General features: G+C 34.3%; 1 protein-coding gene and 1 long non-coding RNA gene across 5 annotated transcripts; both read right to left on the bottom strand.

Moving 5' to 3' along the window:
- Positions 1-29429: 29429 nt before the first annotated feature.
- LOC149579655 (uncharacterized) lies at positions 29430-31339 on the bottom strand. Its single transcript, XR_016352615.1, has 2 exons — positions 29804-31339; positions 29430-29669 (listed from the first exon to the last, which is right to left on the bottom strand). It is a non-coding gene; the product is annotated as an uncharacterized LOC149579655 (long non-coding RNA).
- Positions 31340-32670: 1331 nt separating this feature from the next.
- Positions 32671-98524, bottom strand: LOC149579656 (Chaperone DnaJ-domain superfamily protein). 4 transcript variants are annotated; one of them, XM_089786424.1, is made up of 12 exons: positions 98324-98462; positions 97539-97652; positions 97010-97124; positions 95683-96853; positions 73181-73310; positions 72192-72679; positions 71940-72020; positions 71716-71814; positions 46900-47058; positions 46610-46696; positions 34453-34524; positions 33024-33500 (listed from the first exon to the last, which is right to left on the bottom strand). In XM_089786424.1, the coding sequence occupies exons 4-12, from the start codon at positions 96574-96576 to the stop codon at positions 33207-33209; spliced, it is 2304 nt and encodes a 767-aa protein (XP_089642550.1). In that variant the 5' UTR covers positions 96577-96853; positions 97010-97124; positions 97539-97652; positions 98324-98462; the 3' UTR covers positions 33024-33206. The 4 variants fall into 4 exon arrangements, with proteins under 4 accessions (XP_089642555.1, XP_089642550.1, XP_089642542.1 ...); XM_089786429.1 differs by lacking the exons at positions 97010-97124; positions 97539-97652 and having other exon boundaries at positions 32671-33120; positions 33211-33500; positions 98324-98524; XM_089786416.1 differs by lacking the exon at positions 97010-97124 and having other exon boundaries at positions 98324-98502.
- Positions 98525-131099: the final 32575 nt, after the last annotated feature.

Below are 131099 nucleotides of genomic sequence, written 5' to 3' on the forward strand. Positions count from 1 at the left end.
GGTATTAAATTTGATATGATTTCTTAAATTGTTTTCAAGAATTAAAAATTGAATATTATGTATGTGTGTATATGTGTTTGTCTTGTTCAAATTTTGGGCATGATAGCCACCATATACATATCCCCATATCTTTCCTAGACAACTTTATGAGCCTTCTTTATATAGATAACTCTCCATCGCCCAAGAAGGTTTTAGAAATTTTAATCTTAAATTTTGAGGCCAACCAAACATAATATTTTATTATTTAGATTTTGGTACACTAGAGTAGGCCCCAAAAAACTTCAGAACTCAAAATAAATTTTGAAGAAAATTCATTTTCATCCATTTCAAGTGGTGCAACTTCTGGAGATCATAACTCATTGTTAGTTGCTTTGATTGGCTATTATATTCCCATTCCAAAATGTCACAAATTTCTCTACAAAAAATGACTTTTGCATGCTCCACTCAATCAAGTTTGACCAATTTTTAGAGAAGCTACAAACTTAAAATTTGAGTTCAAAATTTTAATACCCAGTGCCAATACTGGAATTTTTTTATATCTTCCAAACTAAACTTAATCATGCAATGGTACTTTACTAGTAGATTGGTATATCCAAAATGAACCTGTAGGGAATAAATTAGAATGTTCTATGCTCAAACAATTAACTTACTAAAATAGTAAGCTTCCATAAATGGAAACTTTGTGATGAGATAGCCCTTATTTAAAAGACAACCCAAAAATGGTTTTGGGTAATGAAAAATTCCCCTACACCTAGGATGCTCCTACATCAAATGCCCAAGATAATTTGAGAAGTGATAGTGTCACATCTCAAGTACATAGAAAAAATTCAAGACAATTAACCTCCTCCCTTGTCAGCCATGATGAATCTTGAACAAGTTTTCCTTTCCATTTGACCCATATCCTTCATATGTCTTGTTTAGTGTGTTTATGCTAACACGGCTATCCAAAATGCCTTTAATCTCTTCTCTAACTAAAGTATTTGTTGAGATATTCAACTATGCTTGTGTGACCTCATCTTCAACACCTCATTCATGATACTTTGTCAAATCTGAAATGTTAAATACTAGTAGGCATATTATGCCTATGGTAAAATTAAATCTCATCCATTTGGTTTATCTCCAACTCAACACTGTAACAAGTTTTTCAAACTCTTATTCACTACTTTTGTTCATCGATCACTTATTGGATGATGTGTTGAGATAAACTTCAAATCTATCTTTAGCTTCTTCCATAATGTTCTCCAAAATTATCCAATATATTTTTGTCTCGATCTAAAACTATTCTCATGTAGTCTCATCACTTCTCTAAAAAATAACTCTACCACATGATCAACACCATTAGTCTACTTGCAAGGAATGACATGTGTCATCTTTGAAAACCTATCAACCATCACAAAAACTTGAATCATGCCCTCTCTTGGTCCTTCTAAAACCAAGAAAAAAATTCAAACTGATATCCTCCCATGACTTCTCTAGTACAAGTAATGGTTGATACAACCATGTATTTTTCTTGACTCATTGTACCATTAAGAATATTCTTCAACTCTGTATAAACTTCTTAACATCTTGTTGCATCTATGGATGATAATAATTCTCACTAACCAAAGTAATAGTTTTACCCCAACCAGAATGTATAGTCATCCCTCCATTATGCATCTCTTTGATGAGATTCTTCCTCATTAGACTCCTTGGAATGCACAATTGACTACCTCTGAATAACATGTCAATTTATATTATGTAGTCTAAGTGTCAAGTGTTCTATCTAGAGTAGCATGTTCTATATAAGCTTTCTAAGCTTTACAAAAGAAAGGATCATCTAGATACAAACTCATGAGTTCCTTGAATTAAAAAACTTCATTGTGCATCTTATCCTATTATCCTCATTGTGCAACCCTATCATCCTTCCCATTTTGTGTTTCAAAAAAAAAAAATGGAACTTTACAAAAAATAACCCATTTCAAATTCCTCTAATTCAACTTTCCTTGACTATTCAAAAATTGTAAAGCTTAATGATCAATGTATAAACACAATTATTTAGGTAAAAGGTAATGTCTCAATTTCTTTAATGCCTGAACTATAGCATAGAATTATTGATCATAAGAAAAGTATTCTCTTAGCAGCATTCAACTTCTCACTTAAATAATCAACGAATCTATCTTCTTGACTCAAAAAAACTCCATTGGCCTTACCACTAGCATCATAGTCTACTTGAAACACCTTTTTAAAATCTAGAAGAGCTAAAACAAGTTAATATGTAAATTTATATTTTAACAATGAAAAACTCTTGTATGCTCATGTAGGTAGTCCACTTGAACTATTTTCTATCCCCTCTCACTATTTCAATCAAGGGTCCACAAACACTACTAATTTTTTTGTAAAAGCTATCCAAATCATGAAAAAATATTACCTCACTAGCACTCCTTGGAGTAGGTCAATCAAGGATAGCCTTCACCTTCTCTACATCCATTTTGAGACCTTCTATTGAAACTAAAAATCTTACACTCACTCCTTTACAAAATTGTACTTCTTCATATTAATCAACAACTTTCCCTCCCTTAATCTCTCAAAGACCCTATGAATATGCATTATATTATCTTATAATGTAATACAAAAGATAAAAAATCATCCACGTAAATAATGAAAAACTTACCTAGAAACTCTTTACATACCTCATTCATGAGTTGCATGAATACACTTGGTGCATTGCTGACGCAATACAAGGAAAGAGAATCACCAATAGAGATGTCCAAGCCCCCAAAAAATAACCACACAATAGAAACACAACACAAGATAGAAGATTTGATACCAAAATAACTCTTTATTCATTGAATAACTGATTGCATGCAATCTATCGGGCTGTAAGGCCTTCCTGGTTACGGCCAAATACAAAGCAAGTAATAGTTCTACAAGACCCCTCAAGATCCAACCCAAACACTAGTTAGCCCAGATCAACACTATGGTAGAAACCTCCAAGATAGATCTAAACTTATGCTCAAAAGCCCACAAAGAAATCTCCTTGTTTCCCAGGCCTCAGCTAGAAGTTCTTCAAATTTCACTCCTCTACCACATCCTCTTCTCCAAGTTGGATGATTATCATTAAAGACTCCACAAGACCCCTTACTTATACTCAACTAAGCCACAAGTTGGCCTAGTATGTTAAAAATTAAATAAACCCTTACATTAAATGCACATTTAAGCCACAAGTCAGCTTACAACAAAAATTAAATACACCCAAATTAAGTGCCAACATCGCCTCACACTAGAAACCAAACACAAGCAACTCAGGAAAAATAGAATCCAAAACATAACCAAGCACTAGAAATCACTATTAAGTATCAGAAATCCACCAAACATAACTGATCCCCTTTATTGATAAAGCATCAATATGTGTCAAGTCCTCCATAAGAAATTGAGTCCCTTCACTAATCAAGTTACTCGGTCAACACTGTAACCAAGCACAACCAAGCCCTATAGTATGAACTGAGCTCCTAGTGTATATTGAGTACCTTCAATGACCAAGTACTACCATGACATGTCTAAATAATGCTACTCCAATTGAGCACCTCAATAACACTACACCTAGAAACTACTTAGTATTGATTGAGTGACACCTCTTCCTTTGATTGAGTCCTCAAACTCCAAGGTCAAAACACATCAACATGCAAGATTGCCAACAAGTTCAGGATGCTCTTGCATCAGACACCCCAAGATCAAAAAGATGGTCTCAATAGCTGGAAGAACATCTTTTGGGATTCAACACATAAATCCCAAACTAATTCTTCACATACATGTCCTCCAATTCTTCAACTTGCACACTCTTTCCTTTGTTTCACTTTTTCTTCTGCACATCCATCCTCGATGTACTACAGGTCTTCTTTTCATGTTAATCTCTAACCCTCTCAAAATCCTTTGGTTCTACTTAGCTACCAATACTCAAGTTCCTCCTACCAAGTTCTTCATTTTGCAAAGGAATCAAGGAATGCTTCCTGCCACCTTGCTCAAGAGTAATCACATTCTTGACACAATCATTCATAGCCCTCAAATCATACTACCAAGTTCTACCAAGAAATATGTGACAAATACTCATGTCCACAATATCACACAACACTTGATCCTTATGCTACCCAATCTAAAAATCAACAAGACATTTCTTCCTCACTTCTAAAGCATGTTCATTTTGTAATGAGCCAATCATTCAAGGATAAGGATGGTTCATTGTCCTTAAACCATGTTTCTGAACCATCTCCTTGGAAACAAGGTTTTCAGTACTACCACTATCAATAATCACATTGTAGACTTTACCACCAAAGTTACAATGAGTCCTCAACAAATTACTCCTCTAACAAGATTTTGGTGTCCTTTGACCAACCAATACTCACTAAGCTAGTAAGTTCTCTCCTTGCTTAAGTTTGTTGATAAGGTTTTCAATCTCATTCACAATAGTAGCTCTTTTTTCACCAACCTTAGGACATTCATAAGCTTTACGTCCTTCTTCATGACATCTGAAATAAGTACCCTTAAACTCACCTCTACCTATCCTTCTCTTTTGATCAACAAGTTTTGGTTCATCTTCTACACTCAGTTTAGCCTTTGTCAAGTATTAATGCTTCTTCTTCCCTTAGGAACTACCTTGATTCTTCCTCTTCACCTTTTCTTCATCTCCTAAAGCATACTAATAAGCATCCTCAATTGAAGAAATATTCAGCATACCAACCTCATCTTGAATATTAAATCTCAAACCATTAATATATCTAGCCACCTTCTTCTTAGACAGTTCTCTATGCACAGATCAAATAGTCAACTTGTAAAACTCCTCTATATAATCTTTCATATTTGTATCTTTCTGCTTCAGATTCTACAACTTGTTAAATAATTCAAGTTCATAATCAATAGGAATGAACTTAACCTTCAATTTAGTCACCATAAATCTCCATCTAGTGGTCTTCATTTCACCTTCTTCTTCTCTATCTCACTGTGATTCCTTCCACAAAAGTGTAGCATGTCCCTTCAGCTTAGTCTATGCTAACCTCACTTTGAGTGGATCTCCAATATCCTCTAATTCAGAGTAGTCTTCCAATTCACCAATCCAATCAATTAGGTCTTCAAGATTTGAAGTACTTAAGAAATTAGAAACCTCCATCTTATGCTTCATCTTTAACTAAGATCCAGGTCTAGCAAACTGGCCAACCCTATCTCCTGTAAGTCTCTCCACACAATTAGTTTTGTCCTCACCACTCAATCCAACAACCTCAAATTCTTCAAAAAATTCCTCATAACCATCTTTAGTACCTGCATGCTGAGGTAAACCACCTATAGCACATATGACTCAATGATTACATCACTCTTCATCAGCATCATCTCAGATCTAAATTCTTCTTTTATCTTCTTTGATATCCTCGCTACCACAACATCGTAGAATCTTCAATTTCCCTAGGTTCTAATTGTCTTAGAGGCATCTTCCAAGTTTTTCTCAAATCCTCCACAATAAATCAATCAAATCCAACCTTCAATTAGATAATCCTCACCCTAAGTCCTAGTACAAACTGCTTCAACATCGATGGTTTGTCCACACACTAAGAAAAACCTTTGTTCTGATACCATCTAACATGGTACCAAATAACCACATAGTGGAAACACAACACAAGATACAATATTTGATTCCAAAATAACTCTTTATTCATAAAATAACTAATTACATGCAATGTGTTGGACTGTAAAGCCTTCCTAGTTATAGCCAAATACAAAGCAAATAATAGTTCTGCAAGATCCCTCAAGATCCAACCCAAACACTAGCTAGTCCAGATGAACACTCTGGTAGAAACCTCCAAGGTAGATCTAAACTTGTGCTTGCAAGCCCACCAACTATGAGGCCTCGCCCTGACCCATCTTAGTATCGATGATACATTATTATTTTGATACTCATGACTCGATATGTCAAAACATTATTTGATGCACTGAACATTATTATGCTATTTATGATGTGTGATGCTTTACTTTCAGATATTTGATTTCGGCATTTAATGCTTTATGAACATGTATGATGATGAAGTGAATGAATGTAGAACTAGCACTTTGATTTTTCCAATTTTAATGAATAGAATGAGATAAACAATTGATTTGTAGAAAAATGGATGTTTTAATTTACATGAATTTCTTGATACGTATATATATATATATATATACATGTGTTTCTTGAACTACTGATGTGTGCAATGAGTGTGCAGGAAATTTACTCGAGAAATCCAATGGAAAGAAGGAACTGAACCCATTGTTAATTTGTGCTATCTTCGCATTGTCTTTCTTTGAAGGTTTTTATTTGGTCTTACTATTCTCCTAGATTTTGTTTGTTCCTATTAAGTCTTTAAGGCTTATAAACATTAAATTTAAGTACCCTAAGGGTAAGGGTATGGGTTGGGAGTACTTTCCACCCCCCTAGTCTCTTTGGTTGACTTTTAGGGTCACTCAAAAACCCTACTTTTGGTTGATTGTGAAAATTGATTGTCTCCTACTTGAGTTGGTGACTCAAAACTCCATCTTGAGGTTACTTGAAGGCAATTTGGAGTAGTTTTTGGGTTGTTACCCAATCTTTAGTTTTGGGAGAAAGTTTGAAGATTGAAGGAAGAAAAGGAAAAGCTCTTCTCAACTTACCATCCTGCCATAACTTTTTTTTGTGAAGGTAGGAGTTCTTCACTCTTTTGAATTGTTTATTCATGTTGTTCATGCTTGAATCATGCATAAGGCATGGTGTTGTTTTTGTATTGTTTGCATGTATGTTGAGGTTGTTTGGGAGGGATCTTGACTTGTTCTTGGATGTCATTCTTATGCGTTGCTTTGAAATTTTGAGGGGATTTTATGGGGATTGTTTTGGCATCACTCATCCTTGGATAGGGAAGAAGTGGCCATGTATGGGGGAAATTCCTTAGTTGGACCTCAATAGTGTAGAGTCTCCTCTCATGGTGAGAGGAGGGAAAGAGGGTAGGGTGTATGGGCCCCTACTTTTCATCCCATACCTTGTATGAAAAATTGAATTCTTGAAGAAGGGAAGGAATGAATACCCTTGTTATATTGGCCCCGAAAGGGTATCGTAGAAGAATGAAAGTTCTTGAATTTTAGCCCCAAAAAGGCTATGTTATGGTATGGTGATTGACATCTCCTATTGATAAAATCCACCTCCCCCCCTATTTTGGTTCAATGTTGAACCTATTGTGCAAAATCAAGTTGGGAATACATGCTTGAATTTTTTATCTTAGTATGTTGTTTTACCTCCATGTTGGCTCTTGTCTTTCCCATGGTTCCCTTGATGCATTGAAGACATTGGTAAAGATCTCTTGTGAAATCCCTAGAAGAGAATTCAATTGAATTGTAACATTATGTAACATTGTATTTTAAATTTTGATGTATTTGGCAAAGACATCGAGTTTTCTTACTGGTTCTTTCCTGATGGAGCCTTGAACCAAGTTGAATAATAAAGAAAGAAAAAGATTGTAAAAAATATATATATTTGTTGTGTTTTTCACATATATTTTGGGCATGACACCAACAAATCTCCTTGTTTCCCAAGCTTTAGCTACTAACTCTTCAAAGTTCATTCTTGTACCACATCCTCTTCTCCAAGTTGGATGATTACCACTAAAGACTCCACAAGTCCCCTTGCTTATACCCAACTAAACCACAAGTTGGCCTAGTATGTTACAAATTAAATAAACCCTTAAATTAAATGCATATTTAAGCCACAAGTCGAGTTACAACAAAAATTAAATACAAAAAAATTAAATGCCAAGGTTGGTTCACACTAGAAACCAAACATAGACAACTTGGGCAAAATAGAAGCCAAGACATAACCAAGCACTAGAAAATCATTTTCGGGTATCAGCAAATCAACCACACATAACCAAGCTCCTTTATTGACTAAGCATCAGTATGTGTTGAGTCCTCCATAAACAATGGATTCCCTTTATTGACTAAACTACATGGTCAATACTACAACCAAGCATAACTAAGCCTTGTAGTATGAACTGAGCTACCAGTGTATGTTGAGTATCGTCAATGACTGAGTACCACTAGGATATGTCTAAGTAATGCTACTCCAACCAAGCACCTCAGTTAACACTGCACCCAAAAATTACTCAATAATGACCGAGCCACACCTCTTCCTTCGACCAAGTTCTCAAAATCCAAGGTTAAAACACACCAACATGTAGGATTTCCAAAAAGTCAAGGATTCTCTTTCATCAATTGATTAGCCAAAATGGCATGATTAATGGCTCATAGAAGCCCTCCTTTGTTTTGAGATCTATCATTGTAAAATACATAGATTCACTCAAACAGTCCATAATATCATCCATCCTTGGCAAGGGAAATTTTTACTTGATTTTGATCTTCTTGATAGCTCAAGAATCCATGCACATCCTCTATTCTTCATTTTCCTTTGATATTATTACTACCGGTACAACACATGGACTTGGACTCTCTTGATTCAAACCCTTTTGCTAAAACTCTTTCACTTGTGTATTCAACTCTTTAGTTTCTCCTGGTTTCATTCTATGTGTTGCCTTATTCGGAAAAGTGGATCCTAGAATCAAGTCCATGTGGTGATTGATCTTTCTCATAGGTGGCAATCCATTAGGCACAATATGAAATATAATATCCTGAAACTCATCCAACAAATCCATAACTTTTGTAGGTACATCTTCTACTTCCTCTTTACCATCTTCCACAATTAAAGAAAAAGCATATATGTTCATGCCCCATACCTTCTAGGAACTTCCTTACATTAATGAAACATATTCTGGCATACTACATACTTTTTCTTTTGTTTCCTTCAATGAATTCATTTTATGTCACACTTCATCCTTTATCAAAGAATAGGTATTTGCATACCTATCATGTACTCTACAACAATCAATCTATTAGGGCCTCCCTTACAACAAATGACAAACATCTATATGCATAATATCACATAGTACCTCATCATGATAGTTCCCAATCTTGAAATTTACCAAACATTGTTCATTGATCAAAGGGTTAATATTCTTCTACAACGAAGCAATCTGGTAGGGATTTTGATGCTTCTTTCTTTCCAATTTTAACATAATAACAATTTTCTTGGAAACAAGATTATCTATGCTACCACTATTAAGAATGATATTTCATTTTTTACCATGACACTTACACCTTATATGGAACAAATTATTCATTTGTTAAAGCCCATTCTCATCACTCAACAAGGCTCTTATGGTAACCAGGACTTCTTGTATTTTAGCATCTCTAGAATGTGATGATTTTTCATCTTCATCTACATAAATGGCTTGTGCATTATCTTATTGCATTATATTAGTTCTCCCTTGATGTTGAGGACACTCATAAGCTTTATGACCTTCTCCACAATGAAAACATATCCTATGCAAACCTCCTCTTCCTAGTCCTTTCCCTCTTCCTCTTCCTCTCTAATCCTATTATTTTGATCACAAGAACAATTGAAATTATTTTCCCTATGATTTTCACTGATGCTTGCTTCATTGGATCTTCCACTGTGACTTCTTTGAACTTGCTTGCTTTGAAACTTCTTGTTCATCTTTTCTTCTACCCTTAAGGAAAATGGGTATGCCTCTTCAATACTAGTCATTCTAACCAAACCCAACTCCACTTAAATACTTGGCCTTAACCCATTAAGATGGCAAGCAAATTTTTCCTTTTTAGCTTCTACCTAGTGTATTTTGATGAGGACTCGATAGAACTCCTTTTGTATACTCCTAAATAGGCCTTGTTGCTTGCTTTAACCCTTTCATTTTCTCTAATCGATCAAACTCATAATCAATGAGAATGAATTATCTCTTTAATTTATCCACCATCTAATCCCATCTTGTTATTTTCATCTTTCATCTTGTATTTCTTTCTAGTTGGATATCTTGCCACCAAGTTTTTACATGATCTATCAATTTGGCATTCATAAATATGACCTTCTCAAGATTGTTGATATCTTCATACTCAAAATATTCTTAAAATCATTGATCCATTCAATCAATTCCTCAATGTTAAGATTCCCAAAAATGTGGTGACTTCAATCTTGGGTCTCTTTCCAATCTTGGAAATGGCCCTCAAATGTCTATCCTCCTCTGGATTTTCTTCTAGTGCTTCATGTTCTATATGCCCTTCTTCAAATTCATCTTCACTTTTGTCTCTTGCTAGAATATTCATTCCTCTATGCAACTCATCTTGTAGTACATGGCTCATCTTTTGAGGACTCTAAAACCCTCTTTTGTCACACTTTTGACTCTTCCACCATAGTTCCTTTGGAGAGGCATTTTTGGTGCTTGTTACTCAAACACACAACCAAACTCTTAGTGCAAATTGCCTCACATTTGATGATATATAGACACACTCAAGCACTTGTGAACTTCCATCATGATACCACTTCATGAAGGATACTCCCCTTGCTAACACAAACAAACAACATATTGAAGAAATAATAACAAATTGCTAGAACAAGAAGTTGGCTTCTTATTGTCTCCAATAGAAATGGAATCACAACATTCATAAATATGACATTCATAGCCATGTGTGCATTTTCCTTAACAATTTTTTGTAGGTTAGAGCCACCATATACATATCCCTAGATCTATCCTAGACAACCCTATAGGCCTTCTTTATATAGGTAACTTTCCATTGCCCAAGAATGTTCTAGAAATTTTAACCTAAATTTTGAGGTGACTAACCTTAAGACATTATTATTTATTGTTTATTACATTAAAACAAGCCCACAACAACTTTAGAACTCAAAATAAATTTTGAAGGAAGTTCATTTTTGTCCATTTCAAGTAGGTGCAACTTTCAAAGACCATAACTCATCGCTAATTGCTATGACTAGTTTTTACGAGCCTATTTTGGGAATATCACAAACTGGTCTACAATTCTTATCTTGTGTAACCTCCAGCCTTTAAAATTGAGTTCAAATTTTTTATACCCTACAACCGATATAATAAAAAATAAAAATCTTCCAAATTAGACTTGATCTTGCAATGTAAATTTATTGGCAGATTGATATATCCAAAGTGAACCTTTAGGAAATAAATTAGAACATGTTGAGCTCAAATGATGAACATATTAAACATAGTAAGCTTCCAAATGTAGAAATGTTTTACTAAGATAGCACTTATTGAAAAGATAAATGAGAAATAATTGTGGGTGCACCCAAGATGCTCCTACATCAAAATGGGTTTATTATATGTGGTGAACTCACAAGAGAGTTCATATCTAGATTTAGAAGTTCTCTCTTCGTATTTCCCAATCTAATTGTATTATTTTATTAAGATTGGATTTTGGTATTAAGTTATTGTACTGTTGATTAGTATAATACAATAAGAAAGCTACAAAAAAAATTATCGGTAATAACAATTCTACAGTTTACTATATGAGCATTTGGTGGACATATATTGGTTAATCCAAATTTTTATTGAATAAATATTTTTTGTTGCATTTTGAAGATTATTTTGGGAATTTTTGGGAAGAATATTGGGTAGGGGATATTACAGTCCAAAGCCTGTTAAAGTGCAAACAAGTTTGAACAAGGTACAAATTGTAAAAGTTCACCTTCTCACCTACTTATATCAAATAAGAGTTGGCAAATCATGTACCATTCTACCATTTTGGAGGAATCAATTTAGCAAATTTGGGGGGTTGTGTTCTAAATTTGAAGGTGAATTATGGAGTTGGCATTATTGTTCAATAGTGCCCACTAGGGTGAATTGAGACAGGCCTAGAGATCAAAATAATAAATTTTGTTGGAAATATGGCTTGAAGTTCAAAATTCATGTTTTAATATTGGTGAATTCATGGTTTCCATCAGTGGTTTCTTACATTTGTCCAAAAAATAGTGTGAAATTTTGATTAAGCAAAACTCAAACTGTGTATGAATTGGTAGCAAATAAATCCCATTAAATAAAATTTTTTTATCAAAAGGTCAAAAATAAACTGACCTTTGGAGATATATTGTATAAAAGTGAGGTGATTTGACAATTTCTCATAATGATTACATTCACTAATTTACTGATACGACTAACCCCGCAAATCGCCACTAAAGATTTTGTTTCCTAGCACTCATTTTAGTGTATCTCATTCTATTATGCATTATAATACTTTTCTATGCATTTAATTAATAACTAATTCAATAATATAGGTCCTCTTTTAATTAAAACCTCATTGCACTCCTATTTGGGCCCTAATTTAGGTGTGCTTTTACTTGTTGTATCTTGTCAGTTTATTATAAACCCTACCCCATTTAATAGTTCAAAACATATTTCCTACATGTAAACATCATATTTTTTATGGTAATACATTATAGGCATGTAAACTCTATAATATAACATACCTAAAAATTAGGCCCAATTTAGTCAAGTTTAATTCACCTGGGACAACATTGGCTCTCGCTTTTTCTCCAAATTTTACAATGATATTATGTCATTCTCGCCCTTTTCATAAACATGCCCAATGTGAAAATATGATAATCCTAAGTTGTCTTTTCATCAATTTAATGTTGAATCACATATATAAGCATGTGAACTTCCTCATTATTTATATCAAGCAATGATGAAAGACAAGCTCTACAAATTGAAGTTATCCTTATGAAGTGAAGGTCTTCATATTTAATAATAAATCATACAAAAAAAATTTAAGTTTATGTACTCTTCAAGAGATATTGGAAGACAAAAAGGAATCATTGATTGATGATTGATTTCTACCTCTCCCTAAGGATTAGGTGCTATTTCATATTACTCACATTTTTTAGCAAATAACCTTCATATTTGAGTTTTATCATTTCAAGTTATGTGATTTATGCATTATTGAGTTATTTTCAATCATATAATTTGATGCAGGAGCATCTTGCATCACAAAATAAAATGGAGCATAATTTAAATTTATATAAATAAATAAATAATTGTGGAGGAGTGAAAGTGACAAAAATTAGAGAAAAATAATAATAATAATGGAGAAAAAAGGCGAAAAGGCATTTCATTTATAGAGGTGGCATTTTCGAAGTTAGTGGAAAGTTCCTTATTTCATGTATTTAATGTTTGTTGTCATGCTGACTTGTGGCTTGAAGGTGTATTTAATGAGAGTGTTTATTTAATGTCTTTTATGCTAGGCCAACTTGTGGCTTGGTTTAGTATAAGTAGAGGACATTGTGGAGTCTAGAGTCATTATTCATTCAACATGGGATCCAGCTTGGAGAAGATGGAGTAGGTGAGAGATGCAAAGTTTGAGTAGAGCTAGTATATATGGCTTGGGAAACAAGGAGGTTTCTTGGTAGCTTTTGATCATAAGTTTTAGATTCTTCTTGCAATTTCTACCAAAGTGTGTATTTGGACTAGCTAGGAGATTAGATCTTGCGAGATCTTGCAAAATTACTACTGTAAATTGCTTTGTATTTGGTCGTAACTCAAAAGGCCTTATGGTCGGGCATGTTGGATGAAAATATTATGATTTTATTATGAGAATTGGCAATATTGTGGATCTGAATCTCTGTGTTATTGTTTTTTCTTCCATAGTGTGGTTATTTATTAGGGGCTAGGAAATCTCCTTTGGGGATTCCCCTACCTTGTACTACATTAGGTTGTATCATAGCAGAACTCGACCTTGTGGTGGATGGTTCCTTTTGGAGTCCTAGACATCTTTCTTGTGATTTGGAAAATCATGGTTTTGACTTACAATTGAAGAGGGCTCACAGATGGGTTGTGATATGAAGAGATGGTTGTGAAGATGGAAGGTTGACCTTGTTGATTAAAGATTTGATCTGGTTGGTGATTGTTAAGAGTTTAGATTTTTTGTTGAGGGTTTACAAAGATCTTGGAATATGCTTGTAATGTCCCTAATTAGGACATTAGGGTTTCTAACTTTACTGTGTATATATTTTCTCCTTTTTCTCCCAAATTGCAAATGATTCCTTTTTTTTTTCCTTTATATTTCTCCCTACTTATCATATATCATTCAATGTTAAAATTCTCTATGTATATATAGTTTTCAATTCTAGGAGTCACATCTTTTCATTTTTTATTATTATAACACTATAATACTATTATATTTATAATATAATTATAAAATATATTTTTTAATAGATATCAACTATATATTATTATATTATAATACTTTATTAATATAGTATTTCTATATTAAAACATATCTTAATCATCATAATATTATTATTTATTTATAATTATATCAGATTATCATTCATCCATTTCATACTTTCATATTGCTATTATAATGTGATATATATAATATGATATTATTATATGATTAAATAATATAATATTATCTATGAAATATTATTATTAATATTAATTTATATAATATTTATTTATTATTTAAATTATATGCCAAAACAGGGACATCATAGTCCCTCCCTCTAGAATTTGCTTGTCCTCAAGCAAAAGCATTCATACGTAAGCTCCTTCATAGGCACAAAACATATTTGCATACAAAAGCCTAAAAGATTTATGAGTTATACATCTTAATGAATAAAAACACAAAATAAACACATGAATGCATAAAAGCACGAAGCATATACGATGTAGACAAATGAAGACATGGAGTATTCATGATGCAAACAGATGAAGACACAAAGTATACACGATGCAGACAAATGAATACACAAAGCAAACATGATGTAGACATATAATACACAAAGAAAACACGATGCAAACAAATGAATACACAATGCAAACAAATGAATACGCAAAGCAAACACAATGCAGACACACAATACATACGTTATGCATTTCCTTGATTGTGAACCTGCAACCAAAAAATCATTAGTACACATTATATATAAATCAAACTCCTGACAAGGTGTTTATAGTCTCAATTTAGTGACTTTTCAATCAAAATAATAGTTCATTATAATATTAACTCATCAATTCCTGTGTACAGGAGGAGAAGCTATAATAGGGTGCCCTGTTACCCAATCATGGACCTCACTATTCTCCACATTATTGTTATATCTCTTCGACCATCATTTCCAAGATAGTGCCTTTGTATGATGTACCCTAGGGTATTTTCTCCATTGTAGGCCTTACCTAGTGCCCTTGGATGATGCAGCCCAATGCCCATCTACCCATAGGCCTTACCTAGTACCTTTGAGTGGTGTCACCCAAGCCATTCCACCGCAGGCTTTATCTTAACTTGCAAGATGTTGATCTTAAATAATTTAATTAGTTTTACTTAACAACATTCTTTGATCATTATCTATCAACTTAAAAATCAATTCCATTTCATTGTAACTATTTGATTAGAATCATTGATAGTAGGTATTAGAATATTCAATATTCATCACAATAACAAAATTTGTCAATCATAAGGACACTAACAATTATTTCATAATAAAATATATGAAGAAAATATATAACTTTCCTTATTACCTTTATGTGTTGAAGTGGTGATTTAGAAGTATGAAGTAATCTTCATATCCACTTAAGGTCTTCCTCTAGTTTAATCCTCAGAGATTCATGAGTCTTATTCTACCTATAGAATATCCTTCCTTCTATATTGGTGACCACTCAAAAAAAATTAGCAACTACTCAAAATTTTTGTTTCCTCTGAATCAACTCAACATTATTGAAACTCTAGAAAGATAATTGTATTTCTTTCATCCGATAAAAAAAACTTAGTACGAGGGGACGGCAAGGTATTCCTCACACAACCACTCATAAAGCCCTTAAATGAATTCCAAATTCAAATCTCCCTTAATGCTAAGATAGATAGATAGATTTTTAATGTGATGTGAAGAGACGTTGCAGTGCAAAACATAAACCTCTCTCAACATTCATGTGATGTGAAGAGATGTTGCAGCAGCAAATATTAATCTCTATCAATGTTCATGTAATGTGAAGAGACATTGCAGTGGGAAATATAAAGACAAACACAGAGCTTCATCTCATTTTTTTGCATAAACTTTCAAGTAAGTTCAATTTTAAAAAGGGTAAATCTCAAGAATGCTTCCTGTATTGATCATTATGAATACTTGTATTGATTTTTAATTCCATCGTTAAAAAATAAAGTTGATAGTTACAAATTTATGCTCTATTTTTTCAGTGTCCACAAATGAGATTCTTTATAAAAAGTCTTTCATGATTACTAATTTTGTCTATGAACATTGTGATAGATTCCATAGTGTCCCTTTCAACAATAAACCCTAATTTATGGCCTACCCATGTGTTAGCAAGAAAAACATAAGGACAACTATAGAGCTTTGCCCTTATTCCACATCATAATTTTTCAAGTATGCTTAATTGTGGAGACATTCTATTACATCTGATTCATTAAAGAGATGTGGCATCGCAAAATATAAAGACAATTACAGATGGCCCTCTATTTTACACCATAATTTTTTAGGAATGTAAAATTTACAACGGTTTATCTGAAGACTGCTCCATGTGACCATCATTTTGAATAGCTATATTGATTTGTAATTCCATCTTAAAATTGAACTTGATAGATACAATTTATGTTGAATTTTTCAATGCCCATGAATCGGTTCCAAATTGCTAGTGGTATCCTGATCATTATGGTAACTATTCATTCTATTAATCCAAATTCTAGCAATTATATGGATTGTCTTCAGGCTATTCTAAGCATCCCAAATAAGTAATCCTAATATCTTTATGTTTATCATTACCAAACAGGTTTTTCTCATTCATATACTGAGATTATGCTCTAATGAGTTTACCATCTGTAGGTTTGGACTATGTAATGTGTATATATATCTTTCATTGTTACTTTTTGGGGATGCTCATACAGTAACTACATCTAACAGCTATTCCACTTGTCTTGATTTAGTATTCAAATTATGATGTATGAGATGTCATTTTTAATTTAACTCTTGTCGTAAGGTCTTGTCTGTGATGATGATTTTTTTTTTTTTAATGTGTTGATATAATCTAATTACAATTCTTTGTGCACCCACCAATGAAGGTATCTATACTATTGCCACTGAATGAATATATTGGTGATTCCCCAATGCCATTATATGGATGTCTTGTTGACTGCCAAACCTTAGACTGCACAATGTTTTCTTGTCTACCTTTTCATTAGGTGTTCACCATAGAGTGGGTCCCAAAGTAACCATGCAATGGCATATGTTATTTTATCTAATGGACACTACAATTTGCAAGGATTTAATTCATAGGCAGTAATCACATGTATTTGTACATTCATCATTCAAGTCTTGATCGTCCAAAAATTATAATCTATGGAGTTATGATTCTTCATGTTTTGGTAATTTATTTCAATTTCTCCTAATCATGTGGCTAAGCTTTTGGTGGTACTTATTGTCACCTAAGTATGTCCCTTGAACCCTTGTTGATTTTCTATCAATTTTCCATCAATTCACTGATTTAGATGACCTTTCTATTATATTACTCTGCATTGTCTTTCTATTATTCTTCTTGTTTGAATGAGATAATATCATGTCTGTTTCAGCTTTGCTGAGTTATATATGTTATGTCTTTACCTTTTATTTTTATTAACTATTCATCGTCACTAATAGTTTAGTACAGGATGGCAGGATCATGCTCTGATACAACTTGTAATGTCCCCAATTAGGACATTAGGGTTTATAACCTTACTGTGTATATATTTTCTCCTATGTATATATCCCTCAATGTTAAAATTATCTATGTATATTCAGTTTTCAATTCTAGGAGTCACATCTTTTCATTTATTATTATTATAATATTATAATACTATTATATTTATAATATAATTATAACATATATTATTTTTAATAGATATCAACTATATATTATTATATTATAATACTTTATTAATATATTATTTCTATATTAAAATATATCTTAATCATCATAATATTATTATTTATTTATAATTATATCAGATTATCATTTCATTCATTTCAAACTTTCATATTGCTATTATAATGTGATATATATATATATGATATGATATTATTATATGACTATAATATAATATTAACTATGAAATATTATTATTATTATTATTACTTTATATATAATATTTATTTATTATTTAAATTATATGTCGAAATGGGGACATCACAATGCCTCTAAGAAGATTGAACCTTGGGATGATTGCAGATATTCATGATGTGGTGGAGACAAAGATTTCAGAGACATTAGCTAGGTTGGAAGCTAGTTTGACCAATCGAGTTAAGGAAGGGATAGTTGAATTTCACAAAGAATTATGGAGTTGGATTCTACTAATCCGGAAGTGAGTTGTCTGGTTGGTTAGAAGACTTAGTCAAGAGAGAAGAGGGCATGGAAAGGTTGAGGTAGAATTTTGTGTTGTTGAACAGTTTGTGGAGTCAGATACGAAACTTACAGAACAATTTCTAGTTATTGTTGAAGATCCAATGCAAAGTCCCAAGAACTTAAATATTGAACAATGTGCAACATATCATTCTTTCAACAAGGATGTCTTAAATAGAAATGACCTCCTAACTTCAAGTTAGATTTTAGACATGGGGGCACATCACAATTCTCCTTTCATTTCAGTAAATGATCTATAATTTCAGTTTTCTTGAGATAGTCAATATCATCTATTTATTCTTAGGTCTTAATTGCCTAGCATTTCAAATCACTTAAACAACACTCATAGAAACAAAAGAATAGATTCCCAAATAGTATGATATTGAATTGATTCTCTTGAGAAATAAGTCAATCATACCATTTATAGGTGAAAAGAAAATCCTTGGCTAGAAATATGTATGTATGTATTTGTGTACATACATATGTCCATACATATATACATATCCTTAAAAGACTCTCTCTCTCTCTCTCTCTCTCTCTCTCTCTCTCTCTCTCTCTCTCTCTCTCTCTCTCTCTCTCTCTCTCTCTACAACATTAGGGGTCAAGTTGCAACCACGGTATAATTTGTGTTGATTTTCATTTTTTTTTTTTAATTGTTCATGACATCATCGTAATACCAATGTTGTCATAATTGTGATGTCTCATGACTATAAAAAAAAGAAATGACATAAATCATTCCCCATTTGTTTTGATTGTGGAGAGTTGCATAGGAAAGAAGGTTGATATCTTCAAAAGAGGGTGGAGAGATGTGGACATTGTCATGCCCTTCGTTGTTGTGATCTCTACATTTCATTTTTGTTCTCTTGGTCTGTCATTTCGTCATTGTGACCTCTACAATTCATTGTTGTGCCCTTGCTCTATGATTTGGTTATCATGCCCTAATGATCTTTACATTTTTTTGACATGCCCTTGCTCTGTGATTTAGTTTTCATGCTCTTCTAATCTCTACATTTTGTTGTCATACCCTTGCTCTATGATTTCATTTTTGTGCCCTTGTTCTGCAATATTATTTCCATGTCGTGCCCTTGTGATCTTCATGCCCTTGCTTTGTGATTTCATTGTCATGCCTTAGCTCTACCATTTCCTTCAAAGGCTATGTAAATTTTCTTTTCTTTTCCTTCTAAACAGGTCTCTCTCTCTCTCTCTCTCTCTCTCTCTCTCTCTCTCTCTCTCTCTCTCTCTCTCTCTCTCTCTCTCTCTCTCTCTCTCTATCTCTATCTCTATCTATCTATCTATAGAGAGAGAAAGATCTTTTTTAAGGTTCTTATTACATCTTAGGACAACAACAAAAAGTGATCCAGTTGCATACATATTGTAGAATCCAAATAATAAAACAATAAAACTCACTCAACTCATGCTAAGTGACTTACCTCAAGATCCTCCACAAAAATAATGTAGACCAAGAAAAAAAGGGTAGAGTTCACAAGAAATTTTACAAAAACACGTCATAGCGAATATTTTTAGAAAGAAACTAGTCATAACCCAGTAAATTGGGTCTAGTTGTTGATTAGTTGGGTTGATTACAAATTCTTGTAGAATGTCATTAGATTAGGTACAATAAAATGAACAATCAGTTGTTCCCATCTAGTAGGATCAAATATAGTTTTCCATGGTATTTTTGCAAGCCACATTATAATATTGTATTTCTACAAGCCACATTTTGTATGAATATTACTCATAAAACCAATCAATTCCAAAAAAATTAGTCTCTTGAGGCCTCTTGCCCAATTGTTCATGTGCTTGTTTATGCTTCCATATTGTGCATATTCTTTGATCATTGTATTCTATGTAATTATCACTCCACTTTTTATCCATCTCATCGGATGACCTCTCTATTGACACATTGCAACAAATGATTCATGTTGGTGGCTCTATAAGATTTCTCCATTCCACATGAGCATGATGTCCTCTAGTTCCAACATGATGACTGCCAATGTTTGACTTTTGAATGAAAGTTTAGACAATCTTTTTAACAAATATCATAGTAGCATTCTATCAAACAGTTCACATGCCTTGTTTATACTGCCTGATTGATGAATTGTTACTAAGAAGTGTTGTCAGATAAGAAGCTTCACATTTATTTTTGTTCTTGAAATATCATTTTGTGGATCCTGGCTTCTTATCCAGTTTCTCCAGTCACCCTTGCATATGGATTATTTTGAAGCTGATTTATATTTTGTTAATGCTCAATATTTCATGGCTTGGCGCTAATTTAGGTTCGCCCAATTTCTTTCTACAATTTATTTTTTAATATACCATCTCAAAACATATGAATGGTAGAAAATGATTGGGAATGGGATTTTTTAATTTAAAATCCTTTCTACTTTTATTTTGCTAGAAGAATATCAATATTTTGTCTACAGCTTCTGTATACATTAAAAGGCAAATCAAAGAACAATTGCTAGTATAGTCATCATTATACTTCATAAAGTAAACTGCGATGTAAAACCCCTACATCTTATACTTCATTGTACTTCAACTTTTCTATGTATTTAGATCCACATTTATTTGGCTTAATTGTGATAATTTTAGTCTTTACATAGTTTTTCATCTTATGGATTGTTCATCAAATTATTTGCAGACATGGGTGCTACAAAACTAATCATGCAGCAACAGTCTACATGGAGTCGTTATGACAATAATGAAGGGTAAGGGTGATGTCATTTTTTTTGGGCACCTACTTCCCACATCACATCTTTGTGTTTTTCTATTTTTCTTCAGTAAATTTTCATTTTTGCTTCTCTGGCAACTATACCAATGTCATGATTGACATTTTTACAGAATACATCTATATAATTGACATGCCTCTTCAATGATTAGCTTAAAATCATTTTTTTCTCTTGCTTTCTTTTTTAGCCTTTGTTAGGTTTACAATTTCCAAATTCTGATTTTATTTATATTTATTTGAGTGCATGATATTTCTTCATTTCATTGGATCTTGACTATTGATTATTTTTAAAAATCATTTTTTTTAGATTCACTACTTGTAGATTAATAGTTCCTCGATGAACTATTTTTGATGACCAGAAAAAAAAATGGTACAAAGAATCCCTTGACCCAAGGTTCAAGTAGTCAAATCTATTCCCCACAATGTCTGATGTGTATCGCAATGCATCTCAATCTAGGGCCTACAAATAATTTAGGAAATAGAATTTTAAGATTTGTAAACCTGAAGATTATTTTCCAATTAGAAAAAATAATGTTTTCTATTAATAAAATAAAATATTAATAAACTATTTTTTTTAATGAAGAAATAAGCAAAAACAATAGAAAGAAATCGCAAATATACAAAGTTGCATTAAACTTTTCAGTGTAACAAAAATAATTTAGGATATAGAATTTTAATAAGGCAAAAATATATTACAAACACAAATTTATTTTTGAGATCCTTTATGTTTTTAGTACAAATAATCAGAGATTTTTTAATTTCTAAAATGTAAACTATATAATTGAATTTAAGTGATATAAATGCGTAGCAAAATTACAGTCTCGTAACATCAACAGAAAAGATGATTTACGATTAAAAAGAGGAGGGCTTTCACTAAGCTTTTTTAGTAAGATTAATTTTAGATTTAAAATTGTATTCAATCTTTTACTATAGATGCACTATTTGTGTACACTAATCTAAAGCGATGTTGGCTATTTTTTTTGTTTTTCTTTTGGTAGAACCATGTATTCAAGAAATTTGTTTTCTTTCTCTTTGACGAAGAAAATATTGTTTATCATTATAATGCACATAGTTTGATGAGCTCCCTGCTAAGTTATTGAAAAAGCTTTTAATTTATCACCAAGTAGAAGAACAACATTAGATAAATAATCTCCTTGATTTTGGATTGAATTAGAAATTTTTCTACACTTCACACTTTTCATTTTTGTGAAAGGTGAAGAACTAATCCTTCTGAATAAATGTCCCCACTAAAACACAATGTCAAATCACTTATATTCCTCAAAACTTCAAACTCGCAAAATAATAAGATTCAATTTCATTTGTGTATGATCGTTGAATAAGATGAACCATGCACATTACCCCTTACCATGTAGAAAATTCAAATCATTAAGAGGTACATGTTGTTGGTTGGGGCACCAAAATCAAGGTCAAACTGGTTTGAGATGGTTCGTCTTTGAATGCTCCCAGGAATTTGTAGAAATTATTATCACTACTAGAAGAATAACTTCAGTGAACAATTGAGTGTAAGGAGTTAAAGAAGGAAGTTTTGCTTCCCTGTAAATGCCATAATCACTAGGCTCCCATAATATCCTCAATGTTGTCTAGTTGTTATTTTTGCCATGTACTCTCTTTCTAAAGCCACTCCTTCTCCTTCGCTCTCGTGCCTTGAATTTTGATTATCAAATTTCTGAGTATCTACCTCTACCTTATCTAAAATCAACTTCACATTGTGTTGCAACTCTGGCATAGATGTTTGATCATCAATAGCTTTCATTTCAACATTCAAGTTTTCAAATTGGTCAACACCCTCACTTGCGGCCTCTCATGTCAAGAAATTTATGTACTATTTCAAAAACACTTTCTTGCTTCTAAGCTAACAATTCTTCAGGTCCATTTTCTTGTAAAACATTAATTTTGTTGAACAATTGTAAACTCTTAGAAAGTTCATTGTTGTTTTCATATATGTATGTATATATAATAATGAATAATAATAATTTTTTCATGTATGTCAAAATAATAACTAACATTACCATTGGATCATATAATAATGAAGTAATCAACCTAGTTAATTGGCAACTAGATCAATTTAATGGGTGTTTCCAATGTCATAGTACCTACCGCAACACTTTCTTGGATTCTATCTAGTGGCTCCCATAATATCCTTATCAAAATCAATTTCAGCATTCAAGTTTTTAATATTGGTCAACACCCTCACTTGTGGACCTCTCATGTCAAGCAATTTTTGTATTGTTTCAACAACATTTTCTTGTAAAACATTAATTTTGTTGAACAATTGTAAACTCTTAGAAAGTGCATTGTTGTTTTCATGTGTGTATGTATATATGTATTTATGTATATGTATGTATGTATATATGTATGTATGTATATGTATGTATGTATATATGTATGTATGTATGTATGTATGTATATGTATGTTTGTATGTATAGACATATATATGTATATGTATATGTATGTATGTCTATATGTATGTATGTATGTATGTATGTATGTATGTATGTATGTATGTACAAAGAGATCTTGTGGATTGTGGATTATGGATTATAAACAAAAAAAAGAAAAGAAAACATGACATTAATCATTCCCCATTTGTTTTGATTGATTGTGGAGAGCTACACGTGAAAGAGGGTAGAGAGCTTTGAATGAGGGTGGAGAGCTTTGAACGTTGGTGGAGATTAGTGGAGATCTAGGATTTTGTCGCCTTTCCCTTGTGATCTATGCATCTCATTGTCATGCTCTTGTGATCTTTGTATATGCATGCATGCATGTATGTATGTATGTATGTACATACATATATATACATGTGTATATGTATATATCTATATATGTGTATATGTATGTATGTATGTATGTATATAAACAGAGAGATTTTGATACAATAAAATAATAATAAAGCTCACTCAATAGGTAGCATGGCCACAATGCAATGGCAATGCTTGCTGGTAAGTAGATTCTTCTTTTTCTCTCTCATTTTTCATGTGTTTATTTCACTTAAACTGTTATTTCTTAGGGGGCATTTTGTAATATTGGATTCATTTTATGCAGGAAGCAATGAGGACATTCCTAGATGTACCCATGTAATGAATTGCTTTTGAGAAATGAAGATAGACTTCCCCTAAGAGTAGTAAGAGGCGATGAGGACATTCTAGGTACTTTAAAGGTAGAACTCATGACATTCCAGGTAACTTACCATGCTTATACATGTATGGATGTTCAAGTAATCAACCTTACATTTAATAAAAGAAATATGTGCTTTTAAACAAGCTTTTGTCACATTAATTATTGTCACAAGATTTTAAACATAACTATATAAGGAGTGAGTTAGGATGTATATAGGTTAACCTTACATTAACTGTAAACTACAACACAAAGGTTGCACCAAGGTATTATAGTATTGTAATTATAGAAAACCATTTGATTCTCTCAAGTGGGTGTATGATGGCGAAGAGCAGTATTAGGTGAGTAAAGCTCACTAGTGGTTATAGGAATATAGCTACATCAAAACAATTAGAAACCAGAACTACATATTCATTAGAGTGAGTAGTTCAAGGATCTTGATCCCATGGATACAGGTATGTAGGTAGTCTGGTAGGTAGAGTATGCCTCCAGTGTGTAGATGCCTTGGCAATAGTTAGGTAGCACTTAACTATTTTAAGACATTATATGTAACAAGTAACAAGTAGTTTGACATGAAACCATGACAAATTCACTATTTCCTTTTAGATACATTCTAATCCACCATGAAACAACAAGAAGTTAATTTTGAATAACTTAAGAAATAGTACCACCAAAAAATGAGTGGCCCATACACTTTTCAAACAAAATTTAACGTCACATGATTCATTTAAGGTAAAAATGAAGTTTCAAGTGAAGTACATTGTTGATATTAATCAAAGAAACTTTTAATTATTTTCAAAATGATGAGCCCAAAAATATTGTTTGGCCAATTTACAAATAGAAATCTATTTTGAAATATAGCAAAAAACAAATCTTGCAGGCTCATGAAAATATACCAAAATATTGTACAAAATAATATCTAAAGGAGCTTGCATGCTTGTGCAGACATTCTCAAGTATTATCTTTTATAATTGTTGAGTTAACAATCATATTTATTATTATCTTCCTTGTGCTTTTTACCTATCACCCTCAGCATCTCTACCCCAACTCTTCTTTCTCCCATTATCTCAACCCTTCTAGGCTCTGTATCATCTTGACTTTTTACAAAGGTATGATGCTTACCAGTTCTACCATTAGAAAACTATTTCCATACCTATGTTCTTGTATTTTCCCTCTGCATCATATATAATATCATTGTGTTCGGTGCCTCCATAAAACTCATTCTTCTGATCAAAACCTTTTGTAGACTTTCTATTATATTTCTCTTAATTCATTCTAGTATGTCCATAGTTTTTATTTTCATTAACGTGTTCATGATCATATCTTCTCCTTTTCTCCTTTTTTTTGGGCACCCTCCCAAATGGTTCATTATTTGAATCTCTTTTCTTAGGGACTTCAGTCACATATTTTATGCCATTGTCGTTGCTATTCATGGATCTAGTTGTTGATTAGTTGGGTTGATTAAAAATTCTTGTAGAACCGTCATCAGATTAGGTACGATAAAACAAACAATCAACTACTCCCAGCTAGTAGGATCAATCTAATAACTTTAAATTTTGCAATCGTAATAGAAAAAAAATATTGAATGTGTAACATTGGAGAGAGTGCATTTCTAACAAATCTATTTCTAAAATTTAACTTTGGTTATGAATATTACCACAAACCTGCAAATCTCTTACCCCTATAATTGATTTTCCTATTATTTTTATCTTTTGGAAGAGACCAGATGATTCTTTTGACTATCAAACAAGAATCATCTGGTCTCTCCCAAAAGATAAAAATAAAAGGAAAACCAGTTATACGGGTAAGAGCATTGTAGTCTCCTGATAATGTTCATAACCAAAGTTGAATTTGACAAATAAATTTGTTGGGAAAGCACTCTCTCCAATGTCACACATTCCATTTTTTTCTATTACATTGTCGTCACAATTTCAATAGCTAGTTGTTGGTTCCACATCATCGCTACCACAAATTTGTCTCTATTGCGATGAACAAGTTCAACGGCTAGTCATTGGACCCACAACATAGTTGTCACATAAACGCCGCACGTGTGACGGAGTCTTTATTGCGACAGAAGTGGCAAAAGTCTAACATTTGTCTAACGAGAGCCAATTCATGTATGTATCGCTTGTACGACAAGTGGTCGTCTCAATTGCGACATCTTGTTGTTGCAATTTGACCCCAAATGTAGTAGTGCTCTCTCTCTCTCTCTCTCTCTCTCTCTCTCTCTCTCTCTCTCTCTCTCTCTCTCTCTCTCTCTCGCTCCCTCTCCCTCCCACATACACATGTAGATATAGATATATACATGTATGCAATTGGATTTTACCTATAAATTTGATCAAGTGATCCTAGATAGTGAGGGAAGCATATCTAATATTGTACACCTCAGTACTTAAAATGTTGTATTAATGCCTTAATGTAAAAGATAAGAAGAGGACTAGAATGAATGTGGTAGGTTAGAAGAATTAAAAAATGTACACATGATGAAATAAATTTAATAAGAACCATAAAATACACTAATATATATATATATATATATTCTAGAACATGTTTATTATATATTATTCTTTCTATTTCTTTATATTGATTTTATAATTATATTCTCTTTTCTTGTCTAAATTTTCAAGATATATATATTCTAGAACATGTTTATTATATATTATTCTTTCTATATCTTTATATTGATTTTATAATTATATTCTCTTTTCTTGTCTAAATTCTCAAGTGTATATCATTTTATCTTCTTTGTGCCCCTCACCCAACGCCCCAATATTTTCTCTCTCTACTCGTTTTGTATAAGAAAAGAGCATCTCTTTGCATATTAGCTTTGAAAATGAAGCAATGCCCTCGTGTTGCATCAATTCTTCTCTATTGTATCTAGCTAACATTATCCCTCCTTTGAAATAATGCCTTGACTACGAGACATCTTGATTGTGCCTTGTTGAGTTTTGAAATGTTTATAGCGCAAAACCATTGAAGACTATAGTTCATAATTTGGAAAGATTTGCTTACAAATTCCTCAAAGCTAAGTGAATATGTTTTTCCACGAAATGATATTTTGTATTGCATTATGATATTATTTGCCTCTATTAACAAGATTGTTAGATGAGAAAGGCAAAGATTGACTACCTCCCTTTGTTGCTTTATTTGAGTTCTCAATTTTTTCCTAAAGTCTTAAACCCATCGATGCTAATTATGGAAGGTCTCAATGTAGGCTCTCTTGATCCCATCCTAATATTTTTCATTGTTGATTCTACATTTTCACAAATTGTCCTATATTTATTAGTTCCTGTCGGCAGGATACTATTGCTTTCATTCAATTCAATCTTTTAATTTAATTAACCAATCAACTAATAGAATTTAAAAGATTAAAAGAAATTTCAAATATTTATACCTTTTTCTAATTTTTCATTATTTTTTAAATCACATTTTTCATTCATTCTATTGGACCATACTATTTTTGGTAGGGAGAAAATTCAATTTTCTTCAACAAAAATACAAATATTTTCAAACTCTATCGTGCATTAATAAATGAATTAATTACAACTTTATCTTTTCCGCATTTGTGACAAGTTGATTAGATTTTCAAAAAAGTAAATTTTTTTTCTTCCACCTCACACCACTTTGGACAAAAATGAATGTCTAGTCAATACTAATTATCACAATTTATTTTTCTTACCAAGTTCTAATATAGAGTTAAATGTTTTATATTTCTTATTTTAAATATATTTATTAGTTTTACATTGATATTTATTTTTGCCAATATTGAAATGATATTTCTTTAAGTTTACACTATGTTTTACTAGCTACTATTTTACAATCTTGCTCTAATTTTTTTATACCATTTTACAAATTGTAAAACTAATACTACCCCTCAAACTTACTAGATGTTTTTCTAGTTTCAATTAGGTAATCAACAATTTATTTTATTTTTTTTAAATATTTCAACTTATAATTGAATTGGTAGAAATGAGTAGTTAATTCATCTAATATAATTTTTATTGTTATTTATATATTTCTTAAAATAATATAATTATTAATATTTTTAAACTTCCCTTCAACTCTCTGTATCATTCTACCTTTACTTGTGCTTATAATAACATATCATTCTCTTGTGTAGCTCTCTCTTTCTATCCTTCCTTTCTATCTATAAATCTCTATTTTCCTTCTTTTCTAATTATTGGTAGGAACTTTGACACATTGTGTCTCTTGTTTTTCATTGTTTTTGTCAAAGTTGTGTGAGAATTATTATGATGAGTTTTACTTGATTGTATAATTTGCATGTTTCTTAGTTGTCCCTACAACATTAGTGTAGCACACTTATTTTTTATTTCCTCACTTTGCTTGTTGACCACTTCCATTACTTCATTTCTTATTGCATCTTCTTGATTCTCCTATTTCTATACAATGTCTTCTAGATTATTATTTTTAAGCTATCCCAAAGTGGCTTAAATATTCCTAGTTAGTTATGAGAATGGTTTATTAATGTATTAAGTACCTATTCTACTTTTTAAATTATATCAACATTTTTTTAGTAATTGACTTATAATAAATTGTAATATATCCCCTAGTTAGAATATCCTAAAGGTGAAATTTGTGCTAAGTTTGTGATTGGAAGTTAAAGTTTAAAGGTGGGAATGGCTACAAAATCATGATAATATATTGTTTCTTATGTTAAAGTTTCATTGCCAATACAAATACACACGTCATCCTTTCAAACTAATTTATCTTAGACACCTAAGCAAGTGCCTCATAACTAAAAACCCACAAATTTATTATTGGTAGCTTATTATAATCCACATTTATATAACATTTTATTTTCCAAGATAAAAATTGAAGATGTGCTCTTCAATTATTCAATGACTACCACCTTAATTAGTATTTAGGGGGTTAAATGGAAGTGCTCGATGAGATGTATATCAAATTAGGTTTCCACTTTCTAAGCATTCAAATACAAGAGAAAGATGGGCTTCCAAAGACAACTCTAAATATAACCCAAGTTAGATTAGCATAACCCAAATAGATGAAGACATGTCAATTCTAAAACCAAATTGTATAAAGGAAGTATGCATGTAAGTCCTCTTTCATGCAATGTTAATTAACTTAAGTTGTACAATGTAAATGAGAATGAACCAATTGATTTAATGACAAGAGTAAAATAGATCTAGGAGCCAAATGTATGCAATCAACCCAATTAAATCTTGGAAATAGGTATATGCTAAAATATAAAATAAATGATTCACTTACCTTAAAAAATGCAAGAGAATGTGTCTTTTTGCTCTGAAAATTGCAGATCTAAAATTGTGACTGAATTTCTATTTGCAAATATGCAATCACGACATAAAACCCAGAAAACCCTATTTTTCTAAAATCTCTACAAACAAGTCAACTTGGTGGGAAAGTGTTTGGACACTTTACGAGAAGATCGACATGTTCTCGGGACACGTAGCAAAGACAACCCAACTTTTCTGGAAAAGTCTCCGCAAGTAATTATTGGATTTGTAATCACTATTCAAATATCCTAGTCCTGCACACAAGAAAAATTAGTTTTCTTTGTTGGGGAAGGGCTTGCCTTGGTCCAACCCTAGATTGAGAAATCAGCCTTTGAAATGAAATATAATGTAAAGCATGGAAGGAAGGAAGATAAATGTAAATATTTACCTTGCTTGATGAAACCCTTGTCAATAAGGATTTTGCAATTCTTGTATGTTATAGATGTTGAATTTGCAGTGAAGGATGTAGAAAATCTCCACAAATGCAATGGATCTACCAAAACCATATCATAGAACCACGGATGTAAATGTTCATTAATGAAGAATAAGATGAATACCACAATGTAGATCTCCACTGTTGATGGCCAACAAAGCACTAGATCATGAAGAGTAAATGCTTAAAAAACAATCATTGAATCTTGAATGCTTGATGGATACTTGAAATGTCTTAGGAAATTTGCTAGTTTGAGTGTCATCACATGTGTAATGAATGTCTTGTCAAGTGAAAATAAGGTGCATAGGTTTCCTTTTATACTAGTTTTTGGGTGCGAAAAAAAAAAAGCAAGTGGATGAGGTTGTCTTATTTTCGAATTAGAATATCTAAAACAAAGCTAGCCCCAGGACTTAAAATCGAAAGCAAGACAAATGTAAATATTTACTTTGCTTGATGAAACCCTTGTCAATAAGGATTCTACAATGCTTGCATATTATAGATGTTGAATTTGCTATGAAGGATGTAGGAAATCTCAACAAATACAATGGATCTACCAAAACCACATCATTGAACCATGGATGTAATCGTGCATTAATGAAGAAAAAGATGAATACCACAATGTAAATCTCCACTGTTGATAACCAACAAAGTGCTAGATCTTGAAGAGTAAATGCTTATAAAGGATCCTTGAATGCTTGATGGATACTTGAAATGTCTCAGAAAATTGTTGCGTATAAAGGTTGGTGTCTTTTTAGGAAGTGTTTTTAAAAAGTTACAATAAAAGCTTTTACTTTGTGTGGATTTTATAGATTTGTAAAGAATTGCAACTTTGGCTTCTACCTCTTTTTTAGATATTGATAAATCCAATGGCACCAACTATAAGATGAGGAAACTGAAGATGTAAGATTTCAATAAAAGAGATTCCAAAGAGCTCTTGATAAAGATAAGGCAAGAACACCATTGCATAAAGATATGAAAAATAATAGGTTATATTTATCAAACGAAAAATTTTACCAATAAATTGTATCTCAAAAATTAATTAATGTTAAATAAAAGATGATTCAGTTATTTAAATTCATTGGATATCCTTCAATACACTAGCTTTTGTGGATGTTAAATAACCAGACTAAAAAAATTAGCCAATGAATTGTGATTCAAAAAAATAAAAACAAATTAAATAAAAGATGATTCAGTTATAAGGTATTTAAATTCATTGGATATCCTTCAGTTGGATAGCTTTTGTGCATGTTAAGTTGGAAGAATAAGATATATACATCTTGTTACTTGAATTCTTTACCTGAATTTTGAATTCATTTATTTGATTCCATTAGAGATAGCAGCATAGAGATTAAGAGATTAAGACTGATAAGACTCATTTGTTGGTCTGATGAAGAAAAAATCCATGATAGATAGATAGATAAAATTTTAACGTCCACGAGGCCAAAAATAGCCTATGGGACAGCAAGACAACTCAAGCAGACTTAAGTAGCGCTGTTCGCCTCTTGTGTAGACTTGGATGTTAAGGGAAACCCCAAGTATAAAGGTTGGCCAAAAGAAGATGATAATTAAGATACAATCAAGTCAAAATAATAATCAAAAGCTCCAAGGAGTAAGCATTTGAAATTTGAGAAGACGGCATGCAAAAATATATATAAAATTTTAAAAAGAATCCTTTTTGAAGAGAAATTTACTTATGACTCTTGACTTTTTTCTTTTGTTTTCGCGATCACTAATACATTTTTGGATTCAACTATCACGGATGTTTAATTTGTGCTTTCTATGGAGATCAGTGCTTTTGAGAGGAGCAACGGATACAAAAGTGAACCATCATAAGCACTTTCATAGAGTGGTCATAATACGTTTGATAACAGTTTCTCCAAGAAAATCCTTTATCCTCCCATTCAACCGTATCACCACTGAAGAGCTAAAGCTGGAAAGAGAAATTTGTAAAATATTTAAACGAATTTTTATGATGATGACCAATCATTGCTCAATCATAAATTAACAGAAATCATTTTTCCAACGAAATACGTTCATAGGATGACGCAACTGACATTTCTTAAAAGATTTAGTTTCCATTGTAGATACAACTTTATATTACAGACCAGTTTTTGGTCACCGGCACACAACACGCTTTAGCATGAGACTCCCTTGTAAAAATAGTCTTGTTTTCTGTAGAGCATTCATACAAGACATTTTTCATCAATTAAATTATGCCGGTTTGTATTCTCACATAAGTGGAACTCTTAGGGATGTTTTTAATGTCATACACTCCTCTTCCCCAAATATGACAACAGGATAAAATCATCCAAAAATTATTTGAGTGCATTCAAATCACTCCATGTTGCGCAATGACAACTGTGTGTCATTCTTGTGTCTTAATCAAATAGTATCGTTATCAAAGCTGGTCGTGTACAACAAAAACACAATTAAGTGGCAAGATGCCTACCATCATGTAAACAGTATAAAAATGCTATAGTTCCATCTACATATTAGGATTTTAAAAACTTCTACCTACACCATTCTTTCAGTAAACATAAAGACCTTTGCCGCACGTGAAAAAATATAGGTCCACAATACTTTTTAAGGAATGATAGTTCCCTGACAAAAATGAAGTATTGAATCATGTGGACGGAAACAATAAAGGTCTCTTCAACAATCCAACACATGACCATGCTTGCAATGGCATGTGCAAGCTAAGCAACATCATAGCCGCTGCTGAAGGTATAAAACAAATTCACACGTCATGGTATGAATTTCCTCTATTGAACAAACACAATGAATGATAACAATACGTGTAGAACCATTTTAAAGCGAACAAGTTTGCATCCAAAGAGCTTGATGGCTATCTACATTACAGTTTCTTGTATAAACAAAACATATCTCCAGAGTGAAAAGACTGGTCTAAGAAAAACTATGCCTAGGTCATTAGATATGCCCTTTGTTAAATAGGCCCATGTGCATAAAAAGTAACTAATACATATAATGGAAATCAAATAAATTCCTTCAAACTATGACTTCAACTCAATGCAAAAACACTTGATTGATCAGCCCATGTAATTGTATAAGGAAATCATCTAGTGCATATATGACATGTATTCCAACCTCTTAGCCCAGGCATCATGGAAGATCCCATGATTGAACGATTGCAGCAACCTTCCTCCAAGCCATGCTCTTGAAAACAGAATAGCAAAGCTTTGCTTTTGCTTAATCCACATTCACTTTTATGTTACAACCTCTAATAATACTCCAGACACCATGTAGCCATTGATCTACAAGAATGGTCATACTTATTTACAGACTACATTTATCAATTAACTGACATGACTTGCATGGTTAAGAATTTTGTTGAGCATATTTACCATTGTTTCTTGCCCTTTCTTTTCTTCTTGTTATTTTTGGCATAATTCCCAGTTTTTGTGCTTGTATTTTCTGGCACTCCACTACCATTGTCAAACATCCCAGAGGCCACAGCATTTTGTAGCCACTCAAAAAACTCTTCTTCTGTCATATTTTCTTCTAGGTTTGTAGGTATTCCCGCACTGGTACCAGCCTTATAAGCTGAACCCCCTCCTCGGCCAGTATTTTTCCCAGAGATTGTAGTATTGACGTGAAAAGTGGGTTTATGTGTGTTTGGTGGGCACTTCATACCCTGTCACCAAAGTACCAACAAAATTCAATCTGGAATATACGAGGAGACAAAAGCAAATCATCATCTACATCTGTCTACGACCAAGAATTTTCAGCAACTTAAGTGACACTTTACAAATACATATTTCAGAAAAGGGATTCTTGTTCATATAACGATTATGCCACACAATCCTATTGTGATGCACTGATTCAAACAAATACTGCCAAAATTCCAGACAATGAAAAAGGACACAAGTGCTCAACCGACAATTGATAGTGATGATAGAACTATAAGACGTCAATGCTCTCTGACATTTGTTACTCAGTAATCTTTAATGTGCTTGAATTAGACAACAATTAAATAACATATCTGCAAAAGTCTAAACAAACTTCAGGCTAACCCAAAAATTATTATTAGTATAACAAATCATAGAGCACAAGCAAAGGATTAGTTTAGATGAACAATATCATAAAAATAATTCTTTTTGGATAAGAAACCAGACAAGTGCATCCAACACTAAACACTTAAAATCTTACATTTTACAGATAAGATAAGCATTGCAAAGTAGACAAGTAATTAAAATACAAATCAGGAGAGAGTCATGAAGATTTATAGTCCATCTGCATCATGCATTGAGAAAGGAACAAACATAAGCAATAAAATTAAGAAAGATATTTGGATTCCGCTGGACTGGCACTTAAATGAGTTGTTTGTGTTCCCAAATGATATTTGAAAGCAAATCATTACATCTCAGATCATTTGGACCACAATGCTAAATGGTAACTAGTTCGCAAAATTGCTCATAAGACATCATGGAATTTCTCAGAAAAACATCTCACTAACACAGTACAACTCAAGATCATCTTAAATCACATTAAATAGAGTTATGAGGAGGCCTCATTCTGCATAACATTGATATCATAAGACCATTTATCAAAATCATAAAAGCATTAATATCAAGAGAAAATATTACCTGACACACGAGCCACTCAGTTGCATCATATATTTTACCTTCTACACAGGCATATGCATGTGGTACATCCACCTGAAACATTTTTTTAAAAAACAACTGTTACTGCCTGTACTTGATAATTAAAAACATGCTATTTTATTAGTAATTCAGGTTTATATGAGAGATGCACAGTGATCCAAGAAATTAGACTTTATTTCTAGGTAATATCTTCAACAGTTTATTAAGACTGCAAAAACACAGCACACAGCCCAGACAGAACAAAGTCTTGTATCAATTAAGAGACGCAAGCAGGCCCAAGGCAAATATAACCAGGCAGCCTAAGCTGAGTCCAGATGAATATAAAGTGATCCACGTAGACAACGAAGGACAATCCAACTCCATAAAAATATGGATTACTCTATCTTTCAAAAATAATAACATGAAAGGCTACATTAAACCCCTCTACTTTTTAGCTATGTTCCAAGGTGTTTCAGGGAGGAGGACGGCAGGACAGTAGGGAACATATTTGTGAATCTGCAGTTTTCTGATAAATATGTTCAAAAAGGGTTTAGTTTTTATTTTAAAAGGGAGTCTTCCTTTAGCTAGCTGTATCACCTATGTTGGTTTCTTTGGTCAACATAATGTAGACTCAGATCAGCTCGCCACTGAACTTCAAAATTCGTTGCAGAAACCCTACATCTAAATTTCACTGCTATTCAAACATACTTAACTCTCCAAAAAGTTCAAAAATCTGTGCACTTCTCCCTCGCGACTCCATTTTTTGCAGCTCCTCCCTTCAGTCACTCGTGGAAAACTTAATTCAAATTAACATATGATTTTAAATTTTGTTTTTATCTTTTTTAAGTAAAATAGATTATCTTTATATTCAGCTTCGATTTGTCATTCTTTTTGGCTTAAGATTCAATATTAAAAATTATTATTTAAAGTATTTATAATATAGTTGTTATTTAATATATTATTATTTATATATCAATAGTATTTCAATTAAATTTTTACACATTAATATTACAATGTTTTAATTTCCTACAATTTCTTCAATTTTGTTATAATATTGTGTTAGATTTTTTCATTTACTACTTATATTTTAAAAAAATATGATTTCATATAAGTGAATTCAGTGCTTTTGGGTGGGCACTCACCACTTAGTGTATTTGTTAAGTGATGCTGGCATTGTGCCCACCAAGTTTAAAACCCCTACTGGGCCATTGTGATCACAAGTTTGCACCTGTGCTGATCCAATGTGCTAGCGAGTTTCAGTCTCAACCTTGTTAAATGAGGATGATGTTCACCATTAGTAAACTTAACAGTTCATAGCTCCAATGGGAATGCATGTTGTGCCAGAGTCACAGGTCCTGTTAAAAAGTTTGTCTAACATTAAAAAAAAGGTGAATTTTTTAATATTAATATTAACATTATTAGTACTATACTGGGATACCGATTCGTAACAGGAGAGCATGGAGGCTGCAGCAGAGGCGGATGGGCACGCAGAGGCGAGGCGATGCCCTGCGGATGCCATTTTGATGGCATCCAGACAGCATCCAGATGCCTCCGTAGATGTCAAAATAGAAAACAAAAAAAATGCCTTTTTGGATTTAGGCTTATAATATCATATTTGTTTTTGCCAAACCCTAAAACAGCCCCAATCGAGGCCTTTCAAACATTCAACCATCATTTTGTTTGCAGCTGGGTTCGCTCTTCTCATGTGGCTTCCATTTTGGCATTTTGAAGGCACCTTGATTAATATTCAAAGAGGAATGATCGTAGGGAGAGAGTTGGCTACCACAAGTTCATTAAAACACTAAGAGGTAAGCATTTTATCCCATTCTTGAGTGTTTCAATGAGTTTTTTAAATATTTTAATGAATTTTTTCAAGTTTGTGAAGAAATGTTTCAAGTTTTATTCAGTTTTTTTTTTTTAAGAAATTGAGAAACAAGTTTACATATCTATTTGAATGGGTTTTGTATCAATTTTTTTTAGTTGTATGCTTGATATTCATAATTTTTTTATTGATTTAAATTTATTTAACTTCTTATTATAGAAAGAAACTACATTGTATTGTGCAAGAATGGCTGCCACCGGTAGTCAAAGTTCAGTGGGAGGACAAGGTCAGATTTCAGTGGTAGGGCAAGGAGAGGATAATTTCAAAATAGATTAAGGGTCTCCTCTATGGAGACATACAACAAGAATAACAAAGGTTGCAAGTGGTGGCTCTTATATTTGAAGTTGTAATTATTGTCAAAGTAACAAAGGAAAGCCTTTCAATAGCTCTTATTCTTGGGTAAAACTTCATTTCATGGGCCCTACTGGTAAAGGTTTTGAAATGTGCAAAGGTGCAAATGGGAAGGGGTTGTCTGATGCACGGATAGCTTCATTTGTAAAAGAACACGAGGTTGTTGATCATTTGGTTAAGAGTTCAAAAAAGAGTTATTATCAACCTCCTCCCTGAAAAAAGAACAAAATGCAACCTCCCGCTGAAATGGAACCAATTGTATCTTCCAAACATCCATTCATGCAAGTATCTGTACCAGGAGAGGGGGATGAAGTAGAAAATTTTGCAGCAGCTCGAAACAGAGGCCCATTGCACTCTACATTTAAAATGGAGGCAAGAGACCATGCTAATGAAGTCATTACACGTTGCCCCTATGCTAATGGCCTTCCTTTCAACCTAGTAAGATCACCATATTGGAAGGAAATGGTAAGAGACTAAGTTGCCGATTTGGATTCAGGGTTCGGGCGAAAAAAAGAAATCCTCATTTGGGTTCGTGGGTGGGTTTGTGAGTATATATATATGTATGAAAAAAAAAGAGAAACATGCATACTTGTAAAACTAACTTACGAAGTCATTTCATAGTATGAGTATATCAATGTTACTTGATCATTGATCAATGCCAAATGTCAAAGATAAACATTAAATACTCGCTCATTAATCAAAATTAATATTGTAAAGAAAATCATACATTGAAAATATTAGAAAAATTATATTTTAATGTAATTTGAAAAACTTTTATGGCCCACAGTCCTAATTAGGGACCCGGATCCAAACCCAAGCACGAACCCAAACCTAGGCGAATCCGGATCCAAACCCAAGCTCCAAGGTCCGAACTCGATAACTAAGGTAAGATATATCAAAGAAGAACTAGATGATTACACAAGTCCTAGTTATGAAAAGGTGCGTACCACACTCTTGCAAAAAGAGAGAGATTCTATAGAGAAAGCACTTCAACCCATAAGAAATTCTTGGAAAACTTCAAGTGTGACAATTGTGTCTGATGGTTGGAAAGATACAAGAAACAGGCCATTAATTTATGTGATTGCAATTGATTGTCAAGGGGAGGTGAAGGATTCACAATTCATCTCTAATATTCTCATCGAGGCCATAGATATGGTGGGTAGTGAGGACGTGGTCCAAGTTGTTATAGACAATGCCAAAAAATTTAGGGGAGTTGGTGCTTTGGTTAAGGGTCGGTATGGCCATATTTTTTGGACACCATGCACTGTACACTCCCTCAACTTGATTATGAAACAAACTGGCACTCAAATAGATCGGGTGAAGCAAATATACGGAAAGGGAGAGGACATCCAAATGTTTGTGACTAACCACATGTCACAATCCATTTTTAGAACATACTCACAATTGGAGTTGCTGAAGGTAAATTAATTTTTTGAAGTTATTAAATTTCATGGATTTGTAATTTAGGTAATATTTATAATGTTATTGTCAACTAACATACTGTTAACTTGCTTGGGTTGTTGAGACTCGTTTTGCATCTCATACTATTGTTATGAGACGACTTCTCAAGGTGAAGGCTGCTTTGACCCAATTGGTCAATTGTACTCAATGGGGTGCATGGAAGGCTTCAAATACAAAAAGAGCCCTAAAGATTAGGGGTATGATCTTGGATGAACATTGATGAGTCGTGTGCAATATGTATTGGATTTCATCAAGCCCATCATAACTATGCTTCTCTTTGTCGATACAGATACAACTTGCTTGGGAGGTGTGTATGATGGCATGGACACCATGGTTGAGAAGGTAAAACATTCTATACAAGCATATGAGAGTGACCCTACAAAGTGTCCAGCCTTCTGCAATAAAGTGGAAGCAATAATTATTCGTTGTTGGGAGAAGATGACTACCCCATTGCACCTCCTTGCATATGCTTTATCTCTGAGGTATTATAGGGAGGCGATACTTTCTATGCTAGATAGAATTGCACCATATGCTGATGAAGAGGTTGCTAATAGGTGCTCCAGATCTTTTGCAAGAATCTTCCAAGATGATGAGATGCATGAAAAGGTGAGGCTAGAGTTTGGCTAATTTGCTTCCGGAGCAAACCTTACTCCATTTGCAATTAAGGGCCAAAATAAAATGGGAGCAATCACATGGTGGTACATGTATGATCAGCCATACAAGGATCTACAACCTCTCGCAATTAAAATCTTCTCACAAGTAAGTTTTGATTTTTGTTTTTAGATTATAACTTGTATTCTACAATGAAAAATCTAGTGTTCAACATCTGTCATGTCATTTACTTCTCATTTGTATGTTTAATTTTCAAAAATTAATTTTGTGAACACAATGCAGGTTACAAGTTCTTCTGTTGCTGAAAGGAATTGGAATACATACTTCTATATCCATTTAGTGAAGCACAAGCGGTTGGGGTCAAAGAAAGTTGAGGACTTGGTCTACATTCATACCAACTTGCGTCTTTTGTCACGTAAGGATGATGAATTCATGGATGGGGCAGCCAAACTTTGGGATGTACTCCCTAAGTGTGCTAACTTGGATGCAATACTTCATAATCTTACTACGATGATGGATGATGGTGATGAAAGGTCCATGACACGTGGTGCATCTAGCGCAAGTGGAACCATTCTTGGTTCAAATGATGTAGACCTTGCAGCAGTTGGAGATGAGGAGGATCCAAATTATTTTGAGAACCTTATGATTCTGATTAGTGAACACTGAATCATGAACTATGTTTTTGATTTTGTAGTTTGGACATCAAGTCTAGAACATGAATATTTGTGCCTATGAAGATTTAATTTGAAGCTTGAACTATTTAATTGACAAATGAAATATCTTGAATCTTGATCAATGGTGAAGTATCATATGATACTATCAAATGATGTATGTTTTTATATTTCTAACACTAAGCTCTTGTATTTATAAGTTTCTTAAATTCTTTGCATATATCTGTAAACGTTTCCAAACGCAACCATACCCCTCCCCCACAAAACAAAACAAAGAAATCCCGCATCTACTTCTACTTCTGCATCTAAATAGGTAACTTAGGTACTATATTATTTATTTTTATTTTTTTTTTAAATTTTATCAATAAACGGCAAAAGCCTTGTATTTATATTATTAATAATAAGGAATTACAGAGTTCTCTGTTAAAACGGGCACTAGTAGGAAAGAACGGAGTAAGAAAACCTCTAATCTAGCCCGGGACCTAAGTCCTATACAAAATACAGTTTTGAAAGGGGCATTCCCCAATTTTAAATTCAAAATATATATTTCAATTCGTGTGAAAATGCGTAAGCATTTATTAGAACATCCTGATTTGATATTATTAATAAGAGGATCAATGCCCATCACACATTAATCTCTGCTAATGAGCAATTTCTCTGCACACATACATTTCAAACTAGTATTTGGGTTAGTTAAAATTTCTGGTAGGAAATGAGAGAAACTAATCCGTATTACTATACAATTTTAATAACAAGTCGATAGTAATGTAAACCTAAGCCATCTCTAAGAGCACTATCTAGTTTTAGCTAGAGTCCTTGGACTAATAACATTTAAAAACATTATTACTATGTTATTTGAGATCAAGTTAATTTAATATCTGCTTTCCAGACTAATTTTTTAGTAATTTAAATGCTTCTATATTGATTACTTATTCCAAGGTCCATGTGAAACCAATGATTGAGAAATCTGCAATAACCTATGCTCTTACGTGTGATGAGGAAATCGTGCATGATCCCTAATCATATTCATGAATACTCATTTCCAAAATTAGATTACATTGAGGGAATCGTGAAAACATCATAATAACAGGGAATGCTTGCAAAACTAATACCAGTAAAAGGCTTACCAAGTTCTATCCTCTGCCATACTACTTATTAGAAAAGTGCAACAAATTAAATTTCATATTTAAACAACGCTGAATTTACCAGCTAATAAAGAGGTGTATGCTAGATACCAGAGTGATTGTGATAGTGAAACCATGATCTCCATGATTCAAACGCTAAACTTATCATATTATTAATATGTTTTCAAATTTACATTATAGGAACCATACAACATCCAGAAGCTACAGCCAAGTAAGGAACCAAAAGAAACACCAAAAGGGTCACTCCTAGAGCCAATGCTAATACTATGCAGCAATACAACCACCATGCATTATAAAAACTAAACCTATGCTTGGGAAGGACAAACAAATACAGAGCAAGCCAAAAAACCTAAACCACCAAAATACATGTTTAACGCCGAGCTTCCTCCTTCCAACAGACCATCACGATGTCTTTGGCTTTGTCCACATCATCGACTCTTGAGCCCGGTGGGAACACATACGTCGTGAGTTCTCTATTGGATTTAATGAAATTGGGCAATATGAAATCCAGCCTACCAAGATCCTCAAAATTGATGTCCGGCTCCACGTAGGCTTCAAATGCTTGTAGAAAATTAACTAGCCAATCCTTGTTGGGGTCTTCACGAACTCCTCTCCATCTCAGCAAGAAATTGATATAGGCCTTCATTTTTGGCCATGCATTGAAGAACTTTATATTGTCCCTAATATACATTAACAGTCTCCTAGCAACATTAACATGCTGGAGCTCCCCTGGTTCGTATGCCATATCGACCTCAGGGAGCGGGATGCACAACTTCTCATCCATGCTAAGAATTGTGTTTTCCAGACCTACTAGCCAGATAAGATCAAAGATGTTATAGCATAACCTAACTATTTCCTCTTTCTCAATATTAGCCCTAGCCAAGCAACCTATAAATGAGCCTATGACGGAGTTGTTTGTTCACCAGGTATAGTCATAATTAAGGTTTTCTCCCCAATAGCCTAGGCGATAGCAAACCTAGACACATCATCTACCAAATTTAGGATCCTACTCCACCTCTCCTATTTTACAGACCCTCTAAACGCCATTGTCCTCACTTCCAGAGTGTGAAAGAGGCAATTGAAGACTCCATACTAACAAAATGCCTACAAGGATTCCAGAGAAAGAAGAATTGTAAAAAGTTTTAGGGAGTCAAGCCTTAAATAATAGATGACAGTGCTCAGGGTAATAGAAGTGATAAATGTCAGACTCACATGCTTGAAGAAAATTATTAAGAGACACTATATGGACATGATTAAACCTAATATTTAATGATTGTTTTCCTTTACCTAATGAGTAATAATAGAGCTGCTCCGTATAGGAGTAATTCTGATAATTGCTCCTTTCAATTATGCAAAAGTAATTCTCAATTCTGCCTAAAATCTAGGCCTAACACTTCTCATATCGCTTAGAACTTTTTGATTTTTGTTAATTCTAAGTTGCTATATGTGTAAAATCTTCTCCCTCCACTCCTTGAATAGCTAACTTATCAGCTTCTATATTACCTTTATTAAAATTATGTTGAATACTGATCTCCTCAAATTGATCTATTAGACTAAAAACATGTTCAAGTTTCCCGTTTAACACCCAATTTGGTGTTTGACGCTTTCTAACTACATTCAAAATAATTTGTCAGTCTCCTTCAATGATTAATGTTGTAATCTTCATATTTAAGCTTAATCTTAAACCTTCTTTTAATGCTTCTAGTTCAGCTATGTTATTTGTTACAATGCCCAATGGTTTGGCTCTTTTTATTATCCATTTTTCATTATCTGATTTCACTATACATCCCAAACCTACTTTCCCTGGATTCCCTCTAGATGCTCCATCAATGTTTAATTTCTTCAACCCTATCGGGGGTGCTACCCATTTGCACTCTTTCCTGGCTATTATATCCTTTTTAGGGTAAACTAAGGGGGGATTAAACAAATGATGCCAATTTTTCCTCATAATCCCATCCCATTCCGAAAATGTCCTTTTGGCTTTAAATGTATTCCTAAGATGACAATTCATAACTTTCGTGATGGCTGCCTCAACTTTATTGAGAAATGATGTCTTGCTAACTTCTACATTTTGAACTATTCGCCTATCTCTCCTTCCATATTTCCCACATAATGATTGCCGGTGTGATATTCCAAAATTTATCATAAATGCTAACCTTATTCTTGATAGGCCATCCCCAAAGGAGGCCCTGAAGATCCTAGGGGAGGGGAGATGTCCAATTCAGCTTGTTCTTAATCCAATAACAGCAATCTTGTGCAAAAGGGCACTTGAATAAAATGTGCTCCATAGTTTCTGAATTAGCCTTGCAGAGGCTGCATCTAGATGGACCCTTAAATCCCAATTTAGAAAATCAATCGACTGTTGATATCCTATTTTGGATTGCTGCCCAAAGAAAGATACCTTCCTTAGGCAGACAAGCTGCGTCCCAACATAAATCCAAAGGGATATTAATATTTTCCCATCTTTGTGAATTGATGATAAGGTTGTATCATAGCTATACTTTGTATAGTCCATCTTTGGATGCTCCTCGTATGAGTTTATCTTCTTAGTTATTGTAATTCATCAACCTTTCCTTGAGGATGTTTTCAAGGACGGTTTTGTCAATTATCAGTATTTTTACATTATCCAATCCATGTCTCTACCCATCAATCCTTACCAAGTTTTTAGCATTTGCAACCTTAGGACCCCATAGATTGACTAAATCTTAATGTTGTTTCTAGATATTCTTGAATTAATGATTGGAGGTTGGCCATCCCATAAATCTTCCCAAAAAAGTGCCTCTTCTCCTCTACCTAAATCCCAAGTAAGGTATCTACTGACCAGTGGCCTGCATCTCATCATAAAATTCCAGTTTTCTGAACCTGCTGGTGGATTTCTAATTCTAAACAAAGAAGAAGGATCTAGTGGGTTTAAATATTTGTTATATAGAACTTTTGACCATTTCTTGTCTTTTTCCTTATACATACACCATACTAGTTTTGCTCCTAATGCATCCTTTTGCCAGCTGAAATTTTTATGCCCCAACCACCTAGATTCTTTGGTCAACATATCTACTTCTAAGTTTCCCTTCCATCTTTTTATTAACTGTATTGGGTAATTGAAGGCAAGAGAGAGGATAGGTGAGGATAGCAGTAAGAATGGATTTAATTTTAGTTGCTCTCCCTACTTGAGTCAACCATTTTCCTTTCCAAGTCTTTTTTTGTTTTCCAATTCTTTCTAGGATGTTGTCCCATCCTTTTTTGTTCCTAGCCGCTTTTTCTAGGTATATCTCTAAATATTTACACGGAAAGTTACTTTTCTTATATCCTATTTGATTGCAAATATATTCTTCCATATTGAAGTGTTTAAAAAGAAAATTTCCATTTTTTCTGCATTCACCTTCTGTCCCAATGCTGCCGTATAATCCAATATAATTTGTTTAAAGGCTTAGGCTTCTTCCTTAGTACTAATTCCTGGAAGAATAGTATCATCAGCGAACTGCTGGTGGGTAGTGTTTGATACATTTTCTGCTACAGTTATGCCTTTAATTAAGCCTTCTACTTGTGCTTTTTGGATTGATCTACCAAATGCTTCTGCCATTATTACGAATAAAAAGGGTGAGATAGGGTCTCCTTGTCAGATTCCCCTTGAAATCTTGAAGAATCCTTCAAGGGTACCATTTATTAACAGAGAAATTTTAGGAGTAGATATGCAATTAAAGATTATATTTATCCATTGTTTGGAAAATCCAAATGTTTCTAGACATTTGCATAAAAACCTCCAGTCTACTACATCGTAAGCTTTTTGTATATCTAGCTTCATAAACATGCAGGCTTCCTTATTATTGACAGCTGAATGTATAGTTTCCTGTATGATGGACATCCCATCTAGGATTGATCTGCCTGGTACAAACTCAGTTTGTTATTTATTAGTTATTATATTATTATTCATTTATTAGTATTATAAAATTTTAGGCTACAAACATATGGCTTATCTGTTTTATTGGACGAACCCAAAACAAACACACTCCCCCAAAAAAAAAAAAAAATTGCCCAAACTAGCAAACTGAACTCAAACTTGAGCCTGAGCCTGGACCACCAACTTAGTATGCAACCATAGAGTTTTCGAGGTGGATCAAAGAGAATGTTTTGGTTGTAAAGCAGCAGCTGGGTTAGGGTAGAAAGTACAGTGCCGCCACAGACTAAATAGGGAGTACAGTTCGGCTCCAGAAAAGGAAAGAATCATGTGCAGCTCCAGATTGGGAGTGATTGGTAGCAGCTCCAGATAAGCGTAGGAAATATATTCAGTGATCATACTGTAAAATTAGTTTGAAGTTATCATGTAAATGAAAATTTTATGATTTATACATAAAGAAATATTGACTGTCTGCAGCTATATTTGTGTGTGGATTTGAATTTTTGCTTGTATTGCCAACTGTTTGGTAAATAGAGCAGCAGATCTGTGTGTTAGTTTTGTGTAATATAGGGAGCTTAATTCCTGCATTGAGGCCATCAAGCACATATTAGTAGCTTCTTGTGACTGCCAAAAGTAACCTACATCAAATGGCCCTTAACACTTTCCAAATGCCTGAGCATACCGTGCCTTCAAACCACTTGCATAGAATACAAGGTGACTATGGAAGGAGACACAGCTGGTGGTGACTTGAAAGCTTGTATTGTACCGTATACCATATTAACAAGCTACAGTCTGCTCTCACCCATCCCAGTTTCTGAAGGTATGCAGTCCACGGAAATTATTGTCTATGTTCTTTCAATTGGCAGCTATTATACAATTCTCTAGTCCATCATGCTCACCTGAGTGGGTATATAAAATCTATCATTTACCATAAGTACTGCGATATAGGTTCCTAGTTTTTCCAATCCAAGAAATGCTTTGGGGTGAAAACCCCTAGGTTGATATGTTGTATCTTATCTCTCCCCAAGGCTAACATCACTTGCGCATCCCCTTACATTGTGATTATTGACATGTTCACGTAAAAATCATAATGGAAAAAATAAGTAGAAATGAAAATTGATAGTCAAAGAGAAGACTTATGCAATTAAAAATTCCACAATAGTACATATCTAACCCAAAATATTGTTTTTTAAATCAATCACTAAAACATTGAAGAGAGAAAACAAAATAGTACAAAGCAAGCCTTCATGGTTTAAATATACAGCTTTAGACGTTTAATGTCTTCCATGGCATACCAAAAGGCTGCCTTAGTAGGTGCAATCCAAAATATTTTTCAAACCATAAGCATATAAAACTAGAATTGTCATGAACATGCTCCATAATTTACAATGTTGACTCAATTAATTGTAAAACAGAGGTATGGGGCCCTCTAAAATTCTTTTGCATGTGAACATCAAACAATTGCTTGCACAGGCACAAGCATATTAAATAGTCTAGTTTGTCATATCTGAAACACAAGGATTACCACTTAAATGATCAGTATAATAAAACATCGAAAAACCTATCATTTCGTCTTGATTACAACACAAATAGGCAGCCAAATTAAGGTAGTGCAACAAAAGTGCAGAGCACATTCCTAAATAGAAAAGAGAAAAGAACACTTCACTAAAGGATCGTACATCAATTTTAATCACCAAAATAAAAGCTCTGCTACTCCAACTATTTTGAGGGTCAAATCCTAGCATAGGGCACTGTAACAACTTCCATGTTTTAGGATGTAACAGTGGACATGGTTAAATATCATTGAATACATTTCTAAGCATTACTGCTTAAACACAAGGATTGCTCCTTAAAGGGTCAGTATAATAAAACATTGAAAAAGTTATCATTTCCTATTGATTACAACAAAAAGAACAAAAACAGACAGCCAACTTAAGGATAGAACTACAAAATTGCAGAGTGCATTCCTATATAGAAAATAGTGAAGGACACTTCACTGAAGGATCATAAATCAATTTTAATAACCAAAATAAAACCTCTTTTACTCCAACTGTTTTGAGGGTCAAACCCTAGACATAGGGCACTGTAACAACTTCCAGTTTTTAGGATGTATCACTGAACATGGTTAAATATCATTGAATACCTTTCTAAGCATCCCGAACAAAAAGCTGTGGCCACTTTGTTCAACCCATCCATCTCCATCTTTTGCTTGATGGTAATCTTGGCAATCCTGTTTATATCAGATGACCGAATTAAGAATGTGACCTAGAACGAGAATTCCATGTTCTAGTGTGATTGCACAAAATCATAGCTATGTAGCTTATCCTTCTGGAGAAATCAATCAAGCAAACCACTCAGAAGTATGAACAGTCGCTATATACAATCAAATTAAGAACACAAAACACTGTAAACAGAACAGGTAAGAAATTACACCTGACACCATCTAGCCTGTGATTTGGTCCTCTCAGTCTGTATCCAAACATGTGAACCATTGCACTTCTTGCAAGTTATTCTTCTTGACTCTGCTGGATGTTCTTCTCCATTGTCTTCAAAAATACCATTCCCACGCTTATAAGGACCATATCTACCGTTCTGCATAATAATTTTTGGTAAACAAGCCACAAATCAGACTCTTGTCCATCCAAAGCCATCAAAAATGCTTGCAACAAAAGATTTGATATGTTCCAGTGCTTTCTTATACATGTGAGGCACAAACTGTCCTTCTAGGGACAAAATAAAGCTGCAAAAGGCCTGCAGAATATACTGTTAAGTGGTAAACTAGTAAACCCCTTAGGAAATCTAGGAAGATCTCAATTTGATTTCATTTAGAATAAGCAACAAATTATTAGCCAATTTGGTAAGCAAGGAATGTACATCTGGTACATTACTTGTGAAATGTTAAATATGTTTTATAGCGGATTGTATACCTTGGTGGCCACCTAAGCCATGCCTAAGATAAGTCATTCAAAGAAGTCTAAACTAACGGCCAAATTGTTTCTATAAAAGTATTATGAGTAACTTACATCTGATGGCATGGGCTCATTCCTAAAATGGACCTTTCTGAAGGTTATAAAGATGACATTGATGTCCACTTTAAGATCAAGTGTTCATTAAAAAAAAGAAGGCAAGTGGAAGGGATCAAACCTCCCTGTAACCTGACCTGTCAATTCCATTAAAATAATTAAACTCTCTGAACAATAGAGTGTGTACACCTGATGATGTACAGGAGCAAGTAATCAGCCAACATGACCACCTCTGACACATAGCATGATACTTGGAGATTTTCTTTTAAGGCAGGTATTAGGAGTTTTGAGCATACAATATTATAGATGCTGTGTAGCCCTAACATTAATAACTGTGTTTTCTTCTGACCACAAATATAATCTTCTGGCAAATTTCAAAGTATAATTAGTGATATTTGAAAGGCTTTTAAAGCCTTCTTATTTTTATCATATTTTGATGCTCATTCTCCCTAGCCATGACTCTGTATATATATATATTTTACAAGAGATTTACTAAAGAGTTGGAAAAATAAATACAAAATGTTTTTAGTGTTCGGTAAACTTTTTAATGTGACCGGTGATGCTGGCACAACATGCCCTCTGGTTCCACATGAAATGCTTTTGAACTGGAGCTATGAACTGATGAGGCCACAAAGGGGACCTCATCCCCATTTAACAAAGCTGAGGCTCAAACCTGTGAGCACATTGGATCAGCAAGGCAGAAGCCTGCGATCACAATAGACAGGCGGGAGTTTGTGGGCACAACATCACCACCACCTGACCAACACAATCAGTGGTGAACCCAAAAATTGAATACAGAAAACAGTCGTCAAAATGTATAATTATCATCATACATTTGGAATGTTACAGACATGAGAAGTACAAGACATGAAGTGCTATATTGGAAAAGTCACAATAATAATGAATTAGTGATGATACTGATGCAATATGAGAATCTCCAAGGAATAGATGTTTATGGACCACAGGATTAACAGAATCAACAAACACATCCAACAATAAAACAAGATAATGAGCAGCCTATTACTCCAAGTCTACTTACAGCATGTCAAGGAAGGTGCATCTCATCACATATACTTCACATTAAACTCTGTCTGGTTATCACCTCGACCAATGAACCAAAGGGTAGGAGTGCATTGATTTTATGTCTGACCACATGTGGATTTTCATGTGAGAGGACCCCGCGTTAGCTTTCTACAATGAGCACATTCGGCCAATCATTTAATGGAGATGTACTAAATTCAGCACTCCTTTGCACATGATTGCCTGCTCGTTGAATCCTAAGTGGTACAATACTAGGCTTGGGAGAATTACACTAATACAGGATATTGAGGTAAAAGCAGGGTGTAATATCCCCAAATGGGAATAACAAAAAAATTAAAATATCTTTCTTAAATATCACTGGTCAATGTGTCAAAATTCGGTGGACACTTCATCTAACAGTTTACTTGTAGGACTAATATATTGCTTCAGTAAACCATAGAATACTTATGGGTTCATTACAATTTTCTTTCTCAATTCATGAAGATATATAATGCACCAAAGAGAAACAACTTGAAATGTACAATTGAAAATGACCTTATCGATGAGAAGCTTTGTTACAAAGGACTTCTGATAATCCATAATATAGAAATTTAAAGAGATGTGTTCCAGAACTGAGTTTCAAGAGATCATGCTGTAAGAGTTTGTCAAGTGATACAGAAAACCAAGTAGTCAGAATCTCCACCATTCAGATTCAAAGTCTATCAGCCAATTAGATATTTGCTTCTGGAAAAGTATTTCTACAGCGAGTCAACAAAGCAGATTGTAATCTGGCATCACAGAAAATGAAATGTAACAGCAGCAGAGATGTCAATTTCTTTCTATTCTGATTCAGACAGAAGGCAACATTCAATCCATCTCTAAAGTCCCTAAGCATATGCCCTCATGGAAACGCAAAGACAATATAATATGAGTCGCTGCAAAATTATTCGGAATGAATATTTTCCGAGATTTCTACCTCGTATTATAGTGTGCCCAAAAATATGGTGAGTCAGCTTTTCAATGTCCCTGCCAGTAAAATATACTCTGAATTATTGATATCATTAATGTTAAATAGACTTTACCTGTGATATCATTTGTTCCCAAATCTTCTACTTATACCATTATGTTATCCACAATATCCCGAAGGTTGCATCACTGATTGCAAACTTTTACGGTTACTATTTATATTAATTTGGTACAAGTATAAGCCCAAAAGAGAACCGGCAGACTTAGTATGTGGGCTTTTATAAATGTCGAACACCAAACATAATCAATCGCCAATAATGAAGTCCATGGCAGAATACAGATTTTCAATTGCTAAATATAGAGAAATATACACAAACAAGGATCCGGCCCCACTTAATTTAATAACCCTCAAACCAGCATATACTTCAAAATAAAATAATCTTCAATTTTCCCAAATTGGCCACAATATAAAATACCTAGAAATATCTACATTTATGTAAATCTGGCTCAGATGTAGACTCTATCACAAAATGCACCACTTTGCAAGAGCTAGACCCTTCTATCAATCTTCCGAATGTTTTTGTCCTCAAAGATTTGCTTCATACAGAGCTTCACCCAAATTAACAAATCCAAAAAGCATACTTATTTCCTCCATCAAACCTCCTTACAAAAAACTTCAAGAAGCATCTAGAGCGTTAGGCCAACTTGGCTGACTTGGTCGACCTAAAAATTAATACTTTTATTTAACTGACATCTAATTATGTTTTATTATTTTAGTAAATTATTAAATATAAAGTCATCATTTGAATATATCTTTTATTTTATTTTAGCACTAAAAAAAGATAATTTAAATAATTGCCACTATTACATAGGGCTTCATAAGTGCATTGAGAAAATATATGATCCTTTTGATGTCAGCATGATTTGCACTAAGCAGCCTAAATTTGCTTCTTAGGGGTTATTCTAGAGTGGCCAAGATGGATATGGCAACTATGGCAGAGGATAACCCAATTTTGTGGTGGAACTGCCATGGACCAGAATTCAAGGCTACCACTCTAGCCATTTGATTGCTATCTCAGGTTTCTATTTCTTCATCTGCTGAGAGTATCTGGTCTACCTATAGCTTCATCCACTATCTTAAGAGGAACATACTTACCTCTAGGAGAGAGTAGAGAAGCTTGTGGCTGTATATAGTCCTTTGCATCTCATTGATCACAAGACACTTTTGTACAAAGAGAGCCCAACAACATAATAGAGTGTAGAACTAGAGGATCTAGTACACATTGATGAGGATGTTAGGACTTCAGATGCAGTCTGCTTGGTGTTAGTTTGGCAAAGCTTTGACCATAAGGAGTCTAGTAGTTTCATTGATGAGTTTGGGGATAATTAGAGGCCTACTTTCACTATATTTTGACATTTTGTATTTATTTTGATATCATGCTACTCATTGTAGTCATTATTGTGACATTTTTGATATAACAGAGATCTTCAATTTGATGTTTTCATTTGTTAAATTTTATTTAGTATTCAAGTACTAAAAAATTTAGCATTTAGTATTTGTAATTTTGGTATTCTACTAATTTTTCAAAGCTTCATTGGAAATGTAATTCTTATACATCTTTTTTATAACTAATTTTCCCAGTACTATATGTTACCCCAAACTTAGGCCCTTGGTACCCGTCCTAAAGTTCCTTGGAACACTATCCTCAACACAACATTGTCAAATTCATTTCCATCTCTTTTCATTCTAATGTCTTCTTATTTAGGTCCCAATGTATCGTTTTCCTTCACTCACCAATATGTTACATAAAATTTATAAAAGATGGCTATTTCCTTTTTATAGGTGTTGTATAGTATATGTTCCATCACATAGATTTCCTTTTTGATAGGATCAGATATTGTATGTATTCAATGCAAAAGGTATTGGTCATAATTGTATGCTACATTGTGTTCTTATTGCCATTGACTATTTGTAGATGTTGCAATTCTCTCTCTATATGGATCTTTACAAAGACAAATGTTGTCGGTATAATCATGTGTTGTCTAAATTGTTGTTAATGTTAATCATGTCGTTGGTAGTTAACATGACCAAGGGGTGGGTCGTTGTGGCCACGACAGTTCACGTAGCAGCCCCTTGGAGGTTATATCTACACTCCATCAGATGGAATAGGGCATCAGTATCATCACTATCATTTGGCATTATCAATATCATTGGGATCATTGTTTTTGTATCACTTGATGTAAACATTGACTAATATTAATGGAATACATGGCGGTTCTCTGATGTTGTATTGCATTTACTTGCATCTATTATAACTCTTATACCATAGTGTGGATTAAACTACTTTTACCGTAGGTGGTAAACATCTAGCGTCGTTGCCTTTCCGATTCAGAGAAGCAACAAATTGTGCATGGCAAATGGAAACCGATAGACTACAGGGAGAGTATTCTTCAAGAGCACGAAGATGAGAACCCAAAATTATTCGAAGGTGAACGAGAGTTGACAACCAACTTCATCACACTACTTCACACATCCATTGAGACATATGTGCAAAGAGAAGCCGCACGAGAAGAAATACCTTAGAGTGTTGTGTGGAGTGCCCTCGGAGTAAGTCCAACGATAGACTGTTTGATGTGTCATCTCCCCCACTTGTTGGCACGGACATTCCTTGCTCTTCAAAATCGACGGGAGGAAATCAATTGGGAGAACGATGACAACAAGTTCTCCAATAGTACTACCACAAAAGGTAGGAATGCTAAAGGGAGAAAGAAGAGAGATAAAACTCGTTGTAAGGGAAACATGAAGTGAACCCTGAGAGGCAAATATAAATAAAGGAGAACATAGTGTTATGATTATGTTTGTATTGTGACATATATTGTATACAAATAATAAATGAATAAAAGTGTTCTTCTTTAAGCCATGTGTTGTTCCAATTCCATGCATGAGAATAAGACATGCCAAACTTATTAAATAAAAGATAGAAGTAGAAAAGAACGTATAGACGAGACCAAGGCTATTCAGAGGGCTTCATCACTACACTAGCAGGCGGACAGGAGATGGTTAAAGACTCTTGCTGAAACACTACCAGAAGAGTTAATGGAGGGAAACCTAAGTGGTTTGGCCGAAGGTGAAGAAGCCCAAGGAGAATTGTATGGTGGGGAAGAATGCTGCCAAAAGTACGATAGACAATGTCATGCAAGCAATGATAACTTGATAGAGGGGGCATGGAGCCAATTAGGGAATTTAACCCTTACACCAACATGGAGACAAGGGAAGCTTGAAGGGAGGAGAAGAGACCAAGAAAGTCAAGGACACCAAGGTAGTGAGGAGTGTCGGAGGGACACCACACGATAATCAACACAACTCGTCAAGATCCAACCCAACCAGCATGGCAGTACAACCAATAAGAGGCAGTAAAAATAGACATGTCATTGCAAAAGAAGAAACTACCAAAATTTAATGTTGACAGGAAGATCCCATAAGGCATTGTCGGACCTGCGAGATTTGGATGGCAAATGGAGTCACAAACAAAGATGAATGAGTCCAACAATTTCCAGCAACCCTCAGAGGAGTTGTCATTGATTGGTGCTCCAACACAGATAAAGCGAAAATAAACACATGGGATAATCTGAGGAAGGAATTTCAAGCTAGGTTACGATTGCCTTGGGACGACAACAAAATAGTTGTCAAAATATACATTGCACAAAAAGGAAAGAAGGAAACAGTATGAGCATACAATTGGAGTCTTAAAATTTTCCTCGAGAAAATGGAGACCCAACCAGCCAATGAATTGAAAAAGAGATGGTTTATGGAGGGATTAAAGCCTTCCCTCAAGAAGAAAAAGAAAAATACCACCCACGTTGTATGTGGATGCCTACAACGAAGCCATGAACTTTGAGAGAAAAGACAAAACTTCCAAGAAGACGAGCAATAAGTCCTTGTCGAGCAATGATGACTCATCCAAAGACAGTAGCAACAACAAAAAGTCAAATAAGAAGGTGCTCTTCAAAAGGATATGGAACGAATGAAGGAATTTAAAGTAATGAAGAGGAACACAAGACAAAGTGATGAGGGAGAACTGTGGTGCACAAAGTGTTAAGGAGAACGGGCACACGAAGGGTTCATGCCCCAAACAATCATTTTGTGACATCTACCATGTTATGGGTCATTCCACTAAGGAATGCCCATACAACATGAAGACGAGGATCCAACAAGTGCTCTTTACACAAGAACAACCGTCTCCCTCTATGGTAGAGAACACCGCGCATCAAACAAACAATAATGCATCATCCGGTGAGTTCTGAAATTACTACAATGGAGGGCAAAGAAATAATGACAATAGCAACAAGAGCCGAATACAATATGATTCAAAGGGGCAGTTGATGATCCAGTGTTAGGCGTGCAACCACTAGGTCACTTTTGCATGCTTCAACAACAATTGATCAATCTTAGTACAACTGATATCATGGTCTTTGATACCTTCAAAATATTCTTGCACATTTTAGTTCCTTTACAAAGATCAATATAATCTATGCCTACTTACATATGATGGTTTTACTGCATTTATCTTTGTAAGAGGTATGTTTCTCTTTTATTGCGGAGCACTAATACTTTCAAATACATTCTTAAGATCACTTCAAAGATGTGTCTATTCAATAGTCATTAGAGCCATATTTATTAATGTGTCAGGCATTACAGCAATTAGTCTGAGATCCAGATACTAGGAACAAATTGAGAAAATTTGGACCAACCTGCTTTGATAGGTGATCAAATGTATATGGATGGTTTTGCAATGCATTGTCAAAGATGAATATGTTACCCAACTCTTGGCTTGGAGAGTATTGAGTTCTACTTCAGCATTCACTTTCTTAGAATCTTAGAAGATTCAGTCATTGGTCATGATAAATACCCATGATGATGGTTAGTTCTTCAAAGTAGTTTTCCTTAAGTTTATTGGCTCCTAGTTCACTTCATCAATAAATCAACAACTGAATTTAACACTTGGCTTCCTAATTATACACCTCAAATGCACCCATGCATTTTCTTCCCTACAAAGGATTGATCAACGAAAATATTCGGACATTTAGAAATATTACATCCAGATAAATTGGACCTCTCGTTCGCAGCCTCAATGCCTTATATGCAGCACATTTCTTACAAATCATGGATGGTACCATTGTTTAGTTTGACCATCTTGAATACCACTAGTAAGTCACTTTAAAAATTCCCATTTGACCAACCCACAATGTGCTTCCATTTAATAAAGTTGAGGCAGATAACCATATTCAGAATAGTAAGATAACATCATGTCTCTATTCCCTCCAAGAGGTGCATATCAAGGAGCATGTCTAGGTCACTTTGACCACCTCTACATCCTCTTAGCCCAAATAAATTCTTCTATAATAAGTGTTTCTTGCAAGTCACTAATGGTATCATCTCTTCTCAAACACCACTGGTCATATGGTTAAATGATCCTACTTGGCTAGCTAAGGATGCACTCCCATCAATTACAAGTTGAAACAGATCACTATATTTTACATTAAGAAAGGACATGTTGTCTCTATTCCATACAAAAGGTGGAGATCAAGGACTTATTTTCATGTCTCATTTACTATGAGATTTGGGGATGGTACCATTGCTGATTTATATAATCAGGCAATTCTCTATCAACCTTTTATTAGAAATTGGAATATTGCAATGTTTCTTTAATGGAAATCTAGTTAGTCTTTAGTATATTAGGCAATTTCTATTTTTGTCTTCAGTTCACGATTGTTTCTCTTAGAAACATCGTCTTTGTAAATCTACATAAGGAATTTTCATCTCCTCTCTTTTATACAACATTGATTTACCATAACACCTTTCACTACCTCGGTTGAAAAAAGTTAGCCCTCTGCCTTCAAGGGTTGTCACTTTTAGGTGTAGGACCTTGAAGGGGAGCCTTAGAGCTATTTGGATGATTATTGCCTTCGCTATTTGCAGCGAGGACTATTCATGCATGTTTCTCTTGTTCATGATCAAGTAGATCAGCCTATAAAGGCTCGTGATTTGGGAGTTCGGCTTCCATAAGGTCCACCTAATCAAAGGGCTTTTGCAGCTCCAATTCTACCCATGATTCATGTACATACACCTATGGCTTCTCCTGCAGGATCACCTAGATTTGTAGATGCTTTACCTGAGTTTGATCCATATTCTTTTGATGAGGAACCTGATTATAGAGCATCTCTTGATGCTAATGTTGGTCCTTCTCCTCTTTGACCTAAGTGGTGGGCTAAGACACTTGTTGATCTTCGAGATGATGAGATCATAAGTGGGAGAACTACTCAAAAAAAGAGCAAACCTACAACGTCAGTTAATTTTACTCTTATGGCCAACATTCACAGTGTATTTGAACCTCAAACATACTCAAAGGCTAAAGGAATTTTAGAGTCAGAACAGGCCATGCAATCTGAACACCAAAGCTTATTGAAAAATCCCACCTAGGTCTTTTTTGATCTTCCACCAAGGAAGAAACCCATTGCCTGCAAATAGTTTACAAAATAAAATACAAGTATGATAGTAGTTTGGATAAGTACAGAGCTCATTTAGTAGCAAAGGAATTTTCTCAACATCAAGGCATTTATTATGAGGAGACCTTTGCTCCTACAACAAAGATGGGCACTATCAGACTAGTCCTAGCAATGGCAGCTCAGTTTGGTTGGAAGGTCCATCTGATGGACATCAAGAGTGCTTTCCTGAATGGTGACTAACAAGAAGAGGTCTACATGACGTGGCCTCCTGGTTTCAAGGTTGGTGAAGGACACCAGATTCTCAAGTGAGTGAAAGCTCTCTATGGCTTGAAGCAAACCCCTACGACATGTTACATGAAAATTGATAAGTACTCAGTGATCAAGGCTTCCAATGGAGTTCTTCAGACTCAAATTTATCATTATCCTTTTGGTCATGTATGTGGATAATTTGATCATCACTAGTCGTTCGGCATCTTTGATTCAGGGAATCAAACAAAGTTTATGCCAGTCTTTTGATATGACTGATCTCAAGCTCATGCATTATTGCTTAGGTGTTGAGGTTTGCTAGCAATCTTCTAGTCTATTCATTTCTCAATCCAAATATGTCAAGGCTCATTTCATATATAGGATTGCAAGCCTTCATCCGCACCCATGGAGAAAGGTCTCAAGTTATCAGCCAAGTCTGATTGTCCTCCAATTGATGATATTACATGCAGGCAACTAGTAGGCAGCCTCATCTACCTCTCTGCTACTAGACCTAATATCAGCTTCGCAATCAGCTACTTCTCGTGTTTATGACAACTCCTAAGGGTGATCATTGGATCGCAGCAAAGCGTGTGCTTCATTATGTGAAGGGCACTACAGATTATAGACTTCTTTACTCGGAGTTCTAATCCTAGACTTAGTGGGTTCACAGATTCAGACTGGGCATGTTTTGTTGACGATAAAAAGTCAACTTCTAGATATGTGTTCAATTTCAAATCCGATGTTGTTACATGGACCAGTAAGAAGCAGCAGGTAGTTTCTCTCTCCTCCACAAAGGTTGAATACAGAGGAACAATTAAGGCAAGTTGTGAAGCTATTTGGCTTCGTCGAATGCTTGGAGATATGCAAATGTCACCAACAAGACCGACCACTTTGTTTGTTGATAACAAAGGCGATATCAAATTAAGACAGAATCTAGTCTTCCATGAGTAAACCAAGCATTTGGATGTTCACTATCACTACATACAATACCTAGTTGAAGATGGAACAATAGACTTGCAGTATGTTCCCACAGCGGATCAGACTACAGAAATTCTCACCAAGCCTCTTAGTCCTAATAATTTTGTCAAATTCAAAGGATAGCTTGGTGTCATGGATAGATTAACCATTAACTAAGGGTATTACAATAACAGATAGCTTCTATTATTATCTATTATTATTTAATGGTTCTCCATTAGTAATCTATTTGTAAATATTTGAATGTTTCTAATATTTAGCAAGTTGTTAGTTAATTGTTAGCTAGGATAGAATGTTTCTATTCTTTACAGTCATTTCCTAAGGAAACATCGTTTATTCATTTGTATATATTGATCACCGTTAATAACAAGCAAATATTTTACCATAATAGCTAGTTCTGAAAATCAACTTGTCTTCATCACCTAATGGTCGCAACTTTGGTCATGGGGAAATAAAATACCCTAATACATTTTTGAGGTAAGATACATGAAACACATTGTGAATCCTACTATTTATAGGCAGCTCAAACTCATTGGAAACTTCTCCTATTTTCCTCAAAATTTTGTATGGCCCATAAAACCTAGCTTTAAGTTTCTCATCCCCAATCACTTTGATTAATGCTCGTTTATATGGTTGTGATGAAAGAGCATCTTGAGGTAGTCAGCAATCCTTTATGCAGAAGCATTGGGCTTAACCTCCCCACTGTGGACCCTTAGTATCCCCTCACAATCTCCAACAAGAAAAGCCCTCCCTACCCAGGAAGTTGGCTTGGGACACCGTTATCCAGCCACTGAGCATCCTGATGTTGTGTCAACTAGTCAATTGTTGAGACTGTGGACACATTCCAACCAACCTATCTTGCAATTGTTAGCATTCTGACCTCTATTGATCATGGTGGCAAATGCCATTTACTACCTTGGCCAAGGATTTCAGATGGGTAACTCTTGTGCCCGATCCCCCACCGCTTGACTTGACAACAAGAAAAATACAAATGGATTACCATAAGCTTTCGTTCTTAAGTTCTGATTTTAAAGTATTATTACTGATTTCTTTGCTCCCACTTTACTACAGGATTTTCCACACTTTCCTCCTTAAGCTCGACCATAACAATCCTTAGTACTTGGAGGTATTCTCGTGGATTCATGATCTCTTATTCCTTTGCCATATATCATGCCTTTATAGGCCTATGGCATCATGAGCCTTTATCGGCCTATGGCATCATAAGATGGTAGGCTCTTAATTATGTTTTGATATTGCAAAGAGAGTATACCATCTGAGAGACATATCGGTTATGCCCCTGTATGGAACTCTTATTCAAATATTTTATTAACACGAGATGGTAATATTCGGAATGCATAAACAAATCAACATAAGATTAGTTTAGTTAAATGAATCATATGTGTGTGTGTGTGTGTGTGTATACATATGTACATATTTCATACCCACAGAAGTATGAGTATAGACAAGATATTTCTATATCAAAGTATGTAGGCTTGCACAGAGCGAGGAAATGATGAAGGTACTATTCTTACTTAAGTTACTTTTAATGCTTTTTTTATTATTGTTTAATTGATTAGCTTGTTTTTTCTAGGATCATTTTTGCAAATGTAGAATCATAGCCATTGTTATTGATGATCTCCAAATGTAGATTTGGATCTCATATAAATATGAGAGGAGACATGTCTCTATGGTGCAAACATCATTTAAACAATATTATATTAACATGAATAATAATATGTATAACAACATATATATATATATATATATATATATAATTAACATGGATAAGTATATATAGGAAATGATGATTACCAATAACAATAATGTATATTAGATTGAATCAATCCGACTGAAGCTACAACTTTAACACTCCCTCTTAGTTAGGGAGGATTGATATAGAACACATTATGCTCTCAAGTATATGAAGAGATATCATCTCACCTATAAAAAATTCCATAACTTTAATATAAGTTTAAACACCACCTTAAGTGTGGTCTAAAATAGTAACTATGTCATGGTGTCCAACAAGATCCAGTCGAAAGAACCATAACAAGTTGGTTATCATGGTGTTCGGCAAAATCCGGCTCAAAGAACCATGATGAGTTGGTTATCACGATGTCCAGTAAAATCTGGCCCAAAGAACTATGATAATAGGTCTACCATTTATAAGATCGCCACCTTACAACGGTTACCTCTTGTTTATCTATGTCAATGAAAGGTCATCACCTTTCATTACATATCATATGTGAAATAGTAACCACCATGAACCTAGTCAGGGGGTGGTACAAAGGCTTTCACCTTAATTTTCTCTCACAGAGAAGAATGCATTACAAGGAGTTTCACTTAGAACTTCTCCTCGTAGAGAAGATATCATTCACAAAGGATTGTACCTAAAAAAAATTCTCCCTCTGAACAATGATCTTGGGAAGTCAGGTCCATTAGTTACTCCCTTAGAGACTCTCTTCGCCAAGGATTCTTGTCCGACTCACTCTGAATTAGATATCTAATTTCTAGGTGATTAGTCATCACTTCCTCACGATATACATAGGAGTGGACCCATCAAAATCATGCAGTTACACACATGTATTTCTAGACTACCTCTGAGTATCAATCTTCTAAGCTCCTGCATTGCCTTAGAAGAAATGTCATACTCCCTCTTAATGTAGTAGAATCTCATAATCTCAATCATCAAATATGTTTGCTTCAAGAGCTTCACTTTATCTAACTTGATCATCAAGTCTTTGGAGCTACTATCATTAGATTGAGTCTACACAATATTTCATAGTGTATGTAAAGAGCCAACCTTCTTTTCTTGTAATAATATCCTCAAACATAAAGGAAAAGATCAAGACAAATAACCCTTATAGTATGTAAAGAATTACCAAAAAGAGAGAGACTACAAAGAGTAGATAAAGGTAAAAGATATAAATACTTATTTGCACATAAAGATTCAGAAATTGTCTTTTTAGATCATTTGAGAATGGAACATCTCCCCTTAAATAGGTTCAAGTGGGAATGGAACATTGACTATTATTCTCCCCACAATGTAAAATTTCCACTCATTCTTATATTGTTGAACAATTTTGTATCAAATATGACAACTCCTTTCTAAGTTCCAACTTGCTCTTTTTGTACATTGAAGGTCCAAACATTCATTTAGTTTAACAGTAGAAGCGAACATGTCCTTCCATTTTATCAAACTCGTCCACAATACGCCAATATCTTGATTAAGTATGATTGTGCCACATGAATGACTACACAACTCATATGTCAAGTTTCATTCATCAAGAAGAGACTCGTAAATGGTTCAAATGAATTTTTACACTTCATTAACGTCTCACAACAACTCAAATTTCCTTACAATAACTTTTGCAAATACAAGTGACATCATTTAGAAGTCATCACTTCCTCATAATATACACAGGGGGTAGGCCCATTAAAATCACATAGTTACAAGGTATATTCATGAATCACAGTCCTCATGAGAAATACAATTTATTGATCACTGAAGAATCCATCTAAATATGGTTTACTCCCTCTAAATCAATACAACTAAGATCGTAGAAGGTAGCATGAACCATCTCCTCTATCTGCTCCCTCTCTTTCTAGGTTGACTGAAATGTCAGCCTCCCTCTGAATCTTGATCTCCCTCTTTTTTCTACAAGAATATTCTCAAAAAAGATCAAGGCAAATAACAATTATAGTACATATTGAAATAATAAGAGAGCGACTATATAATACTCAAGGATAATATATAATTCTTCATAAAATCATTCCAATATAATATAGGTAAAAGTCTAATTTAAAGAATGGAACATCTATGCATATATATATTCGATCTTCTTAGAATATACTTTAAATAGATTATCAAAATCATCTTTTCAATAATTATTTTAAATTATCCTTTGATTATATTTATACATTTTGCATTTGTATATTCACTTATACATATATATTATATATACTATATATTTAATGTACTATATTAATGAATAAAAACAACATATTATACATCATATATTTTTGACATATTATACAAATAAATAAATTATTATTACATACCTTAATTGATGCACTTAGCCCTATAAGATTATGGCATTTTACCTTTCATCTCTCTTTCCCACATAGTACGTGCATTGTTCTTATTTCCTTTGTAACTGAAATTGAGTGTAAAGCTTGTACTCTAATGAAATAAAGTTTCTCCTTAATTTATGGTTCTTATTATAACACTTTCCTACATGTCTTGCTTGTACTCTATATGGGGCCCATGTCACATAAATTCTAGTAATCGTTGGAGATATTTCCCTTGTTTTATGTGATGCTTGGCTTGCGAATTAATATGAGGTGTAACCTTTGGACTATGCAAAGAGCACATCAATATGCAAAACACATTATCCCTCTTACCATATAATTTGTGATTGTCCCAAGGGAATATGCTAATGACATTGACCAGCCCATCAGCCACGCAACCCAATATGCTTGATTTCCGCAATAATTTATTTGTTTGGGGTTTGACCCATCCTTTGAATGTCTCATGGTTTTGATCCTTTGTTGGCAGTGAAGCTAATTTGCAGTGTGTTTTGTTGTCTGCTCGCTCTCATCTACAATACACCACATCTCCCATAGCCTTAGTGACCACCCCAATTGCAACCTTATATTTAAATCTCCTCCCTTTAATATCTACTCAATTATTGGTGGGTCCTCCATGCCCATGTGACATGGGACACTGCTCATAACGTGTTGTCTTTCGCACATGATATTAGGTCAAACCTAATTTCAACTGCCTATATTCTTTCTTTGACATTTTCCAAATGCTTGTTTACTCGCTATCATAATAAATATAGTGGGGCCTTTGCTAGTCACATGCCCGTCCAATATTTGTGCTTCATTTGATAAGTCAATGCCTAATATTCTTGATTATCAAGTTTTCACTCACGATGATCTCTAGCTGAGGAAAGAACTCACGGCATCCCTCAATATGATTGTACATTTCCTCCTGCAAATGTTTGTTTTGTCATGAATGCTCATGACAAAGCCTTAGTGTTGGATCTTCTATTGTTTCTTGCTTTTCTGTTTTTCTCTGTTGTCTTAGGAATGTCATTCATTGTTCAGATGCCTCAGATATTGTATTATTAGAATTGTTTTCTCCTTCCAGTATTACAATCCTATTCTCCTATTTCTATCTTATCGAGCATGTATGTTCAATTTTATCTTTAACCACTTATTTTAAGATAATTAAAATTTAAATTAATAAACAAATAATTTAAATGTTACACATGTCATATTATTTCATTATATCTTGTCTCATTTACCATTTCCCTATATCTTATAAACATATTTACTATGTCTCTTTTCCAACTAAATCATGAGCATATTTATATTCCCTTTTACATTACCATGAATGTTGAGTCATAAATATAGAATGTACTTTACCTAGTCTTACCTCGGTATGTGGTGTTGATTTCTCTTTGAACAAGTGATGTGGGCGCCTTTACCCAATAACTGTCAAATATCTTGTTTAGGGCAATGGGTGCAAAGAAGTCTGTACAAATGCTTTTGAAAAGGACTTAATTCCGTGTAGGTCGTCCCTTCCCACCAATTGCTAGGATTGGATGCACAACTTGCATTGACATGGACTCTACAGGAATCGATGATGAAATCCTTTGTACTCCTCTCTATCACTTATTTTCTTTAATGTATCCCCCATGCTTCGTTTCTTCTTTCTTTGACGGTTGGTCCCTCGCACTAGTGACATATTCTTAGATGACCAAGATGGCAGGGTCTCTTGTATGTACCAAATAAGAAAGAAGCATCATGCTATGGATTCTAGTTAGCTCCAACCCATACAAGGTGGTAATTCGATAGTAAGATGGCAAACTGAAGCACCGCCTAGCTTCACCTTCAACTTCTACACTGCCGCATATTTGGGACTCCAAGCACTGGTGTCGGTGTGACAAATGGTTGTCGCCTCCATTGTCTTTCCATCTTCGCCCTTCATGCAAACTCTTGTTGCCTTAGTCCCATGCAATTCGTTGTGAAGTCGATCATGGACTCTACCAATGTTGCACAATACTTTTCCATGAGAAGATATCAGAAATAGAAATCTTAGAGTATCTTTTCACTATCTCGTGCACAGTTCGATGACAGTAACTTATAATAGATAATGATATTAATCTCCAGAACTTATGATACAATTATTTTTCTTGTTTCTTATTTCTTAGTTACATTTGTAGTTGGCTTTGATACCATGTTATTTCTAGGATCGTTTCTACAAATGTAGAATCATAGCCATTGTTATTGATTATCTTCAAATGCAAATTTGGATCTCATATAAATATGAGAAGAGACATGTCTCTATGGTGTAAAAATCATTTAAATAATATTATATTAATATGAATAATAATATGTATAACAACATATATATATATATATACACTATAGTCTATATACAATAATATATATTATTAACATGGATAAGTATATATAGGAAATGATGATCACCAATAACAACGATGTATATCAGATCAAGTCAATCCAACTGAAGCTACAACTTTAACATAGCTCATGGTAATCCATGTACTTCCTTGATTGTTAAGCCGTTCAAATCCTTGGTCTAGGTGGTTAAGTTCATAACTGTTATTCTGACAGTGGATTTGGGTGTCCCCTTCCTAACTCTCTATTTGGCAATGCTTCCCCTTATTTGTCTTGCTCCTACAAAATAGAAATGATTCCTCATACTAACATATTCCAAGATTTTAAAAATTTTAAAATAAAATACATCGCATAATTATTTTAAATTTCTATTATATTCATTCTTCCAATTTCATCTTAACGGCTAGCTAACATCGACACAATATATAAACTACTAACCGCTATTCCATTTCGCATGAATCAACAATTTTATCATTATAGCAATTTCACAAGATTTGTTGTCTTTAGCAAAAATAACAAACAACTTATTTCACATGAAATTTTCCAACGGCAAGAATATTATTAATTTAGCAAAAATTTGGGATGTAACAGTGTGGTTGGGGATGTGTTTCAAGCATTTTGGTGGACCTTGTCCTAAGTGCGAATAAAATTTGGAATGATCGTGTTGGAGTTAGAGCCGCTTTGGTAGCTGTCGGTAGCGTGTTCATGATTTTCTAGCAAGCTTTGGAGATTGTTTTTGCGAGCTTCGATCCATAGCAGTTGGCTCATGTGCTCTTGGATTTGGATCATTGGCTGGCACATCAACCTATGCCTAAGGACGCATACTTTTATGTTGTCATATCAGTTAGTTATGCATTGTAAACTTGCAACATGTCCCAAGTGTTGTTTAATTTAGTCTAGCAGGCTGACTTGTGGCTTGAGTGTATATTTAATGTGAATGTTTATTTAATGTAACTTGTTAAGCTGTCCTGCGGCTTGGTTTAGTATTAATAGAGGGTCTTGCAATGTCTAGAGTCATTCATTTAGCATGGAGTAGTTGAGAGGAGTGAAATTTGACAGAGCTAGTAGCTAAGTCTGGGCTTGGGAAACAAGAAGGTTGCTTGGTGGCTTGCGAGCACAAGTTTAGATTCTTCTTGGGCTTCCTACTAGATTGTGGGTCAGGACTAGCTAGTGTTAGGATCTTGCGAGGTCTTGCAGAACTATTATTGAAATTACTTTGTATTTGGCCATAACCAGCACGGCCTTATAGTCGGGCATGTTGGATGTAAATATTATGATTAAGTTATGAGAATTGGCATTAATTTGGATCATAATCAATGTGTTATTGTTATTCTTCCATTGTGTGGTTATTTGTTAGGGCTAGGACATCTCCTTTCGAGATTCTTTGGGCTAGGACATCTCCTATCCGTATAAAAAAATGTATGGTTTTTTACTTGATAGACGTTGTCCTTAAGATTGTTCTCAATATCCACATTTTGTTCTATAAAATCTATAGCTCTTGGTACACGACTCACTGTGAGGATCAAACTTCTAAAGAGGTTGCATTGTATCTATATAATGCTTGAAAGGGACTCATCCCTACAGACATGTGGTGTTGTAGCAATAGTACACAACTTTAAAAACATTTAATCCATGCATACTATTACCTAGCGACATTATTCCTTAAATATCTATAACATCCCAAATTTTGCTACATTTGAAAATAATTTTCTAGCCGTTGGAAATTCATGTGAAGTTAGATGTTACGTAAATTTATTGAAATAATTGTTCATGTGAAATTTGATCTATAGGTAAAGTTGTTGAGATATTGTGATTTTTGTGAAATGGAGCAGTAGATGACCATGCATCTAAGTTGCCCATCTGAAATCCTTGGCCAAGGTAGTTAGTGGCATGATTGCCACTGTAATCACCAGAGTTCAGAGTGCTAGCAATTGAGAGATAGGTTGATTGGAAAGTGTCTACTGCCTCCTCAACTAACCAGTCAACACTCTACACCAAGATGCTTAGTGGCTGGACAAGGGATCCCAAGCCAACTCCCAAGTAAGGGAGGGCCTTTTTCAATGGAGATTGTGTGGGGATACTAAAGATCCATGGTTGGGAAGTTAAGCCCATGGCAATGCTTCTCCTCTCTTCCAGATGCCAAGGCTTACACAACACAAGGTCAACATCCGCTTCTTCTCTGGTAACCTTTTCAAGTTCTTTTTGCATTTCCTTTGATGAATATGATGCTATCATGTATTTTGAATATCTCCTAAAGTCAAGAAATTAGTTTATGAAATGTAATTGGAATGGTAGTTATAAACTGAATGTCATGTGAATCTAGTAGTTGAAATGGTTGTTAGTCAAGGATAAATTTAAGAAACCCACCTTTACAAAAAAGTATAAAAGTTTGGTGAATCGAACATTATTTGAGAGGGAAAAAATTAATTTCTATTGACGAACTTTTATTTTTAAGTAGGAAATTATTTATTTTTATTGGCGATTCTTTTTCAATCATATGAAAATTCTATGAAATCCTCGTGAATCTTTCATTATTGATGAAAATCATGGAAACGAGTACACATACCTAGAAATAATAATTTTATTATTATTATATCGAGCCTAAATAATTATCAAATTTTAAGGTTAATTTTAGCCCACCTTTATCATTACAGTCTCCCTACCCTAATGGTGGTTTGGGAGAAGCACCCCTAATATTTTTAACCATTGGATGATCCTAAATCAATGGCCTAAATCCTGTTTCAAGCCAAACTTTTAAAAGAATAACATGTTTTAAAGAAATTCCCCAAAGTAAAGACATGTGTCCCCAATCGAATCCATTTCCTGGCAAAGTGAGAAAGGATTAAAAGTTTCATGAAAAGTCTTCAGAATAGAGACACGTGTCAAATCTACATATTTAATCTGTAGTATAACTTGAATTTTTACCAAATATTGGAAATATGACCACCAATTAAGACAAACCTTGAAAATTCTGGGCAAAAATATTTAATTTACTAAATAGATAAATTAGATTACATTGGCAAAGTCATCACTAAAATACAAACAATTATATATTATTATTGGTGATTGGCCAAAACATAGGACTCAATTTTGGTAAAGTGCACATGACATGGACACCCCAAAAGTACAAAAAATAAGCCAAATCTAGGAACTCCAATGAGAGAGATTAGCCAATTAGTGAATATTAGCCACTAAAGTTATCCTTCTTGTTAGTTTCTAGTTATTTGGAAATGTAAACTATAATTATCTCATATTTTTCCCTTCGTGTGAAAGAATAGTATAATTGATTTAACTATATCTCCTTTCATTCGGAGAAGATTGATGCTTTTTCCTTTAATCAATCGGTCAATTAGACTTCAGATTTTTAACATGTAACAATATCCCTCTATTCATTTATTAACAAGCTTTCTTTGTCCATCTATTTGTGGGTGATAACTCATGTTGGAATTTAGTTCTATGTCTAAATACTTCTTGCCAAAATAGGCTAAGAAAATAGTTGTCTCAATCGCTTACAATATTTCAAGGTAGACCATCTAATCTAAAGACTTCTTTAAAGAAATTTTGAACCACTGGATGAGCTCTAAGATCTACTGATATGACCATGAAGTGTGCATATTTGGTTAGATGGTCAACCACAAAATAGATGCAATCTTTGCCTAGTACCTTAAGTAGTCCTATTATGAAACCCATGGAAATGCTCCCCAATGTCTAATTGGGTATGGACGGAGATGCATAGGTGGAAAACTCTGCACTCCCAAGCATAGATGCAAAACTCTCAACAAAAACTCACCAAGCCCCAAAAAAAAGCTCAGGAAACTTCGGCTAGTTTTTTAAAAAACTCGGGAACCTTAAAATTGCTCAAGTTTAATTAAAAATACATTTTTTTGTAAAATTAAATGAGAAGATGCATCTAATGAGTTAATAATGAGAATACAAATGAAACAAGCAGAGTTTAGATATATATAGATGCAAAGTGGGTACAAAATCACGATCATGCGAAATGTTGATGGCGAGCAGCAAAATAGTAAATAGTTTCTATAAAACTAGAAGTAAATACATCATTGTGGTCAGGTTCTATAAAACTAGAAGTAAATACATCATAGTAAATAGTTTCTATAAAACTAGAAGTAAATACATCATAGCAAAATCGTCCAAGAGTAAGTTTGAACAATTTTGGCCTGCTAGAAAGTAATGCTTGTCTTGGCTGTGAGCAAGTGGTGGAGCCAAGTCTGTCAAGACTCAAGAATGTAGAATTCAAAACAAGTGATTTCTCAGAAAATGAGTTAGAATCATTAGAAAATCCTTATTTCAGCTTCAAGTTGACCTCAAATAGCCAAGACAGGTTATGGGATACAACACTATTGAAGGCGTGCTAAATCCTAAAATTTGGCTAAGCCTAGAATTTTTTGAAAAGCCCCAAAATCTAGAATTTGTATTTCAACTCCGATGAAGCTGAAACCTATCTCAAACATCTTGACAGTATTTATACAAATATAATTAACTTATACTTAAATGTTATATTTGTATAAATCCTCTTCCAAGCTCTAGTAAAAACTAAGGGAGAGTAGAAGTGGGGGGTCTAGTCGTAGAAGTTTGTAATGTGCATGATTGTGTGTCCTCTCTTAGTATGTCTAACTCAGTTTGTGGCTTGTCCTCCATCTTGAATGTAGCCTTGACTCTAGCTTCTCCTAGCACTAGCAATGACTACTAATTCAACTCAATGTTATCCAATGTCAAACTAAATCCATTGCCCGCCTCCATAGCCTGCCTCTCCAAAACATCGATATCATCTTCTTCAAAAACAACTGCAAATCCACCTCAAATCTGCCTCAAATTTATAGAAATCAATTTGCAAGTGTTTGGAGTAAGAGGGTTTGGAAGACTGTTTTCCCCCTCACCAAATACAAGTGACGAAATCAGAAATGAAATTAATTTGGATTGTCTTTTGCCTTTAAGTTTTGTTGTAACTACGACTGAATTTTTTGGCAAAAATTCAGAGAGTTTTTGGTGCCAGTAAAAGTCTTAAAATCTCGGCCAGTATTTGCAACTCAGCGAGTACTCTGCCAATAGTACATCTATGCTCCCAGATATGTTTTAGTATATCTCCTTTGAGACCTCTCCATGAAAATCTTCCCCTTGGTAAGTCATGTAGCATCCGTGATGTCTCGACAAGGAGTTATCATGGTAGGTTTTTAGGATTTCCTTTTTCATCTTTGACCTTGGAGTGATGTATATTTGTCTTTGTAAAGGATGAGATCATCAATGGCTCTATATCTTTCATCTTGTACCTTCCCTTCAAATATGTCAATTGAGAGTGCATCTGTAGCACATTATGCAATCATGGGTGTTTTCCATTCTAAGTCCTTTGCTTGAGGGCTTTGGCCTTGAGGTGCTTTCAACTCTTCTCTCCATATCTAGGCCTCTATAAATGGTGATGAAAAATATGGTGAAAGGATGATGTCAAGTTACCCTTCTTGGATTTAAAGTCTGCAATCAGATTTGAATCCTTATAAATGGTTATAATCACCTAATTTGAAACTGAGGGCTTATCTTCAGTCTCTCCATCCGGTTATCGGTAATCTAAATGATTATAATCAAACCTGCAACCAAAATTGGACTCGCTGGTAAAGGCTTCCAAAGGTCTAAAATCAGAATTTCAGTGCTGGTAAAGATCTGGAATAAAAGTTATTTTATTGGCAATTGACTGAAATCAAATCACATTGGTGGCAATTGGTTGAAATTGGGTTCCAAATGACTGATTTGTGACTGTGAATGTTGTTTCAGCTCACAACTTTGAATGAGAAATGATAGGGGCTGATCTCTGTCACCTTCAGCAAACAAAGTAATGAAAACAAAATCCATAGATGTGCCCTGAATTGTTCACATCCTCTGATTTTTCCTTGCATTTGCAATTACAAATGATCTTTTAATTGAGGTGAATTACCATGCTTATATAGAAGATTGTTTGGATGTGGTTCAATCACTAATACAATTTACATTTAAATATTTGCAATCCATCATTTAATGGCAGACACTATGTGTACTGAATCCAATTTAATTTGATCCCTTTAAAACATAAATTTTTAGGGCCTCTTATTGGATCGAACTTCCTTCCGTCGTTGTGATTGCAATTGGCCTTAAATGTTTGTCTTCTAGTGTTTAAGTTTGAGGCAAATTATTCTGCAAAAGCCTTGCATCAAATTTTGCACCTTAAGATCTGCATTAAATTAACTTCATATCTTACAATTGCATCGAGTTTTGTGCTTGCTCCATCATTTAAACTTTGTTTGGAACCCTTATCTCGAGTTTTGAGACAATATTTGAGGTCTTTATTTGATTTAGGGTTTGGGTGCTTTAATTCGGGGGCCTTATGAGGCCACTCGCTACATGTTTAAGGGGCCCATTTGATCTTATTTGGATCTGATCTACCTTTACAGCTCACATGCCACCTACAGGGCTTGATTTGACTCAATTAAATGTGCAGATCAGATGATATTTAAGGGCCCTATGGGCCACACATTACTTGTAATAGCCCAGGTTTTAGATTTCAATGCTTGACATCACCATATAGGTCTAGATTTTATTCAGATTTAGGTCCAATCTTTGGTGATTAAAACCAGTTTAGTTCCTAATTATCAACATTAACCAAAATCAAACCAGCTTACAAATATGAGTCCAAATCAATCAATTGGGCCACACACTACATGAAAGACCAGATTTCTACTTCAAATCTAGGCCTAGTTTACGCAAAAGGCCCACATGCTACCTCTTAATAAGGTTTTGATTTTAGAGCATTGGTTTTCAAAATTAGTGGATCGCACTTCATAGATAGGTCCTGTTTTAAGTTCCAATGCCACACATTAGTTCCTGTTTTAAGTCCTCTTAACAATATTTGGGGTTGAACCAATGCCATCTACCCATAATTTTCATCATTTATGGGGACTAATTTTAATCACTGAGCTTGCAGATGGCATTTTAGGAGTCCTTACCTCAAGTTCTGGGTTTGAATCAATGAGTTTTTAAAACCCACATTACATGTATTAGCCAAACAGATCTGGGCCCCTTTAGGCATAGGCATTGGCTTTTGGGGGCCCAGTTAAGGCCTTATTTGAACAAATGTGAACTAGGCACAGACGTTTCACAAAGGGCTGTATATATATTGCCATTCAAATGATATTTATAAACCCAAGGCCTTAAACTTCACCAATGAGAGCTTATTCCTTAAAGTTCTGAGCCTTTGGTTTTGAATTTCAAGCTCTTTCTACAACGACTGAGCTCATGTGCTATCCCTCTTTACTTTAGCAAACATGAGAGGAAGAGAAGCTTCCTTTACCTTTAATTTGAGACAAGGAGATGCTTTGTCTACCCCATTTGAGACGAAGAGAGGCTTCCTCTACCCCTATTTGAGACAAAGGGGTACTTCTCTCATTTCACACTTGAGACAAACAGATGCTTCCACTCCTCCACTTGAGAGGAAGAGATGCTTCATCTCCTTTCATACTCAGGCAAATTTACTCTCCCTTAGCTCAAAATTTCTCTTTTACTTCCAATTTCCGAACTTAGCCAAATTTTGCAAATTTTTTAAGTTCCAACTTCCTTTTAAATCTCAGACTGCTACCAAGCCCCCACTCTACTACCTAGACCTACCAGCAAAAAGAGAGTTTCCCCATTTCCAAGGGGATGATGGTGTGAAAACCTCACAAGAAGAACTGGGACCTTCAGCACATTTTACGGTTCTTTTATTTGTTTCCTTATTTAGGGGAATCCTTTTATCAACCTTTTATCTGGACTATGTTGTAACATTCAGTCCCACTGACAGATTCTGGTTCACCATATATACTAATTTAACCCTTTTCCCTCTTTCTACACAACAAGATATGTAAAATAAATTAGGCTAACACAAAGCCTACATTATATTTACAGCCAACACCTAAAAAATACTTTGGATTTATTTTTTTCAATATTAGTAGCAGTACATTATTTTTTATCCTACTTTTACAATTGTATTATCATATTTATCATCTATATTGTAATTCTAACACAAACACACATCCCAGACAATTCTATAGAGCCAACTCACTTTTTGAGCACCACTTTGAAATCTACGGAAGTAGTTGATAAGCTCCTCCCTTCTCAATTCCTCATCATAAACTTTCCTCTTAACAGAATCTAATAAGACCTGAAAAGGCGCTCTACAAGTAAGTCATACAAATAATTAAAAGATGACAATAACAACTTTGGAAACAGTGAATATCTTATCATACAATTTTGAGTTCAATTAACCAGCTCAAGCAGGAATTCAACCTCATATGCATTTTGGAGTTTTTTGAATGCTTCCTCTGCTTTTACATTGCCCATATTTTTGTCAGGATGAACCAGCATTGCCTGTCCAAGCAAACCAATTAATATCAATGATGGTTGAGATTTCACACCATAACATATTGATGAATAATAATTTCACACAAATCCATATTGCTGGCAAGGTTTCGAAATTTCTGATACAAGAATGAACATGTTTTCTTTTGAATTCGAATGGGTAATGTGGTACACAGATACCTTTTTCCTGTACTCTCGCTTCAGGACGGTAACATCTATATTGTCATAACGAGAAAAACCCAGCACAGCATAATGGTCAGGGCTATCCAAAAGTCGGATCACCTCTTCTTCAGAAGTAAGATCTCCCCCACCCAAACCGCTAGTTGAAGGACCTCCTTGGCTATCCACAGACTGGCTGCTTTGAGAGCATTCACCAAAAGACCTATAAGAAGCAAAGTTACCTTGTTCACTGGAACCACTGAATCCAGTATCATTAGAGAAATTTCTTGTTCCGCCATTAGTTGCACCCGTTTGTTGAGCAAAACCTTTCCCTTTACTTTCATTTGCACCACTCCTCAGAATGTAAATCAGTATGTCACCCGATATGAATGCCAGGTTCATAGAGACAATGATGCCAAGCCATCCAATATGACATTTAGCACAATACATGGAATAGAGAATTGTGATTAATAGAGCTATATGTTCGTGGTTCAGAGCAAAAATGATACCTGTCCATTCAACATTAGCATCAGGTATGACTCACATTTTCCATCCTAACACTGGACCAAAATCTTTGTGTCTCATCAACTTTAGCATCCAGGAAAGTCAATTAAAATTTGAATTAGTCTAGTTGCATTTTTCAATTGCTTATGCTTAGCAGGAAAGTTATGAGTGAGTGACTTGTTTTAATGCCTATAATATATTACTAATTCAGATAATAACTTCAATAGCAAATGGAGTTGCAATAGTTTGGCTGCATTTTGTGTTTCTTAGCAGATCACCAAAAGCAATGCACTCAAATAAAGCATATAAGTTTGAATTGAGCTTAAGAACAACAAAATCCTCCTGCCTTGAAAAAAAACAGCAAGAATAGAAATCTTATACAGGAATCCATATTCCACTGTCAAATGCAAACTGAAAATCTACAGTTAACCTGCCGAATTTCTAGTTGCAAAGATAAAGCAAGCTGTGGTATAATAAAGGCATCAATTTGAAAAAATTAGCACTACCTGCAATTATCATCACTGAACCTGTCATCCAAAAGCTGCCATGCATCCATAGAACAACAGCCCCAAAAACAGCTGTTGCTGAAATTGCAGCAACATAACCAATAAAAAATGATACTACTGACACTGCAGCCTGAATCAATCAATCCATATAATGTCAGCATTACACATGAAAAGGGTCGAGAAAATATAAGACAATATTTGAATTACCTGAAATTATCACAAAAAACTATAAATTTCTTAAACATTAAATGGTTCAAATCCGTGAATATGGTAGGGATATAACACAAACTGCATAGAAAGATGCTTAAAATTGTCAAGAACATTGTGAACATTATGAAAGATTGAAGTGTATTTGAATGGACTCAAAAAAGCTTCTAAAACGAAATATCAAGCTCTAAACGAAACAGTAGACATTTCCAAAGGTTATAATAAAGTGGCATATGACCAAATGTAAAATAATAGCCCAGCATCACGAAGACTCTTCTAAGCAAAATAAAGAGGATTTAATGAAAAATATAAAGTTTTATGAAATATCTATAAATAAAACCATATCTTCACCCCATAATGATGTAAATAAACATCAAAAGTATTCAAATAAGTCACTAATAAGTGGTTGTGATGACTTATACAAAGAAACAGTCGGAAAAAAATCAAACTTGGATAAATCACCAATAACATATATTATAATGTAGACATCCTATTTCAAGAATCGTGTTCAATGATCTCATATTGTTACCATTAAAATCATTGTCACTGGCCATCACTATTCTTCATCAGTTAAAATTAGCAAAAACACCAAATTGTCAACTCTTTTCAAGGTAGAAAAACAACATAATTTCTTGCCAAGTTTCAAAATAAGTATTTTTCGGTAATCAAAGGATTATTCATGAAATGCATCATGACATGAAACAAACTAAAAGGGAATTGTGAAGACATATAAAAGCATTAATAATCAAATGGGAAATGTGATCATGATGAGAAGAGCAATTGCAACTAAAAATGACTTGAGGAAAATAAAAACCAACCCAACTATGGTAGTGATATGACACAAGCTGCATAGAAAGATGCTTAAAATTGTCAAGCAAAACAGTGGACATTTCCAAAGGTTCTAATAAAGTAGCATACAATCAAATGTAAAATAATAGCCCAGCATCATGAAGACTAAGAGACAAAATGCAAAGTTAATGAAAAGTATAGAATTTGTGAAATAACAATAAAATAAAACCCTATCTTCAACCCACAACGATGAAAATAAGCATCAAAAGTATTCAGATAAGTCATCAATTAGTTGTGCTGGGATGTACACAGAAACAGTTGATAAATATTTAACTCGGATGAATCACCAACAACATATATTATAATGTAGACATCATATTGCAAGAATTGTGTCCCACGATCTCATTTAGGGTACCATTAAAATCATTGTCACTGGCCATCACAATTCTTTATTGGTTGAAATCAGCAAAAAGACCAAATTGACAACTCTTTTCAAGTTTTAAAAAAAAAAATTATTTCAGATTTCTTGCCAAGTTTCAAAATAAGTAATCAAAGGATTATTCATCAAATGCGTCATCACATGAACCAAACTAAAGGGGAGTTGGTAAGATAAATAAAAGCATTAGTAATCAAATGAGAAATGTGATCATGGTCAAAAGAGCAATTGAAACTAAAAATGATACAAGGAAAATAAGGCCCAACTCAACTATGGTAGGGACATGAAAGAAACTGTACAGAAAAATGCTTTAAAATGTTAAGAACCTTGTGAATCTTATCAAAGATTCAAGGGAATTTAAATGGACTCAAAGAAGCATCTAAAATGATATATCAGGCTCTAAACAAAACGGTAGACATTTCCAAAGGTTCTAATAAAGTGGCATACAACCAAATGTAAAATAATAGCCCAGGATCAAGAAAACTCTTCAAGGCAACATAATGAAGATTTAATAAATACTATAAAGTTTGTGAAATAACTATAAAATAAAAATCTTCAACACATAATGATGAAAATAAACATCAAAAGTATTCATATAAGTCATCAATAAGTCGCCATGTTGGGATATGCACAGAAACAGTTGATAAATATTAAACTCGGATCAATTACCAATATCATATATTATAATGTAGACATCATATTACAAGAATCGTGTTCCATGATCTCATTTAGGGTACCAGTAAAATCATTATCACTGGCCATCACAAGTCTTCATTAGTTAAAATTAGCAAAAAGACCAAATTGTCAGCTCTTTCCAAGCTTGAAAAACAACAAATTTTCTTGTCAAGTTTCAAAATAAGTATTTTTCAGTAAATAAAGGATTATTCATGAAATGCATCATGACATGAACCAAACTAAAAGGGAATTGACAAGACAAATAAAAGCATTAATGATCAAATGGGAATTGTGATCATGATGAAAAGAGCAATAGCAACTATTCTTGTCAAGTTTCAAAATAAGTATTTTTCAGTAAATAAAGGATTATTCATGAAATGCATCATGACATGAACCAAACTAAAAGGGAATTGACAAGACAAATAAAAGCATTAATGATCAAATGGGAATTGTGATCATGATGAAAAGAGCAATAGCAACTAAAAAAGACTCAAAGAAAATAAGAACCCATCCAACTCAAGATTCTAGCCATAAGATCAGTTCATCTCTGATGGATTATTGCACACATGTTAAGTTGTAAATTCTTCAGCAGAATCCAAATAATATTAAACGGGGGTCTTGAAGTTCATTAAATCAGAATTATGATTGGTCACCAAAGAAAATTGGTGGACTTTAAGCAATAATCATGAAATTTGCACATCCCAGTTTGCAATCAAACAATTAATAATCTCAAGGATGTTGTACACATTAGAAATTAAATTGTAATAAGATTTAATATCTTTAGCATCTTAGAATGAGTGTAATAAAACAGACAGAAGCATTGTGTATGCATCATTGTCTCTTTACTTTTGTTGGTTATACATTATTGGTTGCATCCAAGTTTCACACTGTAATTTGAAAAATGTACTTGATATGTTTGACCAACTATATGTTCATGTTTGAACATGAGCTCATAATGCAGCAGTAGCTGCGAGCCCTTGTGATAGGGAGGTTTGAAGCTCAAATCACAGGAATTGCCCTCTAGCTAGATGGTGCCTGTTGGGCATGGGAGTCGGAAGGAGTCATCATTCAGCATAAGCACATGGTTTGAATCTCACAGAAATAGCACTCAGAGTTAACTAGAGTAAGTTGGGGATGGGAGTTCGAAAGAGTCATTGTTCAACATAAGGATAGCAGGAGTCGGAAGGAATCGCTAACCAGGAAGTGCACTGTACCAAATAGTTGCTGATGGAGATTAAGTTAATGTTGTTCATGTCAATCCTTCTGTCAGATCCTCACTGTTCAAGGAGCACTCATGGACCTTGTGCCAAACCCACATTGGGTGTGTATCTCTTGCGCCCCTCAAGCTCGGTGTCCTTGCTGGGCTTCCGTACTCGTGGATTTGGGGTGTCGGTTTCAGGAGATGAGGTCCCCCAGATTCGTGGCCTCATTAGTTCATATCTCCAGTCAAAAACAAATAGTTACCAATCAAAAAAAAAACTATATGTTCATGTTTCAACAACCATGGAGGTGGCTTTCGACTAGCTTTAGGCAACTTTCTCTACTTTTTCCAAGCTTTGTCTATGGGAGAATTTAAAGTTAGATATCGGATGATGAGTAAAGGCCTTGTCCTACCCTGTTATGCAAGAGTTGTTTTCTAAAGTTTTCTATCTTGTGGATAAATGATTTATTTCTACATATTGATCTTGTTTTCATGTTTCAATAACCATGAAAATGGCTTTCAACTAGCTTTAGACAACTTTCCTCTACTTTTTCTGAGCTTTGTCTATGGGAGACTTCTAAGCTACATATTTGATGTTGAGTAAAGGCCTTGTCCTACCCTACTGAACATAACTTGTTTTACTGAAGTTTTATATCTTGTGGATAAATGACTTATTTATATTGTACATATTGATCTGGTTCTATGATTAAATAGTTCGGCTACATTTCTCATAATACTGATGTTGAGATTGTTTGATCAAAAAATTAATGCTAGATTGACATCAACAACAATCTAAATGGGCCAAGGTTTCAATAAAGTGAAATTGGTTATCTTATTCAATCATTATCTTTTTGGTGGTATGCCTTTTTTCACAATTTTGTGTGTGTACGAAATTGGTTATCTTATCCAATCAGACTCTTTTGGGTGGTTTTTCTTTTTCCATAATTTCATCTATAGATACAAATAGAGAGAGAGAGAGAGTCATGTGGAAACCTTTGGAAATAAATCAGTATTTTTTAGCTGAGTTTAAAATAATAGATAATTAAAGGATTATTGATCAAAGGAATAATGGCATGAGCCAAAATAAGAGGTAATTGACAAAACATATAAAATTTGGCACTTATAATTTTTTTAATCAATAAGAAACAACACTATTGTTGAAAAAGCAATTAGAAGCATAAATTAATCAAGAAGGATCAGAACCTGTGCAGCTCAAATTAAGATTTCAACAATAAGACCAGTTCTCTAATAAGTTTTTGGAAAAATATCATCTAAGAATTTCTTCTGGAAGAACCCAAAGATAATGGACTAGAGCCTCATATTCATCAAAGCTAGATTGTGACTGGTCATTATAAAAGATATTGTTCGAAGCATTCATATAGTAAGCTCCAACAAAAGTTTGATCATGTTTAAGAGTATTAAACCATCCAAACCATAATCTCAAGGATGACATCTGTATTCAAATTAAAATAGTAATCAGAGGTCATGTGTGGAATCTAAAAATTATTGTAATATAAAAAGGTGTAAAATGCAACTGATTAATTCTTGATAAGTAGGAGATTTCCACAATAAGTCAAATTGTCATATTGCTATCATGATTCAACCGTGTCGTTTTTGAGTTGAACTCATTGACCCATGTTTCATGAGTAGCAATTCACAAACAACCATCTCTCATGAGAATGGATGCAAGACTTTGCACTCCTTGCATCTAGGTGATGCTCATAGGGATTGCACATCCAACCTTCACAAGATGTCATCCATCCCAATATTGCTCCAACTCAAGCGTGCTTAACCATGGAATTTTGTCCCTGGTTAAGCCCACTTAGCTTGCTACCCTATTTGCAAAACCTTTAACAATTGGTGTGCCTTATGAACCATTCATTATAGAACTACTTTAGCTCATCAACTGGTAAGTAGGAGATAGTTCCATAGTAAGTCAAATACTCATATTGCTATCAGGATTCAATTGTAGTTTCTGACTAATTCTTCATGTTTGTTAGTTAGATAAAGATGATCAAATTTAAATATAGCATGATTGTTCAACCCATAGATGGAAAACTCTCACTCGGCAAAAACTCGCCAAGCCCAAAAAAGAACTCGGGAAAAATTCGGCCAGTTTTTTAAAAAGACTTAGAGAAAAACTCAGAAACCTAAAAAACAGCTTAAGTTTAATTAAAAGTTTTTTTTTAATTTTTTAAATTACAATTAGAAGATACATCCAAAGAGTTAATTAATGAGAACACAAAATAAACAAGTAAAGCTTAGATATATATAAATGCAAAGTGGGTACAAAATCAGTTTCTCATGCAAAATGCTGATGGCAGGAAGCAAAATAGTAAATAGTTTCTATGGAACTAGAAGTAAATACATCATTGTAGTTAGTTTCTATTAAATTAGAAGTAAATACATCATAGTAAAAAATTTCTATAAAACTAGAAGTAAATACATCATAGCAAAATAATCTAAGAGTGAGTTTGAGCAATTTTGGCCTGTTGAAAAGTAATGCTTGTCTTGGGTGTGAGCAAGTGGTTGAGCTAAGTCTGTCAAGACTCAGGAATATAGAATTGAAACCAAGTGATTTGTGAGAAAATGAGTTAAGATCATTAGAAAATCATTGTTCCAACTTCAATTTGACCTCAAATAGCCAAGACAAGTTGTGGCAGATGACACTGCTAAAGGCATGTTGAATCCTAAAATTTGGCTAAACCTGCAATTTTTTGAAAACCCCCAAAACTTAGAATTTGCATTTTAACTCCTATAAACCTGAAACCTATCTCAAACATCCTAACAGTATTTATACAAATATAACTTAAAGTATAAGTTCTTATACTCAAATTTTATATTTGTATAAATTCTCCTGGCCCTGAGCTGCAAAAATGACTGAACAATGTTGCAAATGCAAACCGATATCATCACATGACATTGTTGGGCATTTAACCTCTAATTTTGCTGTTGTTGAGTAATTGGCGAGTTTTTAGCAAAAACTTGACAAGTTTTGCCTCTGCTGAGTTGCAAGTTTTTTTAGAAAAATCTCAACGAATTTTAAAAATTCGTCAAGTACTTGGCAATTTTTCCATCTATGATTTAACCCATGTACCCAAAGTTAGCAACAGAAACCCAAAGTTAGCAACAAAATATGTGCTCGTGTTTTGACTATGATGGAGGCTGTTTTTAACTAGCATTGCACCATTGTATTGTATTCTCTCTAAGTTACGGAAGGGATCCAAATCACCATATTTTGATGGTGAATAAGTGCCCTATTATATCCTACTTTATATAAGTTGTTCAACCATGGTTCAATCTTGTCAATAAACAATTAAATTATGTAGTGTATATTGATTTGATTCTATGCTTATATTGCTTATGCAACAAATCTTGTTGCATCAGCATCATTGATGCTAGAACCACACCAACTACAAACTGCATTGAATTTAGGCCCAAGACTTCACCAAATTGGATTTGGCTAAACTAAACAAAATAACCATATTGTTTTGGTGTCGTGTTCCTTTTCATAGCTTGTTCAATGTATAGGCAAATCCAAGCCTTTGCAAAAGATATCAAAGTGCTAGAGATTCAGGAATATACCAAAAGCAAAAGTCATGAAGGGTGAAACTTATTACATACTCTAACAATGAGATCTAGAATTCAAAACACTTCAAGGATAAAGCTTGTCATAGAGCAAGACATGTAAAATGTCTAATATGTTATAAAAATATATCAATAAGTGGTATACATTATCATCATGTGACCCTCAACATGTATAAAAATGTCATACAAAATGTACTAAACATGAATTTAAAATATAAGAATCTGTTCCACATTCCTTTGTGGTTCAAACCACAATTAATATAAAGCCTATAAGAGAGAGAAAACATAGCCGTCAGCATAGATTAAAAAATAACTTGGCTCCTATATGATTTGAGTCTTAACAATTATTCAATAGAATGCAACAATTTGGGAACTAGTGTTGAGACTTTACTAATTCCTATTAAACCGAAGGTCTAACACCATATAAAGGGATGCTCCCTATCAAATGACCAACTATCATGTAGGATTACTCATTGTGCCTTCAATTAAGGAGTTGTAGATGTTAAACAAGCCAAAATAATGAGAAGAGGGGTGAATCGGTTATAACTCATATTCAAACAATTTCCTTAACCTTTGTTAATTCAGCAAACACATAAAGCACTAAAAAAATTATAACAAATGAGACCATGAACACACAAAACAGTAATACCATGAACACCATAATTTACATGCAAACCCAAGATGGGAAAAACCATAGAGAAGCTAATTCTCATGATATACACCGGTTAAGGTGATTTTTACAAAGGGCTCATTGTTGGTTTGCTCACTGCTGGTAGGCTCACTATCGGTTGAGCTAACTACCTAGAAATAAGAAACGCCAACTACCAATACAAATAGACTCATTACCAAAATACAAGAAATGAAAAATGAATCGACCACTGAAGTTCGAGTCACCAATAATCAGCAACACTCAAATGATATAACAGCCATCTAACAATTGCACCAGCTCGCATATACATCAATACAGAAATCTTTCCTTGCCAGATTCACATTCACTTTGCATATTACTTGCATACAAGCATATCACAGCAAATAGAATTATTACTCTCTTATACCATACCATGCCAACAACTAGGTCAGCCTAGTGCAATTTGAAATAGGTCACACTGAAGCATTTCCGAAATGATAAGGAATAAAACATGTGTTAGAGTGGGGTTGTTGTTACACCAAAAGATTGATCTAACAATGTCTGATACAACCACTCAACTTCTAGTACACAGGAGGCAGTTAAGCCCTTGTCACAAATCCCGTGGGGAGTGCTAAACATTCTGCTAACAATCTCCCCCTCAACGTTACCTGTGGATTTGAGGATTCAATTGGCACTATTGGTTATAATTTGATTATTATGTTGTAGGTGTTTCCAATTTGAAAGAGCCCCACCTAAATATTTCAATCAACAGTGGACAGCTGCTTAGAAGTGTGGACGACCATCAAAAATATCATAGTCGTTAAATGTTTTCTTTGTTTTGTCTGACAGGGTTTGGGATTGCCTTGAAGACTGAGGATTTCAGCTTGCGGATTATTGGAGGCAACTCTGACATTGAATCAGATTCTCAACAGATACTTAGTCCAATCAATGTTTGACAAGGTAATGGGCCCTTTGGAGGCTTTTCTTCTAATTTTCCTACCTCTTGCAATATTTGCAGACTTCCTTTGCACTAGAGGCAACATTTCAGACCCCAAATTTGGCAATTTCTTTCTGGAACATTGATACAAAATACAAGGTAACGTTCTATTTTACTGGATGCCTACCTACTTAATTATGTGTTCCTGCCTCTGCCTGTTGGCAGCTTCCTCTTATTACACCATTGCAGAGAACACCCACCAGAGCACCACTTTCCTCTTCTACCGCTTCAACACCACAAGCAGAATAAAATATGTAGCATATGCCTCTCTACAATCTCACGCAATCCGCCACACAAACACTAAAAGTAAAGTTTGACGTAATTGATTTCTTTTAATTTTTTTTATATTTTTCTTCCTCTCTATTTTTCTTCCTATCATATGCACATTACATACCCATGACATACATGAATTCAAGTTCCGGATTGAGGCTACCTATTCTCGTGCAATTTAGGTAAAACGTAATTGTAGAGTGTCTACTCCAATGAACCCATCAAGAATAGTTCTATAGATGCCCTCTACACTAGAGATAAAAAACAAAATTTACCTACGACAAACATTCAAATTTTAAAACGGTCTAAATGTAGGCTAATGTTTTCTGCAATGCAGATGATTTCTCTACATATTTTTGCTGAGGTGAATCTTTGACTGTATATTGTATGTAATTGTGATCTTTGAATTTCCTTTTTTTAGATTACACAAAGGATTTTGTTTTAATGTTTCACGGGAAATCAAAGTCGCATGTGATTTGATATGCACTTATTCCTACTACCATTCTTTCCATATTATGGTGTAGCAACAACATATACAATGAATGGATATGTTTGGTAGATAAGAATATGAATGGATATAAAAGAGAGTGATACGGAGAGAAGAAAAGAGTGATAAAGAGAGAAGTAAGGATTAGATAGAGACGGTAGAGAGAGAGAAAAATGAAGATAGAGATAGGAAGTGATATAAAGAGAGAAAGAGAAGGAGGGCTATAGGGACAGAGAAAGACGGTTAGATTTTGTGAGAGAGAGAGAGAAGGGGAGTGGGGGGAGATATAGGAGTAGAAAGAGAGATGGGTGCGGAGGGAAGAGCATGAGAGGAAGGTGAGATAGAGGGAGAGAGTGTAGATGGAAGATATAAACATATAAAGAAGAGAGAATGAGAGAGGTAAAAGTGATATAGAGAAAGAGGTAGAAAGGGGGAGATATATATAGGGATAGAGAGGGATAGAGAGATAACAAGGCAGAGATAGAGACAGAGACAAAGATAGAGATAGAGATAGGGGAAGAAATATGGAGATGTAAAGATTTCAAAGTATATAGTGGGGGTGATGGAAAGAGTGGATGGATAGAGAGAGGGAGACGTGTCTAGATATGAAGGGGGAAAAGAAGATAGGGATGAATATAGAGTGTGAGAATGGGATAAAAATAGATAGAAAGATAGAGATAGATTAAAAGGTAAGGATAGAAAGAAATCTAGGGAGATATAAAGGGTGACATAAAGAGGAGGAGATAAACAAGAAAAGATATAAAGAGATGTAAATGGTAAGATTTATTGATAAAGAGAAAGGAGATATGGAGAGGATGAGAGGAAGAGACATTCAAAGGAAGAAATACTTAAATGATCTTCCATACCTCTATGGCATACCTATTGCACACTAAGGTGTGATTGCTAGTACTTACTAAGGTTGTTATTTTAATTGAAATTGTTTAATGGGCACCTTAGTGCTATAGCTCGTTGGAATCACGATGAGAAGTTTTAAATCATGTGGACATGAGACAAGGACCATGTATGTCAACATATCACTATATTAATGAAAAGGTCATTTTTGGACAATAGGGGAGTTTAAATTAATAAAGTTACTTTATTATTGTCAACTTTAGATCATAAAGTCATTTTAAGAGAAACAAAGCCTTTTTCGTGAAAAGTGTGAACATTAAGTCACTAGCCATTTGGTGTGAAGGAGAAGCCATTTGAATTGAATTGGATTTTATCTAGGAGATGGATATTCATTATTGAGTATTTTGCTATGTTCCCCCGAGTTTCCAGGACGAGGGGTTTCTGGGACGGCAAAAAAAATTGTCAATTTTGGGGACAGGGGGGACAACAAATGGAGACAGTTATATAAATAGAGGGAAAATATAAAATATATAGAGAAATTTGCATATATACATTACATTCATATGAAGACATAGATAAACCATGCCATTTAAACATCATAGAACCTTAACATACAACATTTCAATAATCAAACTCAATGCTTAATATGCTATAATGCATTCATAATTTGGAATTATTGTTAATGTGCATGTAATATTAAAATAATAAGTTTAATGACATAAAATTTTGAAATATACCCAAGAACATAATTTAGAATTCATTTTCAATAGCAACAATAACAATAACCCTCCTTTGAAATTGAAACACACTACTATCATTTAATTTTGAAACTACACTTCCAATTTATTGTAAGTGGACTGATATTAATACAAAAAGGTCCTCTATATAGTTTTGATCATGATATAGGGTGAATTTGGAAGGAGGGACCCACTTCAATATTAAAAAAAGAAAATGTTTTATAAAAGAAAAATATTTTATAAGTGTTGATGTTGTATATAAAATCAGAGACGTCCATCCATCCCGAGGACTTCCAAGGCATCCCCAACTGTACCCGAGACGTACGGACGTCCCGGAAAAAATCCCAATTCCCCAAGTTTCTGGGACATCTCCTGAGAATTTTTGAAAAGGGGGATGGAGTGGGGACGTCCCGAAGTCCCCGAAACATTTCTGGTATGGCAACAGGGCTTTTTAGGTCGAGGACACATCCCCAGGTAACATAGGTATTTTGTTAATTGGTGTTGAGTAGTTTGAGGGTTCAAGTAGAAGAAATTGTGAATTTCTTTCAGACTTTTCTTGCACTTTGAATTGGTTTTCAATTGCCAATGAATTGTGCTATTTCTATTGTTATTTGGTATCATATTTCTGAATCGATCCATGCTTGGAAAGTGACGTGACTACTGAGGTTGGACAGTTGTGAGTTCTGAGAATTTCAACGGAATTAATGCAGAGTTTGGCACCAACATTTCACATGGCCAAGAGGTGAACAAGTTTTCAAGGCTGTGATCAGATTGATAGAGGCATCATGGGTGCATGAAAAGACCTGCATTCACAATTTCAGACACGTGTTTCATTTGCTAAAGAATCCATATCTCTGTTGGGCAAATTTATGATCATTATTCTTCATTATTGAAGCCAAACATTGCATACCAGCATTACCAGGTTCTTGCAATTTAAATTTTCAAAGTGTGTGTTGTATTTAGTTGCCATCATTGTCTTAGTTAGCATAATAATAGAAGGAAGAATTTGCACTTCCAATTTCCATGCATTGTTATATATTTCATATTCTGAAAAAGCAAAAATAACATATATTTGAAAAACACAAAACTTTCAAAACACAAATGTTTTTCTTCAACACAATTGAGTGTTAGTCAGTAGGGCTCATTATGGTGGTATCAGAGCTTGCATTTTGAGACAATATCCTAGTGTGGGATAGTGCGGGATATTAGGTCGTATCAAAGTTGTTTCCTATCATCTTGTGGGGTAGGAAAAAATTCATTATTTGGTCCTGCAGTTGTTGATTGATGGACCAGCACTCTTGCAGTTGTTCAGTTATGAATAAATATGGGAAAACTAGTAGAGGAGTAAACCAGTTGAATAGCATGGTAATCTCAGGAAGCAAATAGATGCCTTAATGGAAATAATGGAAAAGATTAAGCAAAATCAAAAAAGGATGGATGAATTGCTATCAAACCTGGCAACCATAGATAGTTGTGCATGGTATATGACATCTTTTTTAAAAGAATTTACATCACAAAATAAAAAGAAAGAGAAACAAGAGGTTTCTACAGGTGGGACATCCAAGAATATTTACAATGTACTTTCAAAAGTTTTTGACCAGCAGGTAGTTGATCCAATGAAGTTTAAAAATCAAACTTACATTAAGGAAAAACAGGCACTCATAGTTCTGATTTTTATGACAGAAGTCCTATGTTTGAGCCTATTGAGGGCATTGATGACAGGACAAATGTGGAGGATGTTGTAGGTAACACTATGAGTTGCGACTTGCATGATGAGAGTTTTAGTTTTGAGGATTGCATTGAAAATGTGAGTTCTTCTACTTTTGATTTTTATTACAGAAGTCATAATGGTGATCCTATGCTGGATATAGCAGCTTTTCCATGTGTAGGTGATGGTTGCATGAAGTTCCCTAGAGTTGGCATTCAAAATTCGGGTATTAGAAGTGAGTTATATGATGTGCATTCATGCCATAATGATTCTGATTTTCATGACAGCAGTGAGCCATTCTTGCAGCAACACGAGACAGTAGAGATTTTACAGGGAAATGATTTGGCATTGGTGATGTGACGCTACTGAAGTTATCTATCAGGATGACTCATGTTGTAGTGAGTCTAATTTATCATATCAGACTCTAGAAAATGGCTCAAAGGACTGATTGGTTGATGATAGGTCCTAGGATTGTAACTTGCATGGACTTACAGCTGCATTGGTAGTGGGAGCAGATGAGGAGATTGACATAGCAATAACTTCTACTTATTCAGATGAGCAATTCGTTGAGGTACCCAAAAACAATACCTCAGGTGTTGATGTGTGCAAGGATGATACAACACAGGATGTTATGTGTCATGAGGTGAGCGATGCAAATACAGCTTCCTATCAGAGTGCAGTTTGTGGGCCAAAGAGCTTACATGAGAGTTAGGGAGTTCAAAGACACCTTGTGGTCAGGCAATTGAGGGTGAGTGATAATCAAATTGCTATAGTATAGCACATTATGATGTTGCCCATCAAATGTTATCTACCTATGGATAGGGTGCTCTTCTGATAGATGAGCATTGTTGTAGCAGCCTTTCCCTTTAAGAGTTTCATACCCTTCGACAAGCCATCAAGGTAATGAAACACAACTATTTGCAGCTCTTGGCTGACTAAGACTACCCTCTCGAGTGGGGTTGCACTTGTTATGATGCCTTGTTGGGAAAGGAAGAAGAGGTAATTGAGCTCACTCGTGAGCTTGAGGTGACTTCAGCGATATTGGAGAGTACCCAGTTAGCTCTTAAGCAGTCATTGTGTCAACTGGATGAGGTTACTGTGGAGTTAAGCGATCAACAACTGCAGATTCAGTGTAGACTCCTACAGTGATGGTGATGACCATACATCCAAAGATTGTGGTGATAGATGTGTTGGGGTTGTGACTACATCTATCTCAGATACCAGTACAGCAGAGGAAGTTGGAATTGGTACAATGAATGAGTGAATCGGAGAGCCACTTTCTACACCATGTTCTCCTAAGGCTAGTCCATTAGCAGGTAATGCAAGGCAGATTGTTAATAGTCATTGTGATGTAGAGGTGGATTTGGTTGTGAATTGTGTGACAGTTCACAACACCACTCCCTCTTCTTCACTAGACACATGTCGAATATCATCTAGCTTGGAGGTTGTCTCTCGTGTTGATTTATTTCCCTATCCTGGAAGCAAATTGGTTATTTCATCACATGTAGTTGATTATGTTCAACAATTCGTTGAGCCTCGGAGATGGAGGGACCAACTAAGGATTTCAGGAGAGAAAATTGATTCAAGCTTGTCTCATTTTGACTACACACATAAATATGTTGAGTACCTACTTTGGAGAGCCAATTAGAGGAGAGATGGTATGGGGCTGAGGTTGGTACTCATATTCGTGACTTGAGGTTCATCCAGAGGACTTTGGGAGGCTTGGCAAGGCATCTACCCAATCAATCGTTTGGGGTCAAAAATTGCAGTCATCTTCTGGTTCCCTAGTTGTTAGTGATGAGCCATTGACATAGATCAAAGCTTTTTATCATTACACAGTGAGGACATCCCTATCTAGAGGACTTAGTTTTGCACCGATGTGGATGGGCTCCGAGATCATACCATCCTTTATGGGATGGGGATATGTTGTTTTCAATGGATGGAGTTTGTTGTTGCAAGTTGGCATAAGAGTACTTGCAGAATCAATACTTCCATGGTGGTTTAGCAAAGGATGGATATCTTTGGTATGGTACAGACACTGGTGGGATTTCTTGTCCCTGTAGTACAGTTGGACTTCTTACTCATGGGCAATTGGTAGAGTGTACAAGGAGATTTGGTCTATTTGAATGCCAGATATCCTTTCTAGCTCGTGATAGATGGATGTGCCCCTTGTTTATACTAGGATCTAGGTGGAGACAAGTTTAGCAGTGCAGGTTGGATGGGTCCCAACATATTGATTCACCTATTACACTATGATGATGTTGGAATTTTGATAGCACAGCTGACGCCTTGGGTTATTTTCCTTGGTTGGCATGGGTTTAGGATTGGGGATCTCGGCATACTTTATTGGACACTCTTTAGGGTGTTGTAGGATCCTTTATGTGCATCGAGATTTCAGCTTTGGATTGCGAGGGAGTTTTGCACTACGTACTTGGTGTGGTTTATCTGCAATTTCATTTATGATTTTCATGTACATGGTTTCATTAGATGCACAATTCAAAGTGTTGAGTTTGGCCAGTAATATTATTGTCACTTCTACACAATGTAGGTCATTCTAGCACTTCAGTGGTCGTGTTTCAGCGAGGAATATTTCCAATCTTCCATTGGATTTCCAATTTAGTAGAGTGTCCTTGTTGTGGAGATTGCCTAGGGATAAGCAATTTCAAGGAGGGTGGACTGTGATGTCCCCATTTTTTAGTTAAATCAAAGTTAATGCATTTAGCCTATCATTGGGTCCTTGTACGCTGATACTAGTGATTAGAGGAACTTGTTGCGGAGTTATTTGGATCTCTAGCAGCCAATTGTGAGTGTTGGCTCCATTTTGAGGGACTTACTTAAGTCAACAGATGATTCCAATGAGCTCATATGTTAGACAAATTATATGATACTTTCAAATATTAAACTAAGTTTTGTTTTGGACTCCAAGATTCTTGGATGGAGCATCTATTTTAGTAAGTCACCCAGTCAAGACCATTCATCAACTTTTATCATCGGGATCAAATCCTGTGCTATCAGATTTTCAATTCAAGTGTTGTTAACCCATTTTCCCAAGTTGGGTGTAACATAGTTTGCAAACTCTATGAGTACTCCCCGAGTTGTCAAGTAATCTTTTTTTTTTGTTGGCCGAGTACCCACAAGTTTAACTCTCGTGTTTTTATAGACAAATAAAACCATGGGCAAAAATGTCGATGTAGATAAAATGTTGGTTAAAATGTGTTTTTCACATGCTATTTTTGCTATATAAACATGCATTTCTCTTTCAAGATGTCAACTTTTTATTTAATACATTTTGTAATTGAATGTTACAAAAAAAATTAAGAGATTCTTAGCTTTAATTCTTTCTAAGTTGTTGAGTTTTCGCCAATATTTTGCCAAGTTCAAAATTTTGGGCTTGTCAAGTACGCTTTGAGTTTGACTCTACAAACTATGGGGTACAGTATTGGTTATAATTTAAATATATTTACTAAGGTTACTATTTTAATTGAAATTGTTTCTTGGGCACCTTACTATTATAGCTCATTGGAATCGAGATGACTAGTTTTAAATCATGGGCACATGAAACAAGGACCTTGTGAGTTAGAATATCATTATATTAATGAAAAGGTCATTTTTGGAGCCATAGGGGAGTTTAAATTAATAAAGTGACTTTATTATTCGTCAACTTTAAATTATAACATAAAGTTGCTTTATGAGAAATGAAGCCTTTTTAGTGAAAAGTGTAAACATGAAGTCCCTAGTCATTTGGTGTAAAGGAGAAGCCATTTGAATTGAAATATTATAAAAGCAAGCTCTTGGAGATGGATATTCATTCTTGAGCATTTTATTATTTGGTGTTAAGTAGTTTGAGCCTCGAGGGTTTGAGCTGAAGAAATTGTGAATTTATTCCAGACTTTGCTTGCACTTTGAATTGGTTTTCAATTGCCAGTGAATTGTGCTATTTTTTTGTTATTGTTTGGGATTGAATTGATCCATGCTTGGAAGGTGACGTGACTGCAAAGGTTATGGCTGTGAGTTCTGAGAATTTCAGAGGCATTAGCATGGAGTTAGGCACCAATATTTCACATAGACAACACGGTGATAATTCAAATAGACAACAAGGTGAAGGGATGTGATTATCTATAGAGCAGCACCAACCAAATTTTCACAGCATCGATAAGATTGATGGAGGCATTGTGGTGCATGAAAGACCTGCATTCACAATTTCAGACCTGTGTTTCATTTGCTAAAGGGTCCATATCTCTGCTGGGCAGATTTATGATCATTATTCTTCATTATGGGAACCCAATGTTGCATACCAGCATTACCAGATTCTTGCAATTTGAATTTTCAGTGTGTGCATTGTATTTAGTTGCCATCATTGTCTTGGTTTGCATAATAAAATATAGAAGGAAGAATTTGCACTTTCAATTTCCATACATTGTTATATATTTCATATTCTGAAAAAAGCAAAAAAAAACATATATTTGAAAAAAACAAAAAAAAAACATAAACTTTCAAAATACGAAAAATTTCATTCTTCAGCATAGTTGACCGTGAGCCAGCATGGCTCATTACAGTGGTATCAAGGCTTGCATTTTGAGACAACATCTTAGTGTGGGATATTGTAATATATAATATGAAACAGTGATACTCATTTTTTACATCAAGAGCTCCAGCACTATTACACCCTGACTTAAAGGAATAATTCCCAATGCCAAAGCGTGGAAATTTTTGAATGGCAACCACCTCCAGACACCTTTCAATGATCCTCGCTGCACTGACAAAAGCAAGAGTGTGGAATTTGTTGCAGGCAGAGATGCCAAACAGTCAACCAAGAATTTATCAACCTTGCCAGCTCTAACTTCAAATATAGGAATGACCCAATGCCTTAGAGAGTTCCTTATCTCCCATATGCAGAAGCAAATTTTTTAACAAAAATTAAAGAAACTTTAGAATTCAACAAATGTTAATGCTATCAACACAATCACTCCCCAAAATTTCCACAGTAACTTTCATATTATATCCTTAGGGTTTAAACAATTTCAAAATCACTGAGTTGGGGTTAGGGCACTACACAAAATATAGATATTTAACAGAGTGAATTTGCAATGAACTAGCAGTGAGCCAAAAACAGACTTCAGATCACACACATCTAGGTAAACAAAGTGAATTGTAGATCTCTGATATACGTTTAGATTTAACTTCAAGAATGACCACACAACAAGGAAACACTGCAGCAAAATAGTCTGATTCACATTTTTTGAAATAAATAAAAGCCCACAAACCTTACAGTGATGTTGTAATAGCAGTTCTTGTATAAAAATCTGCCAATGGCAGTTTAGTTATCATGTGGTAGCATCTAGGGTCTAATGTTGACTCATTAATCTTATATGGCGCCCTAATTCTCCCATGATCTAGATACAAACTTAATAGATTTGGTGTCATTGTTCCCATGGAACTGAAAAATATCTCACAAGACCTCCTTGTGGACACGAAAACCCTCATTATCAAATCCTAAACATGGCATGGGATACCCTTCTAATATATGTTCTGATTTATCCTTGTGCCACTCTTTCTGAGGCTGCTAACAGTAAGAGCTTCAAGACTCCACATCAGCTACATCTGCACCAACCAAAGCCTTATAAAAGTCTCCACCAGCTGCAGATTGCTCACAATGAGTTGAGTTTGCTAATATAAGTGCCCAGCAAGTGACCCAGTGGCCAGCTGCTAGGCCAAAAAAAACTCAATTACTTCAATCTAACAGTGGTACTCAACCTGCTAACACAACTAGATTACATCTGCAATTTTTTAATCATGAAATAGCAAAAAGGAGAGTAAGCAAGATTCCATTTCATGATTTCAGCCTAGCCTAGGTAGGCGCAACTAGAGTTGAGTCCCAGCTGACCTGCTAGAGAAAACCCTAAACACTCATGCCACATGCAATCAATTGTGTCCAGACACCAAAAAACAAATATATACGTACCTGGACAAAGGCATTTTAACTCTAGGTTTGGTGCCTCATTTTGAGGCTCAAGTTTTACTTTTTTCTTTGTTATTTTATATTTATTATTATAATTTTTATTTTATTTTTTTTGTAAACATGTATTAATTGATGTATCTACATGATGTTAAAAAACATCTTTATTATTTGTATTGCTCTGTTTCTGGAACTCCGATATGCAAAGGTTTTGTTGGCCCTTATCTGCTACCTTTTGACAGTAAAGAAATCATATGTTGTTCCTGATGTAACATAAACAATGCAATTATGTTTATTGATTAATACAAGTTATCCCAATTAGGTGGTTTACTGAGCAAAACAAAAACGTCTTTTTTAGACTGGAAGTTGGCTGAGCTAACTGTGAAGGAACATAACACTCAACGACCTCATCTTCTGGCAAAAAAGATATTCTTTAGCCTTGAAACTGTAACCTCACCACAAAAAGCCATCTATTTTAAAGTAGAGTGGAGTTGTTGGTGGGCTCCGTGACATGTAGAACACCACTTCAGAGAACTTTGATAAAATCAGAATATAAAAGACAGCTTCAATTAAAATAGAGTTCCCTCAAGGTAATGAATACTATTATTCACCAAGACATTCACCATGCACAAAATTAAAGATCTGATCTACAGTGGAGAAATCATTGTCAGTTGAAGTTGGCAATTCCATCCACCTTGACAGATCATCAACTACCTTTAGCATGTGGCATTGATCAATAATCATGTTTCATTAGAAAAAACACCATATTTCCTTCTCTTATAACAATGTTGTATGGAAAAAATAAGAATGGAATCCAATATGACCCAAGACTTAGTCAAGATGTTCCTAAGTTTCCAATTCAACGAGTGTTGATTTTTTAAACACAATGTGGCAACCATTAAATCAACTTTGATTATAATATTATTTAAGTTATGAGCTTATACCATCGAGAGAATAAGAGGCAAAAATGTTTCAACGTCCATTTTTTTATTAGTCCCAAGGTGAAGTTTTCTTGCCACTGTTTTTTTAAGCTTATTAAAGGAATCATGTATGACACAGCTGGCAACTCAAGGGGCTGGGATCCCCACAAGAAGCATCATCAAAATTTGATTTCCACAAACTAGGCCCTGGCAAGGCCAGTAACTTGGAAATGAGCAATTGGCAAGTGAGGAAGTGGAAGGGCAAAAAACGAGAACCCTTCATTTAATAGTCCTAACCCACTTCCCAAAAGTCCTAATATATAAATGATTTATTTATTATTCCCATCTTTATCTCAAATGATTTAATAAATTTTGTCCCACCTTTTACACCTAAGAATGCATAAAAAATTAAAAAGTCCTCTTTTTTCACTCCATCTCATATGCAAATAACCAACATCCAAAAAATACATAAAACAATTGAAAAAATCTCTGTTTAGATCCACTCCTCATCTCACAACCACTTAACTTGATCCTCATCAATGATCTCCTATCTGATCTAAATATTGTACGATCCAATCCCAAACCTAAACATCCACTTACCCACAAGCCATTTTTAATATAGAAAGCTGGTGATGCAGTGTCATGCTGCTGCTATGAACAATCGAACAACTTCTAACAGGAAATCTTAGAGCACAAGCACCTTTGTGGTGCAACAGAAATGGTTTAGGAGAAATTTGTTTGATTAACTTTGGAGTATTTTGTTCATTTTCCACAATTTCTTGCTTAAAATAAAGTGTTAGTTTGATTGAAATTTGTTTGATTAACTTAGTAGTATTTTGTTCATTTTCCACAATTTCTTGCTTACAATAAAGTGTTAGTTTGATTGAAATAGTTTTTACTCTTTAGGGCTTTAATCTTGATTTTATTTCATTTCTGGCTGTAAACAGAGACCAATACTGAAATATGGTACAATTCTCTTGTCTGTTGTTGTTCCCTCTCTTTGCTTTCTTATTTGCTCTTTCTTGGACACCATTTGGCGCTCTTGCTAAGTTATTTTTCTTCTCTGTTGTATCTTACAGTCCCTTAGACCCTTTGTTAGTCTCTTATTGGACATTAATATCATTATCTTATCTTATCTACATGAAATTGTCTTTCTCTACCTAATCCTTTTCCCACTTACATTATGTTCTCTTGATACTGATGCATAACTAATAAATTATTCCTCCTTATCTATATCTTGATGTTATACTCGAGATAAAAATACATGTTGGGCAGAGTACTTTTCTGCATACAAGTAATGAAAATATATTACTTTACAAACATCAGTGTGTGTAAGTCTTTGAAGATGAACATAAAGCGTCCTTTTCACTATGCATATTCAAATGACTTGCATCACATTGTTCATTTCAAAAATTTAGAAGAAGCTATCCAAACCATAGATTAAGTTCTCGCCGAGAAGTGGCAGATATCTCTGCTTCTTGTGAGAAGTTTCACAAAGCAAGAAATAACAAGGTTGTCTTCTTGCCGAGAATTCGAGCCAAGAAGTCCTGAACTTCTCGGTGAAAAGTTAGCCACTTCTTGCCAACTTCTCACAATAACTAGCATACTTCTCGCAGGTGGCAGCAGTAAAACTGTGACACCCAACGAGTTGCCTATTTTGTATTCATTTTGCATTTTTTAGCATTTGGAGACAAGAAGAAGGGTTTTGGAGGAGAAAAATGGTGTCTGGCAGTCTTCTAGATGAACATTAAGCATACTTTTCACTATGCATATTCAAATGAATTGGATCACATTGTTCATTTCGAAATTTTAGAAGAAGCAATCCAAACCATAGATTAAATTCTTGCCAGGAAGTGGCAGATATCTCTGCTTCTTCCGAGAAGTTTCACAAAACGAGAAATAACAAGGTTGTTTTCTTGCCAAGAAGTCCTGAACTTCTCAGTGAAAAGTTGGAAACTTATCGTGATAACTAGCATACTTCTCATGGGCGGCAGGAGTAAAACTGTGACGCCCAACAAGTTGCCTATTTTGTATTCATTTTGCATTTTTGAGCATTTGGAGAAGAGACAAAGGGTTTTGGAGTAGAGAAATAGTTTTTGGTAGCCTTGTAGATCGATTAAAAATTCCCAATATTTTCCCAAGAAGTTACCAATTTATCTCTGATATTCGCCAAGGAAACTTTTTTTTGCCTCAGGGATATGTGGCAGAGAACGAGATGCTATGAACCAAACAACAATAAAATGTAGAATGTCTGTAAAATGTCATAAAATAGATTGTGGAATTTTCTATTATTGCAATAATAGAAAAACTAGCAAGATGAATGGGCAACCATATGTAATATATTATATATTGATTATATTTCTAGATGAGCCGACTATGAATGCGCCTGTCAGGTCCATTATAAAAGAGCATCAGATATTTTGCTCATCAAGCATTGATATAACAAGGAATCAAATACTTTAAAAAGACATGAGTTGCTTTAAAAAATTTAGAGAATCAAATATTTCACACAAGTTAAGCAATGAAAAAATAACAGGTAATAAAATTCCAAGCCATTTTTGTTTGGTCGTGGCCAATGTACACTAATAATTCAGAAATATCAAGACACGCAGAAACAAACATACACTTCCAGACAAGGAAATGGAATGAAATTAATTGTATGACAGAAACTATAAGGAAAGAAATTGCAATGCCTAATTAGGACTAATTTGAGTATTTTTGATGCATAGTTGAGATATTTTAAATATATATATTTGTTAGATGCAAGGAGATATGTATCTTCAAGCTTCAGGGCATCCCTAATATTTCTGACTGGTGCTGAATTTTGCTCAAATTCAATGTCTTCCTGCCCCAGAAAGATAGGAGATGGTATCATCCAGAATAAACCAGGGAGCATTAACAAATAGCAGAGGCGTAGAAAGCTTCTATAGAATGGATATAATATGCAAACAATCATTCTAAGCCAAATAAAGCATACAAAATACAACAGATAAACTGCTATTTCACATTAAAGAATTGCAGATTTTGCAATTGGAGGTTCAGTGAACTTACCAAACTCAATAGAACATTGAAAACTCCAGCCATTGCAATGACACTAAGAAAACTGCACCAAATAACAACAAAGAAGGAAGTTGTGCCCAAGCGAATTACAGAGCCAAGACCTCTGAGACTGCAGTCCAGCCACAACACAAGTAATAATAAAGATAACTTTCCAAAATGCAGAAGCCATGAATAAACAATGGGCCATGTATGATGAATCCAAGACATCACAGAGTCTTTTGCTTGAAAAGCACTTGCAGACAATGCTATTAGTATGGGTTTTTGCTGCTGGATCCACTCTGAAGCTTGCTCAAACCACATGTAAGCATGTGACACTCTAAAATTTCTACCTTCATTGCCATTTATATGTTCAGAGCTTCCATTTATCCCATTGACTATGCTTTCTTCAATTCCTGAGTGTGATGAACTAGTAGATTGGGTTGATATATCTGGGCCACAACTTTCTGCATTTGTCATCCTCTCAACATGTTCCGTAGGCTCACCAACAATGCTTCCATCTGAATTTGCAACAGGTTCTTGCCCTTCAACTTCTCCAGAATTACTTACCCCATTTGACATAGAATGAGTAATTTTTGTCCCTGATTCCCTAGACATTGCAGGCTTTCCCTTACTTGTCTTCGCATCTGTGTGTCCTGCAACCTTTTTACCATTCTCTGAACCTCCACTCTTGTGTGATTTCTTTCTAGAACTGCCGTTCTGTTTTCCTCGGAATTCACTATTCTGAACATTCTCTTTGTTATAAACAGGACTCTCAGATGTAACTGAGGTTTCAGTCCTCAAGCCCTTATTTTTTAAGGGCATGTCAGCTGATTCTGGAGATGCACCTATATCTACTGAGACATTCTTTTCAGGTCCATTACCACGCAGGTTACCCTTTCTGGCCATGAGGCCTACAGCTTCAAAAACTTCGAGCTATCATATGACTGATTTGCCTCTACAGGCTTCTACAGCTGCAAGAACTCTAAATTTATCTATAACAGTCCACTGTATTGTACGGATCAGAAACATTGACCCGTTGAGCTCATATCGATCGCATAGCTAGTAGAGATTTTTCTTTTTTATAACTGCTTCTGTCATTTGAAAGGAGAAATGTTGCAGCAACAACAATATAAGGATCTAGCTCGATATCTTGTGTATGCTATCAACTCCCATTCTCAAAAGACTGAAAAGAAACATACCAATAAAGGATAAGAAACCTGAGTAAATTTTAAATTTGATGGTTCTACATTATATATATGTAAAACCAAAAATACTGAAAGAATTTCTTTCATTTTCTTCGGCGTAAACTAAATAGCAATAAAAAAATGAGCAATTTTACCGGAAAACACATAATCAATCTGCACTTTAGTCAATTAGAACCCATTCTATCAACTGCCTACTCGTAGGCCTACTCAAATCCGCATAGAGTGTATGAAAGCCTTTCCATTATTGAACTAAAAATAAAAAACTGACCATCAATTAGATGTACTGACAGTGCAGAAAGAAGAACATGACCTTACCATCATCACAAAAAATCCATGCCAAAACTCCCACCCACTAAACAAACAAACCAAATTTCCCTTCCCAGTTATTAATTTCCATATTAATTCTGTAACCACATTTTTTTGTTCAAAATTCCCTTGGACATCACACAGTAAAGAATATTGCCCCCTTTTCTCCCAGAGCATTTACGACTACACACAACAAATCTTCCCAAAATCCAGAAGCCTGATCCAGCTGAAATGTAAGCTTCCAGATCAAACAGTTAGAAATAGGCAACTTATAGATATCAGATTACAGGATACTATAGAAATACACAAATCTTTTATAAAAATAGATTCTTCATTCTTATATTATTTTGGCCTTACTTTTTCAAGGCAATAAATCATCACAACGTATAGGTCTACCACCAGAGGAAGACAACTTATAATTCTTATTGACAGCATTTCTCAGATTCATTTGACTCTTCGTCCACCATTTGTCTGAAATAACCACATAGAAAATTAAAAATTACGAAAATTCAATTTTCAAAAGCCTGTTTACTGTACAGAGCTAAAGGAACTGACCGTATAGAGAATCAAATGAATTGAAAACGTAGTCACGCCAAGTACATTGAATCAATTAAACGTTTGTTACTCAGGACAAGACACTGACCGAGTACAAATATCAACTTACAAGTTGAGATTACTGATCAAAAAACATTAATTAGGAACAATCAGTTTCTGACGTAATAAATTTCTTAAGACCTCTGCAGCACAAAACACGTATTTAACTGTTCTTGCAGCAATAGCAAGACCAAAAAAATCAATTAACGCTTCAAAAAATACCAGTCAAAAGAAATAATGGTGATCACTTAATTTATTTGTTCTTTATTTTTTTAATATTTTGCTTAATACCTCCGCAGAAGCACATAGCTTTTCAAAAAAAATGCTCTACAAAAAATCAATCATGTATGATTAAACATTTTCTTTACATAAAAAGTTTCAGAATGCATTTCCATTTTTTGAAACCCTAGCTGGCGGCGCCATTAACAAGAATACCCATTCAAAAAACACACGATTGAAATCCATACAGAACTTCAAAACCTGCAAACAAAATCTGCCAATAAAAGGATTTTATGGTTTCAATATAATGAAATTTTGCAATTATTTACCTGTAATCACAAGCTCGGCCGAAAAATATTATTATGTTGTTGAAACAGGGTTGCCATGTACAGATGCGTGCTAAAGCAAGTGAAGCGTACACATTTGCAATGAAAACATTGCAGAAAAGTTGCTGTAATTGAGGAACTTTGTCAGGTATTAGTAAACACACTGGTCATTCGCAAAATCCTTATAACACATCGTATCGATTTAGTTTTTATTTTATTTATTATTACTATTATTTATTTTTCCTTTTTTCCCAAGGCAAAATAAATGAACCACTGTATTTGGGACATTCACGGGTGGATATTTGGTGGCCCACCTAAACACAAGATCAAAGTATTGCTGTCATGTGTTAGACCGGGGGTTGTTTTTTGAAGTTTGTATTGGATGTTTTATGTTTTTTATTGGACTTCACATCTATAATGGTGAAAATTTCTATGCCCTTTTCTCCCTTTGTTTTGGGCACTCCTTTTGTTGAGTTTATTTGATCCATTTGTTCTTCTATGTACTCATTAGTGCTTGAATTATTGTTTTTCATTGAGAGGACAAATACTTTGATGTGAAAATTTCTATGCACTTTTCTTCCTTTGCTTTGGGCACTCTTTTTGTTGAGTTTATTTTGATCCATTTGTTCTTCTATGTACTCATTAGTGCTTGAATTATTGTTTTTCGTTGAAAGGACAAATACTTGATTTTTAATAAAACAACAAATATTTTATGTAAAATTACGACACCATAGAAGTGAGAAAAGTAAGAAGAGGGTTTTGTTCACAATTTATAAATTATAGTTTTTTTTTTTTTTAATTAGTCAAAAGGTTTTATATTTTTTTGAGGGCAGTGACTAATAATGTTAAGTGTTAATACTTTTAAGTATTAAAATATTATGTGGTTAGTATTGTATAATTTGGATTAATACATTAGATCATTTTAAATGGGTAAATCGCATATAGGACTTGAGGAGAAATCAAAAGGATGTTATGAACAAAATTATATATTTGAGTTTAGATTTTTCTAAATGAATTATTGGATGGGGACAAGTGTTCAAGAACTAAAACTAGTAGATATGCATATGTATATATAATCCTCACACACCTATGTATGTGTGTGTACCATCTTAAAATTGCTTCACTGTGCAATTCATCATCTAGCTAGACCTTATTTTAGCATAATTTCCAATACTCCAACCCTGATTTCACTTTTCATTTTAGGATCCCTCTTCTATTAGGAGCCTTGAGCCAAATTTATATGATTTTTTAGGGGAATAGGTTGACTCGTTGAACCGATTCCTAAAAGGCTCCCAGATTTGAGGCTGTCTCAACAATTGAGAGAGAAATTTGAATTCTCGTCGACCCTCTTCAATTTTTAAGCTCTAAATGTTTGTGAAAGGTATATAACAACCCATCTCTACTCAATTGGGGATCCAATCATAAGAAATCAAGTGCTCTCCTACAACTCACATCTCAAGCATTATAAGGAAAATCTCGAGCATTGGGGTAAAATTATGACAACTCAAAGACAAATATTCAAGGAAATACATTATCCATTAGATATTTAATTAGAGATTAAACACAACTTAACAATATAGACATTATGAAATGAAGCAATACAAACAATAATAATAAAATTTTACTTTTTTGATTGATGAAGTTTTTGATATTTATTAAGGTGAAACATATTGCAAAAATATAAGACCAAACAATTTAACAAATACTTGAGCAAATCAACGAGTGATTTTCTTGTGCATTCTAAATTTGAAGGTATGGCTTCCTCCTTTACACTTTTAGGTAAAGAAAGATGATTCCATTATATTGTCGAGGTTATTATAAATTATGCTACCTTTGCTTATTGTAGTTTCAAAGCTAAGGAGGCACCAATTGCAATGAGAGTTGGGATGGTTGAAATTAGAAAGAATGAGAAGGTGACGTTGTGCTCTAGTAATTAGAGTGATTAAAGAAGAATAGTTCTAAAGAATGACCCAACGATATTAGGGTCAAAGTTGAATCCATTAATTATTTCAATGTGTTCAACACATTGTAACATTGAACAAGACTTGACTAATTTTGATTGTGATAATTGTACATTTTCAAACATACTTGTGTTAGAATGGGCAGAATCGAAGGAACTATAAGGGTTGAACAATTTAGGTGAGAAGCCCTAAAATATAACTTTTGGAATTGATAATAACTTACAGAAGCTCTTTTTTTGGTTTCATATGTTACAACCACTTTTGTCTTCTTCTCTTTTAATAGATTAGTCTTTACTTGAGACATTGACAACAATTTTGTTCTAGCAATAATAGGGTAAAGAAAACGAGACTTTGTTATAAAGAAACGATAGGGATGGATACTTTTAAATGTTTGGAATTATACTTTCAATTTTGTGTTCATAATTTTTATATGTGATTTATTAGGTTAAGCATGATGGTGTCATTGTATTTTTGGGGTTATGGTAAATCATGCTACCTCCAGTTATGTAGTTTCATAGATAAGATACATATTCCAATCAAAGTTAGGATGGGAAAATTTGGAAAGAAAGAGAGTGGTTTCGTTATGCCCTCCCTATTAAAGTGGTGAAATAAATAGAGTTTATAAGCATGCTCTCACAAAATTTGGGAGATGGATGAAGTTGTTGATTAGCCAAAATTTCAAGGATATTATGATATTGTGTAGGATGACTAATGTCAATTTTTTTGTCAGCATAGTGTGATTGATTTAGAATGAGGGAATTAGAGAGAACTAGAGGTGGAATAATTTAGGTGATAAGCCTTGAGATAGGACTTCTAAAGTTGATACAAGCCTTTGGAGGATCTCTTTATGGGTTTTGTGAGCTTTGTAATGAAGTATATGCTACCTAAATATATGAGCTAAAGATCCCACTCTTAACTTCTATTTTAATCTTAGGTATTCACATGAGACATGAAAAAATAATTTGCCTCTAAAATAATATTTTGAAGAAGAAGGGATTTGTGTGGATCTTGAAGCTACAATTATGCCCAAGATACGTCCAACACAAGTAGATAACAAGTGAAAACATTGTCAATTGTTCAGAAGATTAATCTATGCAATGAGCTATGAAGACATTGAACTATGTTGAAGTTGTAATTATGATTCAATAAATGCATGTCTTGAAAAAATCTATAGCAGATTGGTATTAACTATGACATGATGTCAACTACAAAAATGACATGTCATTTATGCATCATCCACAAAAGAACATCGTTGTCTTTAAGAGTTTAAGAACTAATTATTAAAAAAGATGTATTATGTACCATGCAACTATAATTTTATTACTAATATGTAATAAATAGTTTCTAAACAATGTTATTATTCTATGGTATTCATTTGTAGCAAAGAATTACATTTAGTAAGCATATTTGTGTAAAAAAAATTACAGGTAATTGATTGAAGCCTAGATTATTTTTTATTCATTTATTAGCATTGTTAAGTTTATTATTATTATGTGTTAGTCTCGAGTAGATTTGAACCCAATATCTCCATGGTGAGAGGCTCACAATTTACCATTGTGTTGTAGGCACTTGCCTCATATTTGTGTAATTATTAAAGTTATAATTAAATATACAAAAAATCCTTGTGTGTGTGAGAGAGTCTATATAAGCAATTATGACAACCATGACTAACAATACATAAATATATAGAAGTCATTTGAAACATTAGCTATATAAAAACATATTTAATATCAATTTAACCAAAAAAACTCTAAATTTATTTTTCCATTCATAAATGATTATCCAAATTTTGAATATCACATAAGAATTGATAGTTGACTTAAAGATGATGATCCAATTGCAAACTATCATTTTAAAGCAATATCAATCAGTTTTGCTTAATTGGAAAGGGTAATGACATGTCCTTGATTATGTCATCCACTAGATTGAGATCCCTAGAAGTGCAATAAATAAGAAAGGGTAATGACATGTCCTTGATTATGTCATCCACTAGATTGAAATCCCTAGAAGTGCAATAAATAAGGTATCACATGGGGATTATACCTAGGACAAATTTGATGATATGAATACCCTTTAATATTTTATCCTAGAAATCAAAAAGATTTGAACTCAATATTCACACTCTTTCAAAACTATTAAAGTTATGAATAAGTTATTATATCCTCTTAGTTTTAAATTGTCACCAAATTTTTTGATCTTCAAAAAATAAGGTAATTATTATTGTTTAACTATAAAATAGAACAATAAGGTAGATCTAATATTTTATTTTTTATTTTTTATACAAAACTAATCTACATGTAATTGGATAATTTCTTGTCTATAATAAATTATACCTAATCATCCTATGGAAACCATGGCTTGCAACATAAGATGCATTTATTGTCTATAGGTTAGGTAAGATGACTATATCGCATGGACTTTCCATTAAAATTTTAGCCTTGAAATCTCATTCACAACCCCGGATAGAAGAAAATCAAGTTTTGTGGCCAGATGTAGGAGATGAGGAGTTTATAGTCAACTTAATTATTCATCTTATGATGATTGACAAAGACACCTTTGTTGTCACTCAAGGATAAGATGACATTCTAGATGTTATCCTTTCTAATGATCATGACTAGACTCCTCAAAATTGTGATGAACCTCAATATCATTTGCAAACTATTTTTTCACTTACTTCCTCGTCACATTTTCCTACAACCATAGATTATCCACCCACATTTTTTTCCCAAGAAATTTACTCAATGAATTTTCTTGATATTGTTATGCTATAGATGACCACAACAATTGAAATAACCCTAGGAAAGGCTCTAAACATAAGCAAAAATCTTACAAATACCCAACATCATTTTCATGAGAATATAGTGATATGAAAGGTTTGGATCCAAAAATATGCACCTGTATGATCTATATTAGTCCAAATCACAAGCTTGTAAAACAACCTCAAAGAAGAATAAATCATATACTTAGAGACATCGCTAAAATATAGTTGCCAAAACTCTCAAATGCATGATTAATATATCCTATCTTTGATAGTCAATGGGCCTCGCCCTTGTTTATAGTCCCTAAGAAAGTGGGAAGTGGAGAGTTTGCATGTATTATAGAGAGCTTAATAGTACCACTAAAAAGGGTAATTTTCCATTGCTCGTTATTAATCAAGTGTTGGATAGTTTAGGTGGGAAAAAGTACTTCTTATTTTTAGATGAATTTAGTGGATACAATCAAATAGGGATTGAACTAGAGGATCAAGACAAAATAAAATTCACCTGCCCATGGGTAACATTTTCTTACCCAGTTTTGCCATTTGGTTTGTGCAATGCACCAACCACATTTCAAAGGATTGTAATCAATATATTTTCTAATATATCCTCTGAATGCATGGAAATCTATATGGATGACTTCACTACATATAGTACTACATTTTAAAAGGAACAAAGTAATCTAGAAAAGGTGTTATAGTGGTGTCAAGATCACAATTTATCCCTCAATAGTTAAAAAAAATGTTATGTGATTATGGAAGAAGGTGTAGTATTGGTTCATTTCATATCAACACTAGGTATACAAGGAGATCCATCTAAGATTGAGGTCATCACTAACCTACCAGTAGCTACAAAATAAAAATATGTCAGAAGCTTCCTAGGACATGCAAGATACTATAGAAGGTTTATAAAATACTTCGATCAATTAGAAACCCATATCTATAACATACTAACTCGAAGGAGGCATAATTTCATTGGAATAATGAATGTGGAAAAGCCTCTGAAAAATTAAAGGAGGTTATTACCTTAACACTAGTGTTAAGAGGACCAAATTGGTCACTGCCCTTCTATACACACATTGATGCCTTAGATTGTGTTGTTGGAGCAAACCTGGGACAAAAGGAATAGGTGGTATAACATACAATTTAATATTCCAACAAGAATTTTGAAGGGGTTGAATTCAACTATACACTAACAAAGAAGGAAATGCTTAAAGCCACCCATGCATTAAACAAATTTAGACATTATATCACTTGGAATAAAATATTTGTTCACATTGATCATGCAGTCATCAAGTACCTAATGAATAAGCCTTCCATCATAGGAAGGCTGACAATTTGGTTACTCCTTGTATAATAATTTGATATCATAATTGAGGATAATGCAGACAAGGCAAGTATAATGGTTGATTTCTTGCCAAGATTACAAGTACCTGATGATCTTGTAGCCATTAATGGCAGTTTTCTTACTGGGCACATTTTTTTGTTTTAGCGCAAAACTTGTGGTATGTTGACATAGCCAACTATTTGGCCATTGATAAAACAACAATCTATTTTTCACTAAGAGAAATAATGTTGCTAGTAGAGAAGAGTTTCAACTTCTCGTGGATGGAAGGATGTATGTTTTATAGATGACTAGATCAGGTGATGATAAGATGTGTTTGAGAAGATGAGACTTATGATACACTTCATAGTTTTCATTATGAACTTGTGGTAAACATTTTACATCCAAAATGACAACCTTAAATATTTTAAACACATATTAAGAGGTGTGATCATTGTTAAAGAATGAGGAGACCTACCAAATCAGATAAGATGTCCATTTTTCCTTAGGTAGTGGTGACTCCATTTGATAAATGGGGATTGGATTTTGTGGGATCATTTGAACAATTTTATCAAGTGACAAATCATACATATCAGTTTGTATGGATTATGTTACCAAATGGGTGGAAGTTAGGCCTATTTAGTATGCATGAGATAATAAGGCAATTGAATTTATCTATGAGAAACTCTTTAGAAGATTTGGGGTTCCCAAGGAAATAGTGACATATCAAGGCACACATTTTACATTAACATTTATTTTGCCTTGGTGAATGAATACAATAACATACATAGGAAGACATCTCCATATCATCCTCAAGCAGAATGACAAGTTAAATCAACAATAGAGATAGAGTCAATCTTGACAAAGACAATAGCCATCTACAATAAGGATTGAGAAAATGGGCTATAATAGTCTATATGGGCCTACCACACAACATGGAAGACAACTACATAGTTTACATAATTCAAATTGGTGTATGGGAAAACTAGTATAATGCCCATTGCATTTGAACACAAAATATTAAGGACAATACTTGACTTGAATATTGATTTATCTAAGACACAAAGGGATAGAATAATACAACTCAACGCATTAGATGGGTATATAAAATCAAATTATACAACACAAGGATAATTTAGAAGCAAGGGAAGCAATGGCATGACAAATTCATCAACAACAAGAAGTTTAAAATTTGAGACTCAACCTACTGTATGATTCCATATATTAGCACACACTAGAGAAATTTCAAATATGGTGGTTAAGGCCCTATGAAGTAACCTCTATGTATGATAATTGTGTTGTACAATTGTCAAAAATAGATATAATTTGATTTAAATTCCTGATTAATGAGGATAAACTCAAGTCATACAAAAATTCATATAATTGTGTGGAGTTCCTACAACAATTTGTATTAGCACAAGCCAACACACCTCCTACGACAGAAGAAGGTGGACAACGTGTCCGCTCTTCCCACCTTGACACTCTTATTCAAGGAATTCATAATAAAACTTTCACATCATGTGAAAGTCTTTTCTCCATAATAAATTTATCCACACATCATTATCTATCTTCCATGACACCACCTTATCGACATTCCCACAATTATTTCAATGGATGCAAGTATGAAGCATAAATTCATAATTATGAAGAAATAGGCAAGTAGTGCACAACCCTCATCTATTGCATTTAATTTTTATTACTTTCACTTTAATAAAAAATGTTATGTATTCATCAGATGCATGTTAACATGACCCGTGCCAATAATAGAGGGACCTATTGTTCAATTTAAGTTGGGGGGAGGAGAGTTAGTCTAGTTAGTTTTTTGCATGATTATGTGTCAAGGTGACAAGTGATATGTGATTCGTGACTATTTATCATGTCACATATAATGATTTTTTTTAACATCCTTGATACAAATAATTAATTTTGAAAACAAGTTGATGTGATATAACAAGGTAAGGAAATCTAACATGCATGTACTATTTCAAAATCCAAAAGATTTCCACATATATTAAAAGCAAATTAGGCTTCCTTCTAAACCGTCATTTTTAAAATAAAAATACATAAGAATAAGAGAATTACAAAAGTGTTCTACCTAGTCAAGTTATCCATTTATCCTCAACCTGGTTAATGTCCATTTGTCCTTAAGCACTGTGAAGTTAGTCTTTCATGATCATTCTACCCAAGATTTGGGAATGGACGAGGAGTTAGGGATCGTGATACATAAAGCTTTTGGCCTCAATGTGTGGTGACCTAGTCTGTCATGAGCCAACAACTCATAATGTTATACTATCATATCAAGCATGTAAACCAAAGTTTGAGGGACAAGGATGGTTGAATTACTTACTCAAGCTAATGAGTTATGATGAATAAATTACCTTCCAATTTCTTCACACTCAATGCAATGGGAAGGTTAGGGTAAAAGGGTTGAAGGTAGAATGCAATGAGGAAATAATTTGAGGTGACTGGATTACTAAGGGAGGGAGAAAGGTTTATAGAGACTTAGGACCTTGACTCAAGACCCCTATTCTAGATAAGATCTATTCAAACTACATCTATGCCTATCATTAGAGGTCAACACAAAGAAAGTCACCGAGAGAACCTCAATTCTAATTCCCTACATGCAAAGTGTTATGTATATCATACAATATTGGACTTGTAAAGGCATAACATCTTATTTGCACGATATGCACTTCAAGATATCAAGTCACCTAAGATGCAACAACAAACCAATGAACTTGACAAACTTCATCCACAATTTTCTACTCCAAAGAGCATCTCAGGTGCAAAAAAGTACCCCTAGTTATTGTCTCATCATTATTTGATAAAGTTGATAGTAGAAAGGTCACTAACATAGGTGTCTACAATTTCTTAGGATGTATTTCATTCTCTTCATAAGTTGTTTGAGAAAATATAGGATCACAAGGGACATGATTATGCTAAAGGGTTTATACACCATGAGGGACTAAGAAAATCATAGAACAGCTCACACCCACAAATACACCTATGGAAGAAAACCCTGATGAAGAACTTCTTATTGTATTTGAAACTCCTAAAAACTAGTCCACCTGTTCATCCTCTACCCATGGTGCACAAAAGTTTCCTTGTGTTGGAATACACAAAATTCCTTAGACACCTATCAAAACTAAGGCTTTCAATTGGCAAAAAAAAGGAAAATTTGTAACCATGTAAGAACCTTTAGAGAAACAATCTATTTATGCTAGAAAGTCCCCTCACAAAGGGATAACATCTCATGAGAAAGCCCTTGCAGCCTCTGCTCAAAAAGGAACCTCCAAAAAAAGAACAAATAAGGGACCTACTTCCAAAATCAAAATAGAAACTTCCATAAGGAGAAGTGATAGATTGAGATAAAAGCCTCCAAAAGACACCATTTTCCAACAAACCCCATGCATTGACATTGAGTCCTCAAAATACATAGAGGAAAGAATGAAGATGTAGAAATAGGATGGGGAACTAAAGGATAGGATGAGGGGTGTTTCCATGGAAGGTAATGTTGCACAAGAAGGATTGGTTAGTTTTGTGGGTGTAATTCAAGAAAGTAAGGATGCATTTATGGAAGAAAAAATAAATAAGGATATTTATCTCAGTTTGGGAATGAGGAAGTAATTCAACATCTATTCATGACCATGTTAATAAAGACAAAGAAGATCCTTATGAAGATGGATTCTTTGAAAATAATTATGTTAATGTTGTCAAATAAGAAGTTCCTATGGTTGAAAAATGATTATGTAGATAACATTGAAAATAATATTTAAAATGTGGATGGCTTAGATCACCTAGTTGTAGCTTTTCAATAGTTGGGATAAGTAAATACAAAAACTTTCATAGTGGTGTGGGTAGGAGGATTATTTGATGAGTTTTGGCAAGAAAATGTACCAATTGATGATGAAGGAGAAAATGTACCTACTGATAATCAAGGTCCTAAATGACCATATGATATATTAACTACTCTAGCTGCATGTTTGAGTCTTCGCCCAGATACATTAATACAAAAGACTATGGGAAATTGAGAAGAGAGGTTCCAACAACATATTGATGAACACTATCAATAGTTGTGAGAGAAGGAAAATGAAGTTCAAATTTTAAAGGGGAAAATCACACAATATACTTCCATCTTGCCTAAGTCAATGAAGTGTCGACCACTAGCAAGGGCACATGTATACCTTGTACCTAAAGGAGCAATTTCTTAATTTGAAATTACTAGGGTAGTGCAAGGACTCAATCCTTCTATTGAGACTCCCTACGAGTTTTATTCTACATTTCAAGCTTCTCCACCCACCATAAAAAAATCTACAATGTGTATTGTATCCTCACAATTATGTTGCTCCACATGATACTACTTGGACTCCCCTTCTGCACGTGGAAGATGTCTAATTAAGATCTTTTATGTCTTGGGTTTAGAATGAAATAAGTAGGGAACAACATGCATGACCTTGTTGACATGAGGAAGCATACACATTATTAACCTTAAGAGGAGAAGCTAGTGATGCTCGAAGGTTATATTATGTCTGGTTAAAACTTTTTGTTGGTGAAACAAGATGACGAATTGAACCAAGAAGGGTAGAAGCTTACATAGGGTATGGATAGATGTAAGTTAATGAGATACAGTTGGTGTTAGGTGCAATAGTACAACAGTGGAATAGTTTGCCTGACAATTTGAAGATATTTGAACCACACTCCTATCATTACTACATAGTGGTTTTCTATAGAGCTCCATGGCACATCATTTTGGGCAAATCCATACATCAATAGTGGTTGCCCTTGAAGTTATAGCCACCACTTATATCATGACCTTTGTTTAGTATGGAAAATGATGTGAAATTCCATGATATGAAAGAAGAGGTGGATTGGTGGGAGAAGTTATAGGAGAGAAAAGATTATTGCTAGGGCCTAACCAAGGGAGGACTAGGTCAAAGTTCCACTTTGGATTTCAAGATGAATGTTAGGATTAGGAACTTCTCAGTTGTTGGAGGAGCATCAAGGAATTAAGTGATGGGAAATGATGTAGCCATTTTATGGCCTAAAATGATATTATTTTTTGATGCTAATAGTTCAAGACTTGGATTTTTACCATGAGATCATAAGGACTCTTTTAAGAATATTATAGGCCTAAAGTACTTAAGCATATGTTTTTGTTGTGTATGGACATTAGGAAAAAATCTACTCATTATAAATAAAATCCACGATGGAACTAATTTCTTTTATATTCTCTATGTGTCTAAGAATGGTTGAAGTGTGAATGAGCTCCTATAGCCAAATGAGTTATTTTTCATGCAACTATGGTTGAATGCATAGTTATTTTTATTAAGATAAATTGATGAATATTATGTGTAGTGGAGGGCACAGATGCTTCTGCTATTGACCCTCGATTATAGGACCAAGTCAACCATGCAAGGACACACAAATAAATAGGCAATAATCTAGCTCAAAGATTATTGACACCATAAGATCTTTGGACATCTTAAAGACCATCAAGAAAGTAGAGGGACGACTATCATAACTGTACAATTTGCTCACTACTACTTGTGAATGAGACAACATGGGACGTTTCAGCTAGTAGCAAATCTAGTTAGGGATCGACCTATATTTTCTCCCTCGCATTTAATTCAAAGACTTGTTCTTTTTTGATTGAGACAATTTGTAACTCATTCGACTAGAGATATCTAGTTGTTTTGGAGCAGGTTAAGATTGTTGAGTTATAAATAAATTACCACTTTTAGTTTTAGAATAGAGTGGGAATAATACATAAGTCAATTGTAATGTGCTTTTCAACAATAGGGCTGTAAGTTTTCAATTTATCATGTAAGATCAAATTTCCAGTTATGAATACAATGAGCATATTTGGATTTTAGTAGTTTATATAGTAAATTTTGGTTCGCTCACCCAAGGAGGCCCACTTGGCGAGTGAATATTTACATTTCCTACTTTTTATATAAGCTATTTAGGCCTTTGTTATTCATGTAGCCACTAGGTAACTATGTCTACAAGCAAGTTAGGTAGAGTAGATCCCTACCTAGACACTAGATTTTGTTCAAGCAATTTGGAATAGTTGAGCTTTGAGTTTTAGATAAAATAGAATTACTTGCCAATACTTTATTTCTGCAAGTTCATTTTCAAGTAGAATAGTGACGACACAAATAGTGTCTTAGTGCACATACTTTGTTGCACCATTTTAAGATTGTCCCTGGGTTTTTATAAATGAACCTATAATCAACCTCGTGATTGCTTAAAGGATGTCCAATCCATAAGGATGATAGAAACTATCCTAGTTATTGTCATGATTAAGTAGGCTAACACCTGTTGCAAGTGTCTTTGAGATCTCTTGCCTTAGGTATGAACTTAATCTTAGTTATATAATTAACATATTAATTTATCATTTTCTTCTAAATAAATCAATATATAATTTTATTTGTTTAATTTTTTAGATGAATTAATCAAGAATATTATAGATCTAAAGTACTTAAGTATACATTTTTGTTGCATATGGACATTAGGAAGAACTTTTCTCATTATAGATAAAATCCATAATGGATCTGATTACCTTTATATTATTGATATGTCTAAGAATGGTTGAAGTGTGAATGAGTTCCTACAGCCAAATGAGTTATTTTCATGCAACTATGGGTTGAATGCATAGTTATGTTTATTAAGATGAAATGATGAATATTATGTGCAACAAATGAGATGGATGCTTGTACTACTAACCCTCGATTGTAGGACCAAGTCAATCATGCAGGGACACAAATAAATAGGCAATAATCTAGCTCAAAGATAATCAACACTGCAAGATCTATGGACATGTTCAAGAGTGCCAAGAGAGTGGAGGAACAACTATCATAAATAGGCAATTTACTCGTTATTGCTTATAAAATGAGACAACATGGAGTGTTCTAGTTGGATGCAAATCTAGTTGGGGATCGACCTATATTTTCTCCCTTGCACTTAATGTAAAGACTTACTCTGATTGAAATATTTTTTCTAAGAGAAGTTGTAATGAAACTAACTACTAACCCATTCAACTAGGGATGTCCAACTCTTTAGGAGTTAGTTAATATTGTCATGTTACAAATAAGTTTCCAAGACTTCTTTTAGTTTCATAATAGAGAAGGAATAATACATAAGTCAAATGTAATGTACTTTTCAGTAGCAAGGTTGTAAATTCTCAATTTATCATGTAAGATCAGATTTTAGTTATGAATACAATGATCATGTTTGAGTTTTTGTAGTTTACATAGTAAGTTTTGGTTCGCCTACCCAAGGGGGTCCACTTGGTGATGTAGTACAAGGCAAGAGAATCCCCAAAGGAGTTTTTCTATCCCCAAGCAAATAACCACACAAATATTTAGATCCAAAATAATGCCAATTATCATAATACAATCATAAGATTTGCATCCAACATGCCTAATTGCAAGGCCTTCTGAGTTATGGCCAAATACATTAGCAATTACAATAACAATTCTTCAAGACCTAATAAGATCCAACCTCTAGCCATCCCAGACTCACAATCCAGTACTAAACCCTAAGAAGAATCTAAGCTTATGCTCACAAGTCATGAAGCAACATTCTTCTTTTTCCAAGCTCGCACTTAGCTACGAGCTCTACTAAATTTCGCTCCTCTTGGTTACTCCATGCTGAACTAAATGAATAAATGATTGATGAGCACCTATACTCATTGCTCGAGAGTCAAGGAATTTCTACAATTTGGAGCTTTCTAGATGTTGGTATCTGTTTGTGAGATATCTATTTATACTAAACCAACCAACAAGTCATCCTAGCAAGTTATATTAAATAAACCCTCAAGCCACAAGTTCTCTTGGCAACAAGCATTAAATACATTAAATAACTAAATACTTGGGATAAGCCCCAAGTTTACAATGTGTAACTAACTCAAATGACAACATAAAAGTATGTGCACTTAGACATACGTCCATGTTCCATCCAATGATCCAAATCCAAGAGTGTACATGTCAAACCCCTCAAATTTGAGCTCATGAATACAATCTCCAAAGTCTATCATAAAATCAAGAACACATTATCAACAACCACAAAAAAGGCTAGATAACTCCAAGATGATTACTCCAAACTTTGTGCACACGTAGGATAAGGTTTCCCAATATGTCTCCAACAAATCCCCAATTGTGTGAACCATAACTCCACAAATCCGAGCCTAATTCCCCTGCATGCAGGATTGTTGATTACCCCAAGATGCTCCTGCATCAGACACCCCAACTGCGAGGAAAAGATGTTCTTAATAGCTAGCAAAATATCTTCTAGGGTTTAACACATGAACCCCAAACTGGTTCTGCACATACATGTCCTCCACCACATCAAATTGCAAACTCTTGCCTCTAATCCACTTCCACAACTCTTTTCTTGTAACTCTCATCTTCAAAAATATATTTCATGTACCGCAGGTTTGTTTTCCATGCCAATCTATAATCCTCTGAGAAATTCTCAACGCAACTCAGCTACCAGAACTAAGGTTCTTCCTTCAAAGCTTTACATTCTACAAATGAATCAAGGAATGCTTCCTTCCACCCTTTTCAATAATAAACACATTCTTGACACAATCATGTCTTGCTCTACAATCATATGCTCTAAGAAGTAATATGTGACAAGATCTCATGTCCACAATATCACATAACACTTGATCCAACATATGCCCAATCTAAAAAATCAAAAAGACACTGCTCCCTTACTTCCAAATCATGTTCTTCTTGAAACCAACCAATCCTACAAGATAAGGATGTCTTACTCTCTTCAAACCAAGTTTCTGAACCATCTCCTCAAAAACTAGGTTATTAGTATTACCACCATCCACAATCACACTCCAACATTTCCCTCCAGATTTACAACGAGTCTTGAACAAATTTACTCTCTGACAAGTTTCCAATGTCTTCTTACCAAGAAACACTCTATCAATCAACAAATTATTCTCCTTTATCCCAGGCTTATTCATTGAATCCACATTCTCATTCACCACAACATCTCTTATATCACCAACCTTCCCATCAATATTGGGGCATTCAAAAGATCTATGTCCTCCACCACATCTGTAGCACATACCTTTAAATGCACCTCTATCTATTATCTTCCTTTGTTCGATAGGTTTTGGTTCATCCTCAATAATTTTTTTGTCCTTCACTAAGTGATCCTACTTCTCCTTCCCTCAAGAATTACCTTTACATCTTCTCTTCAACTTATCTTCTGCGCTCAAAGCATACAGATAAGCATCCTCAACTGAAGCAATATTCAACATACCAATCCCATCTTGAATATTAAATCTCAAATCATTAACATATATAGCCACATTTTCCTTAGAAAGTTCTTTATGTCCAGATCGAATTGTTAACTTGTAAAACTCCTTGGTATAATCTTTCATAGTCATATCCTTCTTTTTCAGATTTTGTAATCTCTTAAACAACTAAAGTTCATAATCAATGAGAATGAACTTAGCCTTCAATTTAGTTACCATCAATCTCCATCTAGTGATTTCCATTTTCCCTTCTTTTCTCTATCTCTCTACAATTCTTTCTACCATAAACAACATGTCCTTTCAACTTAGTTTGTGCAAACCTCACTTTGAGTAGACCATTAATATCCTCTAACTAAAAGGTAGTCTTCCAATTCACCAATCCAATCAATTAGGTCTTCAAGATACAAAGTACCTAAAAAATTATAAACATCCATCTTATGCTTCAACTTCAAGTGAGCTCAAAATCTACCCAACTCACCATATATGTCTTCCATAGATCTCTCTGTCCAATCAACTCTATCTTCACCACTAGATCCTGTTGGTGTTTTATTTTGATGTTAACAGTACTAAAACTACTAGGCGACAAAAGGCTTAGTACCTAGATATCAGTACATACACAATCTAAAGAATAGCCAATTCTCATTATCACTTGCATATGCAAAGTATTAGGGCCCAACTTCAACAAAACCTTAGACGGTTTTCTACTCTTTTGGCTCTGTAAAACCAGGGCGGGTGCACCCGAGGATGGTTCAAAGATGGAACAATTGTATGAGAATTATCCTTAGTTTCATTTTGATTCTCATCTCTAAATCCTCAAACATATAGGTAAATAACTGATAAACGCATCCCTTGAACAGATATGGCCAAGAAATCTTCTATAGCTCTGCAGATGTTTCCAACAACAATGGCTAAATGAAGCTAAAACAATCCAGGCAGGCAAGTGCTGGCCAACTTTGAAAATCTTACAGGAAAGATAATTGAAAATTGATTTTATGATGTATTTTGAAAAAGCTAGTTATAATATACTTCTCTTTTGGCTGAAAAAACTTTCGATCAGTGCCTAATCCATTGGGAATTCAGAGTCAAGTAAATTCTTAGATCTAATTTGTTGCCTTGCAACGAATTTTCATCAGCAATTCTTACCAGAATTTATCATTCAAAAATCCTTATTAACACCCAAGCAACCTCATCACATTCATCAAAGCCTTTACTTAATCCATTGAATTAACAGCAATAACAAATGGATGTACAGTCTTACTAAATTGCAATCAATTGCATAAGCTTTTACTCACACAACATCAAGGTAGTTCAGTATTAAAAAGGAGACAAAATTCAGAGAAGAACAGATATGGGGACAGTTCATAACTTGTATTCATTTCCTTTGAAAATGATATATCCTTTACAAAAGACCCAGAAAACCTTCCTAGAAGAAGCACAGTTCTTTCTACATTCATCCATATATCAGAAATTTTGACAGGAAAAAGTATACTATAAATTTCTTTCCCAAAATGTTTGGACCAAAAAAGAACTAAGCACAATACTTAGTGAAAACCAAATTCGGACCCTTCTTTAGCCTTGGGATCTCACTTAAATAATGTGAGATGCAACAAGCTTCAGGCTACAGTAGGTGACAGGTGTCCTTCTTTTGAAAATCAAAAAACAAGAATAACAGAAAGGTTGATTACAACAGCATTTCTTGGCGGGTCCCTTTCTGTTATGCTTCTTGGTTGTTATGATCTGCTCTCGCAATCATTCCTCATCTTCAGAATACATACCCATAAGGTCTGCAAGTGATGTATCATCTTCTGTTACATGCAAAATCACTTTAACCTGGGGATTTTCTATGTCATCATTGCTGACTACAAGAGTAACTATTACTCTTACATCTTCCTCGTCATCTTCTCCTGACATCTGTTCACTAAACTGATCTTTCCATCTGTTGAAAGTATCATCATCTGGCCAATCAAAACTTAGGGTTTCTCTTTGTATCTTTATTAAAGAATTGGCATTTTCTTCTAAATCATCGAATTCTTTTCTTATATCAGCATAATACAATTGTATTTTTACCAGCTCTTCATTTGTCTTTGCCCAAAACCAATAGCCAGTCTCACTGATGATGTTTGTTATTCTGTTATCAAATAATTCATCCATTTCCTTTTTCCATTTGTCCTTTTCCTTTACTGTATCAACAGATTCTAAGGCACAAGGAAATAGGGTGAATTTTTTAGCAAGATATCTTGAAAAATAGAGTGTCAATTTCCTTTGTAAAGAATCTCTTTTATTTTCAAAATTATCTAATTGATTCAATAAATCAAAAATTCTTTCAACCTGATGATAAGGCATTTGAACTGTAGATATAAAAATAATTGTAACATCATTATTCCTCTGTCTCCACTTCTGTGCAAGAGAGTCTAGTCCATTCTTTTCTTTATTTAACTCATCTATGAGGGTTACAATCCTGGTCAACTGGTCATAAAAATTTGACCATTGTATTTTATCCCTCAAGTATGTCACACCCTGCTTCCATTTCTCTTCCTGCTGATTTCTAAATTCTATCTGCCACTCATGTAATTTGGTTTTTTCTGCTTCAAATTCCTCTGCAGTATAGAATTGGGGTCTTTCAGGGGTGTCAGGTATCTCAATAATAGGGGTTAATCCCACAGATGACTGTGGGGGATATGCAATTCTTAATGTACTAGATTCTCCCACTTTTCTCTTTCCAAGTACCTTTTCCAATTGAGATACCCTGTTTTCTAACTCAATTCTCCTCTTTACCTCTTGATTATAGGCTTCCACCACTACTTCATATTTATTATGCATATCCATCATTTCCCTCTCTTCTCTTTCCGCAGTAGCCAGGGCAAATTTAGAATAATCCACATTCATGTGGGCTGCCTGTACATTTGAAGTGTCAGCAACTCTTCTTACAATGATACTCCCTGTCAATCCTGAATCATCAGGCTGTGATGAAGTAACTCTGGATCCTCTTCTCAGGGACCACATAACAAGGGCAGCTTGATCATTGCTGAATGCTGTACCCAAGAATTCCTCTTTATTTGGATCCTGGAGTCCTAAATTATTTGAAACAGAATTAAAAACTAATGCGTCAGCAATGTCCCAATTGGGCAATAATAGAACATTAGCATTTTTTACCATCTGTCTTCCCTCATCAGGGGTTATATTTTGGAACTCTTGAACCATTTGTTCCTTTATTAGATTTTGAATGGAGGTCTCATCCATTTCTGGATGTTCTGCTCTCATATTATTGCACCTTTGCTCAAAAATGTGCATGTTTACTCTCCACGCAAACTGATGGAAAGCCCTAGATCTTACAAAATTGTTATCAGACAAAAAATGCTGACTGGCTTGTTCCAAAACAGGGTCCAATTCCCTTCCTCTGAAATCTGCTGTAGTTAATTCAAAACTTGGTATAGGGGGTTCCTGAGGGTTCCCTTCATCAATCTCTGCTTGTGTAACAAAAATTTCTCCTTGTGACCCCATTTGTTCGAATTGCTCATTGGTGAGTTGTTCTTCCTCAACTCTTATTGGGGTTTGAGAAGGTGAGCCACTTTCATCAAGGGATTCTTCCTCCCTTATTATTCTCCTTCTTTTGGGGGAAGGTTCAGGGGGTCTTTCTTCTAGGACAGTGCTGGAGGATCCAACAATCTGTTTTTCTTTATGCACAACGGGCACCTGCTGTCGGACAATAGTATATCTTGTTTTCTTCCGTACCACCAGTGGACCTATTCCAATGTTGGGAGTGAAACCCATTTTTCTCATAATTTCTCTGGCCTTATCTGGAAAAGAATTAATAAAATGTTGTTTCTTCTCATTCATTACCTCCATTATCTCAGAGTAATTACTCATGAGCTTATGTATTTTATCTGCATTGTTTGCAGCATTACTAAGAGGACTGAAATTTTTATCAAAACAATTAATGAATTCCAAAACTTTTGAATAGACTCTCCATTTTTCTTTCTTTATTTCTTGCTCATGGAGAGAATATTCATTTCTTATTACATCTTCTGGAAAATAGAATTCATGCTGAACTGGACGCAGCTTGATTCTCAATCTAAGGGCAGAGTTAAAGAAACCTTCTGTATCACAAAAACGAGAGTGAGACACTGCCATTTTGTATTGATCCAAAAATTTATGGAGAAAGATCCACCCTTCTTTAGTTATCACAAACTGGTGGGCTATAGTACAAGTAGGAAAAATTGATCCTGTCCCCCTTTTGTGCAAAAAGGCCTCCTCCACTCCTCCCAACTGCCACAAAAATTCAGCTATCCCTACCTTCAAGGGTACCTGATAGGGTAACACATGGGGTGTTCCTTTGAAACCATAGACCCTGATGACCGTTGAGACTGAATATGGGATAATATCTCCCCAATTATGTGAAACTTTTAGATTGTGGGTTTTGTCCATAGGCCTGATAAGGTGCATTAATGCCTTAGGGATTCTGGGATTGTCACTCAATAAGAGGCACCTTAGTTTGGAGGCAAAGTGCCTATCAAATCTAACGAAGCTAGCATTTTCTGCTTCCCAGGTCATGTCTGCACTCCATAATTGGACTAGTAGTGCTTCCCCTTCTTGTTCTCTATTTAAAACCATTTCTTTACCAAAATAAGTGGCCCCTTTAAAAAGAAACATATGCATCAGTAAGGAATACTGACCCCAAACCTTTTCCACCTTGCCCTGTGCAATCCCCACCAATCCATGATGGATCTGATTTGCCAAGTAAGATGCAAAATCAAAAATTATTTCCACACCAAAAGAAGAGATTTGGGTGATCATATACATGAAGCTCACCGGAATAAAGTCTTCTTCGCCCTCTCCGAAGACTCTGCACAGGGTCCTATATATCTCCACTGCCCTGGCATTAAAACATGATTTCTTGAAGGGCTCTTTAGAAGATGATGTTATGGTTGGGAGGCCTCCAATTCGGCCTATGTGGGCTTTCAATGCACCCTGTCTAACTACATCCCTCTTGGATATATATTATTTTTCTAAATCTATCAGATTAATGGGCACAAGATACATGGTGAGGGGTCCCAGACTGAAAACCTTCCTAATCTCCTCGGGACTGATGGTAACTAAAGCCTCACCATCTATTCTCCTTACTACCTTAGTGGCTTGGTCATAGTTTTTTGCTATGGCTTCAAGCAGGTCAAAATCCATAAACACGCTGGGGACAACAAGCTTCCCAAGATCAAAATTCCAAATGTTGGCATGAGGGGCATATAACTTTCTCTCTGCAAACCATTTCTTGAATAAACTCAAACCAGTTTGAGCAGTTTGAGCATCCCGGACCCAATTACCCTTATCATACAATCCATCAGCTACCCTAAGCCGAGGATTGAGTGAGGTTAACCTCTTAACTTGCACCGTTTCTACAGTGGACTCAGGAAGTAACTCAAGTAAATCATCATGCACATTTCTATCCAGGTAGTTTACTGCTCCTGTAAATCCCTTCTTAGGAGGCATCTTGGGCTATCCTTTTTAAAACTTAAAAGCTCACAAAGATGATGGCAGTTTTACTTACTTGAATTCTGTCTCAATTCTCCTCTGTATTCCTACAAAATTTCAGCGAACAGATAACTTGACAATTTTTTATCAACCTTGGCACGCTTTTCTTTCAGTAATAGCTTCTGCACAAGAATGGCTTCAAATCTTTTCTCGCGTGAAATGAAACTGATGCAATCTCTCTGTATTATACTCTGTTTTTTCTCACGGATGAAGCTTTCTTGTCTAATTAATACAGAGAGTGGCACTACATTTTTAATTTAAAACTGCGCCGTTGATCTTCAAAGATCCTACGATCATGCGGTACAAAGAGAACAACTAGGAGTTATACTTGCCATGTCAGTTATTTTACCCAATGAGAGCTTGCCACGTACATAATTCTTTCTTTTGATGGCACTTACCTTTAGACCCACTGACGTCGGAGAACACGTGTCAGCATGTCGCTACTTCGTTGTGCATAAAGAACTAGCACCTTGCCATAACGAGGCGGCGACAACCGTTGATCGGATCAAGAAATGATCGAAAGATACGCTACAGGACTTCTTAAGAAAGAAGGCGGTGGGCCCATCTCGCTATGTCGCTGTAATTATCTTCCTTGCAACTCTTCACAATGAGGTAGCGAGCTCCGTTGATTCACTTCAGGCTGACGTTCCAGATTTCTTGTACATTTAGTCAGGTAGGTATTAATGAGAATCAGATCTCTGCATAGCTAGCACATGTCAAAATTTATCACAGTCATCTGTCATTACACGTCATCATAGATCTTGCCGATCTTTTACCATTTTACGGGGCCTCGCTAACTCGCTAACGGTGAAGCACCTCAATTTTCCGATAGCGAGGTAGCGAGCTTCGGCACTTTAAAGGATTCCGTGCCGGAAAAAGCAAGGGGGTACCCAGTAATTACTTCTATTAATTAAAACTGATTCTGACAACGGTATTTATGACTGGTCATGCCACCTGGTGTAATTATGATACAAGCAAGATGCAATGTCATCATTTTAAGATTTTCACGTGGCCTCGCTACTTCGCTAACGGTGAAGTGCTGAATTTTCCGATAGCGAGGTGGCGGAACTTCCGAAAAAAATCAACATTCTGGCTCTGATGTCAGATATTCTAGTGGGTCCTTCTCCCCCTTTTTATGGCGAATTGCAAAGTGTACCTGCACAATAAAGCAATTAATAAGCAAATCTTCGATCGCCGCACCTTCACTTCATGGTCCCACCGCTTACAAACTCAACACTCGCTATCTCGCTATACTTAATGAGCATGCAACTTTCAATAGCGAGGTAACGCCAGCGGTAGATCTAATCGGATCTGACGGTTGGGACAAAGAGGAAAAAAGGTAACCCGGGAGAGAGGAAAAGGAATACGAAAGCATATTCGCTTCTTTTGAAATTTGAAAATTTCGCGCCCGACCATTTATGAATAGGGATGAAAATAGGGCTTATATGGCGAATATTTCTTATAGATGGTTTATCCAAAACCTTATACTTCACTTAGACATAGAACATCTGACTTTTCTATGGTTTAACTGAAAAAATTTTACTGCAGAAAAAGTCAGACCAACAGTTCCAACAACCTCTAAGTCTTCAACAGCTTCCTTGTATCGATCTTCAGTACCCACATTCCTTACTACGCCAACTATAGCTCTTATGATCTCATCAATCATATCATTCTTCATCAACTCCATCTCAGATCTGAAATTTGATCTAATCTTCTTTGTAATCCTCAACTCCGCAACATCACAAAGATCTGCAATCACCTTATGGTCCAATCTTCTTGGAGGCATCTTCCAAGATTTTTGCAAACCCAAAGAAACAAATTAACCAACACCACAAGATCAACCAACTCTGATATCGCTTGATGTAGTACAAGGTAGGAGAATCCCAAAGAAGATGTTGTAGCCCCAAGTAAAGAACCACGTAGCAGAATAAAAACAATATGACATAGTGCAAGGCAAGAGAAATCCCCAAAGGAGATGTCGTAGCCCCCAAAAAATAACCACACAGTGGAAACACAACTCAAGAAACACAATCTAATACCAAATGCAACACTTCATTCATAAAATAATTGTTTACATGCAATGTGCCCGTTGTAAGGCCTCCCGGGTTATGGTTGAATACAATAGAAATTACAATAATAGTTTTGCAAGATCCCTCAAGATCCAACCCAAACTCTAGCTAGTCTAGATCCACATTCTGGTACATCTTCTCCATGTTAGACCCCACACTCAATAATCACTCTAATGAATGAATGCTTTAAAATTCCATAAGATCCCCTTATTTGTACCCAATTAAGCCACTAGTTAGCCTAATATGTTACAAATTAAATAAACCCTTGCATTAATGCACATTTAAGCCACAAGTTAGCTTACAACATAAATTAAATACAACCAAATTAATTTCCAAGGTTAGCTCACACTAGAAATCGAACACAAACAACTTGGCAAGTTCAAAAACCAAGTGTCAGAAATAACCTTTGAGCATCAACAAAACCACCAAGCATAATTGAGCCCCTTCTCTGACTGAGCCACTCAGCGAACACAACAACTAAACCATACAGTATAAGTCGAGATCCCCAATATATGTCAATTAACTAAACCCCTTTATTGACCGAGCTACTCGAGTAATATTACAATCTGAACCCAACAGTATAATTCGAGCACAACCAACATTATCGAGTTCCCTTTGACGACTGGCTTCATCGGGATTGCCAAGTTCATTCATCTACTAAGTTTGTCAGTAAGGCCACATTTCTTCCAACCGAGAACTATCCAAAGATGATCGAGATCCTTCAGTCACTAAGCATGAACCAAAGCTTAACCAAGCACACTCATGAAACACACAAATTACCTCCAAAGTAACTACTGAGTACTCCTCCAAAGTAGTCAGCAAACCTGAAGATGCTCCTCCACCAGACTTCCTAGGTAAATAGACAAGTGTGTCCCACACTTTGATGCCCAAAGAAAGATCCAATCCAATCTTCATCTTCATTAAAGGCTTCCACTCCATTAGGGACAAGAAAACTAGTCTGCACGTCATCTTGATCTGCTTCAGCCATCCAAACATCAGAAGCATCTGAATCACCACTAATCAATCAACATGCAACTTATTACATTCATCCATATCAGCAACAAGTGTATCCAACCCCACATCCATAACGACAACATGCAGATCCAAGACCAAATCCACATCAACAACAATATGTAACTTCTCAACAACATATGCCAAACTCTCAATACTAACAATATCATTACTCACAAAAAGATGCTCTGCAACACATAACTCATCACCAAAATCAAGTTGATCATCCACGACCAAGTGCTCTGCAATGTCCATGTAAGATCCATCCAACTGATCATGAAAACCAATATCCATCCCGACATCAACAAGGTTAGGAACCTCTTCAACAACAACCATAAGCTGCTCTACAAGTTTCTCATTAGACCCACAAATTGATCAACAAAATCAACCTCTTCCACCTCAACCTTGCTATGCCATCTTATCTCTTGAACAAGTCTTCTAACCAACCAAACAACTCATTTTTGGACCGGTAGACTTTAACTCCATAAACATCTATGAAACTTAAACATCACTTCCTTAACTCAATCAGTTAATCGAGCTTCCAACTGAGTAGACATCTTTGAAATTTTCTTCTCCACCACATCATAGAGATTCACAATCATCCCAGGGTCCAGTATTCTTGGAGACATCTTCCAAGATCTTCGCAAATCCTCTACAACAAATCTTTCCCACACACATTATGACAAACCCAAATTGTTTGCAAGTCAGATCACAACCTGCCACTTGGCACAAACAACCAGGAACAAATCACAAGTCCAAGAATACAGATATGCAATACAAAAACTCTCTACAATCATGCTCCAACAAGATCAACCTTCCATCCCATCCATCGATCCATCTACAATCACAAGTTAGAACCATGACCTACCACCTCACAACGAAGTTATCTAGGATCCATAAAGAACAATCCACCACCAGATCAAGATCTTCTCCGATCAACTTCTCCCAACCCAAGGTCCTGACGTAAACTACCTCAACTTTGACGATCTGTCTACACGCTTAGGAACAATTATGCTCTAGTACCATCTAACATAGTGCATTGCATGAGAATTCCAAAGGAGATGTCATAGCCCCCAACAAATAAGCACATACTGGAAACACAACACAAGAAACACAATCTGATATCAAATGCAACACTTCATTCATAAAATAACTATTTACATGCAATGTGCTCGGTTGTAAGGCCTTTCGAGTTATGACCAAATACAATAGAAATTTCAATAACAGTTATGGAAGATCCCTCAAGATCCAACCCAAACTCTAGCTAGTCTAGATCCACACTCTAGTAGAAACCTCCAAGGAAGATCTAAACCTGTACTCACAAGCCCACCAAAGCAATCTCCTTGTTTCCCAAACCTCAACTACTAGCCACCCTTCTTAAACTTTACTCATGAATACAATCATCCAAAGTTTGTCAAAAAATCAAGAACATATTACCAAGAGGCACCAAAAAGATTCTAACTCCAAGATGATTACTCCAAATTTTATGCACACTTAGGATAAGGTTTCCCAATATGTCTCCAACACATCCCCAACTGTGTGAACCAAAACTCCACAAATCTAAGCCTTATGCTCCCACATACATGATTGCTTACCCCAAGATGCTCCTACATCACTTGGTGAGCAAATAGTTACATTTCCCACTTTTTATAAAAGCTATTTAGTGCTTTGCTATTCCTGTAGCCACTAGGTAACATAATCTTTGATTGTTCCTACAACCAAATTAGGTATAATAGATCCCTACATGAACACTAGATTTTGTTTAAGCAATTTAAATTAGTTGAGCTTTGAGTTTCAAAGAAAATAGAATTACTTTCCAATACTTTATTTATGCAAGTTCATTTTCAAGTAAAATAATGATGAAAATAATAGTGTCTTGGTGCACATACTTTGTTGCACCATTTTAAGACCACGTCCTCGTGATTGTATTGTTAAATGAACCTATAGTAAACCCGATGATTGCTTAAAGGATGTCCAATCCATAAGGATATGAGAAACTATCCTAGTTATTAGTACGATTAAGTAGGCCAACACCCATTGCATATGTCTTTGAGATATCTTGCCTTAAGTATGAACTTAATCTTACTTATATAATTAATGTACTAAATTTTCATTTTCTTCTAAATAAATAAATATTTCTTATAAATAAATAAATAAACATTTTTAATTTTTTAGATGTATTGATTAAATATATTTTAAAATTATTTAAATAAATAAATTTCATCAAATCTTTCTATTTTTTTTCTAAATCTCCTTTTTGGCATTTCAATCTCATGTCTTCTAATTCAATTTTAGCACATTTTATACTTATTTAGTTAACAATTCATCTTTTTGACAACTTCTCTTTTTTCATCATTTAACCCCATATTTGAATATAAACTTAGTATGCACATTCATTATTCATTGAAAACTTCTAATTTCCAGTTAAATCCCCATCTTCATCTTTTGTGGAAAGCCTATAAATTAGTTTATCAATCACTTTCATTATCATAGTCTTATCATAAATTATGATCATAGTCTTATTATATTTTTTGAATATTTATGTGACTCCATCATATTACATTGTGCTACAATTTGGAACAACACACCCAATTCTTGGAACTGTAAAATGTGATTGAAGAGAAAAAGGAAATTGAGACTACTTGTGTATATAAGCTAACGCCAATTAATTTTTCTATTATTGTATTCATAAACTTGTGTAGAAAATAATGTCAACAATTTTATTTTATTACAAGCATGTTCTTTTTCTTTACTTCTTTTAGTGAATGCAATAACTATCATATTATTTGTAGGTCTCTAGTCAAATTTATAAAGCATTCTATATAATTAAAATCTCCATAGTAGTTGCATCTCTTTTAATGAAAATGTCTATAAATACATTAAAAAAAATAGTTATTGACAATTTTTAACATTTAATTATTAAATTATTTTTTCCCCATTTTATGAAACATCCATTGATATTATTATTATTATTTTTAGCTGATAGGCTTTCCCTACGAGGTTGCAAGCAACCGGTAATTGTCTCATGCTGGGAAAGAACTGTCGGGTAATGGTTTACTGATCATAGATTTCTTTGGTTAGAGGTTGGATTGACTTACAAACTTAGAGTGACGTGCAAGTTTTCTCAAATGATGCTCTAGTCAATTGATTGTTATGGAGGTCAAGATGTCTGATGGAACAAAGCTTTTAAATGGTAAAATGAATTGTTCTAGTAAATCACTGGTGGTTATTGAGATCAAGATTTGAAATTGCTTTGGACAATATTACTATTGTCCAAATGGTTGAGAGGGGATAGTTCACAAAACAATGATCCAAATGGTGGTAAATTGCCCAAGTTATAGTCTTTCACGCATTTTCTACCATTAGGGAGAAAGTTATGCCCATTTGATCTAGTCCCTGTTACTTCAATAGCCATACAAATGCTTTTTGGAGACATGGTGGCGATTGCTTTGATGCAAGCTAAGAATATGCTCTCAATCATACTGTCGGTTGGATGCAGAAGAGGCTAATCTTTAGGGTAAGAGCTTTTGTTCCATTTTCTTTTGTATTTCTCCATGTCTCTGTCTATCTGACTCTCTTTTCTAATCTATATAAAGCTTTTGTTTTAGTGGAGATATTCGATTTGGACTCGAACATTGTCTTACAAACATGGCTGAGTGACATTGGATGTTTGTAAATTTTTCATTATCTGATTTATTGTTCTATGATGGATATTTTGGTTTAAACTATATTTTGTTCTTTTTAAACAAAGTTATGGGAGTGATAAGCAAACCAAACATGGAAAAGCTTTAAAATAATAATAAAAATTAATAATAACAAACGTGTTAAAGTTTTATTTAATTTTTTTATTTTAACGAGGATAAAAATACTATTTATTTGTTTAGAAATAGTAAGGAAAATATAAGATAGGCGCAATGGACTTCAAATTTTATAATTCCTTGTATAATATTAGTTTTAGTTATTATATTATAAAACTACTATTAATATTGCTATCAATATACCTCTAAGGTCATTATTTTATTTCCATATAACATTCCTTATAAAAATGACGTAAATGTGTCTCATCAAAGATATTAGCTATCATATTTGGGAATGAGCAATAACATTAATAATGTATCTCCATTTAACCTAAACATTGCACATATTAAACTATCATTTGAAAATCAATTTATTGAATTACAAATTATGTGATCTTTTAATATTGTTGAGTTTGAAAAAACTATTTTTCGGAGAAAAGTTTAAAATATCCATAGAACATGATTGAATATGTACTATTCTATAACTATCATTTACATGTATTACTAAAATAATTTATTTGTTGGATTATGTAGTTCTAGAAAAAGTGCATTATATATGTAATAAAAGTGAAGTATACACAAATGCATAACACTATATAAATCATATTGATATGGTTGAAACTTTTATATGAAATTGAAAGGAAAACACTATATAAACCACATTGATATGGGTGAACTTTTATATGAAATTGAAAGGCAAGGCCTCACCTTTACGTCAATCTAGAGAGTCAAATATCTATAATCATTTCACATGGACCCTGACTTCTCTTCGAGTAGCTACTCCTTACAAAAATGAAATTGACATGATATATGTTTCAAGTCTAATTTTTTTATTCACTTATTTTTATTATATTAAATTTTATTTATACTTTTTAGCCAATAGGCTTTCACTTCGGGATTGTTTAACACTGCCAAAACAACTTTTTGAAAATGGTTTTTAGATCATAGTTTAGGGTGATTGATATGTGTATCAAATCTTTACTCAATCTTATTTTCAAGGATCATATCTTATCAAAATCTTATTTGCAAGGATCATATCTAATCAGGAAATTTCTTCTCCACCCACTATTTCTTTGTATTGTCGGATGAAGCTTTATTGGTCTAGGTTGTGAAGCTAAGTAGAATTAATGGTATCATATACGAAACTCCATCACTTTAGAGTAAACCATTCAAAGAGATTAAGTATGCATGGATTTAGGACTATCACAGAACCTACGAGCTAGACATGTAAATTCCAAGAGGCTGACAAACCATTGAGAAAGAGAAAAATAATATGACAAGGGAAGGAGAAAGAAAAATAAATATGGCGACCGTTGCCTTTGTATTGGCCATCGTCTTGAAAGCTGATGGGTTAGCACTCAAGTAGTGCAATGGTGTTCACTGATACATTTGATTCCCTGATCAATCTATGCTTTTACTTGCTTCGATGACATTGTTGTTCATGATGCCTAGGATGACTAGGATCATCAGACTTCCAAGGACTGGTAAAAATTTTACATACAAGATTCAATTGTTGGCTTTTTTTTTTGGTTAATCTTCTTTTCTCCAAGGACTTGTCATATGCCCACAAGATTCAATCTTTGGCTTCTTTTTTTTATCTTCTTTTCTTGTATTTTTCATGTATTTTGATGTTGTGAGTTGTTTGGATTTGGTATTCAAGGAAACACTATATTTTTTGGGGTGTACAAATGTTATAGCTCGGCGCTCCTGCTACTCATGGGGTTTCATGGGATCATGAGCACACTCCACAACAAGTCAAGCCTTTTTTGGTTAAAAGCTATGTCAATGGAAGACATTGGATTCAAGACAAATAACATTGCAATGATAGATGTTCTTCGTATAATGATGATTTATTTGTCTCGACTGTCTGTATGTCTATAATAATCTATATTTGGTTGCCTTCAAGACCCCTGGCCAAAGCTTTATTTTGTTTATTTAAAAAACATTTGATTTCCAATTTTTTGAAAACCAATCAATGGTAGACAAAATTGATCAATTTTCCTTGTTAAGAATTTGATATTTAGATTATATCACAGCTCACTAAAGGACACTCTGTAGACTTGATATCCCACCAAATGATTTTGGGTCTAGGTTATTCATTATGAATTTGGAAAATTGTGCGCTATCTTAGGGTAGGTAATATATCGTGCTCACCAATCCATTATGAGCCTCCCACTGCCACCATTTGTATTTTTGTTCAAACTAAAATGCCCGTTGTATAAAATAATTTATTTTCACAACCAATATGTCTTTCAAGATATCAGATAGACATCCTGAATAGAAAATATGTCCTTTAGGATATTAGATAGATGTCCTCAATACAAACCTAGACATTATTATGTGAATCTAGGTTTCTTTGTGCAACAACAAATAGAATTAAAATTAAGAAATTATTTATACATATTATTTAATTTATTCACATAAATTTTGATATTTTTCACACAAGTTTTCATAATTTTCATTGATTTACGGAGATGGAAAATTAATACATTAACTAACTGTCATTCATCCTTTTTGATATTTGCAATTCTAATTCATCATTCACTTAAGATATCACATACACAACACAATAATAGATTGCTATATTTTGTTCCTCTTTAAAAGTTACTACTGTTCATACAATGTTACTTTTATATACTTTCTTATATTATATAAATATTTAGTTATGCTACAATGTCACTAAAACAAATAGCTTGGAGGTATTAAAATAAAAATAGGTATAAAGTCATTAGTTTGAGATTTTTAGTGAAAGCCATAAAATTTAGAAAATTAATGCATTAATTTTAGAAAACCAATTTTCTCAATCATTGTTTTAATCCTTAAATGTAATTTTGAATTGTACAAACTTAATGCTCATTACCTTTGGCTAACAAATTAAGATTTGTTTGGCCAATAGACCAATTAAATTGATAATATAGAGCAACAAATCTAACTTTAAGCTTACTAATCTCACTGGTCAACATTTCGATTAGCATAGCCACATTATCTTCCAAAACTTTGATAGTTAGTCACCTTGAGGTAAGAATTTGATCCTTCAATGCTTTGGTAGTGGTTATCTTTCTTGCAAATAATGAAAAAGTCAACTTCATACGGTGAAAGGCCATTCCCAAAAATAAAATCCTAAGAGCCTTCAATTGTAATGACCCTTTCCAATAGGCCACTAAACAAAACCCTAAATTTAATACACTACTAAAGTATATTGCTAAAATAAGGAAATAATAGTGCTAATGTATTCATTCAATGAAAATCAAATGTTTTTACAAATGATATGGCAATTTTCAACACCAAAACATTATGACATGGCACATTACAAACAAACCCTAACTGGCTGTATACAATTGAGAACTTGTTACAACTACAAACTGAAATGACTAACTACTGAAGATGATATGGTGAAAGTGCAACTCCACTTGAAACTCCAAACCAACAATTAAGCACAAGTGAAAGGACTAAAATATCCTTCCCACAGCTGCAATAATTCAGGTGATCTTTCACACCCTCAAAATTGCGTACCAATTGAGAGTTTTCATTCTCAATGGCCAATTGTGACTACTTGCAGAAACCCTAGGCTCTACAATGCACATTTGCAAATATCAATAATAAATCTTGATGATAGGCAATGAGTCCTCAATGCCTATTTATTCTTTTTTCCTTGATAGGTCGGCCTCTTTTTTTAATTATTTCTCTGCTCCTTCCAACAACCTCTAGAACATTATTTTATTTAATGACTTTATAAGTTATATCACTTAATTAAATATAAAGTTACCTTGTAATATATATTTTTTATCGATAACTTTATAAATAATTAACTCCTCCAAAACGGAGACATTACATCAATATAATAGAGTTTGAATTAGTGGTATTTTGTGTGATTGTAAAGGGTGTCTTGAGGTACAAGGAAGTTGTGCAACAAGATAAAGTTGTCGTGTACCCCCGTTATTCTGAGGGCTACTACTCGACTCTCAACTGCTCCTGGTGGAGGAATAGGGGTTGTATTATGTGCCTTCAAAATTAGAAAATGTCAAATTAATACATTACATAGTGAAACCCAAATCATGTACCACTTTGAATATTTTTAATGCAGGCATTTTTCACTCATTGGTTAAACTTAACAAAAAAAGTAGTATCAACCCCAACATCCGGTCATTGTGAGATAGATGTTAAAAGATAAAAGTTTAATGAGATTAATTAGTGGGAAGACCTTATATATTCAAACTAAATAATTGTTCCTTAAACATCATGTTTTCCTCTTTCACTTGACTAGTACTTGTAGAGACTCAAGCTATCCACACACAACCAAAAAATATTAACATCCATGCAACTACCACAGTGAAATAGAGATTGAAAGAAATATTATTTTGGCCACAGTGAAATAGAGATGGAAAATAATATAAAGGATCAATCATTACTTCACTTTCTCCAATAGACTCTCGTGGAGAGCTACAACTTGATCAATCATTCATACTTATTTCCTTTTGTATTTGCAAGCTAACATGTATTTTAGTTTCAATGTCTTGGGTTGTAACCTATTAGTGTTGAATCTAATTATTAAATTCAATAATTTAAATGAACATAGCATGGATATTACACAACTCTCAACCAAGATGAATCTTGTCAGCATTCTATTCAAGTTAAAAAGAATAAAAAAAAACAATATTCCTATACTATCCTTCCATCAATTGATGTCAATGGGTATTAATAGCTTTTAATGGGTCTTGTATTAATGAGAGAAGATTAATAAACTATTTTTTAAATTCCATTTTTTCCAACAAGATCTTAATCATATAATTTAGTAGAATAAATGCTATCTCAACAACATACAACTAACATGTTCCAATGTGCATGTAAATCTTATTTGACTTTTAGCTATGAGATTTTCATGCTCATAGTTACATGTTAAATACCCGACTTTATGTAATATTGAATGTGTGACCTCATGGGAAGTTTTGGCTTTGTTAGCATTACTTAGACATGCAATAATTGCTTAAATGGTCCATTCATTTTGATGATATAGGAGTTTTTGTGAGCCACTACTCAAGAAACATGAGTCATTGTGCTT

Source organism: Cupressus sempervirens, chromosome 1, assembly GCF_028749045.1.
Source record: "Cupressus sempervirens isolate cs-2001-9-10 chromosome 1, ASM2874904v1, whole genome shotgun sequence".
Classification (NCBI taxonomy): domain Eukaryota; kingdom Viridiplantae; phylum Streptophyta; class Pinopsida; order Cupressales; family Cupressaceae; genus Cupressus; species Cupressus sempervirens.

Bases quoted from the DNA above. Each gene is read 5' to 3' on its own strand.
- LOC149579656 (XM_089786405.1), bottom strand. From the start codon at position 96,576: ATGGCCAGAAAGGGTAACCTGCGTGGTAATGGACCTGAAAAGAATGTC. The intron at 72,021-72,191 runs GTATCTGTGTAC...TTGCTTGGACAG, and splicing joins AGCGAGAGTACAGGAAAAAG to GCAATGCTGGTTCATCCTGA. The intron at 33,501-34,452 runs GTAATATTTTCT...CTTTGGTGACAG, and splicing joins CTGAGTGGCTCGTGTGTCAG to GGTATGAAGTGCCCACCAAA.